Below are 144,179 nucleotides of genomic sequence, written 5' to 3' on the forward strand. Positions count from 1 at the left end.
ATCTCGGAAACTATGAGAGATAGGGACCTCAAACTTTACACCTGTTTAGAGCCTCCTTCAAGCTTGAGATGTGCGAAATTTCACTTGGAAATGAGGAAAATTGGGCGAGAAATGCATACAAGTGTCAGAAAATCTTTAAAGTCGATTATCTCGGAAACTATGAGAGATAAGGACCTCAAACTTTACATCTGTTTAGAGCCTCCTTCAAGCTTGAGATGTGCGAAATTTCACTTGGAAATGAGGAAAATTGGGCGAGAAATGCATACAAGTGTCAGAAAATCTTTAAAGTCGATTATCTCGGAAACTATGAGAGATAGGGACCTCATACTTTACATCTGTATAGAGCCTCCTTCAAGCTTGAGATGTGGAAAATTTCACTTGGAAATGGGGAGAATTGGGCGAGCGATGCATACAAGTGTCAGAAAATCTTTAAAGTCGATTATCTCGGAAACTATGAGAGATAGGGACCTCAAACTTTACATCTGTTTAGAGCCTCCTTCAAGCTTGAGATGTGCAAAATTTCACTTGGAAATGAGGAAAATTGGAAGAGAAATGCATAAAATAAATGCATCTGGGAAAGAAGATCTGGGATTTCCTGGAGGAAGCTCCAGGGATCCTCTGACCACAGAAGGTATCTGAAGAGTCTTGGGCATAATATGCAAGAAAATCCCAAAAGATCTGGGATTTCCTGGAGAAAGCTCCAGGAATCCTCTGACCACAGAAGGAATCTGAAGAGTCTTGGGCATAATATGCAAGAAAATCCCAAAAGATCTGGGATTTCCTGGAGAAAGCTCCAGGAATCCTCTGACCACAGAAGGTATCTGAAGAGTCTTGGGCATAATATGCAAGAAAATCCCAAAAGATCTGGGATTTCCTGGAGAAAGCTCCATTAATCCTCTGACCACAGAAGGTATCTGAAGAGTCTTGGGCATAATATGCAAGAAAATCCCAAAAGATCTAGGATTTCTTGGAGGAAGCTCCAGAAATTCTCTGACCACGGAAGGTATCTGAAGAGTCTTGGGCATAATATGCAAGAAAATCCCAAAAGATCTAGGATTTCTTGGAGGAAGCTCCAGAAATTCTCTGACCACGGAAGGTATCTGAAGAGTCTTGGGCATAATATGCAAGAAAATCCCAAAAGATCTGGGATTTCTTGGAGGAAGCTCCAGAAATCCTCTGACCACGGAAGGTATCAGAAGAGTCTTGGGCATAATATGCAAGAAAATCCCAAAAGATCTAGGATTTCTTGGAGGAAGCTCCAGAAATTCTCTGACCACGGAAGGTATCTGAAGAGTCTTGGGCATAATATGCAAGAAAATCCCAAAAGATCTGGGATTTCTTGGAGGAAGCTCCAGAAATCCTCTGACCACGGAAGGTATCTGAAGAGTCTTGGGCATAATATGCAAGAAAATCCCAAAAGATCTAGGATTTCTTGGAGGAAGCTCCAGAAATCCTCTGACCACGGAAGGTATCTGAAGAGTCTTGGGCATAATATGCAAGAAAATCCCAAAAGATCTGGGATTTCTTGGAGGAAGCTCCAGAAATCCTCTGACCACGGAAGGTATCAGAAGAGTCTTGGGCATAATATGCAAGAAAATCCCAAAAGATCTGGGATTTCTTGGAGGAAGCTCCAGAAATCCTCTGACCACGGAAGGTATCAGAAGAGTCTTGGGCATAATATGCAAGAAAATCCCAAAAGATCTGGGATTTCTTGGAGGAAGCTCCAGAAATCCTCTGACCACGGAAGGTATCAGAAGAGTCTTGGGCATAATATGCAAGAAAATCCCAAAAGATCTGGGATTTCTTGGAGGAAGCTCCAGAAATCCTCTGACCACGGAAGGTATCAGAAGAGTCTTGGGCATAATATGCAAGAAAATCCCAAAAGATCTAGGATTTCTTGGAGGAAGCTCCAGAAATTCTCTGACCACGGAAGGTATCTGAAGAGTCTTGGGCATAATATGCAAGAAAATCCCAAAAGATCTAGGATTTCTTGGAGGAAGCTCCAGAAATTCTCTGACCACGGAAGGTATCTGAAGAGTCTTGGGCATAATATGCAAGAAAATCCCAAAAGATCTAGGATTTCTTGGAGGAAGCTCCAGAAATTCTCTGACCACGGAAGGTATCTGAAGAGTCTTGGGCATAATATGCAAGAAAATCCCAAAAGATCTAGGATTTCTTGGAGGAAGCTCCAGAAATCCTCTGACCACGGAAGGTATCAGAAGAGTCTTGGGCATAATATGCAAGAAAATCCCAAAAGATCTGGGATTTCTTGGAGGAAGCTCCAGAAATCCTCTGACCACGGAAGGTATCAGAAGAGTCTTGGGCATAATATGCAAGAAAATCCCAAAAGATCTGGGATTTCTTGGAGGAAGCTCCAGAAATCCTCTGACCACGGAAGGTATCAGAAGAGTCTTGGGCATAATATGCAAGAAAATCCCAAAAGATCTAGGATTTCTTGGAGGAAGCTCCAGAAATTCTCTGACCACGGAAGGTATCTGAAGAGTCTTGGGCATAATATGCAAGAAAATCCCAAAAGATCTGGGATTTCTTGGAGGAAGCTCCAGAAATCCTCTGACCACGGAAGGTATCTGAAGAGTCTTGGGCATAATATGCAAGAAAATCCCAAAAGATCTAGGATTTCTTGGAGGAAGCTCCAGAAATCCTCTGACCACGGAAGGTATCTGAAGAGTCTTGGGCATAATATGCAAGAAAATCCCAAAAGATCTGGGATTTCTTGGAGGAAGCTCCAGAAATCCTCTGACCACAGAAGGTATCAGAAGAGTCTTGGGCATAATATGCAAGAAAATCCCAAAAGATCTGGGATTTCTTGGAGGAAGCTCCAGAAATCCTCTGACCACGGAAGGTATCTGAAGAGTCTTGGGCATAATATGCAAGAAAATCCCAAAAGATCTGGGATTTCTTGGAGGAAGCTCCAGAAATCCTCTGACCACGGAAGGTATCTGAAGAGTCTTGGGCATAATATGCAAGAAAATCCCAAAAGATCTAGGATTTCTTGGAGGAAGCTCCAGAAATCCTCTGACCACGGAAGGTATCTGAAGAGTCTTGGGCATAATATGCAAGAAAATCCCAAAAGATCTGGGATTTCTTGGAGGAAGCTCCAGAAATCCTCTGACCACGGAAGGTATCAGAAGAGTCTTGGGCATAATATGCAAGAAAATCCCAAAAGATCTGGGATTTCTTGGAGGAAGCTCCAGAAATCCTCTGACCACGGAAGGTATCAGAAGAGTCTTGGGCATAATATGCAAGAAAATCCCAAAAGATCTAGGATTTCTTGGAGGAAGCTCCAGAAATCCTCTGACCACGGAAGGTATCAGAAGAGTCTTGGGCATAATATGCAAGAAAATCCCAAAATATCTAGGATTTCTTGGAGGAAGCTCCAGAAATCCTCTGACCACGGAAGGTATCAGAAGAGTCTTGGGCATAATATGCAAGAAAATCCCAAAAGATCTGGGATTTCTTGGAGGAAGCTCCAGAAATCCTCTGACCACGGAAGGTATCTGAAGAGTCTTGGGCATAATATGCAAGAAAATCCCAAAAGATCTAGGATTTCTTGGAGGAAGCTCCAGAAATCCTCTGACCACGGAAGGTATCTGAAGAGTCTTGGGCATAATATGCAAGAAAATCCCAAAAGATCTGGGATTTCTTGGAGGAAGCTCCAGAAATCCTCTGACCACGGAAGGTATCAGAAGAGTCTTGGGCATAATATGCAAGAAAATCCCAAAAGATCTAGGATTTCTTGGAGGAAGCTCCAGAAATCCTCTGACCACGGAAGGTATCAGAAGAGTCTTGGGCATAATATGCAAGAAAATCCCAAAAGATCTAGGATTTCTTGGAGGAAGCTCCAGAAATCCTCTGACCACGGAAGGTATCAGAAGAGTCTTGGGCATAATATGCAAGAAAATCCCAAAAGATCTGGGATTTCTTGGAGGAAGCTCCAGAAATCCTCTGACCACGGAAGGTATCAGAAGAGTCTTGGGCATAATATGCAAGAAAATCCCAAAAGATCTGGGATTTCTTGGAGGAAGCTCCAGAAATCCTCTGACCACGGAAGGTATCAGAAGAGTCTTGGGCATAATATGCAAGAAAATCCCAAAAGATCTAGGATTTCTTGGAGGAAGCTCCAGAAATCCTCTGACCACGGAAGGTATCAGAAGAGTCTTAGGCATAATATGCAAGAAAATCCCAAAAGATCTAGGATTTCTTGGAGGAAGCTCCAGAAATCCTCTGACCACGGAAGGTATCTGAAGAGTCTTGGGCATAATATGCAAGAAAATCCCAAAAGATCTGGGATTTCTTGGAGGAAGCTCCAGAAATCCTCTGACCACGGAAGGTATCTGAAGAGTCTTGGGCATAATATGCAAGAAAATCCCAAAAGATCTAGGATTTCTTGGAGGAAGCTCCAGAAATCCTCTGACCACGGAAGGTATCTGAAGAGTCTTGGGCATAATATGCAAGAAAATCCCAAAAGATCTGGGATTTCTTGGAGGAAGCTCCAGAAATCCTCTGACCACGGAAGGTATCAGAAGAGTCTTGGGCATAATATGCAAGAAAATCCCAAAAGATCTGGGATTTCTTGGAGGAAGCTCCAGAAATCCTCTGACCACGGAAGGTATCTGAAGAGTCTTGGGCATAATATGCAAGAAAATCCCAAAAGATCTAGGATTTCTTGGAGGAAGCTCCAGAAATCCTCTGACCACGGAAGGTATCTGAAGAGTCTTGGGCATAATATGCAAGAAAATCCCAAAAGATCTGGGATTTCTTGGAGGAAGCTCCAGAAATCCTCTGACCACGGAAGGTATCAGAAGAGTCTTGGGCATAATATGCAAGAAAATCCCAAAAGATCTGGGATTTCTTGGAGGAAGCTCCAGAAATCCTCTGACCACGGAAGGTATCAGAAGAGTCTTGGGCATAATATGCAAGAAAATCCCAAAAGATCTGGGATTTCTTGGAGGAAGCTCCAGAAATCCTCTGACCACGGAAGGTATCAGAAGAGTCTTGGGCATAATATGCAAGAAAATCCCAAAAGATCTAGGATTTCTTGGAGGAAGCTCCAGAAATTCTCTGACCACGGAAGGTATCTGAAGAGTCTTGGGCATAATATGCAAGAAAATCCCAAAAGATCTAGGATTTCTTGGAGGAAGCTCCAGAAATCCTCTGACCACGGAAGGTATCTGAAGAGTCTTGGGCATAATATGCAAGAAAATCCCAAAAGATCTAGGATTTCTTGGAGGAAGCTCCAGAAATTCTCTGACCACGGAAGGTATCTGAAGAGTCTTGGGCATAATATGCAAGAAAATCCCAAAAGATCTGGGATTTCTTGGAGGAAGCTCCAGAAATCCTCTGACCACAGAAGGTATCAGAAGAGTCTTGGGCATAATATGCAAGAAAATCCCAAAAGATCTAGGATTTCTTGGAGGAAGCTCCAGAAATTCTCTGACCACGGAAGGTATCTGAAGAGTCTTGGGCATAATATGCAAGAAAATCCCAAAAGATCTAGGATTTCTTGGAGGAAGCTCCAGAAATCCTCTGACCACGGAAGGTATCTGAAGAGTCTTGGGCATAATATGCAAGAAAATCCCAAAAGATCTGGGATTTCTTGGAGGAAGCTCCAGAAATCCTCTGACCACGGAAGGTATCTGAAGAGTCTTGGGCATAATATGCAAGAAAATCCCAAAAGATCTGGGATTTCTTGGAGGAAGCTCCAGAAATCCTCTGACCACGGAAGGTATCAGAAGAGTCTTGGGCATAATATGCAAGAAAATCCCAAAAGATCTAGGATTTCTTGGAGGAAGCTCCAGAAATCCTCTGACCACGGAAGGTATCTGAAGAGTCTTGGGCATAATATGCAAGAAAATCCCAAAAGATCTAGGATTTCTTGGAGGAAGCTCCAGAAATCCTCTGACCACGGAAGGTATCTGAAGAGTCTTGGGCATAATATGCAAGAAAATCCCAAAAGATCTAGGATTTCTTGGAGGAAGCTCCAGAAATCCTCTGACCACGGAAGGTATCTGAAGAGTCTTGGGCATAATATGCAAGAAAATCCCAAAAGATCTAGGATTTCTTGGAGGAAGCTCCAGAAATCCTCTGACCACGGAAGGTATCTGAAGAGTCTTGGGCATAATATGCAAGAAAATCCCAGAGGAACTGGGATTTCCTAGAGAGGAGATAGGGAATCCACTGACATGATATTTTGAAAGTTGTATTCCAACTTCTACGATGTAATACAATTTCTACGTTGTATTCCAAGTTCAAAATTGTAATACAATTTCTACGTTGTATTCCAACTTCAAAATTGTAATACAATTTCTACGTTGTATTCCAACTTCCCCGCCACCCCAATAGTGATGAGCGGTAGGAAACGATGATGATGATTAATGATGATGATGATATTCCAACTTCAAAGATGTAATACAATTTCTACGTTGTATTCCAAGTTCAAAATTGTAATACAATTTCTACGTTGTATTCCAACTTCAAAATTGTATTACAATTTCTACGTTGGATTCCAACTTCCCCGCCCCCCCATTGTGATAAGTGGTTGAAATGATGATGATGATTGATGATGATGATGATATTCCAACTTCAAAGATGTAATACAATTTCTACGATGTATTCCAACTTCTACGATGTAATACAATTTCTACGTTGTATTCCAAGTTCAAAATTGTATTACATAGCTATAAATGGGTACTTATAGCTTTATGGGCGCCAAGAAAGCCTTTAAAACAATTGGACGCCTTAGAAAGTGAGAGAATTTAAAAAACTTTTTCTTCAACACGAAATTTTTATAGATAAGGACAAAATGCATTTTAGGAGCAAGAGGAGCGCCCTAGAAAGTCTCGTGAAGAAATTAAAAGTTTTTTATTTATTTCAACGCGAAATTTTGAAGAATTATAAGGGCAAATACATTTTAAAAACTAGAGAGGCGCCACAGAAAGTCTCTGAGAAAATTAAAAGTGTTAACGCAAACTTTAGTAGATTATAAGGACAAAAGGCATTGTAAGAACTAGAGGGGCACTCCAGAAAGACTCGGAATCTATTTTATTTAAATCTTTTTTACTTCAACATGGCAGGGTTCAGGGTTCAGTTGTCTAAAAAAAAAGGAATATCGGCGCCCCTAGAGACTCGCGTCCTGGGCGGACCGGCCCTCCCGCACCCCCTTAGGTACGGTACTGATCCGATTTGAGCAACTTTGGGTTCATTGGAAATGTCTTGGAATCCTTCAGAAGTCTCAAAATCAAGAATATTAACTTAAACCTTTCAATTTAAGTTTTATCAGCCTTTGATCAACTTTTTGTGTGAATTTACTTAAAACCCTTTAAGATAATTACTATATCATTACTTTGCATAATTTACGCACTCCATTCCACTATAGAAACATTGTGTAATACTCCATAATAATCTATATGGGTTGAAAAGCCAAAATTGCAGCTATTGATGCCAAAAGAACAACCATTCTGAAACTTTTTTTTTCATGATGACAAACAAATAGGAAAGTGTAACTGCCTCCAGACCATGTGTCGTCTTCAGCTCTTCATTAGATGGTGTATCATAAAAATCAAGCTGTTCTGCTAAATTGCCCCTGATAAATGGAAACATTGGCATTGGGAGATTTGTGAGTGGATGACGAGAGAGCAAGAAAAAAATGTGGAAAGAGAAAATTTCTTCTGAAAAAGCTACTCTTTGTTTTTCAGACCATTTAAAGTGAACAAAACAATCAACGAAGAAAGAAAAACAAACAGAATACTACCAAAGTTCGTTATCATCGATGATCCACATTATCAGCTGTATATTGCAATAATTTGCGTCGTTTTTGCTTATCTAGGAGGATTGTCATGGGCTGCGAACCGATGAACTTTGTGACGCAGAAAATTCAAAAGATATGCTAATGATGCTTTGTTGGGAAAGCTCAAGATAATTGAGGGGGAAAGTTTACTACAAAAAGAAAACTTTCACACATAATAATTTCTATTCCTGCTATGAAAATAAATAAGGAACTTTATCAAATATTGAAATCAATATTTTCTCACACGTTAGGAAAGCTCTCTCTCTCTCCAATCCACCCCCACATTAAAAGCTCTACTATGTTGGCGCTTGCGTTCATCAATTTTAATGTGAGCATCCAACTACCTTTTCTCCAGAAACCCTCTTGGAGCGACAGTTCGTGTCTGGAAAATCACACGAAAGGGTGTTTATCTGTGGAAAATTGTCACTGGTGAGAATTTTCATTTTCCTCTCAGAACGGTCCCCATTTAAGGGTGGTTTCTTTGACGTTCTCTGAAAAAATTTTTTTGTTCAAGAACCTTCCACTGGACTTTTGTATTTTATATTTGTAGTAAAGTGCAGAAGAATGGCTTGTCCTTTTGTTCATACTATCGGAAAGCAACATTCTGTGGCAGATTCAACGACGTGGAATTTAGAGGATGACCTTACGGACCTTCCGGACGATGCTTTAACTCTCACTCACTTGAATGCTGCTATCCAACTTCTCACAGCACCATCCAATGAGAATATCAACCAGGCCGTTAAGTCCGTCATCAAGAAGTACAGCGATCGATGGCCAGGCATAATCAATTTGTGAGTAAATTCATTTGTTTATCTTTTCTTCTTCTCAATCTCGCCGAGAAATCCCGATTCCCGTGAAGCTTTCTTTATGATTTTCTACATCAGTAAGTGCTCTTGTGCAGATTCCCCTTGGAGACGCTGCAATATCTAGTCGTAGTGGATTTTAATGTGCTCAGCAGTGTGCTTATGTTGTAACTCTGTGGGATAATAAATTGCTATAAATACCCTATTTGCGGCGGATGGTTTAAGATTCTTAATGCCTTCTGTTCTGGAAACTTAATTTTACGATGCACTCAATTGCAAACACACGCTGAGAAAATCTTGAATACTGATTTAAGATTTTATATGAAGAATATTTCTAATGGCAAATCTTCTTTGGAAAAACTTTACAATAAAATACTCTTCTGAAAAAGGAGACGTCTGTGTCATAAGATTTTTTTTTGCAATGACCAAGACGTCCAAGACATTGTCCTTTTATACGTTGCATTTTCTGAAAATTTTAAATTATAATAGTAATTTTTTTTTTAAGTTAACAGGTAGATATTAATATATTGGTTAATAAAAATTAAATTTTACTTGTAGTTTAATAAAAAAAAGAAAACATAAATTTTTAAAACTCAATATTAGAGATTCTTAATAAAGAAAAAATTGAAAATTAATTTTTAAAAGTAAAATTTTGGAATAGAAAAAAAATGAATTGCATTGAAATGATTTTTCTTGATCACAGAAACATAGAAAAACTTTAATTTTTCAAAGTGAAACACTTTTAATAACGAGAACTTATGATAATCGTTTTGAAAAAAAAAAACATTTTTTTATTATATATTATATTTAAACAATTAAGCAAATTATTAAGCAGTATTAAAGCTTTAGTAATATGGAAAACATCCTTTTGCGAAATTCTTCTTGTCAGGGAGAAGTGGGACCCCTTTGAATTGGGGCGGTCTTAAAATTGGGCATTTACTCATATTTCTAAATAGAACTTTATCTTATCGTGATCTAATCTAGCTCAACGTGAAGCTAAATTACATTATAAAATAAGTTTGGCCTCAATTCCTTTTAAAAATACGAGAAAAAGGTCCATTTTCAAAGGTATCCCAATTGAAAGCTTCCCCACTTTCCCTTAATTTGATAAAACTTTTTTTAGAGTTACTAATTTTTTAAAATTTGATAACTCTAGCTTAAACAACATATATAATTGATAAAATAATACGTTTTACACCTTATCGCGAAAGCGCCTTATCTTCGAACGACTCAAGCTTCGAACATTTTTTTCTTTTCAATATGTGTTTAATGAATTTTACCCATTATAATATTTTATTTTAATAGCTAGTCCGATGGTTCAAATGTTTTTGAAGAGAGCCATGGGTCAAATTCATAAGAGCATAGACTAAAGATTGGATTGTTCGAAGCTTGAGTCGTCTGAAGGCAGCGCGCTTTCACCTAAATAAATAATTCATTTTAAATAATATTTAATGAAATGCCAATTCTTTCTCTCATACTTATTCTTACAAATCATATTTAGCATATATCCTGGTTACAGTGACTGAAAAAAAATTTAAAAAAATGAGTAAAAACGACGAACACTGAACGTCTTTAAATACTCCACTTAAAATTTAAAATTCAATTATAAATCTTACAGTAATAGAAGAAAATTGAAAAGAATAAATAATTCCATATTTGAAATCGAAGAAACAAATCTATTAAAATGAAAAATAACTAGAGAAAATATGGGAGAAAGAACAAGAAAATAGGGGAGACCAGGGAGATTTCAGACACTCTTTCATGTTTTGTCTTTGAGACAGTACTCCAAAAAATCACGATAGTGTATTACAATTTTATGCGGTCTATAGGATACTTACGGGTATTGACTTTATAAAATATGCTCGATAGATCTTTGAAAGCAACTGAGTTTTCTTGGAGAAGATAAAACATTTAATTGGACGCTTTGTCTAAAAACTCCCCCATTTGGGGCAGTATGGGACGCAAAAGGGGATGTTTGGGACGCGTTTTTTCGCATAATTTGCTTTATTAAAGCATCATAATTGATTAATTTCAAATACTAGATTGAAAAATGATAATGTTTAATCACTTATTTCATACTTAGAAATTAATGTCAATCTTATTTGTACAGTAGAGTAATTTATTGTCAATCAGTAATTCAAAGTATTTTCTTCTTATTTTCCATCCTAGCTTTCTTTACTTTTTTATTCTAAATATTGGAATCATCATCATCAAATTCCTCAGGCGAATAGATTCTCCTGAAACCTTTGGTTTCATTTCCGGATTCCTGTTTGATTTTACGACAACTGCATGGTACCTATTTTTCCTTATTTCTTTGAATAAGTTCTCACCTTGCCTTTTATGGAAAACTTGTGAGAATTATAGAGGATTACTTGCGAAATTTTCTTGACAGAATAGTTTTTAACGGGATTGGACAGAGATCGAATATCCTCAGATGAAGAAATTATTGATTCCTAAGACATAGATAGTTTAATTGACAACTGTTTAACAGGTAAAATTTGCACAAAAGGAGATTTCCAGTAGAAAATGAGAATTATTCTCCATTTTGAGAGTAATGATTTATTCTCCACCTACAATCTTGTCGAAAAAAAAATCAACGTCACATTCACCCACTTTCAAGTGTCCCAAACATCCCCACGTATAGTTTTGGTACAGTGCCCGCTCTCTAATCCGGATCGCCGTAATCCGGACGAGTTATCGACAGTTACATTTAAAATCATTTTGAGGTCATGTATGCATGTGTGTTCAGCAATGAAAATGAATTATCCTGTGATGTTTTTGTTTAATAAATTAAGTATACAGTAGACTCTCGCTAATTCGGCTCTTTTAACATCGGGCAGCAGTTAAATTCGAAAAAAGTTTGGTGACATTTATGAAGTTCGATTGTGATTATCGAATGGAGCAAATATGCTCAAATTTGCCATGCTTTGTCTGAGTTATGATGTGATTTTGCATTACTAAGGAGCTTTCATAAAATTTACAATTAATATGAGCATGTAAATTTAATATGAGTACGCAGGTAAACAAAAAATCGTTGCATTTCAAAAAATTTCATGCCCGAATTTCTTTCTAATTCGGGTGACATTTCGGTCCCAAATACCCGAATTTGAGAGAGTCTACACTGAGAAAAAAAGAGGGTGCAATTAACTTTTTTTCCTCATAGCTTTAACACTTTTTTTGTGTAAAAATATATCAATATTTTTTAATGTTAGTTTTACACCTTTTTTAAGGGTAAAATTAACATGTAAAAGGGTAACTTTAACCCCCAATACACCTAAAAAGGGTACTATTTACATCGATTTTGGATCAATACTGCAGGGTAAAATACATTTCCGGAATGTTATTTTAACTTTTTCGGATTTCTCTCAGTGTACTGTAATAGCATAGAATTCTCTAATTATGTCTTTTTAAACTTCTTTAAAACTTTTATTAAATTACGATTACGAAGTCCGATTACGAAGCGGACATCTGTCATATTGTCTCCCAATCATCCGGATAACGAAGCGGGCACTGTATTTAAAAATCTTTAAGTAAAAAACGGGACTGTATAATCTCTGAAACTTTTATAATAATATGTTCCCAGGTTATACTGCTAGCCCTTCTAGGTAATGAGATAAAAAAGTTTCAAATATACATAGCTAATATAAAATACAAAGAGGAAAACTGAAACATCAAAAATATCTTTCTATCAAGTTAAAAAAAAGTGTTCAGTGAGGATATCCATTTTTCTAGCCAAGACACACCTTAATGTTGCCTACGATTGAGTAGTGCGTAAATCCTATCTATTTCAATAAATGAATGAAAAAATCGCCTCGTCCTACACTACCCCTGTCCCAACTTCCCCGGTCTCCCCTACAGCCATTTTATTAAATTTATGAAAGAGCTAGCTTTTCAATATGTATTTCAGTCGAAAGCATTTTAATTTTATATAAAATTTTTATGATCGCTTCATAAACTGGACCACTCGAAAATGCGCAAAATGCTTTTGTATGTCGGGTAATGAAAAGCGTAATAAAAAAGTAACAATAGATTTTCCTTCTTCATTTTTGCACTTTGGTAATTTTTGGTTATTTAAAATAAAATAATTTTTCATCTTGTTTTTTTTTTCCTCCCAAAATCATGTGAAACATCTTTAACAATTTCCTTAATTAAGCTACTAATAAAACAGGGGTAGGGAAAGTACTCTCCATTCGAACGGTCATGCCTTCGAATAATGTGAATTTTCTTTAAGTTTTCCTAAGAGACTTAAATATTTCTATTAAATATTAGTTAGCTTATTGTCAATTATTGATAATTATGTGATAATCATGTATAAATCTCTTAAGAAAAGTTGAAAAAAAAGACAAAAAACAAATGGTCAGTAAAAAGTCAAAAGTGGTCAGCAGGAAATTAAATTTGAACAGCAAATAATTCGAAATAATCAGTAAAAATTTTCAATTTTGTCAGTAAAAAGTTAAATCTGGTCAGTAAAAACTTCGAATTGATCAGTAGATATATTCGAGTTGATCAGTAAAAAATTAAAAATTAATCAGCAAAAAATTAAAAATGGTCATTGAAAAGAAAATATGGTCAGTAAAAAATTAAATGTGGTCAGTAAAAAATGAAATGTGGTCAACAAAAAATTAAAAGCGGTCAGTAAAAAATTAAAAGTGGTCAGTAAAAAATAAAAATTAAAAACGAGCAGTAAAAAACAAAAATTGGTCAGTAAAAAATTAAAAGCGACCACTTTTTGTTTTTCACTGACCATTTTTTTTTATTTTTTACTGCTCATTTTCAATTTTTTGCTGATCTCTTTTTAACTTTTTACTAATCATCTCGAATATTTCTACTGCTCGTTTTTGATTTTTTGCTGACCACTTTTTATTTTTTACTGCCCATTTTTAATATTTTGCTGCTTTTTTAAATTTTTTTACTGATCATTTTAAATTTTTTACTGACCACTTTTTATTTTTTACTGACCACTTTTTGTTTTTACTGATCATCTTTTACTTTTTACTGATCATGTTTTATTTTTTACTGATCACTTTTTGCTTTGTACTGATCATGTTTCATTTTTTTCTGGCCACTTTTCATTTTTTACTGACCGCTTTTAATAAAGTACTGCTCTTTTTCAATTTTTTACTGATCTTTTAAAACTTTTTGCTGCCCTTTTTTATTTTTTACTGACCATTTTCTTATTTTTTACTGATCATTTCAAATTTTTTGCTAACCAAATTTGACTTTTACTGCTCGTTTATTCAATGCCAAAAAAGCACATTATTCGAAGGCATGAACGTTCAAAGGGAGAGTACTTTCCCCTATAGCTGGTAGAAAGAAATTTTCCGTAAAGCATTTAATAAAAATTCAAAAGGGAGGTTGGGTGTGAACATCAGGACGTACAAGGGTGTAATTATCTCGTGCAATTAAAATGGAAAACGGATAATCATCCTCTCATTGCTGCTGCTGAAAACCAATAATTTTTCCTTAATAGTAGGTTTGCCATCTGCTTCTCTTTTAATTTTCACCTGAAAGAGCTATTAATGCAGTTGTCGAGTCGATTGAAAGGAAAATTGTTGTGAGAAAACATTTATGAACATGTGTATATAGCTACTGAAGTGAAAATTGATAACGAGCATATTGAAGTCCATGTGACAAGGATTTTTTTTTCTTTTGTAGGAAAATCGATAGTGACTCCTTTTCTATGTATCCCAACTATGACTACTTGGCAGACATTCAGGATTCCATTGTTGGAATGGATGAAGCTGCTGCCAGTGAGATTCTAATTCTCATTGGGGAAGAATTGATAGACACATGTTGTGTGGGAATCATTGAGAGGGCTTTTAGGTGTCTAGGAGGGGATTTGCAGGAGTTTCTAGGATCTCTGGATGGAGTCCACGATGTGTTGAAGCTTCAGGAGGCAAATATTTCAGATACGGGATTTGTATGTGCTGGCGAAGGGGAATTGATTTTCACTTCAGAGCGTCCCGTGATATCCTGGCTTCTTTTGGGTTCTCTGAGGCAACTGGCCAAGATTTTGTATGGAATTGAGGATGCTCAAATTACCATGGAACCCATTGATGGTGATGTCAAGCGCTACCGATATTTATTCGATGTTGGACCTTCCCTCGGGAAGCGTCAGTTGGAGGAACCAATTCAGCTTAAAGCGCGCAAGAGAGCATCTGTTTCGACAGCAGCGGAGGACCTTAAGATGAATGCCACGACTTTTTGCAAAGCATTTCCCTGGCATTTTGTCATGAATGAGAATCTCGAACTACTCCAACTTGGTCATGGTTTCAATAGGCTCTTCAGGCAATCGCTCAGCCTCTATGGACGCCATGCAACAACTTATTTCCGTTTCAAGCGTCCCCGTGGGCTATCTCTGAATTTTCAGGAGATCCGGAAACACACTCACACTCCTTTCCTCCTGGCCATTCGTTCTCAAGTCTGTCGTAGGGATTCTACAATGACGGGCCTAGAGATAAAGGGTCAGATGGTTTACTGTGCTGAGACAAATACTCTCCTGTTCATCGGTTCTCCTTTCTTGGATGGTCTTGAGGGATTAACTTGCAATGGGCTTTTCATTTCTGACATTCCTCTGCACGATGCCACACGCGAAGTTATTCTTGTGGGCGAACAAGCACGTGCCCAGGATGGATTGAGACGTCGCATGGATAAACTTAAGTCTTCAATCGAAGAGGGTAATGCTGCCGTCACCAAGGAGCGTAAGAAGAACGTGAGTCTCCTGCAGTTGATTTTCCCAGCAGAGATTGCAGAGTCTCTCTGGGGAGGTGATACCATTGAAGCCAAGACGCATCCAGACGTCACAATGCTCTTCAGCGATATTGTAGGATTCACGAGTATTTGCTCCAGAGCAACACCCATCATGGTCATCAATATGCTGGAGAGTCTCTACAGGGACTTTGATGAGTTCTGTGGTTTTTTCGATGTGTACAAAGTGGAGACCATTGGAGATGCATACTGTGTGGCCAGTGGACTCCATAGGGCCAGTCATTACGATGCACATAAGGTATGTTGTGGTCAAATTGAATTTATTAATTTGTTTTTATGCCAAATTTATTATTAGTGAAATATCAAAGTTAATTTAGTGAGTAATTTTGTGGGAAACCAAATGGTTTAATATTAATTTTTAATGAATACCATGATGCAATTTTCTGTTCATTTGAAGAATTAAATGTTGTAAAAATTATTTTGAAATTATTTACGGCTACATTAGTGATAAATTGTTGTCCTATTGGGGAAAATTTATATTAAATTAATTTCATTTAAATAATTTTGGAGCTAATGGCTGGCGCAATTGTAATATCTCCAATTTCAATTTAATTACATATTTTCATTGTCATTAAAATATATTTGTTTATCCTGACAATTAAGCGTAAATTTTCAGTAAAAGAAATTGCCTTTTATTGGTGTAAATATGTACATGGGGTATCGTGAGACACATTTTGTCAGACTACCTAAGGTATTTTATATTCAGTTAAATATATTATATACTTTTTGTCCTTTTTGTGGTGATTATTTCACTCTATTTTGTCTAAAAATGTACATTTATAATTTGTGGAAAAATAATTAATTACAACTTAAAAAAGTTTAATTGCTCAATTGCCAAAAAGCTTAATTGCTTTTCACAGATGTGAAAAGTCTTGAAATTCTCTACAAACTAAAGTTTGTCTTGTTCAATTTAGACAGACTTTCTAGAAATTTATTCTCAATTATTCTCAAAGAGCGTTCTCCAGCGTTCTTTGTTATATTATTATGATTTTATATAATGATCCATAGAAAAGTCTTTTATTCTTCTAAATAGAGAATTTATATATTCGTTTCTATCTCTACGTAAAAGAAAATGTCTAGAAAAATCCCGTTCTGACCAGTAGTGAGTGGTAGAAGTTACTTTAACCTTCCTTAACCTTCCTGTCCAGAAAAAAAAAACCAAAGACTCTGCGGCAGTAGAAAAAATACTCATAAGAATCTAAAAGATCAGAATTTTGCACTAAAATTGCAATCTACAGTTTCGTTTTAAAACTTATGTTATATAGCCATAAGCTCAGATAAGCCTATTGTAGCTAATATTCTTTACAGGCAACCTCGAAATGCATGCAACTCGGGGTGCTGGCAATTCAAAAAACGTGAAAATCCGATTTTGAGTTGAATTTTAGAGATAAAGAATCACTTCGAGCCAATTTTATCTGTTTCTGCCGCCGAAAACAGTTTGCACAACAATGTTCTTTACCCCTAAAATTCAACTCAAAATCGAATTTTCACATATTCCGAATTGCAAGATTTTTTCATTCAAAACCATGCCTAGCTATAACATTCTAAAATTTGAGATCGATCAAAGCTATAGTGGCTGAGTTAACGAGAAAACAAATTTTGTTGCTGTTTAAAAATTGCGGAAGGGGGAGGATGGATCTGACACCATCAACTTCTAGCCATTAATCGATATTTAGTCTTTGCCGAAAACCGCTTGTCGATATCTCACTCCGTTCTCTCTCCAGAAGTGCTTGACGGAACGGCCACGAAAATCGATTTTTAGCAGTCTCAAAACGTAAATTTTAAATTTGGGCCCGATCTGATGAGGTCTGATTTCACCTCTAACCCCTTTGACCACAAGAGCTGAGATTGTGAAGAATCTCAGCTAAAATTGCTCTCAAGAAGCCAGATTTTTGGGAAATTAACTTATGCCGGCTTCAGACTGAAGATATGAAGGTCTCAAAAATCTAAATAACATGCAATTTCATTGATTTTTCAAAATCTAATGAATAATTTGCCCTTATAATCTAATCCTAAATAACAATTTTCTAAAAAATCGTGCCTGATTAGGAATTATAGAAGAGTTAAGCCAGATGGCTAAGTCTTAGGTCTGAAGCCCGTATTAGGGTTGTATTGTAGGGGGACGTGGGATACTTTAAAACACGGGTTTTTCTCATATTTTTTAAATGGAATTGGACCTTATCGTGATATAATTTAGCTCTATAAACTAGTTATTAAGCTAAATTATATTATGATAAGGCTCAGTTTACTTTAAAAGTAAGAGAAAAAATGAAGAGTAAGAGAGGTGCCCCAATTCAAAAGAACCCAACTTCGTCTTATATTAAAGTTTTTTTGGTCAAACTGTCAAGGTTGCACGTATGCAAAGTCCTTGATGACGTGAGAAATCTGGTGGATGTTTTCCTTGGTGACTTTCTAAACTTTGATTTGTTTAGAGGTCTTGAAGTTCTCTTATTCCCAATTTTTTAAAAGTTCATAAGTATTGGAAAAGTGAAAAAATGCATGGAATAACATTTCTGGTCAATATTTTATTAAAATCGATCTTAAAAAATCACTTGGTCAATAGGTAATATTATAAAAAAAAATGGTTACTTAAAAATTTGGATGTCTAGTAAAATTAGAAATTCAATCAGTAAAAAGTAATTGTCGGCCTACGCCTACAAGCTAAATTTGATTTATTTATTAAAACCCTTATAACATTTTAAATCAGGAAAATTTCATGAAATCTAAATTCACATCCCTTTCTTTCTCAAATATTTTGCATTATATCTATCTCATTATTTCACACTTAAATTTCGACTGAACTGAATTGATTTTTTTGTGATGTTCAAAAGAAGAAGAAGAAGTGTGCAATTGATATATACAAAACGTTTAACAAAGAAAGGAATATGAATGTTAATTTCATGAAATTTTCCTGATCTAAAAGGTGTGTCGGAGTTATGAACAAATGAGAATTTTATATCAATGTGAATAAACTAAACAATTGATCAATTTGAACATTTAACTGACTCAACTGACTACATTTGGACCAGGAATTTTTCGTGAAATCAAAATTTAATTTCTTTCTTTATCTGATCTTCTTTTCTATCTCACTTTTTCCCACTCAAATCCCAATTGAATTTGTTGTGATATTCTCGCAAAGAAGAAGAATGCGAAAAAGTGAAATAGAAATTTCCAATAGGTTTGTAAAAGTTAATGGATAGATTATTTTGATTTCGTGACCAGACCGTTTTTCATTTATCAAACTTGATTTTTTACTATAGTTTTTTTTTGCAAAATATTGTCAGATAGGGTAAGTGTGCCAAATCTCGGCATAGTTGCATGCAAGCGTCAAAGTCTCAAGTTTGAAATGTAATATTTTAAATACAAATTGATTTTTTTATTCTTTCTTTTGTAAGAGTGTTGCTTGGAACCTTGTAAAGAGTTTACCGTCTTTATTTATTCCAAAATCATTCTTAACACATTTTAAATTGAATAAAAATATAGACATAGCTTTGGTGCCCGATTTCGGCCACCTTCATTCTCATAGTTCCTTGCCCTTCGGGAATTCTTCCAGTGCTTTTTCACGTCTTCTCGTTTGTCGAAGCTACATTTTTTGCTATTCTTTTGCATTGTATAATCTCTAGAGTATGTAAAAACTTAAAATTCATGGAAATTCGAGGAACAAAAAAGATGGCCGAAATTGCAAGCTGGCCGGAATTTGGCACACTTACCCTATGTAATAAACTAAATAAATTCCAAATAATTGCGTTTTCTAAAAGGCTAATGCCTTCTCTAATTTGAAAATTTGTTATTGTTTGAAGGCTTTAGCAATTATCTAAAATGCATTACTTTATTTTTGGCCTAATTTATGAATTTTTGTAGATTGATTATTTAGTTTTCTAAAACCTCTTTGTCATTTGGAATACAATTACTGTGCATAATTATAGCAAAAACGTCTGTGAAAAAATCTATAATAAAATGAATAGAAGACAAAAATACAAAAAAAAAGAAACGCATAAAATACAAAAAAAAAAAACTAAAAATGTGCAAAAAAAATAACCTTTTTGTCAGTGAATGATAAAATTTCTTTAACTCTTTCCGGACCGCAGCATATCTGCAAGCCAATTTCACCATTTTTTAATCAAAAATGTCTAAGCTCAGGAATTAATTGAGGTCTTACAAAAAATATCTTACATTTCGACATCAGTATAGTTTGTAATCATCCAAAAGAATTGAATTTTTCTCACTTCTGAATAATTAAAAACACTGTTTTTCACTGAATATTCATATGCTGCTTTGGGTACTCAGAGTCCCAAAGAGACGAAAGAGTTAACTCTTTCCAGACCGCAGCATATGCTGCAAGCCAATTTCACAATTTTTTAATCAAAAATATCTAAGCTCAGGAATTAATTGAGGTCCTACAAAAAATATCTCACATTTGGACATCCTTATAGTATGTAATCATCCACAAGAATCTGATTTTTATCAGTTCTGAATAATTAAAAAACATTGTTTTTCATAGAATATTCATATGCTCCTTTGGGTACTAGAGTTTCTAAAGAGACGAAAGAGTTAATGGTCTTTTGAGGATCTCAAAAAGTAAAATTTATTTATCGTGTGGACAACAAACATCTAAGCAAATATTTTCACTTCATTTCAAAAGTGGTTATTCAATTTAAGATTTAAATACAAGTTATTTGCATATTAAAAAAATCTATACCCGAAACGAAGAAATGAATTTTACAATTATTGATGATGAAATAAAAACATACTTAAATTCTATTGATATTATTGAACTCTAAAATTAGGAAAAAATAAAAAAAGGCATTGAATAAATGAGCAGTATAAAGTTAAAATTGATCAGTAACAAAAAATTTTGAAACAGTGATATTATCGTCCAAATTTTGGCAAAGGGAAAATAAAGGGTTTTTCACTCTATATGGAACTATTTTAAATGTTAAATATATAAAATAGACCCATTTTTGTAAAGATTTAAGTTTTTTACTGACCATAATCAGATATTTTACTGCTCATTTTTAATTTTTTACTGCCCATTTTGAATTTTTTACTGCTCGTTTGGTTTTTGCCAAAAAAAAACAGATATTTTCCTTTAATTTTAAAATGTACGTAACATCATAGTGATAGGAATTTTAGCTTTCTGAATTTTGGTTTTGAGGATTTTGGATTTCGTGATTCTCACTTTCGGAGTTTTGGCTTTTGAGATTTTGGCTTTTGGGATTTTGGCTTTTCGGAATTTTAGTTTTCGGGATTTTGGATTTCGGGATTTTGTCTTTTCTGGATATTGGCTTTCGGGATTTTGGCTTTCGGAATTTTGGATTTTGGGATTTTGATTTTTCGGGATTTTAGCTTTCGGGATTTTGGCTTTCGGGACTTGGCGTTCGGGATTTTGGTTGACATAAGACTAAAACACGCATTTTTGCAGCTCAGTATAATTTAAATCAGATAAATAAAACCGGAGATATAGATTTATAATCTAATCAGAGAAACATCATTTTTTTTAATTATTTAAAGAAAGAAATCTAGACGTGACCGCTTTGAACGGATTTCCTGAACAGATCAAAACACTATCATTTTAGAAAATAAAAATATAATAAAAAAGGAACAAATTACAATAACATCACTAGAACTTAAAGCTGCTTTAATACCCAATAAAAATAAATGCTTTTTCAGGTCGCGTGGATGGCACTCAGGATGTTGGAGGCTTGTTCCAATCACAACACTCACGATGGGGAGCATATTCAGGTGAAAATCAAGCTTCTATTTCCCCCATTTATTCATTTATTTCCCTCCATTAGGCATTTAAATCGTGGAATTGCTGTCCACAGCTGTAAAAACAATAATTAAGTGACCAATTCGAGAGGACGACAAAAAACACCCTTTCCAACTTAATAAAATATTAAGTTGTAAACACTTTCTTGTGTGTGAAATGGACATTATTTGTCGTGCTACCTTCCACCCCTTAATTTTTTCCCTAATTGTATCATAATATTTTCCAAATCATCTTTTATTCACGTACTCTTGTTTAGTTTCTTGTTCATGGGAAGAGGTTTCTATGTGGGCGTGGGATTTAATTGGACTGTCTTTTTTATGTTGGTTCTTTTTATTTTCAGATGAGGATTGGCCTTCACACGGGAACAGTATTGGCAGGAGTTGTGGGTAGAAAAATGCCTCGATACTGCCTGTTTGGCCATCATGTGACCATTGCCAATAAATTTGAGTCTGGCAGTGTTGCTCGCAAGACCAATGTCAGTCCCACGACCAAGGAGTAAGTTCGAGGAACCAATTTCTCGAGAGATATGAAGTAATGCCCTTGTTTCGCGTTATCTTTTTTTTAGTTGGTTGGTGAAATATCCAGGCTTTAAATTTGAATTATTGGAGAGGGATCCTTCTTGCTTGCCCAAGGAGTTTCCAAATGCTGGCAATTCAACATGCTACTTCCTCAATGGATATAAACATCCAGGAGTGGATGATGCTGAACCTCTCGAGACTCACATTAAAGCAGCTATGAAGCAAATCAATATTGAGTGTGGAAGATCAATGGCAGAAGTGGAATCATCTTAATCCCTTTTCATTCTTTTCTGAACTCAGCACTGTCATCATTGTAACCAGTATTCAGTCTATGGTATTAATGTTTATTCAATGTTAACGATATGTGCAGAAAACAATTAGTTGTACAATAAATCGTCGGTTGTCTCAGCAACTGTGCTAACTGCATTTTTGCGATTTTCAGCTTTTTATTCTGATCTTATTGAATTTTCTCTATTAAACTACGTTATATAAAAAGTTTGGAATTTTCTCTACATCTATAGATATTTTTCACTCTACACCTAGAAGTTACGACAAATTTCCGTACAAAATTTTCAATAATCAGCATTTGCCGTAACTTATCTTTTGCTCGTTTGCGTGGCTTGTAATTTGCAGCAAAAATGTAATAGGGTAAGTGTGCCAAATTCCGGCCAGCTTGCAATTTCGGCCACCTTTTTTGTTCCTCGAATTTCCATAAATTTTTAGTTTTTAGATGCTCTAGAGATTATGCAATGCAAAAGAATAACAAAAAATGTAGCTTCGACAAACGAGATGACGTGAAAAGGTATTGGAAGAATTCCTGAAGGGCAAGGAGCTATGAGAATAAAGGTGGCCAAAATAGGGCACCAAAGCTATGTCTATATTTTTATTCATTTTAAAATGTTTTAAGAATGATTTTAGGGTAAATAAAGACGGTAAACTCTTAACAAGGTTCCAAGCAACACTCCTTCAGAAGAAAGAACAAAAAAATCAATTTGTATTTAAAATATTACATTTCAAACTTGAGACTTCGACGCTTGCATGCAACTATGCCGAAATTTGGCACACTTACGCTATTTCTCATTAAAACGTTCACAAACTCTTCCAAATATCCAAAGACAGTGCGAATAATACAACATTAAATCATTTTAATTCAATATTTGTGAGAAAAGAGGCTTTGCGAGCTGCTTGTTGAACTCCCGAGAAGGAGCTTTGCCTTATATTCCTTTTCGCAAATTTTTCTGGTGCATATGAAATTATTTTCGAATTAAGTTTGTCTATAAATCACCTCAAAACCAGCTTGAAGTTAAAAATTGTTCAAGAAGAGGGATTCAAAAAGTCACTAACCTTAATTAATAAATTTACCAAATCGGGTGGAAATTATGCTTTTGAACTTGAATAATTCAAGATGGCGATTTTTTCGGTGATATGTGTCTGACGGCGTTATCACACTTGTACATTAAAATTTTCATGTGATTCACATTAATTGTCGCTTGTGAGCGTCCAAATATGTTATTTGTGTCTTTGAGTCACTTAATATTTGGGGTTTTTCTAGTTAATGATGAAGAAGTGGACTTGGCCTGCAAAAGTAAGTTTAAATTTACCTAAAGCATAAATATTTTTCACATTAAAAAATTAAAGATAAAATCGCATTAATTTTTCGCATTAATGCTATAAATCAATTTATATCAAATTTTGCGGGCCAAGTCTACCTTTTTATCAACAAATAGATCAAATTTTGAATATAAAATGATTCAAACACACAAGCGACAATTAATGTGAATCATATTAAAATTTTAATGTGCAAGTGTAATAACACAGTAAGGACGAAATGTTCAGCTGGACTACCTCCGAAACATATCCAAAAATAAAAGAAATCGTCAGGGCCAATTTTTTGCAGTTAGAAAAACCTCATTTTTTACCTATTTTTGGGGGATAGGGAACGTATGAAAGGGAAGGGGGGAAATAAAGAGGTTGGGTTCGAGATAATGTCATTTGAGGAGGGGTCGTCGAAGACCGGAAGTTGATATCTCTTACCGTTTAAATTTTATATGGGTCAAAATACTGAAAAAGTGCGAAAAACAATATTTTCAAAATAAATCTATATTAACGTTACTTTCTTGATCCATCACAGATTATGACCGATGCAGTCGGGTTTAGAATTAAAACATCTTTCAAAATGTCCAAATTTAACCAAATCCGCTGAAAATTAGGCCCTCCAGGGTGGTTGACCTTTGACCATGAATAATTCAAGATGGCGAATTTTCCGGTGATAGGTGTCTAAGGACGAAATGTTCAGCTAGACTTCCTCCGAAGCATATCCAAAAATGAACGAAATCTTCAGGGCCAATTTTTTACAAAATAAAAAAAAACCTCATTCTTGGCCTATTTTTGGGGGATAGGGAACGCATGAAAAAGGAGGGGGGAAAAATAAAGAGATTGGGTTCGAGATACCACACATGAAAGATAAATTTTGGGGTAGATTAAAATAATTTTTTTTCTGGTATCTTTATAGTTAATAAAGCAAAAAAATAAATAAATTCCTTTTCTTGTTATGTTTTGAATATAATAAACAAATTGTGCTATGTGCAAAAATTCCATATATGCAGATAGACTTTTTATCAACAATGTCAGTTAGTGCAATTGCATATTGTGCATTCTTTCCGAAAATGTTTAAATTTTAGTATAATGGATCCGGCACACCTTTTAGATCAGGAAAATTTCGTGAAGTCGAAATTGGAATTCCTTTCTTTCTCACATGCTTTGAATATGTCTATCTCATTCTCTTGTACTCTTCTTCTTCTTCTTTTAAACATCACTCCAAATTCAATTTAGCTCAATCGAATTTGGTATGCGAAGGAATGAGATAGACATATGCAAAACATGTGAGAAAGAAAGGGATTCGAATTTCGAGTTCATGAAATTTTCCTGATCTAAAAGGTGTGCTGGAGTCATAACAAATCTACTTTTCACGAATTTCTTTGCAGTAACTAACAGATTATTTATTATTCTTTCAATATTTGTTATATATAATAATAATTCATACGGGGTTTGTTTTTAATTGAAAGGTTATTAAAAAGAAAAAAATGTCTTCTGAAAAGTTGTCAAAATGCAGTTAGCACAGTTGCTGAGACAACCGACGAAATTAAGAAAATATAATTTTTCCTTGTTTTTCATTGCGTCTGTATACAGCATGGGCACTGTATTCTTGGATAAATTAAAAGCGCGGGAAGTTTTATCCCAATATTTTTTTTCAATGTTGGCAGCCATGATTATCCAATCCGCGCGGCATTTTGACAGCCGGCTTGTTTACATTTTCGTGCAAAGCGTGGTTTTTCTTCAAGTTTTCACTAAATTTCCCAAGAAAACAGAGTATTTTCCAGTTGAATTTGAGCTATGGACAAAAAGGCAGAAATCCAGCTGCAGAATCCACCAAGCGATGTCATTTCAGCGGTGAAATTTGCACCGAATTCCAATCAATTCCTTGCAGTTGGTTCTTGGGACTGCACAACCAGGCTTTACGATGTCACCAATTCTGCCATGAAACAGAAATTCAATCAGGAATCTCCGGTGCTTGATCTAGCTTTCCAGGTGAGTCAAAATAATCAGAATTTTGTTTAGGACAAAAGTCTCAATTTGAGGTGCTTTTTTAGGATCCCGTTCGCGTGGCCACAGGAAGCCTGGACAACCGTGTGATGCTCTTTGACCTCAATACCCAAGATGAGAAGGTAATCGGGACTCATGATAATGCAGTGAAGTGTGTAGAGTACGCAGGAAAGATCAATGCGATACTCACAGGAAGCTGGGACAAGACAATAAAACTTTGGGATACGCGGGATGATCAATGCGTCGGAACTTACGAACAGAGCAATGGGAAGGTGTATGCCATGGCATTGATTGATGAAAAGATTGCTGTGGCAACGTCAGACAGAAAAGTACTGATCTGGGATCTGCGGAATATGGGACAGTTCCTGATGCGCCGTGAATCTTCCCTGAAATACCAGACGCGTGCCATCAAGATATTCCCCAACAAAGAAGGCTATGTAATGAGCTCAATCGAGGGACGAGTAGCCGTTGAGTACTTCGATACAGATCCGGAAGTGCAAAAGAAGAAATTTGCCTTCAAGTGTCATCGTTCCAAGGAAAATAACTTGGTGGAGCTCATCTATCCTGTGAATGCTATTAGCTTCCACAACATCTACCACACATTTGCCACTGGTGGCTCCGATGGCTTCGTTAACATCTGGGATGGATTCAACAAGAAGCGACTCTGCCAGTTCCATCACTACGACACTTCCATCGCAGCATTGGCTTTCAGTCACGATGGCAGCACCCTAGCCATCGCCTGCTCCTACCTGGATGAACTGGAGAAGGTGCCTGATCCCCAGCCCGAGCCCACCATCTACGTAAGGTATGTAAATGAGCAGGAGACGAAACCCAAATAATGTGAAAGTTTCTTCAATTTTTGAAATTGTACATTTTCGCCTGCATTTTCCTCTCTTAATTTTATTTTACAAAAACAAAAAAACAACAAAATTGTAATAACATAGAAGGACTTTATTTAAAATTAATTAGTAGGATTTATTGTTAAATTTATCCATTGCATAAATACTTTTTCTCCAATTCTAAAAAAAAATCAAACGATTGTATTAGCATTAAATGAAGTCATCATAATTTTTATTTCCTACAGAATTTCGTCGTAAATAATTAAATTATCACAGGTAAGCTCTAATTATCAAAAAGGTTGGTCTGATTTTATTATTATTAAACTTTTGCCTCAATTCTAAGACCGAGATAAAGGCCAAAAATACAAGAGTTTCAAGAAAAAAAATTAGTATTTTTTTAAGAAATAGAGCATTTTAGAAAATCTCATTTTGAACCCTTTCCTTAAATAAATTATAGGGTAGGGTAAGTGTGCCAAATTCCGGCCAGCTTGCAATTCCGGCCACCTTTTTTGTTACCAAAATTTCCATGAATTTTTAGTTTTTGCATACTCTAGAGATTATTCAATGCAAAAGAATAACAAAAAAAGTTGCTTCGACAAACAAAATGACGTGAAAAAGACATTTAAAGAATTCCCAATGGGCAAAGAACTATGAGAATGAAGGTGGCCGAAATAAGGCACCAAAGCTATGTCAATATTTTTATTTATTTTAAAATGTATTAAGAATGATTTTAGAGTAAATAAAGACGATAAACTGTCTACAAGGTTCCAGGCAACACTCCTTGAGAAGAATAATTAAAATATTCAATTTGTATTAATAATATAGCATTTAAAACTTGAGACCTCGGCGCTTGTATGCAACTATGCCGAAATTTGGCAGACTTGTCATAAGTGTGCCAAATTTCGGCATAGTTGCATGCAAGCGCCAAAGTCTCAAGTTTGAAATGCATTATTTTTAATACAAATTGATTTTTTTTAAATATTTCTTCTTAAGGAGTGTTACTTGGAACCTTGTAGACAGTTTATCGTCTTTATTTTTTTGTAAAATCATTCTTAATACATTTTAAAATGAATAAAAATGTAGAAATTGCTTGGGTGGCTTATTTCGGCCACCTTCATTCTCATAGTTCCTTGCCCTTCCGGAATTCTTTCAACGTCTTTTTCACATCAACTCGTTTGTTGAAGCGACATTTTTTGTAATTTTTTTATTGTATAATTTCTAGAGTAGGGGAGACTGGGGCAAAAAGTTACAAAACAGATATTTTATTTTTTTACAAGCTACTCGAGCGCTTCAAAAATTTCCAATTAGCGAAGTTTTATAGGAAATTTACGGCTCTACAACTTTGTGAAAGTAATTTTCCTCTACTTTGTAAGGAAATACGTTTATCGAGCTAATTTCTAAAAGGTAATTTTGTGACTCAAAAATGCTGGGGCAAATAGTACCAGACATTGGGTATTAGCATGTTTTGATTCGCTTCATTACGGGCTTCCGTAAATTTGAAAAAATATCTAGAGGACATATTTTCATAGAAAATTTATTCATCTACAGCTTTGTAAAACACCGTTTTCTCTGCGAGAAAAGTGAGAAAACGAAAAAAGCGCTTTTCAAGCTATTTTAGAAAAAAAAAAACACAAAAGACTGCAAATCGTTTGACCGATACAAACAACAAGCTGCGAGACATGATAACAACGTTTCTTTTCGCCGTGAGACATCAGAAATTGCTTCGCTTTTTTGTTACTTTTTGCTCTATACATTTTGTTACTTTTTACCCCAAGTGGCCATTTTTAATAAAAGGATTTCTGGAGAAAAGAACTTTTGTGAAATTATAAAATAGATAGCGGATTCGTATTCAAAAAATCCAAATTATTTAGAAAATATTCACCAGTGCATCAATTTTGGAAAATAAGTAGGTAATAATTGTTATCTTCTGCAAGGAAAATATTTCAAAAATAGGGCTAAAATTTTCGATATTTTTTATTTTTTAAATTCCTTGTTCGAATTTTAAGAAACTTACGACATTGAAGAAGGTCTATGGAGGCTATCTATAGAAAAAAAATTTGAGCCGCTATATTTTTTACCTTGGAAGATATTGAATTTTGTTTTTTTTTCGATTTGTGACTTTTTGCCCCAGTCTCCCCTATGCAAAAACTAAAAATTAATGGAAATTTGAGGAAGAAAAAGTGGCCGGAATTGCAAGCTGACCGGAATTTGGTACACTTACCCTAATAAGTTTTATTTTCGAGGATCAAGAACAACTTTAGGGAAATTTTAAAATATTACTCATCTTGCTATTTACAATTTGATCAGTTGATATTGAAATATCGTAAGTAGAGGGAAGTGGGGCACCTTTGAAATTTTGATTTTTCACCTAATTTTAAATAAAATTGAGCCTAATCGTGATTTAATATAGCTGCACAAACATATTGAGAAGCTAAATTATATTACGATCTGGCTGAGTCCCCCTACGGGTGACATTGTCCTCTTCGGGTGACTTTTATACCCTCGTGTTCGTAAGTTTTTCTTTAATTCTAATGTGAACGTTCTCACCGATCAGACTTGGTAGATCAAATCGGTAATGACCATCCTTAAGTTCTAAAAGTAAAAAAAAAAATCTTACAAACAGGAGGGTGTGAATGTAAAAACATAAATAAAACGACGATAATGCGTTCCGGGTTTACCCTTAATTAGAAGAGTAATCGAGTAAAAGGGGTGGCAAAGCGTCCCAGGCTTTCATATTCACAAATTTCATTCATATTCACAAAATTAAAATTTGTGAATATGAATAGATTTTCGCTTTTTTTGGAGCAAAATTAATTAAATAATGAAACTGTGGTATAGAAAATATATAAATATAATAATTTGGTACTGTATTACTGTAACAATTACGTTTCCATTTGGCGTAGCGAAAAATTTCCATTTGGAGCAGGTTTTGAATTAGTTTATTTTACCCTACTGGTTCATAATTGGTGCCTAGAGCTGTGACGGCCGGACGGACAGACTGACGAAGGACCAAACAGCGTGACGACCATAAAATCGAAACTTCAGATTTTCAAAATTCTTCCAATATACTACAATTTTGGGGTAAAGGATCGTAATATATATAACTCAAAATCGAGAGTTTATAATATTGCTCTCCCTGTGGAGTATGAGCAGTAAATCAATCAATAATTTCATTGAACATTTCATGACGTTTTTAACATCTTGAAAAAAATTCTAATTAATTAATCAAAAATTTGTATGTATCTTCAAGGTTTTAAAATACCTTCAGTTTGTTCTTGGAACTAAGACTACAATTAACACACAATCTTTCTTGTTGTTCTTGATTTTACATGTAAAAAAAGATCTGAAAATATTTTTGGTCTCCGATCTTGGAATTGCGGCAATTGTTTGGAAAAGAATTGTGGAAATATCAAGATTTTTAGTAGGAACCAGGACAGAATTAACCAACGATAAAATTAAATAATAAGATCTTGAAGAGGAAACCGCTATTAATTTAATTAAGCACACTGTCCCTTCTTCACTGAAATTCTTATCACTCGAAAGGAAAAATTTAATTAGCTGGATAATTTGCCCTAGTCTCCCCTATATTGTGTATGACATTTTTTTAAATTGTGAAAGAAAAATGTTAAAGGGAGGATTTCCCTTTAAAAAAGCTAGGTTATCAATAGGTATCATTCGATTCATTCAATTTTATTTTGATACAGAAAAAATGCAACTGAAAAGTTCAGCTGAAGTAACTTTCTTCAGATTTTTATGACTTCAATTTCGACGAACCTTTTTATATGTAAGAATAAGAATTAAAGAAATATAAAACAAAACTGTAAATAAAATGAATTGGAAAACAGTACCTAATTTCTTTTTAACTTTTGATATGTAAGAAGTTTGCAGAATTATAAAGTTAATAAACAAAGCGCTCATTTTGCGAATCGTGAGTGGCTAATCGGCGGATTTATGTTCAGTAATTGTAATCGGCTGCTCGGCGCCGATATGTCAATGTGATCGGCTAATCGGCAGCGCAGGGTACCGTGAACGGTAGACATGTTTACTCTTTGTCGAAAACCTACCTTTTCTTACGAGCTACAGCTGGGCATAGGGCGATGGAATGCATTACAGCCTGTGCAGTGTTTAACATTCAATCCTCAATCTGGAAGATCGTTTTGAGACGGTCATCTTAAAAATAACGTTAACTGCTTTTACAAAGATTTTATTAATTTAAAATTGCTTTAATTTATTTACCATCGTCTTACTAACATTTCTTCTGAAGGTAAATGTGAATAAATGCAATAAATGTAAATCAAACAATTTAACAAAAATACAGTTTATCCTCCCAATTCTAATATAAAGAAGGTTTAAGTAAAATATTTAATGTAAAAATAAAAGATTTCTTACTGTGAGTTGCAGCCTAACATACTTCACATTATGAGATCAATAACAAATTTTCAATTTTTAAAGGTGTTCTCGCGAACAGCTGAGCAAAAGAAAACTTTAAAAGTTTGGTATTTCCATTGCAGGCAGAATCGATATTGCGAAATTCGATAAGTATTAGCTAAAGGAGTTTAAAAAGAATTGACACTTTAAAATTAAAGATTTGTATCAGATATTACCGAGAATACGAATTAACCGAAAAAAGACAGATTTAAAGAATTAATGCTTAAAGATTTATCTCAGAATTGGGGATATACAAAGGGGTACATTCTTATAAATTGCATTCGGATGATTCAGATTCAAAATCTCTGGATGAAATTCTCACTTATACTGGCAGGAAATTTCTGGTGACACAAAGGAAAATCTAACCCAGGATACTGAATATCATAAATCAAAGCTCTAGCATTTCAATTTCAATTTCAATTTGAAGTTTATTTCACGCCTAAAGGTACATAAAGTTCCTAATCAAGGCTATACATAACTTATAAAATTTTAATTTTGTTTAGTTTTGTGTGAAAATTGAGTTCTGAATCAATTGCCATGTGCTCAGTCAGTTGAATTTCACACAAAATCCTCATCTTTAGTCTTCAACTGCAATATTTAAAAATATTTTAAGTGATGTGTGAAAAATGCAATGTTTTAGCCTGTCCTAATCACTCTTAATTTTTAAAAATATTATTCAATCTATTATTAATGAATTTGACAATAAATTCAGATTTTTCTATAGAAAATGAACATAATCTGCCGAAATTTAAATTTATGTCTATATAAAATTTACAAATATTGAATTCAATTGCATTTATTGATATAAACAATTGTGCATAAAGAACTTTGAAAATTCGAATGGAATAACCTATATAAAAGATATAAATATGATTATCCTTCAGTGCAGAAATATTTAGGGGAAGGCTTTGAGGCTTCGTAAAAACACTTTGGCTTCGAATACTTCATAATTTTTTTCCATAGGGTAAGTGTGTCAAATTTCGGCATAGTTGCGTATAAGCACCGAAGTCCTAAGTTTGAAATGCAATATTTTTAATTCACACTGATATTTTTTGTTACTTCCTTTTCGGGAAGGTTGTGTGGAACCTTGAAAAGTAGTTTATGATCTTTGTTTTCTTTAAATCACTTCCTAAAATATTGAAAAAATAATAAAAATATGGACATTACTTTGGGTATTATTCCGGCCACTTTGAGTGAAATATCGGCCACCTTTTTTCTGATCACCTTGACGCAACGGATAGAAAATTTCAAAACGTCAAGCGGAACGAGTTTAATATTTAGTTTAATACGTTTATATGACCCACAAGCCCTGAGATCTTCCCTATAATTTGTCCTGAAGACCTGAAGATAGCATCTCAAATTTACGCACAGATTCCCGTAGCAATTTGCCCTTCCTGAACTCTTCCAAAGCCTTTTCCACATCATCTTTTTCATAGAAGCGATGGTTTTTTTCTCTGGACATTGTAGAACTCAGAAATTGAAAAAAAAACAGAAAATGAATAAGAAATTTAGGAAACCAAAAGATGTTGCCGGAATAGGCAACACTACCTCACCGGAGAGACGCTCACAAAGTGTACACTTTTTTACGCGAAATGCAGGATCCAGCTGGGAAATTTTACCCGAAATTTAAAGACTGATTCACTATTAACATAAACAGAAACAATCTTTAATGAAAACTAATAAATTTTCATGAAAAACACAGGAAGAAAACCTCCTTGCATTTCACCACAAATCGTAAGACTGCTAAAAACACAATGTCACATTTTTTGTAAGATTCTTTCCACACTGAGTTTTTACAACGCAGTTTAAATTCAAATTATACCTAAAATTTACAGGTATTTGTGTTAATAATCCTAAAATGAATAAATATTTAAAAGTAAAATGAATTCACTGAATATTAGAAGATAACATACATAATTTTAATTAATTTATTTCCATGGCCGAAATTACACTCAAAGTGGCCGAATTTAGAAGCTGGCCGAAATTTGGTACACTTCCCCTATCCTTTTAATAAATTTGACGTATAGCAATTAGGGGAAGTGCTTATAATTTTGGACAGTCTGCTTATAAGCATCGAAGTTTCAAGTTTGAAGTGCGATATTTTCTATACTAATTGACATTTCTTGTTACTCTCTTTTCAGAATGGTTGTTTAGAAACTTAGCAAGCTATTTATCGTCTTATTTTTATTAAAATTAGTTTTAATACGTTTAAAAATGAATTGATAAGTAGAGGTGAATTTGACTCTTATTTTAGACAACTTGGTTATTAATTTTTAGAACTTGTCTGTAAATTTGGACAGCTAATCCTCCTCAACAGGATGCCCATTGTTCTTCATTTCATGAACCAATCTTACCAAGTCCTCTTCCTGTTCATGTAAGGGAAACGTAGAATGTCACAGAAGCCCGGAAACTTTCCATATCATTCATTTAAGTGAGTTGACTTCGATACTCCAAGTACGTGCAGATTCGCTCATTCCCTGACCTTTCCGGGAGCCTTTCAAGGCATTTCTCGCTACATCTCTTTCGTAGAGATGATGCTCCTTTGTTTCTCCAGGCATTTGTCCAACCTAGTCATCACAAAAGCTAAAACTTCACGAAATTTCGTGAGAAAAACACCTGTCCAAAATAAGAATCATCACCTCACTGGTGAATTTCTTAAAAAATTTCCCATTTTTCACACGAAAAATATAATTCACAAGGCAAATCTCACTTCAGGTCAAATGTACAAATCATCAGTAACGTGAATCAACACAATATTCAATGAATATTCAATAATATCACTCAAAAACAGCGAACAAACTTTGTTAGTACTTCACCAAAACTAAATAAGACTGAAGTAAGCCACGAAGTTCTGTCATATTTCTCGTAAGCAATTGCTCACACTGAATTTTCAACAAAGCAATTTCAACTCAAATCATATTCAAAATTTAACGTATTTAGTGTCTAAATCTTCCAAAAAGAACAAATATTTAGATAGAATTCATTTTTCATCAAATATTGGAATAAAAATCCATCATTTTAATCAATTTATTTTTAGTGTCCAATTTTACCCTCAAAGTGTCCAAATTTAGAAACTGTCCAAAATTATGAGCACTTACCCTAATAGTTAGGGGGAAGCACTCTACCTTCCGTCAACTCAAGCTTCGAACAATTCATTTTTTGAAATGTATTTTTAACGACTTGGACTCGTTATAACATTGTATTTTAATAACTGATTTCTCAAATGCCTCAAATTTTTTGAAAAGAACTTATTAGCATCGAACAGACTGGGCCATTGCTTTTTTAATCGATTTTCAAAGAAGCAATGGAGAAGTGAATATGACACCTTCATTGTTTTCGATTAGAAAACTCACTGAGAATAGCGCCATCCAGTGTAAGTAAAATGTATAAGGCGGGAAATATTTTAAGTTGTTCAAAACACATTATTCACACTATTCATATGTATTTTAGGTATTTTATACTAAACTTGAATTTCACTAATGCCTAGATTCATTTTAAATACATTTCAAAAGTTTTCACAAGAGTTTTATGAATAAAATTTCCTTTGTTTTGATTTTTTCTGGCATCAGCTGATTTCGATGGTGGTCGATGAAATTTCGAACAGTGAGTTTAAACAGAGAATGTTAACGGACTATGTGATATGGAATTGTCAAGGAAAAGCAATTGACCAGGCAATTGCTTTATGCTTTTTGTTCAAGGTATTTAAATTTGGCTAATTTTACTAAAATATCATTTTCTTTTTACAGAATATTGTCTCAGAGAACGGAAAAAGATCAAATTGATGCAAAAATTGGTTTGATGCCTCAATTTTTTGGATATTTTTTCCACGTGTAAAAAAGCAATGAAGGAGTAAAAAAGCAATGACCATGTACAAAATCCCAGTCTGTTCGATGTGATTAAATCCATTGAGAACATTGAGAAAAAAATTGAGTTGTCCGAAGCTGCAGTCGTCTGAAGGTAGCGCTCTTTTCCCTAAGAAGTCAAACATTTTCTGAAAAACTTAGGTAAAATTCATTGCAGGAATAAGGGAAAAGTATAATGTGTTCGAAATCAGAGTGTGTGCGAAGCCTAAAAGACTTCCCCTATATTTAGTTATCGTGTGTAGTAGAAATTCAGTTGAAAATTTAACTGGGAAATTTCAACTCTTTCACTGTGTTGATAAAATGATAAATGCAATACATATCGGCAGTTCAATGAATAGCCTCTCAGGTGTTGTAATTAGTGTCTAAGAAGGGACATTTTTCCCCCTGAATATTCCACACAATGCATAATACACGAATTCCACGATGCTGAGGAGTGATGAACCCAAGAATAAGCCGGCAATACCTCCAAATGCAACTGAAATATTAATAGAAAATGTGCTGGGAAGAACCTCTCAACATCAACACTTAAGTGTCTTATTAATTGCTCCATTAAATATTAAGAGACAATGGAAAATTCTGTAACGAAATTAGGACGTACGGAGGATTTGCAGAGGTAGAAAATTGCTTTTTCAGGGGCTTTAAGTACAATCTATCTCCTAATCAGAAGGTACCTTCCTGACACCTTTATAAATCGTCTACATCGCTCTAATGCGATATAACGGTGGAATTGTAAAGTGATAGAAATTTTTCTTCTGTCGAAGAACAAAATGTGTTTACATTCCCTGAGAATTTTTGGTTTAGCCAAAAGCTTCCCTCCACCCCTTTTCTCCCATTCGCGGATACCAGGAATTTTTTCTTAATATTTTATAGGAAGCGAGTTGAGGGATGTGAATCTCAACCGTAGGGGGACATTAATTAATGAAATCTCACCCTCGTTCGCAGAAATTGACTCTATATAGAGAGACGATATAATAATAAACTCCGTTGTATCGCATATAAAATCATTAATCATTTCATACAACATTTGAGAGTGTTAAAGACTTGAGTTTGGTTTTCCTTTTTTTTTACAAACCTTCAGAAAAAAAAGTTTTTACCAATTAAATGAATTATACAAATGAAGTGAAAAAAAAATAATTTAACATGTTTTTTTTGTAATGCAACCTTGTGCGAGTCTCTGTGGAAGTACATTAAAGTGAAAACTTTTGCCACAAATGGGTAAACCACAACTGCAACCCGATTTAAGCAGAAATAATTAAAACCACGTAACAAAATTGTATCCTGATTATTTGCATGTATGAATAAATTATTAGTTTGTTGGACACCTTCATGGCTCATTTTAAATCTGTTTATGGTTATTTTACTCCCCATTTAACTCATAAAAAAATACACTGGATATTGCATAAAATGCAAAGGTATTTCCTTCATTATTGAAATTAATTTGCAATAGGCTACAAGAAAATTTGCCATAAAAATAAACATTAGTTTTCACTTTTATTACTCCCTCCGTTCCGAAAAAATCGTAGGGGGAGGTGGGGGTACTTTGAGCTATGGGGCTACATTGTTATGCGATTTTTTCGCATAGGGGAGACTGGGGCAAAATTTGTCAAAACGAAAATTTTAATATTCACTATTTTCTAAAATAAAAGAGACTGAGGCTTGAAATTTTTATTATAGGTAGCCTTCATAAACCTTCTTAAACTTACAAAGATTCAAGGGGTTAGAGGAAGTATTATGTAAAATAAAAAATAATGAAATTTTGAGCCCTATTTTTGGAATATTTGGCTTACAGAAAATATCAATACTGATTAGCTCAATTTCAGCACATTTCTCGTTAAAATAGAGAAAAATTATCTTCGACAAAGTTGTAAAAGGAATAAATTTCCTATAAAAATATGTCTATTTGATATTTTTAACGTTTCCGAGAGTAAAACGTCATAAATTATCTCAAGACTGACAAAATTTGTCCCAGCAATTTTGAGAATCTTCACAAAATCGACTTTTATGACTCGGGAACACCTTTTAGATCAAGAAAATTTCATAAAGTCGAATTTCATATCCATTTCTTTCTCACATGTTTTGCATATGTCTATCTCATTCTCTCGCACTCTTCTTCTTCTCTTAAACATCACTCCAAATTCAATTTAGCTCAATCGAATTTGGTATGCGAAAGAAAAAGATAGTCATATGCAAAACGATTATTATAAGACTTAAACGTTTTATAATGAGCATATTCTTATAGGAAATTTACTGCTCTACAACATTGTAGAAGACTATTTTCCTCTATCTCGAAAGAAATGTGATTTTTTAATCATTTTCTAATGGCTCCGGCACACCTTTAAGATCAGGAAAATTTCATGAAGTAGAATTTCGAAACCTTTTCTTTCTCACATGTTTTTGCATATGACTATCTTTTTTTTCGCATACCAAATTCGATTGAGCTAAATTGAATTTGGAGTGATTTTTAAGAGAAGAAGAAGAAGAATGCGAGAGAATGAGATAGACATATGCAAAACATGTGAGAAAGAAAAGGTTTCGAATTTCTACTTTATGAAATTTTCCTGATCTAAAAGGTGTGCCGGAGCCATTAGAAAATGATTCGAAAATCAAATTTTTTTCGATATAGAGGGAAATAGTCTTCTGCAATGTTGTAGAGCAGTAAATTTCCTATAAGAATATGCTCATTATAAAATGTTTAAGTTTTCTCAGAGCTCGTGAAAGAATTAAATATGCGTTTTGACAAATTTTGCCCCAGTCTTCCCTATTTCTAATGGAAACTGGGTTTAACCATTATGGCCCCTACATACCAAAAGAAGTTTTCATCATTATTTGGCATAATATGGAACGAAATTGTATACGCCTGGATAAAGAAAAATGTCATAATTTCTTCAATAATGCCAAATATGGACATAAATTTATCTAGTGTGTTATTTAACAAACTTAAAATTCACACAAAATTCAAAAGCTTTTAAATTTTGTGTGAAATTATTATAAAAATGGAGAATTTTGAAGAAAATCTTTCGTACATGTGCAAATAATGACGTCATATTGCGTCAAAATTCTCAATTTTTGACAAAAATTCCGTCTAATGTGGAGAAGCCATTCTAATTTGAAAAAATTTCGTTAAAATGCTCAATTTCGATGTAAAATAGATATAGAGTTTAAAGAAGCCTTTATGTTTGCAAATACGATTTGATAATGTATAAAATGCTATGATATAAAAACATCAAAAGAATATTTTTTGTAGAATATAATATTATATTACCGGTTATATAATATTACCTGGGAGATTTACGTATCTAGACCGTAAAAATTATAAGAAATTTATTTACAAAACTAAAAAATATTAAAAAAAATATTGTTCATAATATAATATGCTCTGATCTCACAATATAAAATAGGATGATTTCGCAATCTGATTATCCCCTTAATATAAGGAGCCTCTAAATCAATCCCTGACAATTATTTTGCATATTTCGACCCTTGAGATACTCTTTGGCCAAGAGGAAGAATAAAAAATGGATTTCTTCATTTAAATGTTTAGTCATTTTGACCGACCCTTCGTCGAAGCCTCTCTCGACAGCACTTTCCGTGTCATTGAACAGGGTCAAGTCCTTTTTTCCCATGATATTGCTCTATTTCCTCTACAATTGTGTTCAACACACTTTTTTGCCGCTTTTATGAAAATGATTTGCAAAATATTGTAAATATATAAATTCCAAGAATGACCCCATTTTTTTCTCTGGCAAACACAATGTTAATGACTTAAATCGTGTTTTACTTGGATTGATGCAATATTTGGGGAGAAAAAAAATTGAATGGGGCTGGGAATCACAGGAAAAATCTAGATTTTTGTCTATGACCATTTGTGTTTGCCTATGATCATTTAATGGGGTTTGAGTCAATTCCTTCCTTCCATAGTCATTTTGCTCATTTCAACATTAACATTCCACCAGATTTTCTATGGCAATAAAAAAGAACCCTAAATTACTCACATACCCATTTATAATACCCTAATCTTTATTATCTAATTTTGCGGAAGAAAAAGGAAGGAAAAAAAACTTACGAAGGGTTGCGTGGGATATTTCGTGTAAGGTTGGTTGTGCGGGGCTGAAGGTGGGAAACGTATGCTTTTTGCCTTACAAAGACTATTTCAGATGTGAAGCCTTTAAGATGATACAGTAAATGACATTAAATTACCTGATTCTTTAATAAATATTTTCTTTACGTAAATAATGTAATTTATTTACGTTTTTCCGGTACTAGCAAGGGTAGGGGAGACTGGGGCAAAACTTGTCAAAACGCATATCGTCGGTTCCAAAGAAGATTATTGTAAGTCTAAAATGTAAACTTTACAGGAGAGAGCTTTAAAATTTGACAGCTAAAATTTATTTTTATAAATTTCACTGTAATTAAAATACTTTTAGCTTTTGAAACTATTTTATCATACTTACGCATTGAATATCTTCTGGTTAACGCTACTTTTAAGCTATTTACAGTAAAATTGTGGGCTAAAAACTCGATAATCGGGCACGCTGATTTTCAGTTTTTTTCTTGTAACTTTTCCAGGAATATCTTAATTATTATAAAATTTTGTGGGGATGTAGATCTAAGGTTTCTGCATCCAATGATACTATCTTTTTATACTACTGTAAGTAGACTTACAATAGTCTTCTTCGGAGCCGACGATATTAGGTGAGATTCTTAACAATCTCACCTACTATAATCCTAACAAAATTTCATGTCGTCCGATCGACCTCAAATTTGGCCAAAATGTGTTTCGCCACTTCCTGATTCCGAATATATATGTGGCTAAGTTACGTTCCCGGCCGGCCGGCCGGCCGGCCGGCCGCTCGCTCTTTGGAGCTTAATAGCTCCTAAACTAAAAAAGATATCGACTTGCGGTTTTCGGCAAAGGTTATATATCGGGTGAAAATTGCAACTTGGTGCATAGACCCCCCACCCCCCACCCCTCCTTCCGCCATTTTGAAGACCCCCTTTTTTTGTTTTCTCAATAACTCCGCCCCTATGGCATTCAGCGGACTCAAATTTTAGTATGTTATAGCTGGGCCTTAGAGCTTTCCATCAATACCAAACTTAAGGTCCCTCGACCCCCCTGACCCGAGCTATAAGGGTCCAAAAAAATTTCTTAAAATGGCCATAACTCCGGTTCTAATTGTCAGAATTTAAAAAGTGAGGGCTTTTTGGAAAGCTCTCGTGAAATGCCACTTCCCCTTCTAACATCGCAAGTTCATAAAACCACCGCTAGGGGCGCTTTTTTTAAAAAGAAAATTTTTAAATCTTAAAAGTTAAATAACTCAAAAATTCCATTGTGCATCGGGCTGAAAATTTAGTATGTTGTAGCCGTTGATTATACCTATCAAACAAAAAAAACCTTAAGTCGATCTAAAACCCTTGTCCCGAGCTATAAGGGGTCAAAGTTCGAACATTGACCGGCCTCTATCTCCGGTTCTAACTAACATAGCGACCTAAATTTTACCTTTTTGGTTTCGTCTCGATGAGCACTTTCAGATGGAAGTTCAAAAAGTCACCACAGGTGGCGCTGTGATAGCGTCAAAATTCATCGAAATTCAAAATCACTTTTCTCAAAAACGGCATTGTGCAAGTTAATGAAATTTTAGTATGTTGTAGTCCAGTCTAGGACGTTTCCAAAATGGTGCGTATGCGCGCTGTGGTTAAAACAGAACCGGAGATATGAGGGGTCAAAGTTCACGAAATTCAAAAAATCATATCTCCGGTTCTATGTGACCGATTTTGATGACTGAGGGCTTAAACGAAAGATCTCACCAAATGCTACAACTTTCTAGAATATTTGAACTTCGTGGGACCAACACCAGGGGCGCCACAGTCGAAAAACCAATTTCAATATCACATAACCTCAATTATCTCGACTGTCGCTGAACCGATTTTGATGATTACTTCGACAAAATTGTAGAGCACATTTGTCTCTACATTTCGTCCATACATCATTTTCCGCTCAGGCTACGCTATCACTCCGATTTTGCCGTTTAAGTGTGAAAAAAATTATTTTTCCCATAATAACGCTTTGAAATCACTCAGATGCCAATTTGACTGCCTCTACTCCACCAAGACACTTAAAATAGGGTTTTAAATGGAAAGTCCCACAAAATACAACAATTCTTTGATATAGTTGAAGTTCAACAAATGACTACTTCGGACACTCTGGATGAAAAAACGAGTTAAGAAACAAAAAACCTCGCTTATCTTGGCTTCTGAGTAATCGATGAGATCATGTTCTATAGGAAAATTATAGAGTACATTCTGGTCTACATTTCACCCATATATCACTTTTGTGCCAGTTCATCCCAATCCTTGATATTTTGGTTTAAATACAAAATTTGTATAATTTCACGAATTTGATTCAAGATAACTGAATGGCAACTCACAATTTCAGCTCTAAATCGAATTTGCATGCACTCCGAGTTAGCTCACGTTAAGAATCTCACCTACATAAGCCGGTTAGGATTATCTGTCCCTTTAATTCTTTCACGACCTCTGAAAAAACTTAAACGTTTTATAATGAGCATATTCTTATAGGAAATTTACTGTTCTACAACATTGAAGAAGACTATTTTCCTCTATCTCGAAAGAAATGTGATTTTCGAATCATTTTCTAAAAGTCGATTTTGTGGAGATTCTCAAAATTGCTGGGACAAATTTTGTCAGTCTTCGTATAATTTATGACGTTTTACTCTCGCAAACGTTAAAAATATCAAATAGACATATTTTTATAGGAAATTTATTCCTTTTACAACTTTGTCGAAGATAATTTTTCTCTATCTTAACGAGAAATGTGCTTAGATTGAGCTAATCAGTATTGATATTTTCTGTAAGCCAAATATTCCAAGAATAGGGCTCAAAATTTTATTATTTTTTATTTTACATAATCCTTCCTCGAATCCTTTGAATCTTTGTAAGTTTAAGAAGGTTTATGAAGGCTATCTATAATAAAAATTTCAAGCCTCAGTCTCTTTTATTTTAGAAAATAGTAAATATTGAAATTTTCGTTTTGACAAATTTTGCCCCAGTCTCCCCTACTAGAAAAATCAGATCATAAGCCAATTAAACTCCTATTAAAAACAAAAACTTTTAACTATAAAAATTCATCTACAACAAACAAAATATTTCAGAATATTTTGGCAAATGCTACATGCATAGTTTTCAAAAACTACAAAAGATTTGGACATATTTCTGTTTAAATTACAGTTTTATGAAAATTTTAACATAGGGGAAACTGGGGCACCACCAAACACGGGGTAGCACCAAACACTGCGATTTTTTAATCGGATATTCGACTTCAGATGATAAGACCTATAGGAATTTATTTAAGCCCAAGTAGTTTAGAAGAGATAAAAATTAGTGTTTTGTGGTACCCCGTGTTTGGTGGTGCCCCAGTTTCCCCTAAATTTTAACGTCAATCAATTTCAATTGAAGATGTGGCTTTTTTTTGCGATATTTAAGTACAATTGTTCTCAAGTGTCCCGGTTAAAATCCCGAAAGCCAAAATCCCGAAAGTCAAAATCCTGAATCCTTAAAAGTGTCATAGCTACTCCCACAATTGCACTCGCGCTTACTGGAGGCAAAGGGAAACTTTCTGTGTCTTGGAAAATTATTCTACAAATTATCCTCCATTAATTTCATCCTTTTCAGGATTTTGAACATTTGGGGTTTGGGGTTTAGGATTTTGACTTTTCAGAATTTTGACATTTGGAATTTTGACTTTCGGGATTTTTACTGCCTCCGGTTCTCACTTCTTGATGGGGGCGTGACCTAAATAATTATTAACGAAAAATTGGATAATTTTATTAAATCAATTTATTATTGTAGATATGGTTTTTTTAGTTAAGCTAAAAGAAATGTAAAAAAATCTGTTTGTGATGTATTTTAACATCACCAAATATAATCCTAGCAATATTTGTGATGAATGAATTTGCGCAAATTCATCTGAATCATGCGCCAAATTTGAGAAAACACGAAATGAACCATTTTTTTCCTTCAGCATTATACTTTTCTCAATGGGTTTTTGTGTCACACACTTCCTTACATGACACTGGATAATTCAGCCAGATTATTCCCCAAATCATTATTACCCTACATTAATTATGATTGCCATTGTCATTGTTGCTGGTGAAGAATCCCTTTTTGTATTTTTGTTGGGAGAATTTTAGGGTATATTGTGTTTAAAAATATACACCAACATATCTAAGCGGAATATTTGTTACAGAAATAGCAGATTTAAACCTAAACAGCTCAAAGACTTTATAATAATTTTGTATAAATATAGAAAGAATTTAATTTCATAAGGATTTCTGATCATTCAAGTTTTCATAATGCGCAAATATTTCTTATTCTCCAAGAAATTCAATAAGAGCATATCCCGAAAAAGATTCTTCAACTCTTTGAGGTGTTCTCCTCAAAAGGCATCCACTTCTCAACCAAGTGATTTTCCCATTTAAAGCACGATTTAAACTTGTATGTTTTCACTTCTTTTGATAAATAGAAGCAAATCCCGCAGGAAATTTCTCTTATACATTGTCAAAAAATTTGTATATGGGCGTAAATTTCCCAGAAAATTCACGCGCTACTTTCTTGGAATTACACGGAATATCTTTCCCCACGGATTTAACTGAGAGTGGGAACTACGGTGGTTTGAAAAAAAAAAATGTCCTGCTGTCGTCTGTCTGGATAGAACATAAAATCCGAAAAAGCATATTAAGGAGAAATCTGTGTTGGAATGGTGCTGAGATGAACGGCTGAGAGCGTAGCATCGATTTTTTATTTACGTATTAATGAGAAAAGCACTCACCTATTAAATCCAGGAACTCGTATACAACATACGTCCTATATTTTACCATCGTAGCATATCGAAAGTGAACGTCCAATGTTATTAAAGCTCTATCCTCCTCACTTAGAATACAATGGGGAAAAAGCCCACGGAGGAGGCACCCACGTAACAATGGCGGGAAAAAAAGAAGCAAAATGAGACACTTAATTTAATGGTACATTATTGCGGATGATATCATTAATTAATTATTGCTTACGGGAGCTCATTTGATTCTGTGGCGATATTGTAAGTCACATGGCTACACTCAGGAAGGCACGATGCGCAGAGGGTGGCATTCTTGTCGGAATCACCACCAGTTTTATGTCGCCCCACAAAATTATGTCTCAATTGTTCTATAAATTAATTCAAGAAGGAAAGATTTAATTATCTGCCTTAACACTATGCAAAAGAAACTTTTCTCCAAATTAAAATTAGTTAAAAATGCAGAACTCTTTTTTTGTACACCAGGGAGCTTCAAGGTAACTTATACTACAACATCTTGAAAATCTTAAAAATCTTATAAAGTACCAAATAAAACTAACATATAAAATAATTGCGTCTTAGAGCTTTTATACATCAGAATATAATACAAGAGAGCTTATTTATCTGTAATCTTGGTATTGCGACTCAAAGAGGCCTAAGAAAGAAAACTACGTGCAATAAAATTTAAAAACAGTGTAAGTAAGTGTGCCAAATTCCGGCCAGCTTGCAATTCCGGCCACCTTTTGTGTTCCTCGAATTTCCATGAATTTTTAGTTTTTACATGCTCTAGAGATTATACAATCCAAAAGAATGACAAAAAATGTAGCTTCGACAAACGAGATGACGTGAAAAAGACATTGGAAGAATTCCCGAAGGGCAAGGAACTATGAGAATGAAGGTGGCCGAAATAGGCCACCAAAGCTATGTCTACATTTTTATTCATTTTAAAATGTATTAAGAATGATTTTAGAGTAATTAAAGACGATAAACGATTTACAAGGTTCCAAGCAACACTCCTTAAGAAGAAGGAATAAAAAAATCAATTTTTATTAAAAAGGGACAGATAATCCTAACCGGCTTATGTAGGTGAGATTCTTAACGTGAGCTAACTCGGAGTGCATGCAAATTCGATTTAGAGCTGAAGTTGGGAGACGCCATTCAGTTATCTTGAATCAAATTCGTGAAATTATACAAATTTTGTATTTAAACCAAAATATCAAGGATTTGGATGAACTGACAGAAAAGTGTTATATGGGTGAAATGTAGACCAGAATGTTCTCTATAATTTTTCCATAGAACATGATCTCATCGATTACTCAGAAGCCAAGATAATCGAGGTTTTTTGTTTCTTAACTCGTTTTTTCATCCATCAGAGTGCCCCAAGTGTTCATTTGTTGAACTTCAACTATATCAAAGAATTGTTGTATTCTGTGGGACTTTCCATTTAAAACCCTATTTTAAGTGTCTTGGTGGAGTAGAGGCAGTCAAATTGGCATCTGAGTGATTTCAAAGCGTTATTATGGGAAAAATCAATTTTTTCACACTTAAACGGCAAAATCGGAGTGATAGCGTAGTCTGACCGGAAAATGATGTATGGACGAAATGTAGAGACAAATGTCCTCTACAATTATGTCGAAGTAATCATCAAAATCGGTTCAGCGACAGTCGAGATAATTGAGGTTATGTGATATTGAAATTGGTTTTTTGACTGTGGCGCCCCTGGTGTTAGTCCCACGAAGTTCAAATGTTCTAGAAAGTTGTAGTATTTGGTGAGATCTTTCGTTTAAGCCCTCATTCATCAAAATCGGTCATATAGAACCGGAGATATGATTTTTAAAATTTTGTGAACTTTGACCCCTCATATCTCCGGTTCTGTTTTAACCACAGCGCACATACGCACCATTTTGGAAACGTCCTAGACTGGACTACAACATACTAAAATTTCATTAACTTGCACAATGCCGTTTTTGAGAAAAGTGACTTTGAATTTCGATGAATTTTGACGCTATCACAGCGCCACCTGTGGTGACTTTTTGAACTTCCATCTGAAAGTGCTCATCGAGACGAAACCAAAAAGGTAAAATTTATGTCGATATGTTAATTAGAACCGGAGATAGAGGCCGGTCAATGTTCGAACTTTGACCCCTTATAGCTCGGGTCAGGGGTTATGGATCGACTTAAGGTTTTTTTTGTTTGATAGGTATAATCAACGGCTACAACATACTAAAATTTCAGCCCGATTGCATAAGGAATTTTTGAGTTATTTAACTTATAAGATTTAAAAATTTTCTTTTTAATAATAGCGCCCCTAGCGGTGGTTTTATGAACTTGCGATGTTAGAAGAGGAAGTGGCATTTCACGAGAGCTTTCCAAAAAGCCCTCATTTTTTAAATTCTGACAATTAGAACCGGAGTTATGGCCATTTTAAGAAAATTTTTTTGGACCCTTATAGCTCGGGTCAGGGGGGTCGGGGGACCTTAAGTTTGGTATTGATGGAAAGCTCTAAGGCCCAGCTATAACATACTAAAATTTGAGCCCGCTCGATGCCATAGGGGCGGAGCTATTGAGAAAACAAAAAAAGGGGGGTCTTCAAAATGGCGGAAGGAGGGGTGGGGGGTGGGGAGTCAATGCACCAAGTTGCAATTTTCACCCGATATATAACCTTTGCCGAAAACCGCAAGTCGATATCTTTTTTAGTTTAGGAGCTATTAAGCTCCAAAGAGCGGCCGGCCGGCCGGACGGCCGGACGGCCGGCCGGGAACGTAACTTAGCCCCCCATATATTCGTGATCAGGAAGTGGCGAAACACATTTTGGCCAAGTTTGAGCGCGATCGGAGGACATGAAATTTTGTTAGGATTATAGTAGGTGAGATTGTTAAGAATCTCACCTAATATATCGAAATGATAAGGGGAGATATACAACTACAAAATTTTAGTGGGTCAGCTGTCAGCTCTTAAAAAAAAGATCTTAATATTAGGTGAGATTCTTAACAATCTCACCTACTATAATCCTAACAAAATTTCATGTCGTCCGATCGACCTCAAACTTGGCCAAAATGTGTTTCAGCACTTCCTGATCACGAATATATATGTGGCTATTTTACGTTCCCGGCCGGAACGTAAAATAGCCCCCCATATATTCGTGATCAGGAAGTGGCGAAACACATTTTGGCCAAGTTTGAGCGCGATCGGAGGACATGAAATTTTGTTAGGATTATAGTAGGTGAGATTGTTAAGAATCTCACCTAATATTACATTTCAAACTTGAGACTTTGGCGCTTGTATGCAACTATTCCGAAATTTGGCACACTTACCCTAAACCTTTATCAGTTTATTAGGTGCAAAATTTTAGATATTAAGTCATTAGTATTTTCAAAATTCAGTGTGAAAAATCAATTGAAACACATTGACACCAGAAAACTTGTGCTAGATTCACAAAAAGTATTACATTGGAGAAATAATACAAAATTATCAGACAAGAAAACGTATTTAAATTAGTTCCATACAAATCAAACTAAAAATAATTCAAGAACACTAAAATTTAGCTATAGTTTAAAATTTCATTGAATCTTATCAGCTTTCGAAAATGCCCTTACCATTTAATTTGGATTGAAATTGTTTTATGATCATTTTTGAAGAAAACATTGTGCAAAATCGAATATTAAAAACTTCAAATAAATTTTTGGGAGGACTTTGGTGATGAAGCCTTTCGATCAACATTTCTTAAAGAAATAAAAAGCCAGAATAATGTCTTAGAATAGCTTTTAGGGAATCTAAATCTATCGTTTTCTCAGGGTTTCCACATCCGCCCATAATTTTGAAAATCTGTTTATAATTGAATTTTTTAAAGAAATTTTGGAGAAAATTTATTTATTTAAATTTTCTGTACAGAGAAAAATAAAAAAAAAACATTTTTTTTTATCTTCTTATTCTGGAAAATTATTTTACGTTTTTCTAATAGACATATTTATAATTTTATGGCTCCGGCACGTCCGGCACCCCTTTCAGATCGGTAAAATTTCATGAAAACAAAATTCGCGTCCCTTTCTTTCTCAAAAGATTTGCATGCATAAGTCTTCTTCTTCTTTTGTTTTACGTTTTGGCTGTCGGACTCAATTAGGTCCATATAGCCATTTCGTTCGCTCACTTTAAATTTTAATTTTTTTTTTCATTTATCACTTTATTTTATTTTTTAACGTTCACTGTTTTTTTTTAATTATTATATTCTCACTTTTTATTTATTTAATGAATTAAAATACGTCTTCTTTGTTAAATGATTTGCAATTTGCACTGATTCCAAGCTCCACGTTAATCTATTTTCACCGTCATATTCCCTATTTTGTGATCTTCTTGAGTTCTTCTATTTAATGTTTGAAGGCTTCCTCTGGTCTTGGTCACCAAGATTTTCCTTCCGGTCTAAGTAACTTTGTGCTCCCAGTTTATTGCTTCCTCTAATATCTAGTTCTTTTCCAATATCATCTGGTTGTTCCCACATTGAAAAATTTGCAACACTTCTCGCCGGTGGAGGTTTTTCTGCTTGCTTTTGCATGAATTCATTGGAGACGCCATCGGATTTAACCTCAAATTTTATTTCTCTTACTGATTTCACTCTGAATCTAATTTCCTTATAAAATTTCTACTCAAATTTAATCATTGTGATTTTAACTTTAATTTGGGCACTCATTTTATATGATATAGCACTAATTTTTATCAAGATCATAATTTTCTTTATGCTCTGAATTCAATATGGACTTATCGTCGCGCTCTTTTTTCGGACTTTTGATGCATAAGTCTATTCTACTCTTTCGGTCTTGAAATTGAACTGAACTAAATGTAATTTGGTGTGATGTTCAAAAGAAGAAGAAGAAGAGTGCGAAAGTGTAGGGTAGGCATATGCAGTACTTTTAAGAAAGAAAGGGATGTGAATTTTGATTTTATGAAATTTTCCTGATCTAAAATGTGTGCCGGAGCCATTACGATATTTTCTGAAATTCAAATTAATTTTTTTCAAGTCAACAATTATCTTTGTTTGGACTTCAGTATAATGACCAGCGCACAATAATTTTTGTTTATAAACATGTTTTCAAAATTTCCCATGAGAATGAGCGAGATGACTAGATCTAGGTCTTACTCACTCTCATTGAAATGTCAAAAACATGTTTACTAAACAAAATTTATTGTGCGTTGGGCATAATGTAAATTGAAAATTCAGAAATATGAGGCAAAATTATTTTTTTTTGGGGTAATGGTTATTCTATTTTTTTTATCATTTATTATCATTTATCGTTAACTTTTCACGGTTTTCTCTGTAAAACAAGAAAAGTAAAATTGTAAAAATACCATCGTCCATATAAAATTTTACTAGGGGGCTATTATTAGGTATACTTTTCAGCAGACATTAATTACAAAGTCTGAACCTAAACTTACCATAAAACGTTAAAAGCAGGTATTGCTAATTATGAATAATAGGGGTAGCTGGAATGACTATCTATCGAAGGATAAACTTAATCCGAATAATGTTATTTCAGCATAAGATAATATATTGCAAGTATATAAAAATAGGTTTGTTGGTACTTTATTAGCTTTCAATAGGTTTTTATGTTTTTATTGAGAGATTATAATATTTAATTAAAAAATCCTTTTTCACAATATTCATATTTCAGCTCTTTCTACCATTTGTTCTAGTTTAAATTCTAATTTAATTAGAGATGCAATAAACATTGGAATGGAGCACTCTAATTTTCTTGAATTTGTAACTTGTTGTAACAGGTGAAAATAGCTTGCCCCATCCTGTATAATTTCTTTTCACTCTGTTCTATTATTTTCATATTTTAAATCCATCTGCAGCATTTAAATCAGCTCCTTTATCTAATTATTCGATTAAAGATCTTGAAGTTGCGCTTCAATTGCTCAAGAGATGTTGTACATAAAGTTTTTTTTAAAAAAAATCATATTTCTACAAATGACTCAATTACGTAGTGGAACAATTTGATTTTAAATGAAGATTACGAAGATAAGGAGCAATTACTCCTTAGCATGATTGTCGGTTTCAATCCCTAGCATTATGGCTCATTGAATTACCTTGGTTTTCGATCAGAATTTCAAATTCTGCGGATAATCGATGGCATAGAGAGCATGAGAAGTACCTTCAATGTGATGCTCAAATGTATAGAAATTTCTAATTTGCATTCAAATGGTGCAAACACATTTTTTTGCATGGCTCCAAAGCACAACACATTTTGTGGGAGACGAACGTGCGGGGGTGGGATGTAGTATGCAATTTTGCCCTCTGGGGTGCAAGTGTGAGTAAGGAAATTTAGTGCTTACTAAATGGGTGAGAAATTTATCACTTTATTGCATTTCAATTTTGATTTCACATGCGAATATAAGTGAGCTTCCTGTATTACCAGCAAACTCTCCAATGCATCGGATCCCTGTTGCATTGCAGATGGGATAGGAGCCGGTGGGATACATAAAATCAACAGTACAATTGCAATATTGCACCATATATCGCTGTCGGCACTCTGCAATGCAATTTTCCAGGTGATATTTCAGCCCAGGAAGACTCATCACGCCCTTGTCTCTGATTTCACGCTGAGGAATTTTTTTTTAGCCGTCACATATTATGGATTGATGTGTGTTGAAGGTGTTGGGATGATGGTAAGCAACATAAGAGATGGAGGAAGTCAACAGGAGTTTTTTTTTGAAATGTAACACACATTTTGATATAAATAAAAAGCCATTTATAGTGAAAAATGTGAGTGTGGATGTGACACAATTTGGTTTGCGGGGAAAAGCTGGTGTGTGGAAATTTTTCACCCGATCTCTTTCCCCATCATCGTTTTCCTCTTCCGTCAATTTATCGTGCTTTTCTCCGCAGCTACCATACGAATCACCATCATCGCGATTCGAGAGAGTTATAAAATAACGTCCGGATATTGAGCGGAAGTTTGATCACGAAATAGATTGTGATTAGTGAAATGTTTAGCGTGGCGGCAAAACCATAAAATTCCTTCAGCAATTCTATACTCTATTTTCGTGTCACAAGAACCTCAAATTATCCCTATGTGCGGATGGATTCTCTACTACTCCTTTCACCCACAAAACTCTACGCACAATTGACTTCTGAGAAATTCATGGTGTAGACAATTTCCTCAGCGGATGCATTTCGAAAGAGGAGTAAAAAGCCATTTACATCAAGGAGTATTTATCCGGAAAATTTACATACTTAGCAAATTGTGAAACCATAAAATTAACAAAATTTACGTTTTATTGGAGTGTTTGGGGTTGAAATGGTACTGTAGAATAATAAATTCTACTAAGATTGAAGAGGCAAAAGAACTACACCCTGCGAAATTCAAATATGCTCATTTGATGAATTAAGTCATCTGAATTTCGCATATTTGAATTTCGCAAAGTGTAGCGGAAACTGTGGTAGTAGGGGAATGTGCGCTACCTTCGGACGACTCAAGTTTCGAATAATTCATTTTTTCAACATGTAGGGTAAAGTGCTACAAGTTGGACAATAGTACAAGTTGGACAGGGCTTTTTTCTTCTTGATAAATTTAGTACCGTCGTTGCGGGTGACTTTGCACTCGGGGGGTGACTTTGCACTCTGCTGTTCGTGAGAGTTTGAACAATTCTAGCACTTATTGATAGTCTTCGCCGATCCGGTCTACCATGTCAAAGTATATAAAGATATGTTAAGTACCAAGTAAGGTACAATGATCCTCAAAAGGATTCTTGTAGTTTCAGTAATAGTCAATGAAATCCTAGTATAGGTATTTTGTCAAAAAACGACTCCGCGAAAAAGTTATCTGAAGATGCAATTCCAAAATCGATTTCAGAGAAGTAAATTGCCCAAATCTATTCTAAATTTATCTGGCTAGAATAATCCACTTCGATTTTGTTCATTATTTTTAGTAAATTCCTTTTTTTCACTATAGTCTTCCTAAGAACGCATGATTTATATTATAAAATTGCGTATAATGGACTTTCTTAAGCTTTATTATAGAAGTATTTGGCCAAAACTTATCCAATTTTTTTATAACTTAAGATAAAATGACCGAGATCTACAAGATGGTGTGGTCGCCATCTTGATTTGACAATTCTGTCCGCCATTTTGAATAACTGTCAAAACAAAATACTTATACGATTGAGCTGAAATTTTAGTATGTTCTGGCTGATGTCAAGACCTTTTCAGAACATATATAAAATCCTACCTAGGTCAAGCGATTGTCTGGATACTGGGGCTCTAAGTTCAAAATTTTGACATTTTCATTAATACAGAACTACGGAGAGCTTCTTTTATCGAAACCATCACAAAAAAGGCAGTAATATCGTTAGGCGATGAGATCTAAATAACAAACAAAAAGAAAAGTAATGTTTTTCTTTATAACAGCATATTATTTGAAGATATAAAAAACTTTTGCAAAGATGAAAAAATAAGAAAATAAATAAATGCACTTTTCATTTATTTTTTTTAATTATGTAAGAGTAAATAAATATATAAAATAAAAACCTCAACCATTTCTAATGGTTACTGAGGCATTTCGTTTAGGTTTTAAAATTCACGATTAGAAAATAAAGATCGCCAAAATATGAATATTTCAAATTTTTAAACTTTGAGCCTCTGTATCAAGATAAATACTTGACGTAGACCGGAACATAGATACGTTCTGAAAAGGTCTTGATATCAGCTACAACATACTAAAATTTCAACCCAATCGAACCTATTTTAGATTTTGACAGTTATTCAAAATGGCGGACAGAAACGTCAAATCAAGATGGCGATCATGTCATCTTGTAGATCTCGTGCATCTTATCCTTAGATGTGAAGATCTTCATTGTCGTTTATTATCAGAAATTGTTGATTTTTTAGTATTTATTAAAAAGTGCCAAGTCACCCGCACCTTATCCCCAGTGCAACCCTTTTTTCTTGATTTTTTTAAAAATAGTAAAATTTTATAAAATTAATGTTAGTGGCACAAAATCCATTCATTAACAAATGAATACAAATAATTTTACTCAAAAACCCCCCTCCCTTCACTTTAACTATCCACTTTTAGAGGGCATAGTTGAAAAACAGCGAAAAACGTGCAAAGTCACCCGCAACGACGGTACTTCATTTTTATTTGTATATTTTTAATGCTTTAGTTTTATAATTTGGTTCCTTGTGCTTAAAAAAATTTAGTACTGTATTTATCAAGAAAAAAAACCATGTCCAACTTGTACCGGCGAATTATCCAACTTGTATCACTTTACCCTATCTGATGAATTTGACCCACTCTAATATTAGTATTTCAACAGGCAGTTCAGTGTCTCAAACTTTCTGAAAAGAGTCCATGGATCAAATCCATTAAGTGTATCGAAAAACACTAAGTTGTCCGAACTTTGAAACGTCCAAAGTTAGCGTGCTGACATGAGGTAGAGGTAGTTAGCAGCATTAATTTTTATATCTAAATTAATTAGACTTACGTCACCCATTTCTTTCTATAGATCTTTTCTTAAGTCTATATGAATACATATAGATCTTTTCTTAAGTCTAATATACAATGGCGGCCAAAATAATAGAATCAACTCCACAAAGCCCACTATTTTACCTTTAGCATTTTTGTTTATTCCAAGTCGTTGAAATAATTTTAGATAGATAGATAGATAGATAGATATTTATTGTCATCAATGTTTTTGAAGATTTCGCAACATCCACCACATTTTTCTATAGAAATGTTCAAATAATTACCTTACGTCAGATAAATATTGTTTTGGCCGCTAGAGGTCTCTATTTTTCACAGAATTGATCAATTGTGAAATTTGGTTTGAACAACACTATAGGACCACTTTCATTTAAATTAAAGAATGTTTTCTATAAATCGAATAAGTTTAAATAAAGCCATATTTAGAAACTATAAATGACAGTTTTCCAATTTTTTTTTGGCCGAAATAAATTTTACCATTGACGTATTCTGTGTAAAATAGACCTCAAGCGGCAAAAACAAACTTTATTCTACGATTCTAATAATTTGAAGATTTCTACTTCAGAATTATATCAACAAATTGGGAAAAAATGCAAAAGTTAAAAAATATAAGCTTTGCAAAATGTATGATTCTATTATTTTGGCCGCCACTGTATATTTAATTTAAAAAATCGCTGTGTTTACAACTACCCCATGTTTAGTACTACCCCAGTTTTTTCAATATTATCGCAATATTTAATCCTAAAAGACCGATAAGGGGAAGTAAAGCATATGACCTATAGGATTTCCTCAATAAGTCCGATAGGTAAATATTTAGTTTCATTGTGTTCTATCATTGACTAAAGTTTGAACACTTATTAAATGCAATGCAATAATATTATAAGAAAATTAACATTTAATTAAGTGTGAATAGTGGCCGAAACTTTAAGTTTTCGTATCCTTTTTGCTAAAATGACTAAAATTAGCAGGCTTTACCAACCTTTAAGTGAAACTAAAGACCTCCATACATTAGGAGCAACTTTCGCCAAAAATGCATTTTGACAGAATTTTTACGTTTCTACTTACAGCAGCAATGCAGGCAATTTCCTCCAAAAAGCAATTTTTGAAGATAATAAAATTCAATAAAAGATATTGTCAAATAAAAGAAAAACTTAAGATTTTACTGAAGAAGACTTAAAGTTCTTTTTCATCCAACTATAATGTTGAAAATAATGCTTATTTACAGTATAATTTTAGTAAGCAAAATAAAGTGTCCCAATCAGTGATACAGTAGTAGAGTGTTCTAAATTAGAACGCTCGGCTCGGGAGGTATAAATTCGAACGATTTTTTCAAAACTAACGAAATGTATGTGAGATTACTTAGTATTTTGAATCTAATTCCCGTACTTTCTCACAAGTCTTAGTGGTAACATACTTCCTTTTCATTTTATACGATCATACTGTATGTAGACATTGAGGAAGAAGCACATAAATATTCATTCACCCAAGAATACGAATTTTTTAACATAACCCCACAATTGACATTTCGAATTCAATTGTCGTCGTTCGAATTTGAAAAATTTAAATTTGAGAGACTCTACTGTACTTTGAAATTGTCTTCTTTTTCGATCACTGAAAACAGATCAAGATTTAAGTGTACACTTCGGGAGAGAAAACTATAAAGATCTAAATTAAGACTCTGTCAAGGGATGCCAATCGGATTTCGTTCACTGAAGTCTTCTGTTTGCTTAAAAGAACTGGATTATAAAAGCGAAGAGATGAAATTCATTAGAAGTAATTTTTAAAAAAAGAGTTCCATTTGACCAATTTGAAAATATCACTCAATGTTGCATTTAGTGATTCAGTTCCAATGTACTTTAGAAGCGTCAACAGTAAATATTTTCACAAAGTATCAAATATTATGATCAATCAGCAAGAGATCGATTTTTATCCTTTATATATGATCCTACTAAACACTGAGAACAAAAGGATGGTGCGATTAACTTTTTTTCGTCATAACTTTAACACTTTTGGGTGTAAAAATATATCAACATTTTTTAATGTTAATTTTACACCTTTTTAAGGGTAAAATCAACATGAAAGAAGGGTAACTTTAACCCATAATACACCTAAAAATCATAATATTTACACCGATTTCGGATCAATACTGCAGGGTAAAATTAACATTTCTGAAATGTTATTTTAACTTTTTCGGATTTCTCTCAGTGTATGTCTATTGATTAAAGTCTGTTTTCTAAACCAGTTAGTACGATTGAGCAACATTTTTCTAATAACGACCATCCCCTTTTAACAAGTGGATCTTCCGAAATAACACAAATTGTTACTTCACATCTAATAAAAAGTCAAATCTACACATAAAAATTTATATCATAATCATAATAAATCAAATAACAAAATAAAAATTATAAAATCGCAATATTAATTTGGTTATTGTAAAAATATTCACCCCTTGATTTTAGTGTTCTTAATATACTTAATGCATTCAAGGAAATTTCTCATAATATTTCAGTGGAGGATGAGAAGTTTCCAAAACATCATTTGGATTGCAATGCCGGAAAATGGAAAATTGAGAAGATAATGCCTCAGAGAATATGCTACTTTCGTCTCAATTTCCTTCGCTCGCAGCCATAATTTCCCTAACAATTTAAGTAAATTCTGGGAAAATTATTCCAGTTCTGTAATTTAATCAAAGAAAAAGAAAAATGCCAAAAGTTTTCAATCTGACATCCAAAACAATAACATACTTTTTCCATTTCGCTACGACACGTGGTATTTCAATAAAAAATTCATATTAAACGTATTATATAGTCGTGTCAACAAATTTTTTGTACATTTTTATTGATTATTTAATTATATCCTATGACTTTCAGTTCATCTGGCTTTCACTAAATATTTGTTATATAATGTTTTTGCATGCAAATGGGGAAATATTTTCAGGGAATTATTTTTTTTACCATATATATATATATCCAAAGTTCTGTATACTTACTAAAGATATTTCTGCGAAAGTGTTTTTCCAGGATTGATTTTCAATTAAAGATTTAAGCCTGAAACTTTTCTTATTTATGACATCTGCCGAACGTTAATTTATTTTTGTGTTTGAAGAAATTGTAGAGAAGTCCTTGAAAAAGCTTTTCCGATTGAACATTTCCATCAGAAGTCGTAGAAAATGACTAAACTAAAATTAGGCTGAAAATTTATTGGATTGAATTTATAGAGATTCATTTGATATTGATTTAAAAGATTTATCAAAAAAAAAACTCTGGGAAAATTGTTTTGAAGAGCTTGCAATGAATTTTCTGGAGAATCAAAAGAGAAATTTAACTTGAAGACTTATTTAACCCCAAGTTTTATTACCCAAACCTATTCGATTGCCTTTGACTTAATGAGGGCTGAACTGTGCAAATCTATTGCATCCGTATTTCTTGCAGGAGTTCATGAATTTTTCAGGGTGCTGAATATGTACATTTTTCGAGGATAAGCATCAGGAATTCCCTCATGAATCTCTATTGCGGTAAGTGCTCCATGAACCTTTTGTGCCAAGTTGGAGTATTCTTTTTTGGCACTGAAAATGCTTTATCCCACTTTCTCCTTGATACTCATCCCAAAATTGGTGGCTCATTGACAAATCATTCTCCCAAAATCACGCAATTTTCCAGTGTCCGGTGAGATATATCCCATGTAAATAAATTAAATATATATGTCAACGAGAAGTACATAAAAAAAGAGAAAATGGGAATAGTGTGTTTTTAAGCTATTGACCCGACAATTTGCTGAAAGAGGGGAAAAAACAAATTGAATCCTCTCTATTTGGGAGTCGTTCTGGCCCCATATAGGGGAGTGTGAAACAGTTTCATGCATTTTATCCAAAATGATAGAAGTTCAAGTTTTAATTTTAAATTTTAAGATCTACAATTTAGTTATGTTGTATAAACACTTACGAAGGTTCTCAAACAAAATTAAAATATTGCAAGAAATAATGCAAAAACGTCTATGAAAGTGGAAATAATAGGATTGGAATTCAAATTTCAATTAGTGTTGACCGTTGACCGACATTTTAGAGAAGTAATCAACAACGTGCATAGCAAAATAGGGGAAACTAGCTAAAATATAATATTAAAATGGGTCAAATTCTTAAAAGCAGGTGTAGGGGAAAGTATTCCCCTTCGAACGTTCATGCCTTCGAATATTGTAAATTTTCATTAAGTTTTCCTAAGATCCTTAACTCTTTAAGGACGATTGGAACACCGGTGTCCCATAAAGAAAATAATTTTTCCTGACCACCTAAACTTTTTTTTTCTTATGTTTGTACATAATTGTAAAGTAGAAGGTTGAAGGAATTTAGGATATTTTTTTTAAGTCTCCAGCTATTTGCTGTATAGTAAATTTTTAAGCTAAACATAACGAATTTTTAAATTCTCGTAATGACAATTAATTTTAATTATTTTTTATACTTCCAGTTTTTTTTAAGTCAAATCGTTTTGGAAAAAGAAACTACAATACTCAAACACAATATTTTTCATTAGAATGACTATTACCTGTTATTGGTTTCGTCAGAAAAATTACTTAAAATTTTTAGTTATTTTTGTCCCTATCGTTCATAGAGTCAAAAATACACCAAATTAGACTCTGTTGGCTTTTCGAAGGTTAGATGTAAGACGTTTGACAAGTTTTGTTTATTGGTTTCATTTTTATTGGTGATTTTCGGTCAGCGAAAATTGTCTCATCGTTAAAGGGTTAAACATTTCTATTGAATATTAGTTAGCTTATTATCAATTATTGATAATTATGTGACAATCATGTGGAAATCTCTTAGGAAAAGTAAAAGAAATTCACATTATTCGAAGGCATGGACGTTCGAAGGGAGAGTATTTTCCCCTAATAGACGCGCTTTCATCTTTTGTGTATGTCGAACATCCTTTTGATATAGATTTGGGTCCCGATCAAAATCCCGGAAGCCAAAATCCCGAATTCTTAAAAATGTCATAGCTACTCCCACGATTGCACCCGCGTTTTCTGTGTCTTGGGAAATTATTCTAAATATTTTCCTCCATATAATTTCATCCCTTTCAGGATTTTGAACATTCGGAATTTTGGCTTTCGGGATCTTGGCTTTCAGAATTTTGGCTGCCTCCGATCGATTTGTATAACGTAAAGCATTTTAGTGAAATCGTAAAATGGTGAAACTCTTTTCATTCTTTTACAATTATTAGATCGTATAGGGTGAGTGTGCCAAATTTCGGCATAGTTGCATGCAAGCGCCCAAGCCTCACATTTGAAATGTAATATTTTTAATACAAATTGATTTATTTTTATTCCTTTTTCTTAAGGAGTGTTGCTTGGAAACTTGTTAACTGTTTATCGTCTTTATTTTCTCTAAAATCATTCTTAGTAGATTTTAAAATAAATAAAAATATAAACATGGCTTTGGTCCCATATTTCGGCCACCTTTATTCTCATAGTTCCTTGCTCTTCGGGATTTCCTCCAATGTCTGTTTCACGTCATCTCGTTTGTCGAAATTACATATTCTGTTTTTCTTTTGTATTGTATAATCTTTCGAGTATATAAAAATTAAAACTTCATGGAAATTCGAGGAATAAAAAAGGTGTCCGGAATTGCAAGCTGGCCGGAATTTGGCACACTTACCCTAATAGTATTATTAGTAAGATTTTAGTGGGTTTTGTTAATGCATAATAGGTCGAAATGGATGCCTAGGTGCAGCAATATCCTGACGTACCGCCCCTACAATCTAGCAAGAGTGTTTCAGTTCAATCATTGCAATGGGATAGGGAGGAGGCAATGTAAATATTTAAACTGTTAAACTGTCCTACAATCCCCTACAGGAAAAAAATGTTCAGCTGCGAAAATTGCTGACAAACTCGAAGAGAGAAGGACTACACAACATTTTTGCAGAGGCATCTTCCATCTATCGGAGAGTGCATTTTGGCCAACATCCAAAATCCCGTGCTGGGAAGTCGATAAAAGTTGACACAACATTTTACATTACCAGGAACGCAGAGAGGGATATGTCTCTATTCCCTGCCTAACGATGGGTGGCCAACAAAAAGTATGAGAGAGGGACAAGCGTGTGGGTGGCCAAGCAAAAAGTCCATCACCGACCATCCTCAACATTTTCCCAGCACCCTCGTGAATAAGCTTAATTCTCAAAATATCTCCTCATTTGCATAAATCAGCAATTTGCATTGATAAATTCCATATAGCACTAAAATATATCCCCACGTGCTCAATTTTATGGCCATCCCCCATGGGAGGGAGGGAATATTCACCGCATCCCCTGAACGATGAGAATGAGTTTAAAAGCATTGTTCCTCCACTCTAGTCATTATTATTGAATTTCGCACGTTTTCTCTTCCCGTTAGATAGTCGCAGGGTTTTCCACAGTATTAACCGAGCCAATGAAATTAAATTGAAAGAACAACGAATGATTTCACTCGGTTTAGCACTTTTTTTTCTTCTATCGTATTCAGGGGTATTTTAATTTTTTTCTGCTCTAAAAGTAGAAAAAATAATACATGAAAAAAAACTCTCTTGTTTTATATTATCTAGCTAGAACAATAACAATGCAATTTCATAAATCGTGCTTTATGTTTTCCTTTTGAATTTAAATAGAGCTTAATTCTTTAGCTTTTGCTTTGGTCACGGAAGCTTTTTTTGTAGCTACGTTTTTTTTCTCATATTTAGGAATACAGTGAAAATATTTGCAAAACTTATGGTGAACTTTTGTGTGTAAGTTTCAGATCAATATGGATTTTAGGAAATTTAAGACTAAACTGTTTTGATTTTTTCAACGCAATTGTAATAAAATTATACAAATTGCCAAGATAATTATATAGTTTTATTATACTCGTTGATTGACATTGTTTGAGTAAGGCAGAATGCCAAGTTAAACTTTCTTTAAAAATAGAAATTGTATTTGGCCAGCAAAAGTAATATAAATAATGTTTAAATACTTATTCTTTAAAATACATTCAACGAATGCAATAAAAACGCTGCATATTTTTTACTAAATAGGGGGAAGTGAGGCACTTTTGAAATTGTTTTTTTTTTACTCCTATTCTAATTGGAACTAGACCTTATCATGATGCAACTTAGTTTCACAAACCTATTGTGAAGCTAAATTGCAATATGGTAAGGCTCGGTTCCTCTTAAAAATAGGAGAAAAAGTCTAATTTTAAAGATTCTCCAATTCAAAGGTGCCTCACTTTCTCCAACAACACAAAATTTTTAAATTTACAAATCTTTTGTTATTTAAAATAATTAGTTAACCAACCTCAAGTTCAAGCCATATGATTCATAACACTGTGCAACGATGATTTTGTCGCCGGGTTCTCATGCTACTTTTTCTATTGCTAGGGTCAAATGATTTACGAAAATACTTATCATTTTGATTTCATTTGGATTTTGCGACTGGTATTTACGAAAAACGGTTTTTTCCGTTTTTTGATACTTGGGTGCCTATATCTCCGAATCTACTGAACCGATTTATTTCTCACTAAGGAATAATTTGTTCTCCTTTAGATGCCCGATAAATCCTCTGAACAGATGAAGTTCGTACAACCGACACCAGGGGCGCTGTAGTCCCATAAATGTCAGAAAACATGTAAAAATCGAAATTTGTAGCAACTTTGATCAAGAATATCTCGAAAACTAAAACTGTTCTTAACAATCTTATTTATGGGTTTGATAGAGAATTTTATTAGCTACATTTTTGTTCATATACAACTTTTTGCTCAGATTATTTTTTAGCCTCGAAATAGAGGTTCAAACGAAAAATGAGCACCCAGCCAACTAGAGAAAACCCTCATTATTTCACACATTTTGACTTTTTCTTTTCAAGTTGAGGTAAATCCAGGATATTTTCATACTTTTTCTAAATTGCATAAGTTTAATAAATATATACATATTTTTTCTTTTACATCGGAAAATTTCTTAGCCCAAGATACACAGTCTCAAAGATGGCGTGACGCGCTTCATATTTCACTTGTGATTTTTGACAAAAATTTTAAAGTGCTCTATTTCGGGAAGAGGCCAAGATATTTTTTGCTATTTTTTTTTAAATCTGACATGTAATTTTATTCTCTTTAAAGGCGTCTCCAAACTTTCCCCTATCATTGTAGGAAGCAACGTCAAAATAAAAAAAAGGCAATTTGTTTATGAAAATTGATTCTAGTGTATAGACACCATAAATCGACATACATTTGATTTTTTTTAAATTAAAAAGTATATTATTAACATTAAAAACTACATTGAAAAAGCTTAGATAAATTTTGAGAAAAACCGAAAAAATATAATTTTAGAGAGGATGGAGGGGAAAAGGGGAAAAAACATTTTTAGATAATGTTTATTTTTGGGGATCATCGAAGATCGAAAGTTGATATCTCTTACTATTTAAACTACAGAGTGATAATAAGTTGGAAAAAAGGAATATACATATAACTGGGGCAATCCACAGAGAGAGAGACAAGCAGATGGAAAATTCATAGTCTTAAATATTTGTGAAAATACATGAAAAAAATGTACACTTATTTTTTTTTCTTGGCTAAAAAAAAATCCTAACTCGAGATACACAGCCAAAATAATAAAAATTTTGGATTTGGTATTTAAAAAAAAGAGTCCAAAAAATTTTTTTTTGTCAAAAACAAAACTTTAACATATATTTGGCACATATACTCTATTTTGAAAATGTTTTAGACTTTTATTGCGAAATATATAAATAAAAAGTCCAGTACGACTCTGATAGTATTAATTCCTAAAAATTTCAAACACAGTGAAAAATATGTAAAAATATGTAAAATTTCAAATTTAATGTCAAACTTTTAAACTACTTTTGTCGAGTAACAATCTGAGTCAATTTTGAATGAGTGAAATAGTAACTTCAACAAGAAAAATAACTTAGAATATTGCAGACATGACATGTGTTGACTCTATTGGAGTCGTACTGTATTTTTTTCGAAAAGTAAAGTGATCAAAGTCTAAAACATTTTTAAAAAAAATAGCGTATATGTACTAAAAATGTGAAAAACTTTTGTTTTTACCAAAAAAAAAATTTGAACTTTTTTTTCTTTTAAATACCAAATCCGAAAGTTTCAATATTTTTCCTTTTGGTAAATACTATTGTGGTGCTATACTCCCTGAAAAGAAGTCTATCCATTTTTGAGTTTAACTACTCAATTGTTTTGGGGAATTTCCAAAAAAAAAAAATTAAGTAGTTCAACAAAAAAGTGGACCCTCTTTCTTTGAGGGAATGTAGTTTTTTATGTTAATAATATACTTTTTAATTTAAAAAAAATCAAAAGTATGTCGATTTATGGTGTCTATACACTAGAATCAATTTTCATAAACAAATTGCCTTTTTTTTATTTTGACGTTGCTTCCTACAATGATAGGGGAAAGTTTGGAGACGCCTTTAAAGAGAATAAAATTACATGTCAGATTTAAAAAAAAAATAGCAAAAAATATCTTGGCCTCTTCCCGAAATAGAGCACTTTAAAATTTTTGTCAAAAATCACAAGTGAAATATGAAGCGCGTCACGCCATCTTTGAGACTGTGTATCTTGGGCTAAGAAATTTTCCGATGTAAAAGAAAAAATATGTATATATTTATTAAACTTATGCAATTTAGAAAAAGTATGAAAATATCCTGGATTTACCTCAACTTGAAAAGAAAAAGTCAAAATGTGTGAAATAATGAGGGTTTTCTCTAGTTGGCTGGGTGCTCATTTTTCGTTTGAACCTCTATTTCGAGGCTAAAAAATAATCTGAGCAAAAAGTTGTATATGAACAAAAATGTAGCTAATAAAATTCTCTATCAAACCCATAAATAAGATTGTTAAGAACAGTTTTAGTTTTCGAGATATTCTTGATCAAAGTTGCTACAAATTTCGATTTTTACATGTTTTCTGACATTTATGGGACTACAGCGCCCCTGGTGTCGGTTGTACGAACTTCATCTGTTCAGAGGATTTATCGGGCATCTAAAGGAGAACAAATTATTCCTTAGTGAGAAATAAATCGGTTCAGTAGATTCGGAGATATAGGCACCCAAGTATCAAAAAACGGAAAAAACCGTTTTTCGTAAATACCAGTCGCAAAATCCAAATGAAATCAAAATGATAAGTATTTTCGTAAATCATTTGACCCTAGCAATAGAAAAAGTAGCATGAGAACCCGGCGACAAAAAAAAAGTTTGAAATTGTTGCACAGTGTAATTTACTGCCCCAATTTAGCCATTATAATATTACATTAACTAAATTTATTATTAATTGAATAATATAAAAGTGAAAAATAATTAAAAGTGTTTTTGAATAATTTGTAGGTTTGATTAGACATTAGAATTTGTAATCAATTTTTAACTTTGCACTATACTATATGTTTACTCAAAATTTGTAAAATTTTTCTCTATATGTTTAAGACATTTTGTTGCTTACATTAGCAAAAATCGTAACTGCATTTTGAGGATTTTTCGCAAATTCTAAAATCTACATAATATTTTATATTGTTATAATCGATAAAATGGACAACACATCTGATAAATTTGAACCCCATCTGATAAAACTTTATAATACAGTAGAGTTCCACAAATTTGAACTTCTCAAAATTGAACGACCGACTGTTGAATTTAATATGTAATATTCGAGGTTATGCGAAGAAAGTTTTGCGTGGAGTCTGAATTAGAATAATTTTTCTCTAGCGTTTCCTCAATATTATCGTATTATATTAACTTCCGTAACAAATTCCATTTACTTCCCAACAAATTACATTGATATATTATCTAAAGTTATTTTTTTTTAATTTGAGGAAAGTGCATTTCAATCAATTCCGCTACGTTTTTGAAAATATTGTTCAAATTTGACGAGTGGGAAATATCATCTATGCCCCCCAAATGTTGAAATTTGAGAAGCTCTACTGTATTTCCTTCCAAATTTAATTTTGTAATTTTAGGCGTCTTCTATACGGGGGGATTTCGAAATGCACTCCACTGTGCTATGCACCGGTGAGTCTCGGAAAATCTCCCCTAGTGGTTCATTCCTAAGATAAATTTTCTCCACCCTGTGTTATAAATTCTCCAAGTGTGCTCTAACTAAAATAGGGAGTCTGGAAGACTTTCTAATTTATTTCGAAACGTTTCAAACGTCAATCACACAGTGTTTTACAATTAAAGAATTTGTTAAAGAGTGGTAAAGTTAATATTTATGCCTGGTGACGAACACTTTATAAAGAAGAGGAGATGGGGGGATCTTCTATATCAAAATCGTCCTACCGCAAGATTTTATGCCAATATTGTTGCTAAATTAGGAAAATATCCTATTGAGGGTCTTGAATTAAGTTTTTATTTTTCTATAAATCAACTTTATTCTATTTAACTATTTCGACTATTTCTTTATTTCGATTTAAGGATGTCTATTTAACAATTCGACCATATTCCAATAAGGATTAAACGATACATTCAGAAGAGTGATCGATACCGTGTCCCTATTTCACCTGCTTTTCGACTTTTTTGAAAATAATTCACGAGAAAAACATGTCTTGAAAAACAAACAAAAAATTATTTAAAATCGCTTGAAATGTCAAAATATTCGAACATAAACAAATTGAGCTTTCGAATAGGGAGATTTTAAGCACCGAAAGATAGGCAAAAATGCACCGGTCTAAAGCTCAATGGGGGATTTTTGTGTCAAAATGGCGGTTTCGAAATAAAATTCCCCCGTTTAGGTGCTCCCTTAGTGGTCAATATATATCGAAAACATTTGCACTGAAGATTCATTTCGCTCCTTCAATACTACAAGGGGCCAACTCATTTTTTTGCGATTTTGAGATTTTAATGCACTTAGTAAGAGAATTTTATAATTTTCTTTTTACTCTTTTTGATTGCTTGAGCAATTTTGTTTGAAGTCAAGGGGCACAAAATATATTTATCGTTAAAATTTTTTGTGAAACAAAGGACTAATTCATGCAAGTTGGTCCCTTTGTCATTCTAATTTCAGGAAAATTTACACATTATTTAGAATGACAAGGCGGACAAGGAGCTACCTCATAAAAAACATATTTTGAAAGGTAAAAATATGTGTGTTGCGATGTTTATATGAAAGCTCATACAAAAAGAAAAGGAATAAATTATTTTTGGTCAGTAATTGCATTGAGATAATTATTTGATAAAGTTCAATCTTTCATGCTTCCGGTTCCCTTGAAAAATGGCTGAAAATGAATTGGCCCCTTGTAATTTCCAAGGAGCGATTTATTTAAATAAGCTAAAATATTGAAAATAAGCTACGAAATAGTATTGAGGAAACAGGATCAATACATATTTAGTATTTATACCAAAGTTTTAGGTTAATGACTTCATAAAATTAAAATAGTTATTTTTTTCTCAATAAATAAAGTATTGCCATTTGTTTTTCAATTAAACGTAAATAATTATTATACAATCAACGCTAAAAATGTAGATTAAAAATAGATTTAAATATATTCTAAAACGAATAAAATGGATGGTCTAAATACGCTGATTAGGGATTGATTGATTGATTGATTGATATATTAAATTTAGGTCAATTGTAAAGGGAAGAGAGAATCTTCACATTTTACGAGATATCATTTTAGGATATTCCCACAATCAGAGATGGTTAAGGATAAAATTAGAAATAATATAGCAGGAAACTACACTTTAGAAAACGGAGGAAATTATCTGTTACAAGGTGAAATTGAACCCTTGTCACTTCATGTAAAAGTTAAGCACCGTGACGAACGACGACCATTCATCATTGGCTCCAAAAAAGCTTTCAAATTGTTATAATGATATGTTATACAAGGCATATTTGACATTATTTTTACGATAAAAATTTGATCGAAAATGCTTAATTACAAATTCAGTCTGATAAATTTAATTGAATCCTTTTATCATCGTTAATCAACAAAAAAATACTCAGAACTTTCAAATAAATAGTAAGGATTATATCGACGGCTCCATTCCATACTATTCTAAGTCGTTTTAGACCTTTTTTACTCCGAGAGATTTGATATACAGTGCCGGACAAAATTGTACCAATGTTTCAAAATTCTCTATAAAGGATTTAATATCTCAAGATCTAATTTATATTTTGACTGAAACTTTTTTTCTTAGAGAGCTTTATTATAAAGCTACAAATTATGTCTTATTAAAATTTTGTAGGAGAATTACTAATATTTTTGTAGAGCCTTTTAAAAAAAAAGGATCCATTGGTACAATTTTGTCACTTGTACCTAATCGCTACTTTTTGTTCTAAAATTTTATTTTATGAAGTATTTACGTAAAAATTATTTTAATATAATGACTTCCGGCTGTTATTAATGCATTTTGCATGAACACTTCCGGATTTTTTTCACTTTATTATTCAGAAAAATTAATTAAATTATTAGTTTAAAGAATTTCGTGGAAATAACAAAAAATGATTGCAGAAAACCCTCTTAAATGAATATTCCTGGTAATACAGAAATAATTGTTTTCTTACATTTTAAGACTGTAAATCTATATAGGGGGAAGTGGGGTACCTTTGAAAATGGGGCACCTTTCAAATTAGCATTTTTCACCTATTTTTAAATAAAATTAAAACTAATCGGGATATATTTTAAATTCTTAATCTGTTTGTGCAGCTAAATTATATGACGATAAGGCTCAATTTTATTTCAAAATAGGTGAAAAATCCCAATTTCAAAAGTGCCCCACTTTCAAAGGTGCCCCACATTCCCCTATACTCCATTTTAATTTTATGAAAATAAACTTTTTCAGCAATTGGTTTTCCATAGCTCTTTTAATCTTTTTAAAGATTAAATGATGAACTTATTTCAACAAGCCTGCAAGACAAACTGTCTCTATAAAGGGCGCCTTTGCCTTAAGATAATTTGATAAATGAGAAATGTTTTAAAGTAAAGCAATTCGGAAAATCTTGCCAAGAAGATAACCTTGTGAATTGAAAGCATTTAGACTAGGGGAAAACCCATTTAACACATACTTAACAAATTGTATTTAAAAGCCTCATTGAAATGAAGAGGGTTTTACATTTAAAATCATGCAACAATTTATAATGATTAAATCATAAAAAAAACAATATGGATTAAAATTAGATAATAACAAGGGGAAAGGGAAGAACTTCCCATATTTGGAATGAACCTGCATTTCTGGAGAGCAATAAACAGATGAATATTTACTTATGCAAGCCTTGCATTTGCAATTGTATGCAATTCTCCAAAAATTCTTGAAATTTTCATAAGAGATCAAAATATATTTTCCAGGAATCCCGTCAGTCACTCATCTCTGAACCAGAAGAATGTGTGCTAGGTGAGTGATTGAGAAAAGTATGGAATCTAAATTTAGTTTACCTCGAGAAAACATCCTCTCTGAGCTGGTGGAAATCTCTTGACGCCGGAACTGCTGTAAGCAAACGTAGGAGTGATGCTGAAGATGGTGATGGATCCTGTGGGGATAAATTTGGCCGTTTGAGGCCATACCTCAGGATGGTGAATAACAACTAAGACCCCTTTTGTCTGACTGCCTTTCATCGTGACACGAAGTCCACTCCAGTGACCATAATTGCTAGTCCTCCATGGCCAATCGGACTCATTCCAGTGATTGGGTGCATCCTGGCTGGACAGAGAATTGAAAGATAGACAGTGTCCGTATGTGGAGACCTGAGTTGAGAAAATGGTGCAACAATTGAAGAATTTGTTGCGCCACCAGCAGGGTTCCTGGAAAATTCTGCTGCATCTGGGCGAAACTTCACGCAGAACCTGGCCAAAATTGACATGTTCTAGCTCTCTGTAAAATTTATTGTTGTTCTGTGGCAACTTTTCATCCAACTGAAATTCATCACTGAGCATATTCTCAACTTCCACTGCGAGAAACTTCTTCAAATTACCACCTCCGGTTGCGTACCTGGGAGTAACGGAAATTTTTCATCTTCACCCCGAAGTACAATTTACACATTTTGGCATATTATTTATGGTAGCCCATTAAGAAAGTAAACCAATTCCCACACTCACTGGTCCACCACGTGATCCACATGGGACCAATTAATGCGATTGCCGGTGCAAATGGTGACGGCCGGATATGGGATTTCCGACACTGGATATATTGTGCTCTCAATAACTGTGGCCAGGGGACTGCTAGAGAATCTCTGGGACAGCAGAAGGGACGAAAAGACTGTGCCAAAAACCGCCAGTGTGACAAGCATAAACCAGAGAATCCTGCCAGAAGTAAAATCAGAAATGAAATTGTGGTCATTCGCAATAGTATATTCAATAGTTTTCCCTACTTTGCCTAAGCTTCCTCCCTGCCCCGCCCCTCCCCCTCCTAACACCACATGTCTGCAAATTTTGAGGGTGTTGAGTGTACCATTAATGCGGGTGTTTGTTTTGCAAACTTTGCCAGGCACTTTTGGGAATAATAGGAGGTTGTAAGGAGGGTAGGAGGTTGATGGTGGTACTCCAATTAAAAATCAATAATCAAGAATATCCGCCCTTTGAGGCACTTTTAGCAACTTGACTCCCCATTAACGTGATTTTGATTGCTCACAGAGTTCCCGAAAGTTAATTATGATTTTTTAATGGACTTATTGAGAGCTATTGTGTGTCAATTTTGTGGGATATATTTATTTTGGAATTTTCTCTGATAGAAAGAAATAAATTATTCCTGCAAATTGTCTCTCAATTGCAATGTGAATCACAGAATTGACTTCACTAAATTATTTCATTGAATCAAATTATACATTTTAACTCTAGAGTAGCTTAATTATTTAATGGCTAAAAATGGTAGCAGTTAAGTGATGAGCTAAAATAATTATGGTGACGAATAATTTATTTGGTCTTTCAAAATATATTTTTAATTTAAAAAAATCACGTTTGAAAAGCTCAGCTTTTTGCAGAAGTAATTTAACATGTTTGAAATATTTTATGAGCATAACAATTCATTTAAACAATTACAATTTTTAATGAATTTACCAAGAGTAATTTAGTTATTCAGCTATTTTGAACATTTTGCTGGAGCATAATGAAGAAATCCATATTTAGTGCAACTTTTTGTAATTAAATCTTCTCGTTCAATTCCCGCAAAAGTTCAGGAAACTTCTCTATACTCATTGAAGCTCCGATTATCTCAATAGTTTAATTAAGATTAATAGTGCGCGCAAGCCAATTATAATGTTTTAACTAAAATTATTAACAATTTCAGCTTTTGCGGTTCGAAGTTAAGTTAAACACTTATAGATTTCGAAATATGATTATTAAGCAGAGAATGATATCAATGACTGGTCCATGTCCATCTGATTATGGATTACGCAAATGAGAAGTCTCGCTAAATCACTGAAATCCAACATCTTTGTAAAATATAACAACTAGGGTGAAAGGAACACCTATTGATACTTTAGAAACTCGTGTCAGGACCTATTGACATCCTACTCTGTACCATTTAGAATACGTAGTTTGAACACTTAATCCTTATCGAAAAACGTAGATTAATGAAAAACGCCATATTAGGGTAAGTGTGCCAAATTCCGGCCAGCTTGCAATTTCGGCCACCTTTTTTTTTCCTCGAATTTCCATGAATTTTTAGTTTTTACAGATTATGCAATGCAAAAGAATAACAAAAAATGTAGCTTCGACAAACGAGATGACGTGAAAAAGGCATTGGAAGAATTCCCGAAGGGCAAGAAAATATGAGAATGAAGGTGGCCGAAATAGGGCACCAAAGCTATGTCTACATTTTATTCATTTTAAAATGTATTAAGAATGATTTTAGAGTAAATAAAGACGAGAAATTGTCTACAAGGTTCTAAGCAACACTCCTTAAGTAAAAGGAATAAAAAAATCAATTTCTATTAAAGATAATACATTTTAAACTTGAGGCTTTGGCGCTTGCATGCAACTATGCCGAAATTTGGCACATGTACCCTACTTACGACTTATTTTTTTTAATGTCGGCACAACATTCCATGAAGGAACAAGGTCTTCCCATTAGGGTAGACATGCATTATTATTTTTTCTTATACGGGATGAGGTTGTCACTCCCATGCCTGTGGAATCAAGTGCAGTGAACCTCACTGGATGCACACCTTTAATGCCAGAAAAAAATCCTGCTGATCTAAAGGGGATTCGAACCTGGGGAACTTGCATCATCTATCCACTTGACCCATTGAGTGCCCACTTACTTTTATTAGATATATTAAATAAATTTCAACATTAAAAAAAAGTATTAATAGGGGTTCCCTGTCGAAAAGCTGTTCATTCAACTCTATATTTACGAGAAAGTCCTCTTCGTTAGCATATTTTTTGTACGCACATAGGGTTACTGAAGATTTAATCGTGTTTATAGACAATGAGAAAGCCATTAAGAAATTATTTAACCCATTCCTTACCATGGTATTATATATCATACGGAAACTGAGTGATTTTAGATGATTTATTCTTGGGTAATTGTTATTTGAATTGCTGTAGGGAATGAATTTTTAGCTACTTTAGTCCTTCAATTAATTGGGAATACATTTTGTTGTTCTTTTCTCGCTTTGTGGAAAGTCATGCAAAATTTTTGCACAAAATGGCGAATGAAAAATTTGGCATCCCGTCGAATTTGTTCAAATTGACCTTCAGTCTCTTTCCTAATTTGAATTCTGGTTGCCAATTTGTGTTCTTGGATAGTTACTCTATCTAAATCAATGGAGTTTGCAAAGAATTAATGTAAAGAATTTAAATTCAGTGACCGTTAAGACGTGTCTTTGACAGTGGCTCCCCGCGCCCCCATAGTAGATAAAAATTCTTTCTTTTTAAAAAAAAGTGCGAAAAACAATTTTATCATTAATTTTCAAAACAGAGCTATTACCGTTACTTTCCCAATCCATCACCGATTGTGACCGATGCAGTCGGATTCAGAACTTTAATACCTTTCCAAAAAATCCAAATTTAACCTATTCGGTTGAAAAATGAGACTTCCAAAGAAATTGACCTTTGACCTTCAATAATTCAAAATGGCGAATTTTCCGGTCATAGGTATGTTTGGGCGAAATGTTCACCTGGACTAGCTCTAAAACATATCCGAAAATCATTGAAAAAGCTTGGGCCAATTTTTTGCAAAATTGGAAAAACTTTGTTTTTCAGGAATGTTAATAATATGGGATGTAAAATTATTCAAAAATCGGTACTTAACCGATTCATTACCGATTATGACCGATGCAGTCGGGTTCAAAATTTCAATATCTTTCCAAAAAACCCAAATTTAACCAAATCGGTTGAAAACCGGATCCTCCAAAGTGATTGAACTTTGACCTTCAATAATTCAAAATGGCGAATTTTCCGGTCATAGATATGTTTGGACAAAATGTTCGCCAGGACTAGCTCTAAGACATATCCAAAAATCATTGAAAAAGCTTGGGCCAATTTTTTGCAAAATTGGAAAAACCTCATTTTTGACCTATTTTTGAGGGATAGGGAACGTATGAAAGGGGAGGGGGTAAAAATAAAGAGGTTGGGCACGAGATAATGTCATTTGACGAAAGGTCGCCGAAGACCGGAAGTCTCTCTTTGAGTTCGAGCAGTAAAATATATTCGATATTATTGAAACTTCAGTAACGTTATGCATATAATTCCGAAACCCTTTTTATGATTGTAGCGGACATACATCGAGTTCACGGTTTCCGGATGCAAATTCGCTCAACTTCTCCGTAAGCGGTACTTTATAGGCGGTCAGGAATAAAAACTACAAAAGTGTCGATGAGTTGAAGCCAGCCCTTCCGCCATGAATGAGCTCGTATTTCGGAAGCTCAAGGTCGGGCAGCGTGCGATGCGTTTATGTGCAGGCTATAATGCCCTAGACACACTTATGACTTATAAGTCGAGAGACGGCTTAACGTAATTGTGAACAAAATAATGATCAGATTACATTTCCATCTCTAATCCGACTAATCTGACTAATTCATCTCTCTGCTGAAGCCGATAAGCGGATTAGTTAGTGGGAAACTGATGGGAATTTAGTCAATTTGATTATAATTGCGTTAAACCGTCTCTCGGTTTATCTGGTAAGTATATCTAGGGCATAAAGGTCGTAGCCGATACCAAAAGTGGTTAAATCTATAATTTTAAATAAATCTCAAACAGTGAAAGATGTTTTCGTTTTGGTTTTTCCTCGTTCATACCAATAAAAATCATTTTGGAATAATAAAAAAAAATTCAGCGTTTTGCAAAATTACTCTTCAATTACTGTACCCTGTAGACCCTGTATATCGAATTCTTATTAACTGATTTTGATTAGATTTTTTCTTCTGTTAATGTTTTACATCTGCAAAAATATTTAAAATACACAAATCAGTGACCAGTGAAAAATTTTGATATAATATTCTTTTAATGGTTTCAAATGTTTTTTTTTATACATTTGAAACCATAATTATTAAAGTATAGAGTAATCGAAATGAGTTAGTAAGAAAAATCTTTTGCACATCGAAATGCTTAAATTTAAAAAGTAAGGATTTAAGTCAATCCAATTTTGTCCATTTCGTCCATCAAGAGCAGTTCTTTGTCCCCAAAATTGAATTCACAATCCAATTGCAAGATGTGAGCACTTTGAGAACTATATATGTCTTCCGTAATACTTTATTCGGAATGTAACCATTTTACTTCATATTGCAGCTCTTAATACAATTTTCACGCATTTTTAGTTACAAAAAACCAGAAGTTTCTTTGTATAAAGAATTCCAGGCACGATAAGTTTAACAGGGCTTCATGAGAGTGCTCAAATATCGATGGTAATTCTAATACAATTAGAGTAAATTTCAAAGCTGTAAAATTACAATTTCCTATTTGGGAAAACTTTAACAACAAATTATATGTCTGGCATGGAGAGTATATATGAGTGTTCCTCGACATTACATCTTCTTGTTCTATAAAAAAGTTAAGGACTTCTTTCAATCCCCAAGAACAAGAAAATTAAGATCACTATCTTAGAATATTCATTTCACGATACATGACTTTGATCTAAATTTCAATCTAAATTGTATTTCTTATTCTGCTCTGGATTCCCTCATCCTGTCTCTCTGATACATTGTTTTAAGGACGTTTTATTTATTTAAGAGTGTTTTTCTAGGAATTATTTGCTGAAAAGCCACAGCTAAAAATAAAACAATGTTATTAAATTTATTGATTGCAAAATCATGTAAATACAATTTAAAATATCCCCCATATGACACATTCAAAATTTCATCTTTCATATAACAGCCAGATATCGTGAGGTTTTGTCGTTTTTTATTGAAATTGAAACATTAATATTTTGTAGGAGTTCACATTTAATATTATGAAAAAGAAAGAAAAGAGACTGAATGCGGCTTAAGGATTATATTTTCAGGCATACAAAAATTTATATGGCTCCAGAAGGCATTCAATCATAATTTTATGTGAAAATGCCTTCGAGAGTGTTAAGCAAAAAGAGGCGATTCTAAAGGCGAAAAAGTTCAATTTAACCTTACCATAAAGCATGAGGAAAATTTATTTTATTTACCAAACCAGTATACCATCACTCTGCTCAAATGCTGCATAATTCCTAGCAATATTCCAATTGTGATTTAAATTTGCTGCTATTAGTATAGATAAATGACATAATTATGCTAATTCCTTGCAAATATCATTATGGGAAAAGTATAATAAAGAAAAGGAGAGCAAGAAATTAGTTTAAATTGTTGAGGTGACACTGTGGAAATTCTAGAAAAACAACACTCACCGCAGAAATATTAGATGAGATCATATATTCTGTCAGTAGAAGAGGTAAAAAGTTTGGAGTGGTATATCTCAGCTCCTGATGAACATAATTGGATGAGTGAACTATTGTTGGAAAGCTTGGTTCATTAGCTTTCAGAATCTGGTATATGTAATTGGCTATGGGTAAATCGTGGTCATCCAGAACCATTTATGTCGAAGAAGACACTTTTTGCAGCGTCATTTTTGACCATCTACTGCTGGGACCAGGAGTGACCCACAATTCTCGCACTTGGACTGTTCGTTAGAGGAACTCAAATGGTACAATTTGTGGAAGAAACTTTTTTTTTGGACGTCTTACTTTTTTTTATTCATCGACTTTTGCAAGAATTTTAACATTTTACACGCAAGGAAAAAATTACAAAAATCCTAAAAGAGTGGTTTCTGGAGGGGAAGGATAGACGTGGGGATGAAATTGATATGATATTTGGATTCCTTGGATCAACTTATGGGGGAGTACTTAGAACATTCCAAGTCGATATCTTCATTAGTTTGTCCAGAAAATGAGATAGAAGGATTTCTGCCATTTTTTTCTATGCGTGTAAAATGTTAAAATTCTTGCAAAAGTCGATGAATAAAAAAAAGTAAGACGTCCAAAAAAAAAGTTTCTTCCACAAATTATACCCTTTGAGTTCCTCTAACGAACAGTCCAAGTGCGAGAATTGTGGGTCACTCCTGGTCCCAGCAGTAGATGGTCAAAAATGACGCTGCAAAAAGTGTCTTCTTCGACATAAATGGTTCTGGATGACCACGATTTACCCATAGCCAATTACATATACCAGATTCTGAAAGCTAATGAACCAAGCTTTCCAAAAATAGTTCACTTATCCAATTATGTTCATCAGGAGCTGAGATATACCACTCCAAACTTTTTACCTCTTCTACTGACAGAATATATGATCTCATCTAATATATACCTTTAGCTAGCTCTACACGTAGAATAGGGGAGAATGATACAGATGAAAACGCAATAGGATGATGAGGAATTATTATGATACTTCTATGTATATATATATTTCAACCCTGTCATAAGTTGGAATATAGAGGATAATCCTAATATCTTTTGACATAATCCCCCTATACAACATTTTTATTATTCTGCTCGCGCCAGTTTTTTTTTTCTTCTTTTTTAAACATGTTGCCCGCCCCATCTTTCCCACCATTTAATTTTCCATTTAAGTACATCATCTGTCGCGTGCACACCCTATACACAACATATCACATCGTTAACATCGGATGGCAATTTAATGTACCTCTCAGCCGGATGCAAATCATCATCCACCAAATACTTTATTCCGTGAACGGTAGACATTCTCGAATATCTCTTCCACCATACACTATTCCTTAGACGTAATTTCATCCTGTTGCCCGTAATTTCACTCCAATCTTCCCTTTTATTTAACTCACACCCGACACTTCACTCAACTACAACTTTGGATATGAATCGCAGAGAAATGTGAAGACACTCACTTGAAGAGTTATGCTTAAAGTTTGTCTGTGTTCGAATAAAGAAGTTCATTTAGAGGCTGGCTAGAGCAAGAAAGCTCACCATACTCACCTGACGCCGGAGACCGCAGGACTAAGACGAAGGGAAATTTCCTCAGACGGAAACGTACACCCATTTTTGACTTGATGTAGTCTTTCTAATTTTTAAAAACTTTTTTTTAAGTGATCCTTTTTAGATCTTTAAGATAAAACTAAATTCCTCAATGAACTAAAAATCGTAAGTTTCGAAAAAAAACTGTAGGGGAAAGTCGTATGCCTTTAAATGTAGCAGCCTTTAAATGTTGCGATTTTTTCGTTGTTCTCAAAAGCATAAATTATATTCTATTAACTATTAGGTAGCTATCCATCATCCTCACAAATCATCAAAAAATGGAGAGCCTAGCTCCTATTTCCTAGATGCTAGATCAAATAAAATGAAAATGAGCTCTAAACTGTAATTTTGATGTTCCACAAATCATGTGATTTTTCATAGTAAAAATCATTTTACAAATAAATCTTCCATTGTGACACATAGAAGGTTAATCAGACTTAATATTTCTGTTAATACATTTTGATTCAGATGACACAATTTTTGTGGGTGGCAAAAAATTGCAAATATCACCCTGCAGCAGCCTTTAAATGCTAGTGTCGTGTGCCTTTAAAACCTATCTTTCCATACACCAAAACATGTGAAATCGAACTCCTACTTTTCTCTGACGAGCGTCATACAAATACTTATAACCTGCTATCTTGCTCCGGCCGGGATGTTTCAAGTTGACAATTTTCAACTTCAATGGCTTTTTCTTCCAAATTTTCAAGTGCAAAACAGTTCTTCAGAAAAATGTGAAGAAAAGTTATTGTTTAATGTCTTTAGACTGCAGTGATGATTTTAGTGAGTGCGTTAGGCTTCAACCTAATCATTTATAGCCCATTTAGTTTTATTGATTCAATATTCTCAGTGAAAAAAAAAACATTTAAAGGTAGCTGCCTCGCGTTTAAAGGCAGACTATGCCAGCTGCCTTCATACAAATCGACATCACTTTTTTAATTTCCTCAGAAGGAAAAACTGAGGACTTGCAAGTGCTAAATAAGGTAATCATATACGCCGAATGAACAAGAGAATTTTTTGGTGTAGTAGAAAATAAAATCCATTTTGTGGATTCTTCAGAAAAAAATCTTAAATTTGGAACTCCATTTTTCGTTTGAAGGCAGACGACTTTCCCCTAACGTTTTTTCTCATAGTTAGTTTATTATTTAGAGAGGCCAAATGTTTGTAGATAATCCATCGGCTTTTAGGTGACAAGACCGAAAAGGCACATTGATTTCATATGATTTCTATTCCTTTTCAATATTTGGTTTTTAGTTTACAGTAGAGTCTCGCTATAGGCTATCGTTCTATAGTCCACAATTTATCGACAGTTGATTTCAAATCACCGAGGTTATGTTTTTTAGTACGCGACATGCAATGTTGTCATAATTATTTTTAATATTTTTGGCAAACTTTATTGAGTAGTTGTGATAATTGTGATCCATAATGAAAAGAGTGAGGACCAGTACCACAATCGCAAAGAAAGTGGAAGCCGTCGAACAATTTCAATACTAAAAGTCGTTGATAATTTTAAAAAATGATATGGACTATAGTGCGACCCAAGTGTCAAATCTGGAACCAAATATGGACTATAGCGAGACTCTACTGTATCTGGCAAATGGGTTCAAAGTTCAAACATTTCTTTTGTTTATATTCGTAAATTCGTTCACGCATTGTCTGTTCATCTCAAGTTATAATCTTGGTAATAATCAGGTAATAATCATAGGTAGTAATCTTGCGGGAAAAAAACCTCAACGCACTCAAATGGAAGCCTGAGTGCAGCGATGCAGTAAGATACCGCTCCCACTATAGTCTAATCTAATCTTAATCGATATTTAAAGTCATCAGTCTCATTCCGAGTGGGGGAGAAAGAGCATCCGGTAACTGAAAGATGCTCCCAAAATTATTCTACACATTATCCTAAATATAATTTCATCCCTTTCAGGATTTTGAACATTCCGGATTTTGGCTATCGGAATTTTGACGTTCGGGATTTTGACTGCCTCCGGTATGAATCATATACCGCTAAATATTTCAATGAATAGGGAGGAAAGTGATTACTACTCTAATATGTAAATGTTTGCTTAATATTCCTTCTAAGATAAAATGTAATATTCCGTTGACTGACTAATTCTACTCCGGTTTCCCCTATTACTGAGGATTTTATAGGATCCCTCATAAATTTGTACAGGGTTTCTTAAGTTGCATAAAAATAGGTCTGTTATTAATCATGCTTCTAGATTACGATAAGCTCCTACAAACTGCTTTGTATGACCAGTAAGAAGTTTTTTTTATAGAACCCTTAATACTTTTTAAGTATTTTTAGAGATTTCTATGTCAGGTAATTCAATTGAATAATCATCTTAATCCGTTCTTCTTAACTATAATCGTGCGGTATAATATACCATTTATCTCCAAGAGGATTTAATCCTTACAGCTAACGAGATTTCTAAACATTAAGAGAAAAATACCCTGTCCTTATAAGATGCAATTGTAATACTTTAAATAAAGGCCAGATATTTTTATGTGATCCACTGATTCCTAACACGTTAAGGTCGAAAGGGTCCGAAAAAATTATTCTTTCTGACTATTTAGAGAAAAAAGTAACTTTGCAATTGTCTTAGAAAAAGTTACTTTTGAGCTTACCGGTAATAAAATCATCGGTAAAGGCTATTTCTCTACCGGTTTGACCAAAATAGATTTCGTTTGAAACGGAAGAAGCCAAAAACCCGAACGCCAAAATCCTGAAAGCCAAAATTCCGAAAGCCAGAATCCTTAAAGCCAAAATACCGAATGTTAATCCTGAAAGGGATGAAATTATACGGAGGATAATGTGTAGAATAATTTCCCAAGCCACAGAAAATTTCCCTTTGTCTCCAGCAAGCGCGGGTGCAATTGTAGTAGTAGCTAAGGCGGTCTTCAGACTAGAGGTTTAGCTCAGTTCCCAAAGGTCTCAAAATCTTTAATAGCAACCGATTTAACTGGCTTTTCAGAACTTAATGAATCATTTTCCCTTAATCCAATCCTAAGTCAACATAGTACCAAAAATTTTGACTATAATAAGAAATTAGAAGAGTTAAACCATAAGGCTAAGTTTTAGGTCTGAAGCCCGTATTACGGATGCTTTGTGAAATCCGTTAGAAGAAGATAAATGGATGTTTGCAAGAGGAATTATGGTATTAATTTAGACATAAGAATCCATTATCTCGTTGCCTTTTCATCAAAAGTAAGTTAAGAGGTTGCGATGGGTTTCTTCTAAAATATATTACATAAAATTAACTATCTGTTCATAAGAGTTATAAATTAAAACTAGATCATATTTGCTCAGATTTAGAAGACCTTTCCAATAAATCCAAGCTTGGCAAAATGGGTTCAGGGTGTTTCCTAAAGTAAACTTTGAAAATAGAGCTTTGAGATAATTGTTATAGTATAGTCAGTTTTTTAATATTCTATCGTATAAGTGAAATGTTTTCTGAAAATTGTTATTATTAATCGTGTTGGAATACTTTATTGCAATGTAATCATGTTATATTGGTGTTGCATACCATGATGGGAGTATCCGCTAAGACTGTCCAGGAGCACCTTCGCCGTAGTGTGGATGTGGATGCTTCTTCCATGCCCCCAGATTTTTTTTGCGCAGAGACAGTGCATTTATCACAGACGTTTTATCATATTGAAAATGTTTTTTGCCTGATATTTAGTTGTTTGCACCGGGAGGAACTAGTGTCGAGTGTGAGAGTCGAGTCAGAGATCTCACCGCCCAAGAGCCAATCTTGCCTATTACGCCACTGACTGAGATCCATATAGGATTTAATTAAAATTTAAAAAAAAATACGAAACCATAAAGTAAAAAATATTTTTGTATGTAAAAGTCCATTATAAAAATTCCATTCATATTCCCCCTAAGCCAAATTTCTCGTGACGATTAACACTGCATTTAAAATTTAAAATCATCTATTTTTTGTTGATTTCATTTTCATATTTCGTTTAAACTGACCATTTAGTCGTAATTCCCATTAAAAGCATTTAGCGGATTTTTGTGTATTTTTTGGAGCGAAAAAAATGTAGTCATATTGTTTGCATGCACAATATCAATTGCCAAGCTTTCTGTACACCATGCTTAATTGAGTAATGTGCCTTGGGTAGAGAGTAGATGAGAATGAAAATTTCATTATAATGTAGCACTCAACTAGCATTTTCACCACAAAACTCCACAAAGTTATCATCATTATAAAAGCTATATAACAATATCAAATTAACGCCATCGTATGACAATATTTCAATTGCTGCATGAAATCTTGTCAATTTAACCCTCCATTAATACTGATAACAATCTGTGCTCCAGCGTATGGCTAAAGTGGTACAATATTATTATCCTATTATAATGAAAGCAACAGCCCAGTCATTTCAATTAATTATCCAGAGATTAGCGTTAAATTCATGTGCACTACAATTAGGTCCTTTCTAACTTGATTGTTTCCCCTCCAGACCAAACCCCAAAGAGTGACTTTTGGGAGCTACACTTTCTCATCTCTCTTTTACTTCTGGCGGACAATTTTCTATTTAATTTCAATTTCCTGTCTCAAGTGGAGAGATGGCTAAATTGGAAAAAAGGAGTTGAGGTTGATACCAGTGGGAATTTTTGTTCGTTTTCTGACCTGCAATTTCCTTCCCACGAAACGGCAACTTGAGCGTCCGAATGATTTATTATCCAGCATTGGAAAGTGCGGTGAAGGAGAATGGAGAATAATACGGAAATCCATGTAATATGGAAAGGCCAATAATCTATTTTCAACTTCATTAATTAAGGATATTCAATGAAAATAATTTGGTGAGATAATGGAATAGAGAGTGAGAGAGACTCAAGTGAATTTATATTGTTTTAGGTGGAGTTGACAAAGTTTCTGACATCCACAGCATCACAAAAGACAAGAGGGGATAGGACTAAATGGGAAAGTGTGAGAGTCAAAATGCGCTAGGGTTGATTTTCAAAAGCCATAGAGAATAGGGTCAGTGATTCCCTAAAAGCCTAGACTGTCATTGTAAAATCAACTAACTTTTCGATTTTTAAAGTACACTATTTCATTTAGAAAAAAAACTGACAAAAAGCTCATACCATTCTTCTATGAAAGCTGGAAAATATTTTGCAGAGAGAACTAAATGAGTCTTGGAGCTTGCAGGAGTCACTGTTTGGATGATTGTTGTTGATGGTGAATGAGGAGAGCTTGAACTAGACAAGCCAAATTAATTAAAACTAAACCTCTTAAATTAAGATGAGACACTGACCGAACAATTGGGAGCATTGGGAGCATACCGACTGAATTTTATTAGAGCAAAATTTCCATTTCACTCTTCACAAAACACCCCCATTTTTCTCCGCGAGAGTGATTTTTTTTATCTCTATGGCCCGCCAACCAGACTGATAGTTCCTACCCGTCCAGATCCCTCCATTTCAGCTCCCCCCTTGATTTAGGTTCTGTTTGTATTTATCTTCATCATTCCAATTCGAAACGACCAATATGGATTAAATAGACATAGAAGATATACGCATGGATATAAATGGAAAAACGCTTTTTGCACAACTCTCCGCCAGAACATTCATCACCAGCAAATCAAGTCACGAAAATAATTTCCCGCCGAAAATGTTGGAGCGCCAGATAGTCCATGGGTGGGAGAGGTTATGTTGATGTGGAGTCTAATGTGAAATAGTAGTTCAATTTTCCTTCTCAGCTTATTTTTGCTTATTTAATTCACCTCTTGCGGTGTTATTATTTTCATTCCACACTATTTCCCATTATCCAAAGGCCACACCACATTTTCCATATCTTATCCCCATGCTATAGTTCACTTTAATTGGCGTGCGCGGCAGAATGATATTAAAAAAAAATTGGACATTAATCATTTCATTGAACTTCAAAAGCTCTCTCATACATAAGAAGCAAACTAACATCTTTCAATACAGCCACATAGAAATGATTCTGTGTGGAAGTTTTCCATATACCAGCTGCTATGTAATATGTAATTAATCTACGTACAAATTAGAGATGTGCTTTTACTTGGTCACAAAAACATTTTATCGGTTTGGTTTTTATCGAAATGACTGGGAAATTATATTAGATGAGATCATATATTCTGTCAGTAGAAGAGGTAAAAAGTTTGGAGTGGTATATCTCAGCTCCTGATGAACATAATTGGATGAGTGAACTATTGTTGGAAAGCTTGGTTCATTAGCTTTCAGAATCTGGTATATGTAATTGGCTCTGGGTAAATCATGGTCATCCAGAACCATTTATGTCGAAGAAGACACTTTTTGCAGCGTCATTTTTAACCATCTACTGCTGGGACCAGGAGTGACCCACAATTCTCGCACTTGGACTATTTGTTAGAGGAACTCAAAGGGTATAATTTGTGGAAGAAACCTTTTTTTTGGACATCTTACTTTTTTTTATTCATCGACTTTTGCAAGAATTTTAACATTTTACACGCAAGGAAAAAATTACAAAAATCCTAAAAGAGTGGTTTCTGGAAGTGAAGGATAGACGTGGGGATGAAATTGATATGATATTTGGATTCCTTGGATCAACTTATGGGGGAGTACTTAGAACATTCCAAGTCGATATCTTCATTAGTTTGTCCAGAAAATGAGATAGAAGGATTTCTGTCATTTTTTTCTATGCGTGTAAAATGTTAAAATTCTTGCAAAAGTCGATGAATAAAAAAAAGTAAGACGTCCAAAAAAAAAGTTTCTTCCACAAATTATACCCTTTGAGTTCCTCTAACGAACAGTCCAAGTGCGAGAATTGTGGGTCACTCCTGGTCCCAGCAGTAGATGGTCAAAAATGACGCTGCAAAAAGTGTCTTCTTCGACATAAATGGTTCTGGATGACCATGATTTACCCATAGCCAATTACATATACCAGATTCTGAAAGCTAATGAACCAAGCTTTCCAACAATAGTTCACTCATCCAATTATGTTCATCAGGAGCTGAGATATACCACTCCAAACTTTTTACCTCTTCTACTGACAGAATATATGATCTCATCTAATATTATGGCGTTTACACATTTGAATCAGGCATTGTGAATTTGGTATGAAATACCATTAAAGCTGATCATTTAATACAATGACTATTTCCATTTAGTATTTATATATAATGCTTAACAATTATTGGGTAACAATAGGGATCTTGAGTATGAATACTTAAGTGAACAATCAACAATTATAAACACTTAAGGAAAATGTCTTTACGCTTTCCAAACATTGTATAGAGTTATTAGTCTTATCGATAGCTTTAATGGAAACTAGTGACTTCTATCGAAGAACAGATATACAGTACGTTCTTTAAACCTATTGAACTGTTGGCCTCAAGAAACTATGACAAGAAATAATTCAAAGCGATTATTACGGCGTTATCACACTTGCACATTAAAATTTTAATATGATTCACATTAATTGTCGCTTGTGAGCGTCCAAATATGTTATTTGTGTCTTTAAGTCACTTAATATTTGAGGTTTTTCTATTTATTGATAAAGAAGTGGACTTGGCCTGCAAAAATAAGTTTAAATTTACCTAAAGCATAAGTATTTTTCATATTAAAAAATTAAAGAGAAAATCGCATTAATTTTTCGCATTAATGCTATAAATCAATTTATATCAAATTTTGCGGGCCAAGTCTACCTTTTTATCAACAAATAGATCAAATTTTGAATATAAAATGATTCAAACACACAAATTACACATTTGTGTGTTAGCGACATTTAATGTGAATCATATTAAAATTTTAATGTGTAAGTATGATAACACAGTTAGAGTATAAACAAAATATTCAACTGGAAATTTCTAAACATGTCTAATAAATAAATTTGTAAAATCCAACACTTTCAAAAATCCCAAACCACATGTTTTTTAGTGGTAAAAAAGAGGTATGTGAAAAAATTAATGTTATATTATTAATGATAAAGTCGACTTAAAAGGAGACGCCGAAGATATCAAATTGCTATTCCTAATCAATTGACCTCTAGAAATATCGAGCGAATTAATAGAGAAACAGGGAAAAAATTGAAATTTGTCATTTATGGAAATTTTTATAGTAATAGGAAATGGGTAGCAAAGCACCTAAAACTTTGCAAGCTGCTCGAACTCCCGAGATGGAGTTTTGTCTTATATTCTTTTTCACAATTTTTTGTGTGTAGGGGGAAGTGGAGCACCTTTGAAAATGGGACACCTTTGAAATTGGGATTTTTCACCTATTTTTTAATAAAAAAATGATTCGTTTGGTGATAGGATAACTGTGCCAAATTTCGGCATAGTTGCATGCAAGCGTCAAAGTCTCAAGTTTAAAATGTGATATTTTAAATACAAATTGATTTTTTTCATGCTTTCTTTTGCAAGAGTGTTGTTTGGAACCTTGTAAAGAGTTTACCATCTTTATTTACTCTAAAATCATTCTGAATACATTTTAAAATGAATAAAAATATAGACATAGCTTTGGTGCCCTATTTCGGCCACCTTTATTCTCATAGTTCCTTGTCCTTCGGGAATTCTTCCAATAACTTTTCCACGTCATCTCGTTTGTCGAAGCTATATTTTTTGTCATTCTTTTGCATTGTATAATCTCTAGAGTACGTAAAATCTAAAAGTTCATGGAAATTCGAGGAACAAAAAAGGTGGCCGAAATTGCAAGCTGGCCGGAATTTGGCACATTTACCCTATAATTTAGCTGCAAAAACAAATTGAAAAGCTAAATTTCATTATGATATGGCTTAATTCCACTTAAAAATTGGAGAAAAATCCCAATCTCGAAGGTGCCCCACGTCCCCCTATATAAGAATAATGTCGATTTAAATTTATTCATGAAACATTATAAAACCTTATGGAAGTTAAAAATTGTTTGAGAAGAGAGGATTTCGGGTTAAAATTATGTCCTTCGACCTTGAATAATTCAAAATGGAAATTTTTACGGTGAAAGATGTCAAAGGATGAAATGTTCAGCTGGACTACCTTCAAAACATTTCCAAAAATGAACGAAATCGGCAGGGCCAATTTTTTGCAAAATTGGAAAAACCTCATTTATGACTTATTTTTGGGGAATCTCTATAGTCGATATCTCTTACCGTTTCAATTTTATATGGGTCAAAAGACTGGAAAAATGCGAAAAGCAGTAATTTTAAGAGTCATTACCGTTACTTTCTCGATACATCAGCAATTGCGACTGATGCTATCGGGTCAGAATTAAAAGACCTTTCAAAAGAAAATCCAAATTTAACCAAATACCGTTGAAAATTAGGCCCTCTGGGGTGATTGAACTTTGACCTTCAATAATTCAAAATGGCGATTTTTTCAGTGATAGGTGCCTAAGGACGAAATGTTCAGCTGGACTACCTTCAAAACATATTCAAAAAATAATGAAATCACCATGGCCATTTTTGAGATAAGTTTAAAAAAACTTTTTTTTTTTAGAGTGGTAAGAAGGGGTGGAGGGTAATTTGGGTAAGTTAGTTCGCTAATGACCTCTACACACTAGAGAAATTTATGTCCATATTGAAACGAATTCCCTACGTTTGTGTAGGAGAAACTCTTCAAGATGGACATTAATTTCTCTAGTGTGTAGAGGCCACAAAGAACGTCACTGAGAAAAAAAGAGGATGCGATTAACTTTTTTTCCTTGTAACTTTAACACTTTTTAGGTGTAAAAATATATCAACATTTTTTAATGTTAATTTTACACCTTTTTAAGGGTAAAATTAACATGAAAAAGGATAATTTTGACCCCCAATACACCTAAAAAGTGTAATATTCACACCGATTTTGGATCAATACTGCAGGGTAAAATTAACATTTGCGGAATGTTATTTTAACTTTTTCGGATTTCTCTCACAGTGGTTGAATTGTGGGGGGTTCACCAAAGACCGGAAATCGATAGCTCGTACCGTGGCAGCCAGGATAGTGTAAAAATTGAAAAAAAAATAATTGTGGAAACTATAATCTAGTCAAGTTCGAGTAGTTAAAAATCATTATTATTAGTTACCTAAATACTATTTAATACAAGTAATAATAACTACTCTGAAAAAAATGTTTTGTTAAACAAACAAATGGATTTTGTTGAAATGTTGTCAAAAGGATGTTATTTGCCAATTTGACAAAATTTTCTTGCATTTTATGTGGAAAAACACCCTCTTGACAAACTTTTAACAAGATCCAGTTTTAACAATTTCAACAAGATAACGCCGATTTGACAAAACTTTTCCATATTCTATATGGAAGAACACCCTTTTTACAAACTTATATTATTAATTTGACAAAACATTTTTTTCAGAGTACGATTTATTAACAACTTTTATTATAAATGATCAGAGAATAGGATGTAAATACAATAAAATTTCATCATTTTTTTTTTAATATTTCACCGCATTTTATCTGTCTTCTGATACACATTTTCACATGTTCCATCGCAATCCATTCAAAGAAAAAAGAAACAAAACACGAGCAAAAACGCAGAACATTTGTGTGGAGTAGAAATGTTCCTTGGGGAGCGAAAATTGATGTAAAACAAGAAATTGCCCAACTCGATTGGCCTATTTATTTACAAAACCATGTACTTCAACAATGTAGAGTGAAGATTTTTTTTGTGTCTCACGTTTCCTACATATATTTTGCAAATTTAGCGATACAAGTATCTTGAAATATAGGAGAATGTGGGAATAATGTGCGATTGTAGATTGTATAAAATCTCACCCAAAGGACGCTTAATATTCATCTCACACAGAATATCCTCAACAACATTGCACACATTCAGGGCTAAAAGCACACACCTGTTTATTATATATTGGGGCTTCATTATGTAAAAGTTTCTTATATGTGTATTTTATTATTAGCACAAGAGCCTCGTGACGGTCTCTAAATTGAGAGACCTATTATCTACAGATGAACAAATTGTAAAAGGGTTCCCATCTCGATCAACTCTCCCCCGTATCTACATCACTGGCAACTATATAGTATATAGAGCAATTCTTACAAGATATTCCCAAGTTTATTTATAAAAGATTACACATAAAAGTGGATATTGTGGATTTCTTCATTCGACACCACCGTCGAAGTGGAACATCCCTTTAATCTGTTCTGGTTGTCGCCCGATTGTCTTTTACGATTTTACCCCCTTGTAGTAAAATCAATAATAATAAAAAATATCTCCTCTCCAATGGCTAGAAAATACTTGTATATGTGTCCTATCGGTGACAAACAAACGCACAAAGACTTTCTTGTTTTGGTACACACAATAAACCCCAATAATATTGGTCAATCTCGCAAAAATCATAATAATAATACTGGAAATATATCGTAAAGACATGGTGAAAGGAGAGATAAATTTTATTTATATGATACACAAATTTGCGCTCCCTCAGATTTTGGGAACAACCACCCACTTTTCAAGTTATACACCCCCACAAACTTTTCCACACTCCAAGCAGCACGTCTGGGAAATTTTCGACTCTATTTTGCGCCTTTGCATGCTAAACTTTTCTCAAATTTTCAATAAACTTGACAAAAGGACTGTTAAAATGATATGGGATAGAATAACTACCCAATAAAAATCCAAAACCAATAGATACGATTTCCCAGCACTTCACATTATCACCTTGTATGAGCCATTCCTTTTCCTTCCCAATTCCCTATTTCGACTAATGAATCCTCTCTCTCTCACTCCTCCAGGAAAATTTCATGTGGAAACAATGAGAGCAATTTCACCTACACGATTGTGTTGAAAAAGAATCTCAATTTTATGGAGAAAGTTTGTGGGGATCAATTTAGTAGTCAATAATGGTTTACCAGAAGTTAAGGAAGCAATCACAACTTTCATGTTCTTGAGGATTTGTGTTGTGAGGCACAAAAAAAAAGAAACTGAAAATCATGCAATTAAATCTATGGCCTTTTTTGCACCCATGTAAATAAAATTGACTTTACGTGAGTTTAGCTGAAAACGTGCGATTTTCATTTCACTCACAAGAGGATTTTTGTGTCTTTTTTTTTTCCTACTTTACCCCAGCAAGACTTTCACAAAAGTATCAGCTCTATGTCGTCAGGGATTTTCCCAGGGAGTTAGGAAGAAAGTTGACAAGAAGGAAAATTGGCAGACGGGAAGGTTGTTATTCCTTGAGAAAACAGAAGGATTTAAAAAAAATTAATCAGGAAAATGCATGTTAAGAAGATGAAAGGTGACAGTGTACAATACTAACACTTTTAAAGTATATGAAATTTTAATATTTCTTGCGTTATTTTTTTCACTTAAAAATTGTATAATTTTAAGCAAATTGAGATATAAAGCGTGGTTGTAATATCCACAAATTTCAGTTAGAATTTCTCACTTTTTGCCACTTAAAAAAAGTTAATAATGCGATATAACATCGCATAGTCTTTACTTATGGCCTCCTCGCAAAAAACTTCACTTTTTGTCACAAAATGATTTCGAAAAACCTCAAAATTAAAAAATATTTGGTATGTTATGATAGCTTATCACATTCTTTTCGGTTTGCTGGGTCATTTTTTTGACAGAAATTGCGACAAGGCCGTAAAAACAGGCCACACGTAATGCCGTCACCCTAAATGAACTGGACTTTTTCAGAAAAAAAGGTTTCTAGGCGTTCACTTTTTCATATAGGAATGATGTTATCAGTCTCATGCTTTGTGGAATTAATTGTAATAGTCTCAAGAGGATTTGAACCCGAGACGCTTACATTTTACAACTAATGACCTAGCACGCTTACTTAAGATGAGAGTCTGCTTAACGTAATTATAATCAAAATAAATATCAATTTCTGTCGTCCCTCGGCTTAATCAGTGGGAAACTGATGGAAATTTAGTCAAATCATTATTTTGATTATACGTTAAGTCGTCACTCGGCTTAAGTCGTAAGTGTTTCTAGAGCTTTACGCTCCATCAATTGGCCCATTGTGTGTCTAATGTTTGTACCGTCGTTGCGGGTGACTTTGCACGTTTTTTCGCTGTTTTTCAACTTTGCCCTCTAAAAGTGGATAGTTAAAGTGAAGGGAGGGGGGTTTTTGAGTAAAATTATTTGTATTCAGTTGTTAATGAATGGATTTTGTGCCACTAACATAAATTTTATAAAATTTTACTATGTTTAAAAAAATCAAGAAAAAAGGCTTGCACTTGGGATAAGGTGCGGGTGACTTTGCACTTTTTAATAAATACCAAAAAAATCAACAATTTCTGATAGTAAACGACAATGAAGATCTTCATATCTCAGGGTAAGATGCACGAGATCTACAAGATGACGTGGTCGCCATTTTGATTTGACGTTTCTGTCCGCCATTTTGAATAACTGTCAAAACCTAAAACTGGTCCAATTTTAGTATGTTGTGGCTAATGTTAAGGCCTTTTCAGAACATATCTATGTTCCAGTCTACGTTAAGCATTTACCTAGATATAGAGGCTCAAAGTTTAAAATTTTGAAATATTCATATTTGTGCGATCTTTGTTTCCTAATTCTGAATTGTAAAACCTAAATAAAATGCCTCAGTAACCATTGAAAATGGTTGAGGCTTTTATTTTATTTATTTATTTACTCTTACATAATTTAAAAAATAAATGAAAAGTGCAGTAATTTCTTTATTTTTGTATTTTTTTATCTTTGCAAAAACAGATTCAGATCCTCAAATAACAAGCTGTTATAAAGAAAAACATTACTTTTCTTTCTGTTTATTCGTTAGATCTCATCGCCTAACGATACCGCTGCCTTTTTTGTGATGGTTTCGATAAAAGAAGCTTCCGATAGTTCTATATTCAAGAAAATGTCTAAATTTTGAACTTGAAACTCCAGTATCTAGACAATCGCTTGACCTACATCTTATTTTATATATGTTCTGAAAAGGCCTTGACATCAGCTAGAACATATTAAAATTTCAGCTCAATCGGATGAGATTTTTGTTTTGACAGATATTCAAAATGGCGGTCAGAAACGTCAAATCAAAATGGCGACAATACCATCTTGTAGATCTCGGTCATTTTATCTTAGATTATCAAAAAATTGGATAATTTTTAGCCAAATACTTCTATAATAAAGCTTTAGAAAGATCATTATATACAATTTTATAATATAAATCATGCGCTCTTAGGAAAATAATTGTGAAAAAAAAAATATTTTAATAAAAATAATCAACAAAATTGAAGTGGACTGTTCTAGCCAGTTAAATTTAGAATAGATTTGGGCTATTTACTACTCTGAAATTGATTTTAGAATTGCACCTCCAGATAACTTTTTCAGGGAGTTGTTTTTTAACAAAATACCTATACTAGGATTTCATTGACTATTACTGAAACTACAAGAATCCTTTTGAGGATCATTATACCTTATTTGGTACATAACATATCCCTATATACTTTGACTTGGTAGACCAGATCGACGAAGACTATCAATAAATTCTAGAATTAATGAAAGTCTCGCGAACAACAGAGTGCAAAGTCACCCCCCGAGTACAAAGTCACCCGCAACGACGGTAATTCATTTGTGATATCCCTTTTTTTAAATATGATAAATCGGAAGTCAAGCCTGTATCATCAGTAGATTACTTCTTAATAATGATGAGAATAATAATATAATAAAATATAAAATTTGATAGAGCAAAAAGATCCAAATGAACGAAAAGTTCAATTACAAAAAATAAGTTCAAAGGCGGTTTAAAAAAAATGTTAAGAATCTGTACAATGCAAGAAAATAAATAATTTTTGACTATAAAATCGCTAAAATCGTAACACTTTTATAACGGTCAAGATAATTTAGATGTGATTTTCTATAACCACACTATTTAAGTTATAGAACATTATGTACAGGAAGGAAACTTGCGCCCCTGTCACACCTTACTACACGCTTGGTGACAAATGAGCTATAACAAAATTATTTTATTTACTTTCTTTATATATTTTACTTTAAATGGTGGCAAACTATAATAATTAAAAAATTAATAGATAAAAATGTAGATAAATGGGTCGCAGAAACTAATGATCGTGAGGGATTATCGACGTAGCAATTCAAACGATGGCCAAGCTAGTATTAGTCGTAAATTTGAAAAAAAACATTTGGAAATTGGATTAATATCATTTACTCAAAAAGCTTCATAGAGCTTTTTGCAATCGCCGTTCGACGCTCACTGGCTCCTAACGCTGTCCTAATTCAGAATTTAATAAGAAAATTTGTTATATAACATTAGCATAATCTTAAAGAATCCCCATACAGGATTAACAAAGTAGAGATGGCTTGATTACTGTGTGTATGATAGCTAAAATAGAAAGTCCGAAAAGGTTAACCGGCAGGGTTCGGAAAAGTGAACATTACTAATAGAGCTAATAGATAACTGCATTTAAGCATATCAGTAATGAGGAGTTTTCAAGGTAGCAAAAGAAAGCTTTCCTTCATACACTAGACTGATAAATGCAATTGCAATTAAATATTGTGTTATTTAATTTTCATATTACTCTCACTTACAATGTTCTCCTTAAATTTTAGTACTGTGAAAGCTCTTGACATTCGACTTTCTCGTATAAACTCTTCAAAGAGTTTTGATCTTAAGAAAGTTCAGCAACCTACAGAGAAATTAACAAATTTCTAAAGTTTTGCTCATAAAAAAAATTAAATAAAAATTATCATTTGAAATTTATCATTTTAACGAGTTGTATTGCGTGAACTTTGAAAAATTCCCCAGAGCAATTTTCTCATAATTGTGGGATATTAAGAAAACGCTTAGGAATTTAACATTACTCCCACTGTGACTTGAACTACATGAGCTTTACGAACAAAATGTATTTTTGTTCCCACTGGTGGCAAAAGTTTATGCAACCAAAAAGTTATTCTGATCGGATAGATGCTCAAAGAATCCCAAGTTCTGCATCCAAGTTGAGTTTATTTTGCCATCTTAATCCTCAATTTTACTCTCACAGAGCTTTTTTTTTATATTTTCTTCACATTGGCCCTGGTTTCCCAGCCTCTCTTTGAGGGAAAACTTGGTGATTTGCTCTCTGGTCATGGGAATGGAGTACATTTTCAGTAACCATCAGCAGTATAAGAAAATTCTCCCGTCTCACCCATATAAACAACTTGGTCTTTTCCGACATGGTGGGAAAAGAGAGTGAAAAGGATTTATTCTGATTAAACGATCCGACAAGAGGCTCTCGCTGTATGTTTATCTTGTAATCATTTCACTCTTTTGCTATGGGGATATGGAGTTAGAGCCATAAGAGCTTCAAGTCCGAAATAGAGAAGAGTGGTATGAGTGTCATCTCGAGTGAACCACCAAATCGCAAGTGGAGATCTCCTTTTTGAGCTGAACTCAGCTCAACTGAGTGGATATATTCCTAGGGACTCAATAAATCGTACCCATGAGGGGGGAAAGGACACCCAGTGAATCTGCATTAATTCATCGCAATTCTCTCACGCATTTATCTCACAACACCCAAGATTTATTTTCAACCCCGACCTCCGCCACCCATCAGAAATGCTTGCACTTCCAAAATGCTATAGTTGGGGGTGGTTTTTGAGGCATGCGGAGCATGAGGGATTTGCTGCTGAAATTGACCAAACATATTCCCAGACAACTTCCGAGGGGGGTCCTTTTGAGGGTGCAACACTTCCGGTCTCACGGAGTGAACCTCTCTTGGGCTTAGAGACAGGGCTGCACTCTGAAAAAAATTGTCCCTGGGTAAGTGGTTTGTGGTAAGTTTGGAGAGTTGGTTTAGGATTGTGGAGAATGCGACCTTCATTGAGTGAAAATATTGCCATTCGCACTTTCCTCTCACTGCCACTTCCCTTCCCCGACACCAATCTCTCACCCACCGCACACATTATGATATTCAGCACTTGAGATGACGAGAGAATGGTGGGACTATAGACGAAGCAAAAAATAAATAAAAAATAGAGTAGAAAAAAGCTCAGTCTCACCCCCAGAATCTTCCTATATAATCTACGGGGAGGTATAGCTTTTCTATATTACAGTATGGCATGTATTTGGTGTTTTTAAGGAGTAAGAGGAGAGATACCTATAAAAAAGTGATTTGTTTGATTGACACTTTTAATTGGATTAATTTCACTTTTTCCTATTGTTCATAACAAAAACAATTCCTCACCACGAAATAGCAATTAATCTTTCAACTTATAGAATTAAGTGACATAAACTTCTTGACTCAGGAAGATTAGAAATTTACATAAATAAGTAATTAAATTCTGACTATTAAATTTGTCCTAATTGCAAATCTATAAATAACATTTGTATAAAATTTAATTCAAATGAGAAAGAGCTCAAATGTATGTCTGTCCGTATTCTGCAGATTTTACAACTCAAATTAACATCTACTTTATCAAAATTTACTTAAAATTTTATCGCTACCAATTTTGAAATTTAATATAAATCAAAATAAGCTCAATATCGCAAATTTAACAACTAGTGCAAAGTTTCTGAGCTTTAATGTTTATTTAGGAATTAAGAGATACGACAACTTGTACATGCACTGTGTATCAACAGAAAAATTTATCATCTTTTACATCAACATCGCATTCTTGCAATTTTAATTTCGCTTATTAAAAGTTTAATAGAGCAGTTTTGCGCCAAATTGGTGTGAATCCCGTGAATTATGTTTAATCGATATGCGTGCAAATTTTCAACAGGAAGAACTTAGTGCATCTGTAATGATGTAAATGGTTTTTTTTTAATAGTAGGGTAAGTTGGGTCAATTTCAGGCAGCTAAGTTTTACTGCTCAAACCGTTCAAAATCAAAAAGAGAGTGCAGTGACTGCAGTAATATAATCGTCTTTTTTTTCGACTTGTCACCATCCTAGAGTTTAAACGGTAAAAGATATCAACTTTCGGTATTCGATGATCCCCAATAAAAAAAATAATATCTTCAGAGGTTTTTTCTTTTCCCCCTACCACCCCCCCCCCCAAAACCATATTTTTTGGGTTTGCTCAAAATTGACCCAAGCTTTTTCAATGATTTTCGGATATGTTTCAGCGGTAGTCAAAGCGAACATTTCGTCCAAACGTACCAATGACCGGAAAATTCGCCATTTTGAATTATTGAAGGTCAAAGGTCAACCACTTTGGAGGGCTCATCTTTCAACCAATTTGAAAGAGTGATTATGCAACTAATAACCCGATCCCTGTGGAAGAAATAGGTATGATGTGATTGTGAAAGAATCACACATAAAAATGATTATGTGCATGCCTAAAACTTGGCTTGCGGAAAGACCAAATTCCTCTATGGAATGTTATGTCTGAATTATATTATTTTATTATTATTTTCATTAATATTTATTATATAAGAATTAGACACAAGTGGCTTTGGCTCCTATTGTCCGTAAGCTTTTCTTCAATAGAACTTAAAGATGGTCATTACTCAAGACCATCCTTAAATGCTAAAATTAAACAAAAGCTTAAAAAGAGCAGGGGGCAAAATCACTCATACCTACGGTAATGCCCGTAAAAAGAAATTAACTACCTTTGTTAGCACTAGCTTTTCCCCACAACGGTTAAATCTCGCATTGGTATTAGAATTGGCAATATCTGTTGGAGCAACGCCGATTTCTCCTAAAGATATACACACTAAAAAAAGAATTTTAAAAAATCTTTTTAAAAGAAAATTTAATGTATTATTGTGGGCAGAAACGTCAAATTTATTTAAAAAGGCAATTTTTGACGAAAATTGCTCGTGGTGTGTAGATCTCATAAGACCGTTCCTAGTGTAGGAGTGGTATCGTAGAGATGATTAGTATTGCGAGTTAGTTCATGTTAATAGGAACGATCGTTAATAGAACGTTATAGATCGTTAAAAGGAACGCTGAGGGTTCTAGAAAAACGCTAACGGCCAAGGTGCTCATCTACGCGGTTGCTTTAGGGCCTTGACAGACCTGAGGGTTAGCCGAGAAACAGCTTAGTGTAATCATATTAGATATAATGGTCAAACTATATTTCTATCATTTTCCACTAAGTCGTAATTCCGGCTTAAGTCGTAAGTGTGTCTAGGGCATTAAGGGCTCCGATGTTACAGATTCCCTGACGGATTTAACGTTTTATACTTTCAAGGTGAAATTAAGGAGTGTACAATTAAATATTTGGATTGATAACTATTAATTACATTTTGGGTCTCTGATTTGAGGGTTTTAAATTGGGGGGGGGGGGGGGGGTAATGCGATACATAGCCTTTTCCCTTCAATTCATATGTTCATCTCCAAGCGGGTTAGTTGCCTGGTAGGCCCCGGTACACTTAGGTGAGTTAAAGAAGATTGGGTAAGTAAGTAAGTATTTTAGATTAAATTGTGTGATGTACTGGAATTCTTTCAGGCTTCGCACATACTTTGGCTTGGAACACTTCATATTTCCATATTCCTTTAATGAATTTGAGCTTCTTTAAAGTAATATTGTAAAAATATGAGATGTTCGTAGCCAAAGTGTGTGCGAAGCCTAAAGCCATTTCTCTACGAGGTATTTGGTACAAATGGTTATCAGAAAATCGTTAAAACCCATAATCTTTTAACTTCTCATTTTCAAATTAAAAACAATAAATGTACCACACCAATCTTCTTATATGTAACAATAAGAAAGTTGAAAGCTTAGTGTGGCCAAGTGAGAAAGCTTGCTCTGGCCACCCTGTAAAACTTCTATACATGAGCTTATGCATGTAAAGAGACTGTCAACTGTACTATGTGTGGTATATTAAATGTAGATATACGTTAGAACCTTACAAGAGAAGCGAGAGCGAGACCCACCATCGCCTCTGATGGGTGTCGGGATGCTAGGAAAATCCAAAGGCACTGGGGAATTGAACGGATACAACGATAATGGCACAGAAGGCGACAATAGACTAATTTCTGCACAAGCGCATGCGTTGACCCAGACGACTCGTTTTTGGCGGCAGTTACCACCGCGATGGGGTTGTGATAGCACGCTTTTAACCCTTGGCATCTCAATCACTATACTGCCGCATTCTTTGCACCCGAAAAAGTCGAGTAGTTTCGTATGGGTCACGCAGTCTCCAAGTCTGTTCTTGTGCTGTCTCAGTTGGAAATTTATGCCCAAGACAAATGGTGTAATGTGCGACGAAGCTTTTCCCGCTAAAATTGTGAAACAAGTTAAGAAAGTGTTTGAATGTATCCTCAGAGTACATCCAGATTAGTGGTAATGTGAAGACCAAAGAGACTTCCTCGAAGAGAGTTCAAGTAGCGAGAAAAGTGAAACGGATAACTTTGAGATTGAATTCTTGTGAAGAGGAAAGATTAACAAGGATAGAATTTTTTCAAGTGTAAAATAGTTATAAGTTTTCCATGGAAATATACCATAGCAAAACAGACAACAATCTCAATCAGTGATTTTTTTTTCTATCGACAATACAATTAATCATCATACAGTCGATAAAAATTCCAATCACTTGTACAACACGAGGACAAATTCATCCGATTCTAATTATCTTGTGTATTTAAATGTAACTTGTATATCTAAATTGTTCCTTTAGTGTATACAACCATCCCCAAAGGGATTGATATCATGAAGCGATAAAAGAAACATAGAAAAAAACTGAGGATAAATTGGATTATAACTCACTAATAAATTCTTCTTTCACGGGGGTGAAATTTTCCCGGACAAGATAGCACAAAAGAAAACGGATGGATCAACATACAAATTATTAGAAGAATAAGAAAAAAAACGAGAAAAAAATCCCATAAAAGGAAAATCTTCAGTGAAAAATGACAAATTTATGTTTAACATCAACTGTGCACTTAGTATATTTGTTAAAAGTGGAATAAGAAGTTTTGGAGCCACAAGAGGGCTAGGAAGAAGAGATTTAGCATTGCATTTTGGGGTGTCATTCACAGACATAAAGTGCCACCCACTGGATATAAGTTCTACCCTGCGAATAGATAAATGGAAATTTCTCTTCTTATGAATTGAGACATCTAGTATGTCCATTCACTTACATCCACCAACCACAGAAGCATAAAAATTTCGGGTGCGTAAAAATTTTTCTACTTACCCTCGGTGATCCCCTTTTTGATATGCGTATACAGAGGCCACAATTTCTTTTTAGTTTTCTCCCCATCTATTTTTGCCCCACAATTTTCACCCCTTTCAGCACTCTGCCTTCAGATAAGCATCCAATGTGATAAAATAGTCTACATGAGTTGAAGGTATTAGCCTCGGCGAAGTGCTCAAAATTCTTCAAATAAAACAATAAAAAAAGATTTTTTCGGTCTAACAGCAGAAAAAATAAAATAAAGAAATAGAACGAATAAACTGGAAACAAAAGATCAATAAACCTGTTCTAAGCTGTGAATTAAATTAATAAATTTTATACAAACTATTCAAAAATCTCATGCTTTGTGTAAATTGGAAAAAATCATCATCACTAAGGGCTTCTAAAAAAGCCAAATAAAGTCAAAAAATAATACACAACAAAATAGAAATATCTAACATTTTGAATAAGAGACACATTCTAAAGTTGTTGGAAACTACTCAATAAAACAGTAAAACCTTCGATTTATCCAAAAAGTTTAAAAGTTTGTGTTTCTCGAGAGCTTTGTATAGACGAATTTTGATTTTCTACTCAAATGATTACTACTGTAAATAAATATTATTCTCTAAGTTCTTCTTAGAGATTAGCAGTTTAAATCTTCTGAATAATAATATGGAAAACAAATTTATTACTTCTCCTTTATCGATGATTATATATAAAATCAAACGTGTAGTTTTAAGAGCTGACAAAATAAATCTGTTACTCATTTATAACTATTACACAAGTCTGGGCATTTCTCTCTTACATTTTCATATAAAAGTAATTAAGTAAATGAATATAGAAACACCAACAAGGTTACAATATGGAATATTTCCTAATATCCACTTGACGAAAATTTTATAGTTAAAATTAACGCGTAATACATAAAAAGAAAACGAAAACGTCATAATACTTCAGATTGCCCATTTTTTAGTTGATTAAAAATTGATTTAAATAATTAAGTATTTTGAAGATAACGTGAAATAATTTAAAATATAATACAATTACTTTCTCGTCCCTGAAACTAAAAAAAAAACTTTAAATTCTTTATTGAATTTTAAAAGGTTTGCCCTTAGAGCTTGACTGTATTTCCTTTTTTACAAGTTTTTATCAAGTTTGAGAAAACTGTTATTAAACATTAATTTGCTGTATTTCTTAGAAGCAAGATTGAGTAAAAAAAGTTGCTAAGGCTGTATGGTTTTCACGTCTTGAACTACCTCCCAAACTTTTCCCAAAAATTATATGGGTATTTTTTCTGAATTACCAATTTCTTTTAATTTCATCTGAACCCTCATTGAGCAATTAAAAGTGTGAAAAGAAATAATCACTAATTTATCAATCACTAATGGAAAAATAATCCTGAATGTGATAAAGGATTTCCCCCCGAATCTACTCAAGTCTTTCGAATTTCCAATTAAATAAACCTTGAATATATATTACACATTATTTGCTAAAAATAAAAAGTAATATAAATGTAATTTTCACATTTAAATGCAAGAGAATGAATTCTCTATGCCTAATTAATTTGTTCAGATTATAAATTACAAGAAAATAATTTTTTTCAGAGCTTATCTTGCCAGTTTTATATAGTCTTTTATAGTCGACCTTCGTAAATGGTCTTCACACGTACAGTATATCCATTTGGTTAAATTTCCCTAATTTCTAAACTCTCAGAATTTACCTCTATTGAAATTCTTCCAACAAGAGACTTTATTTATTAAAACAGGAATGTTTTTTGAAAATTTTAAAATAATAATAATAATGTGATCAAGAAAAGAGAATAAAAATAAACAAAAATTTAAGAAACGTAATAATACGAATTTACTTTGTGAAATGATTTTCTGAATAAACAGTTTTTGACAGAAAAATACCGCATTATTCAAAAAAAAAACATTAAATGGGTCAGTAAAGAATTTAATTTTAAGCACCATAAAAAATTTTAATTTAGTTGGTAAAAAACTATGAGTTTATAATAAACCTCTTTCAATTATATCGAAAATAGCAAGATTCGTAACGTTTTCTCTTCCTTTTGCCAAGAATATTTCTCTATTTCTGAATATGTAAGATTGCTATCTTTCAGAGGTATTGGAACAGAACCAGCCAAATATTCCTTGAAATATTTATCTGTCAAATTTAGATATTTTTTTTACAAACAATATGTAAAGAAAAATTTCATTTGCTAGTTATTTACGGTCCAGTCTCTCCTGCTTACTAAATTTCATTTTTATTGACAAATTTTACCAATATCTTATCCAATTTACGCAAGACCAAATATCAAATTGCCTTACACCTTTTAGTACTGAAAATTTTAATCAGCGTGTAAAACCTTAATCGTTTTTGACTTCAAAATATAATTCTTTCATTGGAAACAAATATTTTATTTAAATATTAATTTCTCTTTAATTCTAAGATAAATCTTTAGATTTTAAATCTCTTATACGATATAGAATTTGAAAGATACAAATTTCACAAAAATTGAGTTATGTTGAAAATAACAAAATTTTTTAAGGTTTTGCTTATATCCAAACCACGACATATCCAACAAGGCAATTTCATTCAACCCTTTTTTTTTAAAAAGTAATGTTCTTTTTTTTCAAAACGACTTTTTTCGACCCAAAAGAATTTTGTAAATCCATTCATAATTTTAAATTACTTTAGTTGCATTACATACAAAAAATATGCCTAAAAGTTTGAATTAGAAACTTTCCTAATTCTCTTCCTGAAGAATAATAGAAGGGAAATATATATATAGAGTCAAAGGAATACCTACATATTGGCACTTTAAGAAGTGCTTTAATCATCACCTCTTGGCACCATATTTTGTGCCATTTATGATATGAAATTTAAACACCTATCTCTAGAGGATAGTTCCCATAGAGGATAGGATGTATAAATTTGAGTATCTTGACGAAAATTCCAATAGGTGTTCCCTGCCGAACAGGGGTGTCTTTTAACGTATAGGGTGGAGGTTTAAAGAAAAATAAGGAATAAAAGAAATAGAAAATTTTGTAAGTTAGGACCAGGGGCATGACATTTCCTACGTTTCCCATATGTTTCTAGCGAGACGAAAAAACTTTTGAGTTTATTAGCTGTTTTCTGTCATTATAGAATGAATTAGCAAAAAATACTAATACAAAATAAAAGCCAATTTAATAACGAAGAGGCAACCGAAAACCCTAAATTGGTAACCTACTTAGTTTTGGAGATATCTCGTGAAATGTGTACGAAGACAGGGAAAAAGTTACACTAAAATCGGTCGCATTTTTCAGAGGTAGTGTCACACCCCTGGTTAGGACAGACTCTGTTCAGACTTCGGAAGAAACGTTTTAAAAAAGTATTGCAAGGTTTAGCATAGATTCTTGGAAGTATTAGGGGGATGTAGGCATGATTCGTACACAGTAAACCTACAAAAAAAGAAAATTTGGATCAAAACGACGTGAATTTTCTCTTTGCAAACAATTTGCAACGTTTAAAGATTCACTGTGTGCAAACTGTACCTACATTACCCTATCTTAGATTTGGATGTCCTTTTACTTCAAAATTATCCATAAGAACTAAAATTTAAATAACATTCCTTATCTCAAAAAATATTTCTTCTTAAGACACTCAGAACTCAGAATCCCAAGAGGCGAAATGGTAAACTTAAAAAAATAGGAACTTTAAACCCCTTGAATATTAAAACTTTTGTGATGAGCTTGTAATATATCGCACCACGGCAGTTGAAGTAATGCATTTAGGTTTTGGGTGTTTTGAGATAGAAGCACTGAAACATTAACTAAGAGTTTTACATATAATAAATAATCAATATTTCAAGTAGAACTTTTTACTAGTGACGTATTATGTTTGAGTAAGCTTAACACTTAAAAAAAATATATTACAATTTTCGCCTTCTTAAATATTTATTTATTTAAATAATAAATAAATAATTATTTATTTATCCTATTTTACTTTTAACGCATCGTTATATTACACTAAATTTTAGTCAAGTATTGCGATTTGAAGTATAACTTTCTGAACATGTTTTTTGCTTTGCCTCTAATTATTTTAAAATGATAATAGTTTTATTCTATTTTGATTTATAAAGCATAAGAAAAGGAATTTGTAAGGTATTTAAAAAAAAAACTTGAATATTTTGAGAGCATATTCTCTCAGAGAAACATGTCACTATTATTCTAATAAAACACGCACTTAAAATTTCTTCGATTTCGATTCAATCTTTCACAAAAGCAATAAATTGCATAGATATTCAAGATTTGTTTTTTTTTATAAATTATTAACAAAGGAAAATTATTTTTGTGCTCAATAATTAAAAATTTACATCATTTGTGCTGTGTGCAGCATATATTATGCAAAAATGTGACTGTTTTTCTAAGATTTCTAGGAAAAACTTGAAAATTTATACAGTAAACAAGGGTTTGGAAAATCTTAAATTGTGGAAAATCTTCAGTATAAACCTCTTGAGATGAAACTAGATTCGAAAGTGCGTAAAATGCTCTGTCTAATCGTGTAATAATTGAAAAATCGAAAAATCCTCAATCAGACACTGAAATTGCCCCTGTGTGATATGAATCTTAATTGGTTTTTCACTCAGGAATAAAAATTTATAATTTAGATATTAAAAAATATATAAACTACTTTTATCATAGCATTCACGCGAATATTTTAGGCCGAATACGCTTTAAAGATATTAAAACAGTCTTCAGTTATGGCCACTACCCACTAGAAAAAATTCTGTCCAATTCTGTCCATATTAAAACATTGCTCACGGTCGTGTTAGGAAAATTGTCAAATGTGTCTTGAAGCCATTGCCACAAAGAAAATATTTATTATCTTTACATAAATATCATAGTTATGCAAATCAAATGTTTACTATTTTCATGGGATATGTGTCTTTAATATGTGATCGATATTTTTTGGCATAATCCTAAAATCGATAAAGTTTGCAATCATTAAAGCAAAGTATTTGGAAATGGATTAAGATAAAATCCCAGATTTTACGAAGAGCATAACTTTGCATTAGCTATCAGATCAAGTTAATAGCAACATCTTGGAAAATGCGCAATTTCACTATTAGATATGACCCTGATATACTGTAATTCTAAGAGAGATCAATGGATTATAATATTGCTCCGCTCACAAGGTGCCAAGGCGAGTTTGGTCATAATAAAAAGAAGAACGATGAAGGATAGATAGAGAAAAAAAGCCATCAGCTCCCAATCTATATCCCACCCACCACAAAAAAGGGTGGAAGGAAAATTTATTTTGTGCGGCATTATAAATGTTATTGTGTACCAGTATCAGATATATAAAAACATCTTCATATCATCTCATACATCTATTTCTATAAACTTTCATAAAATACCATATATATTTCATGGCAATATGTAGCGTGGAGTACTTGTGAGGGATATATATTTACTTTTATTGCAAAGAATGAAAGAACGTAGCACCAATGCTGAGTACTATTTGCCTCGTAAAGTCAGTTGAACCCGAAAATTGTACAAATTCAGGAAGGGCAGAGGGGTGTGAGTGAAAGAGAAAAGTTTTATCAGATAATCTTATCGCTCCCCTCAAAATGACTTTTTTTCTGTGTGCGAAACAGGATTTAAAAGTCAAGATGTAAAGTTCTCATTCTCACTGGATAAAAGCTCCAAAGGGGACGTTAGTATTCGGTGCAAGAAGTTAACCCTGCCAAAAAAAAAAATCCAAAGAAAGAGTAGCTGGAGAAAGAAGGGAAATCATCCAGCCAAAAAAACAAATTGTGTCTCAACACCAAATTGATACTTTCTCTTGCAGCTCCAGCTCCTTTCTTCCCTTTTTATTCCCTGGTCCTCATCTTCCTTATATCTTGTATGTATCATCTCAAGGAAAAAAGATAGAGGAGAACATGCTTGGAATTTTATAAATTCAATTCTTATGCCATACAAAAGAGATACTTTTGCTATCCACAGAAAAAATCTGTAAACGACCAATTTTTATTCTATTTAATATTATAGTCTCTCTTTGGCTTTTCCCACTTTTCTCTTCTCATCCTTCACCTCTTTTTTTTCTGGCTTTTATTCCCTCCTGTCACCAAAGAAATTGTCTTCGAAATTGTACTCAATCCCACCTCCGGCAGAGCTTATTTGCCATTCCAGTTACTTACGTGGTTGTGGAGTGTTGGTGGAGAAACAATTTTCATTCTTTCAATAAAACCCTAACGAAGCTCAGAATTCAAAATTAAATATTACTCTGCGTAGGGAGAAGATAAAGAAGGTGCTTTTCACATACCACACAATTCACATAAATACAATTCCTGCTCATTCTCCTTGCCTACACAAAAGAAGCCTCAAGGAGCATTTAGTTACATAAATTATGATCACGCCGGATAATCCACATTTTACCAACTACACGCCTGACTTCCTGATCACTCTCGCGAGAACCTGACAAATTAAAGTGATACTGACGATACTTAATTTGGCCTGGTTAAACCCAAATGATTTATTCATTAGACAGACAACATTTCATGGATATATCTTCACCAGAAAATGTACATTATTATTGCCTTCAGAAATGGTTTGAATGGACACCAATCCTGGTTTTCTAAAATAATCGTAAAATCTGTTTCAAATGCGTTCAACTGTTTAATACCACAATCCTAACTATCATCCTCATCTTATAATTGCAATTTTACTTCTCAATTTGGGTGATTATACCCTTTAAATTGTCATGCTCATATAATTCCGTCTGCTACATGAAAGCATGTTCTTTAGACAAGAATATACGTTTGGAATTAAATGAAGATTCCAAAACTATAGTGAACAAATAAATGGTACTACTGTGGTTTTTCCTCGCTTTTTCTAATTAAGAATGTAAATTTTTATTCATGTTGAAATTTTAGTGTAATACACACTATTTACCAAGCAAATAAGTAAATTTAATCCATACACAATTAAATATTTAATCTCATAAAATATTTAAATACCGTCGAATTCTAGAGTTAACAATTGAGAGCATTGAAAATATATGTAGCGAGAGGGATTTACGCATGAAAATATTTAATTAATTGCACAAAATTCTCTCTCTATGAAAATTGATCGAGGAGGACATACCTGGTCAAATGTCGCGGTAATACTACTTTCTTCGGCTCCTTCTCGTCATCTTCCCCCTCCTACTATGGCGTCGTGCGCCCTCTTCCGCAAATTTTTCTAATCTTCCCACACGGCCACTCCTGACGATGCATTCGCCCCGAATGCTCCTGATGGCCACGGCTTCATAAGATCGGCTGCTGCTGTCGTCTTGTTAGATCCTTCGGATTCACCAACTTTCTTTAACTCATAACGATCACGTGGGAAAATTTTAGTCACTTCATAAGGTCCACTAAACTTTGGTTTCACTTTTCGTCCAACATCAAATTGTGTCTTTTGTAGAGCCACTAAATCTCCTACATTATACTCCTTCGCTTTACGACTTCGTAGATTATAACTTCGTCGATTCTCCTCTTGAATCTTCTCGATGCTCTGCTTCACTGCTTTTCTCAACTCAGCTCTCTTATCGATGAACTGCTTTCTAGATTCATTTTCCAGTACTTCTATAATCCTCACGTCTTCAGGATTTCTCATCTTTACACCAATCATTACTTCAAATGGAGTAGAGTCAATACTCCTTTGATGAGATGAGTTTATGCACTTCTGCACTTGGTTCACGTGCTTAAACCATTCATCCGGCTTTTCAATCGACAGTTTTGTCAACGTGGGAATGATAATTCCGTGGATCCTTTCGACTTGTCCATTGCCTCTAGGTACACCAGTTGCGACGTGATGTAGCTCTATCCCTCGTTCTTGGCAATACTGCTTGAATTGACTTGCAGTAAAGGCTGCTCCTCTATCGGCTATGATTCGTGCTGGATTCCCAAATACGTCTGTCACCAAAGATAACTTCTTAATCGTCTCATCCGAAGTTGTCGTCTTTATTGGGAATAACCACACAAACTTGCTGAACGCATCTACAATTGTTAAGATGTAGTTGTAACTCTTTCTTGTTGATGGCATTGGTCCCAAATGGTCGACATGAAAAGTATCTAAAGGTAAATCTCCTTTTCCAATGGGATGCAACTCGCCATCTTTCTTCCCCTTCTTACGATCTGCCAGGATGCATTGCACACAATTGCTCATACATCGCTTTATCTTGTCCTCAAGACTAGGAATCGAGAACTCTCTCTCGATGTCTTCTTTCGTCTTCTTGACACCAAAATGTCCTTTTTCGTGAGCCTTTGTGATAATTTCCAATTGCATCATTTCTGGAACGACCATCTGTCTTTTTCCATACTTCTCAACATACAAAACTCCATTTGCACATAGGTAATCATCACACGGTCCAGATTCTAAAGCTATCTTAATCGCCTTCACTCTATCATCGCTATTTTGCGCTGAAATCACCTTCGATGTCACATCATCGGATCGTTTCACCATCATGATATTAGCTCTAGATAACGCGTCTACATGAGCCATTTTCTCGCCAGGTCTATGCTCAATCTTAAAGTCGAACTCCGACAATTCTAAAGCCCATCTTGTAATCTTCGGATGCAATTCCTTTTTCGACATCGTCATTTTGAAAGCTGCACAATCCGTCACGAGTTTAAATTTCACGCCCAAAAGATAAACTCTAAATTTTCTCATAGCTTCCACTACTGCTAGGAATTCACTCTCGTACGAATGATAATTCTTTTCGGCTCCATTCGTTGTTCGGCTGTAGTAATAACACGGATGCATTTTTCCATCATCTTTACTCTTTTGCAGCAGGATAGCTGCTATTCCATCTTTGCACGCATCGGTGTGAACTTCCGTCTCGTCTTCCACGTCAAAGAGCTTTAACACTGGATACTTGGAAAGCTCATTCTTAATCAAATTGAAAGAATTCAATTGTTCGTCTCCAAACTCAAATGGGGTGTTCTTCTTCAACAAGGAACTCAGGGGACGGGATAGTATCGCAAAATCTTTGACAAACTTTCTAAAATACGAGGCCAATCCATAAAAACGTTGCACTTGTTTTGTCGTCATTGGTATCGGATACCTCAAAAGTTTATCCACTTTCTCCTCTGATGGTTTAATTTTTCCCCCACTGACTGAGTATCCCAAATACTCTACTCTGCGTTGTAAAAAGAAACACTTCTTCCAATTGAACACCAAGCCATTCTTCCTGGCTACTTCCAAAACTCGTCTTAGCTTTGAAATTCCGTCATTTTCATCTTCAGAGGGAATGATAAGATCGTCAACAAATGCAAGCAAAATTCCCTCATTCATCAATTCTTGGAAAACGGAATTGATAAATCGCCCAAAATTATTTCCACTAATACACAGACCGAAAGGGGTTTTTGTGAACTCATACTGCCCATTGTGAGTTACAAATGCTGTGTATTTCACGCTTTCTTCAGACACAGGAACGTGAAAATAGGAATTCTTCAAGTCCAAAGTCGTATACACCTTCGCCTTTGACAATCTATCCAGCTGATCCTCCACAATAGGCATGGGGTACCTATCTCTAACGACTTTCTTGTTCAGCTCTCTGTAGTCAATGCACACTCTATAGGTCTTATCCTTCTTCTTTGCAAGAGCTATGGGACTTGCAAAATCACTGGATGACTGCCGAATAGTCCCGTCATTTAACCATTCAGTAATCTGATCGTCCACTACTTTTTTCTCCAAAGGAGCTAATCGTCTTGGCCTTTGATACACTGGTTCATCGTCATTGAGAATAATCTTCGTCTTAACCTTTACGTCTTGAGGTTTTTCTGGGTGATACTCTTCAATCATTTGAGCAACTTCGTCTTTATATTGAACAGGGACATTAATTTCCTCATCAATCGTCTTTATTTTAAGAATCCAACTGTCATCTGCTTCATCGTCTTTAACGTCACTGATCGTCTTTTCAATCTCATCGTCAATAATCTCATTTTTGTCAATATTGGTGAGGGAAATGTCACCTCGTGAACATGGTTTGATACTCACAGTTCCCCTCGTGATGGTGTAGTCTACATCTTTTAGGAAATCCCTTCCAATGATCATCTTTGTCGGAATGGTGTTGTAATTGACAATGTAGCACAAAAATCTGTAGGATTCTCCATCTATGGAAGCATTCAACATCACGCTATCCGTTGCAGTTTCAATTGAACCTCCAAATCCACGCATTTTCTGCTTTGCAGGCTTAGACGTCTCGCATACTGCCTTGATGTCGTTCCACAAATCTCGCCTGATCAAGGAAACGTCACTGTACGTGTCAATTACACCACGAATCTCGAATTCACCGACTTTAACTATCACTGTATCCAATTCACTATCAACATCTTGGATAATGTTCACTTTTTTAACACTTTTGCCGTCTTTATTACCGTCTTTTTTGCAATCTTTTGCGATATGGTTGAAAGAATCGCATTTAAAACACTTTGGGCCTTTCTCACGGTCAGGACACTCACTGGATCGATGCCCATCAGCCCCACAATTGTAGCAAGTAAGCTTTTGGTTCTTCTTCTTAACCTCTTTTGCTTTCTGCAGTCTATCTTCTTCACTGGACTTCCTTATGGCACCCTTTGACTTGCTCAACATCTTCTCATAGGTCTCCAGTTTCACCTTGAGGTCAGAAACGGTTGTTGCGGTGTACAAAATCGCCTTGTTGTTCATACTATCACAAATTCCGTCACAAATGTACTCGCACAACGTTGGTTCATCAATTCTACCCATCTTTGCCAAACGCTGCATGTCATAGACGTAATCAAGCATCTTTTCATTGGCACTCTTCTTCTTTGACATCAATTTTCTGTGAATATCGGCTGAATTGCATTTGCTCGAAAACTCATCCGTCAAAGCTCTCTTCAATTTGCGCCAATTTGTCAAACCACTTTGAGCAAACACAAACTTTTTCGCAGTTCCTGACAAATATTTCTTGCAGGCCACATATTTCTGCAAATCGTCCCAATTGAGAGTCTCTGCGAATTCCTCGAAATCGTCGATCCACACTGTCACATCCTGAGAGTCATCAGCACAGAATTTTTCAATGGAATCATCAATATCTCGCAGGCTAAACATTTTAGCACTATGCTCCCTGGCTTCCAGCGATGATCTTCTGATACCAATTCCCGCATGGAATCCCTCCAAGTCACTCTCAGAATCAACAGATTTGTTGTCAACACCGTCTTTGTTTTGATCTTGAATATTTTCGTCATCTGCGCCGTCTTTGTCTTCTGCGCGATTCAAATCACTTGCATTATCAAATGCCACAATCCTTTCTGCCATTTCAAGCTTCGTACCATCAACAGAAAGTCCTCTTTTTTCACATTCTTTGCTCAATCCATTTTTTGTAAACAAATCCACCAATTCATTCACTGACACTGACACATTAGCCGCCATTTTTCTACGTTTTCGATGTTTTCACTACCTTGCCAACTTGCAAGCAATTTCTCAGTTCACCGAATGTTCACTGGCGCTGCTATCAGAGTTCGTCTTTCGTCTTCGTGAGCTTTCGCTCCAACTATATCCGTCTCACTTTTCTGTCTCTTTCCAACTCAAATAGCCGGACAAGAATGTTCGTCTTTTCTTTTTTCGCGATGCAAAATGGCTACCCTTGATCACACCACTCACCGTCTTTTTTGCAAATTGCCGGCTTGCAATTGCACGTCTTCGCGAACGATATGATCACTTTTAAACCACGTTAGCACACGCGCTGCGTCTTTACACGTCTTTTTTGAACACGAAATTGCGTTCCGTCTTTTTGCTAGCCGACACCAAGTATGGCGTCACGTCTTTTGGCTAAACTTCGTCTTTGGAAAAATTTTTATATCTCGCGTCTTTCGTCTTTTAGAAAACCGCTAGTATGATCCTCTCGATCCCGGTTGAGCCCCCATGTAGCGAGAGGGATTTACGCATGAAAATATTTAATTAATTGCACAAAATTCTCTCTCTATGAAAATTGATCGAGGAGGACATACCTGGTCAAATGTCGCGGTAATACTACTTTCTTCGGCTCCTTCTCGTCATCTTCCCCCTCCTACTATGGCGTCGTGCGCCCTCTTCCGCAAATTTTTCTAATCTTCCCACATATATGTCAAAATATTTTACGGGATTAAAGATTTCTCATAATGTATTCATGTGACGTCAAAAAACTAAATATTTCCTGTTAACTGATGAGTTAAAAACGTACTTGAACAGTGGAATCTTTTTTAAAATGTTACAACTTATTAAAATGTTTTTTTTTAATTCTCTCAAAAATCCAAATTTCATTTTAAAAGAAATGTACCGTTCAACTTTAACTCATCAGGTAACAAGAAATATCTGTTTTTTTTTTAAATTTCTGATGAATATACTCCGAGAAATCTTATTTACCGCAAAATAAAGTTCTTCAAAAAGGCATCTGCAAATCAGGCCTCAACGGCTGAATTTTTAAGATTTTTAAATGAAAATTTCAGAAAATATTGTTTAAACGTTCTAATTTCATATACTTAAAAACTTGAATTAAAAAAATATATGTAAAAGTTGTACTTACATGACGCTACAACCAATTCCTGTCCTGCTCCTGCTTGAAAAACTTTCATCAAAATGAAGTGTTTTTATCCTTGAATAATCCCCAATTCAGCACTTTGATAAAGTCCTAGAAAATAAGATGAATTATTATTTCAAATTATCTAATTATTTTTATTTATTTTTAATTTTTTTACATTTTCATTAAATGAAAATAAATTATTATTTTCAAAACGATTTTGATAAAGGCACTACTATTTCGACTATTTCTGTGCAATTATGAATTTATAATTCTGAATAAAGGGGAGTGTGAGACACTTTCTTTCACAAAGCTGAACATTTATTTAAGAATAATTTCCTAAACGAATATGAACTAATATTCAAGATATTTAATCCATTCAGTCAATGCACTTAAAATGTTACACTATTTGAAATAGAATGTTCATATTTCATGGAATTATTTCTTCATAGATTAATAGAAAAAAAGTTTTTTACCTATAACGGGGACGCAGGGAGCCGCTCTCAAATACGCGTCTTAACGGTCACTGAATTAAAATTCTTTACATTAATTCATTACAAACTCAATAATCTAGATAGAGTAAATCTTCAAGAAAACAAATTAACAACTAGAATTCAAATCAAAAAGGAGGAAAAAGGTCAATTTTAACAAATTCGACGGGATGTCATATTTTCCGTCCGCCATTTTGAGCAAAAATTTTGCATGACTTTCCGCGAAGCGAGAAAATAACAACAAAATGTATTCCCATCTCTGTCGGGCTATTTTTTCCAAGTAATTGAAGGACTGAAGTTACTAAAAATCTTTTCTAAAAGTCTAATCTAAAAAAAAAACACTGTAACGAAAAACACCTAAGTTTTGGCCTCCTAATTGACACTCCCCCTCTACAAGCCTGAAATTAATCTTATAGTTGGGTCATTCAAAATTTATATGGTTATATTCAGTAATTCAGCTACAGATAATACTAATCATATCGCACACTACACCATCGTTAATCCGAAACACTATTCCCTCCCTTATAACTTCTGCATATTTTGTGACACATTTTCGTCAAAAGGGAGTACAGTAGACTCTCTCTCAATCGGGAATATGGGGCGAAATGTCATCCGGTTTAGCGATAGAATTGAGCGTCAAAGCCTTTGTAAATTCCACAAAAAGCGCTCAATTATAAAGAATCACGATAAAATAGGAAGAACTACAGCGAATTTGAGCGAATTAGCTTCATAATTAAGCGTGAAAATTGTCACCAAAATTTGACGCCCGATTGAAAAAGAGCTGATTGAGTGAGAGTCTACAGTATTTTGAAGAATTTTGCCGCGTTCCAAAATTTAGTGTATGGCTTACTTTTAAACAGAAGGGCTAAAATTTTAAGAGCCTCGAAAAACATCCTTGGGATAGTAGAGCTAGATATATTGGTAACCAAGACTATGTAGGTTTGCTACTTTTTGAGTTAGTGCAATTTAAAGCAATAAAATTACAGATAAAACGAAGAAACAAATTCTCTAAAAAAAAAACCTGTAAAATTATCATATGTGTTAACACTATCTTTCGTTGAAAAAAAAAAACAAGAATCTGACTTTAGATTTAGATCCTTTTTACGAGACTAGTGGCAAAATAATTCTAACAATAAAACCATGTAAACGGATTTTCCACTTAACAATGCTAAGCTATATAAAATTTTATATGCACACGTTTACACTTTCGAACACTTTTTATGATTGGAAATTCAATGGATGGATTTAAATTTCAATTCGTTCTTAACAAGTTGATGCTATCCATGCAGTGTTAAATATTGTCTTTTATTAAAGTATTACGCTAAGGATTAACATTGTATGATACTTCATGAGTAAATATGAATTTCCAAATAAACTTTCAATAAGATGCACTTTAATGCGAATTTAATGTTATAACTTAGTTGATTGTAGTAGTAGAACATCAGATAAATTCTCATCCTAAGTTTTGAGCTTGTATTCTTCCTTTGTTCTTGAAAATGCTAATTTATGGTCATATAATAAAATGAATTGCGCAAAAGTGAAGTAAGAAATTCTGTAAAGTGTTTTTATTTTCATCCAATTTTATATAAATTGAACTTGAATCATTTAAAGTGCATTGAAAAATTTCATATTCCACTTTATGAAATGAAAAAGTAACTTTCGTAAGAGAGTCTACAAAATTTACCGTTTTTCTCTCAATTTTCACATCATAACTTATTTCCAGGTTCAATTTAAGTTTTACCCAAATATTTCCCAAAGTCCCCCATATTGGGAAGGAAACAGCTGGAGCGATGAGAAATGACTGCGATTTTCACTAAATTTGATGGCAATATCAGGCAGTAAAGAGCGGAAAGAGTGAATACTTTGTGAACAATAACAATGTGTAAATGATTATTTATTTAAGTGCTACGATAGCACTTGAATAAGGATGATATACAGTGCTTTTTATTAGACGGAAAATAATAATTTTTATTCCAACATCCTTGCCATTCTACCCAAAATATTACTCCATTTCATATTCTCGACAGTTATATTTTGTGTTGGTTGGTATGACTGAAATATTACTAACAAACCCATCTGAGATTCCTCCTTGGAGCGTGTCACAACGTAATTCCATATGGGAATGAGAGTGTGAAATTTGGTGTTAATACAAACACCTCGTCTAATAAGCTCTTTGGTAAATTTATATCTCCTTACGCAAATACTCCAAGCTTTGCATACGTTTAAATATCTCATGTGTGTATATCCCGTATTTTGCCACATGGCCTCGATTTCTAGCGCTAAAATTTAGTTATGGTAGACAGATTACTTGAAATATTTATCCCAAACAAATTTCTAGCCTGAAGATAATTCATCTTCAGGATACCCAGCCCAGGAGCATTCATAAGAATGTGTCTCATGAAGGCGGAAATAAATTTGCAATTATAACGTACACATAATAGCCAACAGTGCTTAACACAATTCACAATTTTCCCTCAAATGTTCATGGTAGTTATATGCCACATTCAACTATTTCCCTTCCTACTTGGCAAATACAAATGCGGAAAACCTTCAGGAGGGAAATGCGTGGGTGGGTGTGTGCGATATAAATTGTAATATGATAATTTCTCGTCAGCAAATCGTTTCTACCCTCTCCAACATTTTTCCACCTCCTCCAGGCACATCCCAACCTCCTGGAAAGTATGACTTTCCCATGTCGCACAAATCTTACGAGAGAGGGTGTAAGAAGTGTATCCACCCTCATGATCGAGTTAGTGAGCCTAAACACTGCCACCAACTTTATCCTTAATTTCTTTCCAACTACTTCTCCATCCCCATTTTTGCCCTTTAGCTTCCCATATCCGCCTCCTCGCACTTTCCTGACCTTATTTGCTGTTCCAATGCTTTCCAAACTGTTTAACCCCAAGTGAATTATTCAAAGTTTTCAACTGAAATGATCACATAAAAGATTCAAAACAAATATTTTCACAATCAACTTTCAATCGTTCCTTACATGCTAAACTATGCTAAGTCGATTTTACGCTTCACTACGCTTCTTCCCAATCTTATTTCAAAATATACGTATCCTTCCATATATATCCTATTTACAAAAACCTACTCATGCTTTTCATCACCAATGTGTTTAAAATATACTGTTAAAAGTTCTCTGTTTATACATTGAAAAAACCTCTCTAAAAAAAACTTTGCTTATAAATACATTTCAAAATGTCAAAATCACCAGAGACCGTATTAGGACTGATAAAAAGGTTTCTTAACATGAAATTGGCAATCACGAAATTTTTCTCTGTTCTGATGTAAAATCGAAACACATTATCATAGATCGCTGTTGACTTTCCTATGTTAATGTATACGTGAATTGTTTATATTATTTAGAAAAAAAATACGTTAATTTTCAAAAATTAAAAATACTTTTTTGAAAAAAAAATTATTTAGAAGAAACTAGAGTAGTATCACTCGGGGTAATTGTGAATAGTGACATGAGATTTTCAATTGGTGACCTTTATTGTAAAATATCGTTTTTTAATCCTTTAAGGACGAGTAGAAGATCACTCTCAAAAATAAAAAAAAAATTGACTGTAAAAAGTTCTATTGTGCTTTAGTCAGAAAAAAAATTGTTCATAGGACACCGTCGCCCCACTCGTCCTTAACAGGTTAAGCAAATGAGTTAAAACATTACAAGCTTACTTGCGAAATCAAAAACTAGTTCATACTAGATAGATAGATTGTATAGGGAGCATGATGCAATCTGTGCGCTGCAGACACCTAGGCTCTGTTTGTGCCTCTTAGGGCCTTGACAGACCTGAGGATTAGCCGAGAGACGGCTTAGCATAATTATACTCGACATAATGGTTATACATCATATCCATCATTTTCAACTAAGTCGTCTCTCGGCTTAAGTCGTAAGTGTGTCTAGGGCATTACGTCTACCCAACAAACCTTACTCCAATTCTTTTAAAAACTGGATGAACTGCAGAATGTCTTGAGCTGTCGCTCTTTTGACATCTTCCAGTATCAGCACTTTTCTCAAAGCTCTTAATTCTCTGGCTTGAAAATTTGAAACAATAACATAAAATGTGTTCTACTGTTTCCATATTCTCTTCATCCCTGGAACTCAAAATCGCAAGTTCTGAATTTAGCCAGTGTCCTGTGTAAATTCCTATAATTACCCTCAAATTCTCCCTGTTAAATCTTAAACAGTTGAGATATATTTAAATCTAATCCATCTATTTAGTTCGAACTAGCTTAAAAGTTATTGTTAAATTCGTTCATGGAATCTGTAAAGGCCTCTACAGATTTTTTTAAAATTTTGCCTAGAAATATATTATTTTTAAAAAATAGTTTTTAAAATTTATATTAAAATAAATTTATTTTTAAAAAGGTAATTTTTGAATAAAAGTGCTTCCGAAGATGAGCGCTTTGGCTGTCATAGATTTCTCCAGCACCCTCAGCTTTCTTTTTAATGATTTATTCCCGGGATCCAACATGAACTAGCTCTAATGACTAAACCTATATAAATGTCCGGCACTTCTTCGGCAGGGAACACTTCTTGACAGCTGCTTTAAAACATCTAAATCTATTTAATGTATCTTATAAAATTCAATTAAATATGAGTTTTTCCAATAATGTTGAAGTTCCATATTGCAAATGGTAAAGAGTGCTAATATGTAGGTACATGGGGTGCATGGCACGATTTTTTAAAGTACCAGTTAGTACTCCTTCCGAAGTACAATGACCCTTAGTAACTCACACTAAAAAAAAGTTTTATTAAGCAGACAAATGCATCTTGTTATAATTTGGTCAAAAGGACACTGGTAAAAATAAAAGTATCAAATTCATCTATTTCTAATAATCAGCGTCACTCCAAGACACATCTATGATGCCAAATCAAATACGGCTGCTTTAACCTTTGGGAAGAAACTAGCCGTATTTTCGAGTTTTCTTTAATTCTAAAAATAATTTCGTAATGCTGCCGGCATATATCTTTAAAATCAGGCCTATTTGAAAAAAATCAAAATTTCTCTCCCTTTATTCTCAACCGTATTGCATATGGATATCCTTCTCTTTCTCTTTAAAATCCAGACATTTGAGTTGATCATTGAGTTCTTGCGATGATGCTTACATAATGAAGAAGAGAGGAAAAGAATGGAATAGACTTCTTCAATTCTTTAAGAAAGAAAGGGATGATTTTTTTTTTATTTCAAACCTTTCATATGTATATAAAGGTTCGTCGGGGGACGTAATGACCTTTTAAAATTTTAAATGCTAAAAAATAGGTAACTTTAAAGTATCAATAAGTTTATAATGAAGCGTCATCAACCTTTAGCTCAAAAGTGGAAATCTTTAATATTGACAAGAACTAATTTAAGTCCTTAAGCATCCACAATTTAGGTATTTTATTACCATATGAAATTGAAAAAATATATGTTACCTATACAAAAGGAACGAGAAATAATTTTGGTTCCAGTAAACTTTCAATTAACTTTTGAACTAGCTTTAATTTTTTTCTGAATTTTCATTTTCTGATATTCAGAAAAGTTAGCAAAACGAGTAATCCCTTCCAAGTTATTTTTTTCTCAAAACACTGCAGTTGCGACATTTTGTAACATCAAAACTCTTACAAATTTAATCTTTTACTAATTTTTTTTCACCTGCAAATCTTACTACATTTTTCATACCATTCCCATGTAAGACTTCACTTAACTGACAACAATTAAATAGAGCTCTTCTGTAAGTACTCCCCTCATCACCTAAATGGGTAACTTTTATGCAGATGAAGAAAGTTCCTCTGGCAAGTTGGTGTAGTTTCAAGAAAATGACTTAAGTACTTTAATGTCTCATTTTTCTTCAGAGTAAGCTCACAGTGTTGTTTTTTTCTTCTTACCATTATCTCAACTTCATTCAACTGTCTTCAAAAAATCGTAAAACACTGAGAAAAAATATCATGAAAATGAGACTTTTCTTTCATAAATTTTGTTTCCTTACTTTGCTAAATACTATTGAGAAAATTTTGTCGTACAAATAGCTTTGGTTATAGAAAAAAATCACCCACATAGAAGTTAAGGAAAATAGCAGGAAAAATAAAGTGTACACAAAATAAGGTGAATTGAAAAGTTTTAATTCCTTGACTAAACTTCCGGAAAACACTAACAAGATCCATTTTTGTATTTAATACATGTTTGGTGTGCTTTTTTCTCTATAACGTGGGTATTGGAGGAAATTTACAAAGAAGTTATCTATAGAGAAGCTAGGGAAAAGTTTTTGGACAAAATAAAGTAATACAGAAATTGTGCTATTAGAGCACTTTTGACTTGAAGTAGCGTTCCCATTTTGCCAAATAAACAATTTTCCAGTGTTAAATTTCTCTTCAAATTATTCATTTACCAATAGAATTTGCAGCACTTTTGTTGAGTCAGACAGTTTGGTTGGACAATTTCTGTAACAATTCATTGAGAAACTCATCGCAAATTTACTCTCAATTTCCGGAAAGATCGATAGTAATAAAAGAGCACCGATTGAATTTAAGTGATGTAGCATTGTTGTCAAAATTAGGTTCCATTATTTGAATAGAAATTCAATGAAAATTGTATATTAATATTGAAAAATTTGTCTGCAGCGAGAGAAATATCCCGAAATGATATTAGATTAGTGCAAGATGATTGGGAAAACGTGAATTTAATAGTATTTCTTCAACATGATTAAGAAAACCCAGAAGAATACTTAAGCAAGTCATAAGCATTGAACATTGAACCATTGTTATTGGCTGACTGCATTGATTACAGACAGTGAATTTTTATGTGTTCCTCAAGCATTTAATTCTATTATGGAGGAGAAAAGTGCACAAAGGTTAATATCTTCATTTAATTCAAGCATATCTTTGATAACACGCTCAATAACATGTTCAGTATCAAACTCTGAAAGTATAGAAAGTTTCAAAGACCTTTTATCTGATATGGATAGGATGGGTAGAATATGTTCTATTTTGTAAATAAATCAATGGTGCTCAACAATAAGTATATTGATGTGTTCTAGCAGAGATCTATTTTATTGATTGAAAGTTGTATTTTCCATTCATAAACAACGTTTGTGCATTATGTCATATTTCATGGTATATTGTGTGGAAATAGAGTTTTTCAGGATGTGATTTCTAAAGAAAATTCTCGTTTTTCTTGATTTTTTTTTACACTTTATCGTATCTCCGTTATTGAACGTTGCACCAAATGGTTTTCCCGCAACTATTTGTTATTCACAGTTATCATGTTGATTTGTGGAATAGCTGCAACAAATGCTAAATTATTGTATAATTTTCACCAAAATGCAACTTATTTGCAAATTTATACCATACAAAATATGTAGATTATAATGCTTTTCAATGCAATATCTCATAACTATTATATTCTCTAAATACAGATTCAAAAGTTAATAAATTAAATTTCAGTGATGAAAGACATACTTACTTTCGCAATAAATTCCTGGCTTAAATAAGTGTAAAGTTTCAATATAATATTTAATTAAATTAATAAAACTTTTAATGCATTTAATTAATCAGCAACAGATTTTTTTCGCTTCAGTTTCAACAATAAAAACAATATTTTGTTTTATGCGGATTTTTAAAACTACCACAAAATAGCATAGTAAAGGGTGGGCTCATTTTATGTAGCTATTAATTGTTAAAAAAAAAATCACAGCACCAAATAATGTTTTAAATAGTGCATTGGTTATATGCCTACCAAGAGGAATGGCAAGTGCTCCACATTTGCAAATTGCTTAAATTTGTGACTTAGATACTATATTTTTAAATTATTTTGTATTATTCATTTATATTAATGATATACTCAATACTCAATAAGTTTCGCAATATTTCTTCCTCTACGTTGCTCGTTCTTAAGCTTACCGGGTTCAAAACCGATTTGAACGGATTCATAAATCACTCAAAGGATCACCTAAAATAGTTTAGAAATAATAAAATTGAATTTTATATTAATATTAGTTTATCAATTCATAAGAGCTTCATTTTCCGTTCGTATGCGATTAAAACCGATTCAGATTTGTCAAAGATTTCACGACCTTGCCAATGAGCTCAAGCATGACCCATTAGGCTGAGAAATAATCTCCCTGCTAGGTTATAGTTCTAGACTAGGTCATAGTTCCACCACACCTCCTAAATCGAGAAAATTTCATGAAATCAAAAATTATGTCCTTTTTTATTTCTCAAATGTTTTGTATATGTAATCTCATTCTTTCGTACTCCAAATTCGGTTGAGCCAAATTCAATTTGTTATGATGTTTAAAAGAAGAAGAAGAAGAAGACTACGAAAGAAAGAGATCGATATATGCAATAGGATTGAGAAAGAAAGAGATGCGAATTTCGACTTCATGAAATGTTCCTGATCTGAAAAATGATTGTGTCGGAGGCTTTATAAAACATTTTATATATCTCTATCACATTTTTTTGTATTCTCCTTCTTGTTTTAAACACCACCACAAATTTAATTTAATTTGATTTAGTTTATTTTAAGTTTTAATTTAATATTATGATTTTATATTATTTTCCTGATCTGAAAGACATAAAAATTGTGCCGACGAGCTAATTTCATCAATTTTGACCTCCGAAAACATTTTGTTCGACGAGATCCCCCCCCCTCCAAATTTAAAACTCACAATCGAATTTGCAAACATCCCGAGTTGGAGTTCTCCTGTAAAAAATCTTCGCTATCTTAAGCTTATGTGCGCTTATATACATGGGTGAGGTTTCCTTGACTAAAGTGAAATTGGTGCTTTGTATTCGCTTTTGTTAACTTTTTTAAGTTCCAGATATTTGTAACATTCGCAATATTTTCATATTATTCTCTTCTAATGTTCACTAATAAACTGATCCTAGAACATGAGAATTACAAATACTGTATCAATTGTATCCTTTAAATTAATATTTTGACCAATCAATTAAAAAAAAAAGGGAAAAAACACCCTAAACTGAACCTTCCAGTCATTAAATGCCTTGCCATTCTCTACAGTGGGATTAGTGAAATTCTACATCTACAACCCATTAATTCTTTAACCATAATCTTGAGAATTATCTGATTAAATCGCCAAGTTTAGTCATCAGCTTATTAATTAGTGCTGTTGAAAAAGTCTTTTTAGCGTGACAATTTCGCATCAATTTTCCAACAAAGTTCGTAAAATAAATCTCTTTGACAGTGATCAAGGATTTCTCAAAAGCAGCCGTTTTGGCTAAATCACCCAAATCATGATTCTTCCATACAAAAAATTTATGTTCCTGGCGATAACACAATTTTTACTGGATTTCCGTGCTATAACAGCAAAGTAAATAGCTCGGATGTTATATAGTGGGAATAATCTTCACCACAATCCATGCAATCATCCATTTACTCTCGGTGTGTTATAATTGGTAAAAAATGTCCTCCGGAAGAAAGTTGTTCGTTGCATGGTATGGTATGAAAAGTTTTAATCCCCTGTCCCATAGCAAAATCAATTAGTAACAATGCAATAAAATGATAGAAAGCACACGGTATTAGTTAGTACACCACAAAGTTTTCTCCTCCAAATTTTGCCTCGTCTTTCACTAATCGCATTTCCAATTAAACTTCTCATTCAAACAAATCAATTAACTGATTTAAACTGCCAAGAATATTTTCTCTATACACTATGCTTTCATATTTTGAATTGCAAAACTTTCACCATTCATAACATGATTTATGAAATTACACAGTGGTTTTCCAGATCTAGATCCTTGTTCTTTTACAAAAGGGGTGATCAAAAGATGTGATATTTTGGCTAGTGACCTTAATTAAAATCCAATGTTCAATAAATTTCTTAACGGGATTTCCCTAGAGTTATTTAAGAACTATGTGGCTAATATCTCAACCTTCTATCGCATCATAATGGATTTTTCAGGAAATTATAAAAGCTTATAGGAGCTCTCTAATTTCCTCATTGTTCGCCCCATGTTCTGCGGTGACTAACATACGTTTTGAGAAGCCCTGGGTGGGTTTACTTCATTTATCCTCAGCAACAATATCATCATTTTGGTTTGGGGAAAGTGCGGAGCTTGCTAATCGTGAGGAGAACCATTAAAAAGACTCAAACACTGCTCCACATAAACACTCTCAAGGGTTTTGGCTTCTTTTTTCCTCCATTCTTCTCGCCTCTTCCTCGAACAACCAACTCTGAGAAATATATAGGGCTCCGGTTGGGAAAATACAGAGAGCAATGAATTTCCCCCGGAAATAAATGGCATAAATTCATTTTAACATCTCGAGACAAAGTGGCATGTGCTTATTAAAATTAAAAGAAAAAGAAATGCTGAAAATTCCAATTATCTTGACGTGTTTTCACTCACCACGCAAGGGCTGAAAAAAAGTCATGAGCGGAGCGATGATATGTTAAAGAGTGAAAAGCCCCGCAGTGTCACTTTAGAGACTTACGACATTTTTCTGGCTGTATTCAAAAAAAAATCTTGTTGATGCTAAAAAAAAGGATGTGTTTATGGAAATAAATGTCACTGTAGAAGAAATCGGATTAATAAAAAAAAGATAAAACTTACAGATAGGGAGATAAAAGTAGATCAAAATTAATCATGAACGCTGTAAAACTTGTATTTTTCATGATTCGTCTGTTCACCGAGAATATGACCAGAAGCAATAAATACGAGAAGACATATAATTTTTAAATCTTATTAATCCCTTGGATGGATTGTTACATTTATTAAATGTAAACCATTAAGAACCATGATAAAATGATAACAATAATTTTGTACATAACTGAACAAGATATTTAGAAACACTTTCTCAAACAGTTGAAAACATTTCGCAGATAATATATAAATGAATAAAAATATTATTAATAATAATTAAGAAATCATCGATGGAAAAAAATGCTAAGCAAAAATATGAAAATTTTTCCCGACCCCCCTGACCCGAGCTAAAAGGGGGCAAGAATTCAATTTTCAAATGGCCATATCTCCGGTTCTAATTAACGGAATTTTGGAAAAAGTTCTCATGGAGTACTACAACCCTTATAACACCCCAATTCCATTCGATTTAATCGAAGGTCCGATTAATCGAAAAATCGATTTTCTTTGAATATTACGAAAACCAGACGATGCTGTTTCTTTATGTTGTAGCTAAGCTCGAGACCTTTCCAACGGTGGGTCGCACTCCTTCCTCGATGTTCCCTGACCTGAACTATAATCGAAAATATCTTGACCGGACTGCACTTTCGGTGTTTATGATGCGATTTCTATGAAATTTTAGTATATAATAATTATCTGAGATCGAGATCATTCTAAAGATACGCCCTATTGACCTCTACTCCAACCCACTGTACCCCGACCCTTACTATATCCAAATGAACCGAACTCTATTTCTAATGTTTATTAACCGATTTCAACGATCTTTTTAATTTTGTTCGCCTTCTGCACTCAGACTATTTAAAATAGAAAATGATCAGTGATAAGCCCAGATAAGCTTATTGTAGCTGAGATTATTTACAAGTGACCTCGAAATGCGTGCAACTCGGGGTTGCTTGCAACTCGGAATGCGGGAAAATTCGATTGTGAGTTGAATTTTGGGAGTAAAGAATCGCGCCGATCAAACTGTTTTCGGTGGCACAAACGGGTAAAATTGGCTCGACGCAATTCTTTACCCCCAAAATTCAACTCACGATCGAATTTTCACGCATTCCGAATTGCAAACACCCCGAGTCGCACGCATTTCGAAATCACCTGTAAAGAATCTCAGCTACCATAAGCTTATCTGGGTTTATCACTGGTCTTTTACTCCTAGCAGCACAAGAGTCCTTGTTCCAGAAAAATCGCATCTCCCTTTTGGCCCTAGACCAGCGGTATCCTATTGCCTAAAGATTACCAGAGGCCAATTGGCTCACTACGGCCATCAAACAGCGGTTTCTCTTCAAGAAGCCTTAAGACCTAGGGCAGGATTTGAAAATATTTCTGGAGAAATTTATCCCAAGAGTCATTAATTTGCCAGACTGCAAGATTGGAAATTAATTTCTAACTTTGGTTAAACTCTCTCGAGGCACCCCCGGTGGTAGCCTACACAAGTGGCATTACTATTTTAACCCATTCCTTACCATGGTATTACACATCATCCGCAAATTGAGTGATTTTAGATAATTTATTTCTGGGGCAATTGTTATCCGAATTGCTGTCGGGAATGAATTTTTAGTAACTTTAGTTCTTCAATTACTTGGAAAAAATAGCCCGACAGAGATGAAAAATACATTTTGTTGTTTTTTTTTTCCCGCTTCGCGGAAAGTCATGTAATTTTTTTTGCTCAAAATGGCGGACAGGAAATTCGAAATCCCGTCGAATTTGTTAAAATTGGCCTTGAGATATGAATTCGGATTACCAATTTGTGTTCTTGGATAGTTACTCTATCTAAATCAATGAAGTTTGTAATTAATTAATGTAAAGAATTTAAAGTCAGTGACCGTTAAGACGCGTATTTGACACCAGCTCCCCGCTCCCCCATAATAGATAAAAAAAAATCTTCTATTAATCTTCAAAAAAAAATCATCTATTAATCGGTAAGAAACTAATTCCAAAATATGAACATTCTATCTCAAGTATTCCTAGTACATTGCCTGAAGCCCGGTGGCTCGAAATAATCGTTGCTAGACGCCGTAAAAACAGCCGAGAGTCTGTCCAAGTCCAAACCGTCTAAACAGTGGAAGAATTCCCCAGGAAGTTCTCACCAAAGCAAGTGAATAATCTGACGGGATCCGGATTATTCTCTTTCTCTAGCTTCGGCTTTTCAGCTGTTTGGAGCCGAAACAGCGATAGAAATTTTTATTTTCCTATTATTCGTGGGCATTGAGTGAAACTGGGAAACTTTGCCATTGTTTTTAGTTAAATTTATATGACTTATCATTTGATGTTCACTGGATCTATTGGTCAAAAATAGTTTATTTCCGAATATTCAAACTGAATTAAAACGGAATCAAGAAAACATCAAGAGCTGAAAAAGTATTTTGATATTTAAATTCTCTAAATATCAGAATTATTTTGCTAAAGTTTGGCATTTTGTTGTTCTATAACAGTATTGTAAAAATATTATAAAATACTAAGCCGCAAATATGCACATCGTTAGTTGTCGTGTAAAGTAAAAAAAAAACAATGTTTTCTTTTACGTTGCACTTTGAAAATCGATCTTCGAATCTGTATTCAATTATTGTCAATTCACGTTATTTGTTAATTTAGTTCAGTTGACGAAATTTGCTTTGCTGAAATTTGATTCATTCGAAGCATTCTAAAAATCAACCAATCCCGAAAAGAAATCAACATCAACAGAATCGTTACGATTTTCACATTTTCATGATAAATTGTCCACTGAGAGAAATCCGAAAAAGTTAAAATAACATTCCGGAAATATTTATTTTACCATGCAGTATTGATCCGAAATTGGTGTAAATATTATGCTTTTTAGGTGTATTAGGGGTTAAAGTTACCCTTTTTCATGTTAATTTTACCCTTAAATAGGCGTAAAATTGACATTAAGAAATGTTGATATATTTTTACACCTAAAAAGGGTTAAAATTATGAGGAAAAAAAGTTAATCGCACCCCCGTTTTTTTCTCAGTGTCTATATATTTTTCTTAATAGGGGAAAGTCCTCTCCCTTCGAACGTCCATGCCTTCGAATAATGTGAATTTCTCTTGTTTTTCGTAAGAGATTTACATTAAATTATCACATATCACGGTATTATCAACAATTGATGATAAGCCAACTAATATTTGATAGAAATGTGTAAAGTCTCTTAGGAAAACTAAAAGAAAATTCACATTATTCGAAGGCATGAACGTTCGAAGGAAGAGTACTTTTCCCTACATTTTGCCAAGATTGACGGAGCTGTTTCGGTCGATTGTGTGCCGTTATACGCCTCCATAAGCAATGATGATAAAAAATTAAAGATATATTAGAATTGAGGGGATTTATATTGCTTGAGATCGGAGTTATGGAATTAATAAAGGCCATACTTAAATCCTTTTTAATTTTCATACGTTATTAATAGCTTGAATTGCTTCGAATAAGAGTTCTAAGAATCATCTTAACCACTTGGCGTTAAATTGGAGACGAACACTTATAACAATACCTGCGAAATTTCCCGAAAAGGAAACTCAAACATATATAATACATATATAAAAAATAATAAAACGGAAGAACCTACAGACAAGACCGTTCCAGAAAGTAACTCACGGCAAGGAGTTGACTTTGTTATCCGAAGCGAAGAGCAATTTCATACATATTTGAGACAGAAATTAAATCAGTGTTTGCGTTTTTGCCCGGTTTCTTCAGGCACACTACTTAAATCAACCCCAAAGTTTTATTCAATTTGCGTAAATGTCGTTACTCTGCTAACCCATTCCAACATTTCCTCATCAGTGGCACCACGATGCACAGGACAAATTGTGGGTTTACACCATCCCCGTTCAAACATTTCGTGTGCTCCAGGACTCTCCTCGCTGGAGGGATGTTCTACACTAATATTTTGTACTAGCAAGTAGTATAAGGAAGTTGTTCGGTGTTCCGCTAACACCACCAAAAAGGAAAACTCTGCACGACATCCAATTGCGACTTTGGCAAATTCTCGTCCTTGTTCGCATTTGCGGAAGCTATACCTAGTCCAAGTGGTGAATCACATGAGGAGAATCCAAGAATATTGGTCCTTGCGACTCTGCGCCATAAATTATCCCCCTTTTCATAAATAAAGCAAAACCCCATGGCCCATCACCTCTTCAACTAAGCACATCTCTCGCTTGTCCTCGAAGATAAAAATAAATATGTCCTCTTAAGGTATTCATGACGGCAGATTAACCTAATCAATTTGCTATTAAATTAAAATATTTATACATTTTCGCATGGAAATTAAATTACCACAGAGACTTTGCTATTTTCTCAATAATCCTCAGTCATCGTTAAGCTCTCTTGCTCCAAAATAATTTGTTGAAGGAGACATCGGCGACGTGAAATGTCGCACATCAAATTTGTATAGAGGGAAACTTAAAATATTCTCGGGAAAAATTTGCTCCAAAATAGAAAATCAATATCTGGGGGTATTTAAATAGCTGATGGCAGATTTGAGGTGTTGTATATGCGAATTTACAAAGACTGGCATTTTCGCAGGAGATTTATCATGGAATTTCAAATCAAAGACAATGAGTGGCTCTTAGAAAACGCAGCAATTTCTATTTAACGTACTTTGCATAACTAATTTATTGCTGGGAAATTGTTATATATAGGAATTTTGGGTATTTAACGGAAATGTAAGGTACTGTGAAATACTTAATGGCTTTATTTATCACTAGCTAAGAGGTTTTTGGTACTTGAAGATTTTCCACTAAGCGCTAAAATGCTGTGTTTGAAATTAATGGCAGTTTTAATGATCCTCACAGCTGGAAATTAAGTTCCTTGCCATTGAGATATCTTTGTAAAACAGTTTCTTCTCAATAAAAGCCAAATTTTTAATTAATCCAAATACTCATTAACATTTAAACAACCTCAAATTAGTTGAACTGGATGCTACCAGCAGAGTGCTGAATATATATTTATTAAGTGTCACCCCAAATTTCAATCAACTACCATAGAAATTTATTAATTTTAGGCCACTTCAATGCACTATTTTTCCCATTTTATGCATATTGAATATTGAAAAATTTCAAACATCTGTTGCCTCATTTACATTCAGAATCAGATTTATTTTTTTTAAACAATAAAATATGTCACATTGTGGTTTATTGTAAAAAGCTCCTCGGGTATAGGTCTACCAAAATAATAAAGCACTTTCCAATTGATTCTGAACAGCTAATTACAAATTTCCTGAGAAAAATCTTTTAGTCACGAATTCTCTGATTCTTTTGCCTTACTTTTTGGCTAATTGTTCTCTCTTTATTTTTTTTTCCACCCCATCCAATACTGTCTCTTTCAGACGCCGACAACACGCAGCAATCAACTAGCATTGAGAAAACTGATGTTTAGTTAACTCACCGGATACATTTCCTACTTTATATACATTAAGCTATAGCGAGAGAAATTATATGTTAGCGGAGACAAAAATAGATAAATATTATATAAAGAACAAGGAAGACTGAACCCTATGAAAAAGAAAAACAATTAACAAATAACAGAATTTTTTTTTTGAAATGTTTCCAAGTCAATAAGCTAAGAGAGCAAGCCTCTTTGTTATAAATAACAATAAGAATAGAGCAATATTAACTTACATATGTGTTTTGCGCATTATCTTTCATTGTATAAATTGCCATAGTTGAGGGCATTACAGTATTGGGGAGCGTGTTTTCAGGAAGGGGGGAAATATAGGATAAATATTCGAATGGGATGGAAATGGGGTGAGTGCACAAGAAAAAAAAAGCTAGAACAGATAGAAGATTTTTCCATGATTAAGCAACAAAAACAAGAAGAGCAACATTATATACCAAAGCAATGGTTGAAAGCTGAATAATTTTTCAAACTCAGCTACAACAAACACCCAAAGACGAGTGAGAGAAAAGAACGAACAAGGAAAATTTTTATATATATATCACACATTGCATTGAAGAAAATAAATAACAGAGTATTAGAAAGACGAGGGAGGTGGTGGGTGGTGACAGAGAACGCGAAAGGGCGCGAACCCGAAGGGGGTCTTTTTTTTTTTTGGGGGGGTTGGTGGCGCCAAGGGAGGGCCGCGGGGTTAGAGAAGAAGAACAAGACAAAAAAAAGAGGCGCGCAACATAAGCTGAATACCAAAAGGAACCAAAGAGTGAGATGGATAGCAATTCATATGGGTACAAGTACTGTTAAATGGTAAAAAAAGGCGCGGACGCGGGGGAGTAATAATGAATAACGTAAGTACGGATTATTTATGGGAGTTTTCAGTAATCACAATTGAAAATGGATCTGCGAATGCGAGCAGTGAAAATGACGAATACATTTTCCTCACGGCACTCACCACCGCCAACGACTGCTGCGTCACGCAGCCCAACTTTGTGGCATATATGGACGCCCTGTCCAACGACAGCCTGGGACTCCTCGTCTTCCTGCTCCTCTTCTCTGTCACCACAGTGTTCGGCAACACCCTCGTGATCCTGGCTGTAATCCGGGAGCGCTATCTCCATACGGCCACAAATTACTTCGTCACGAGTCTAGCTGTTGCAGACTGCCTCGTAGGTCTGGTGGTAATGCCCTTTTCGGCCCTCTATGAGGTCCTGGAGAACACATGGTTCTTCGGTACGGACTGGTGTGATATCTGGCGTTCGCTCGATGTACTATTTAGCACAGCATCCATTCTTAATCTCTGTGTGATCAGTTTGGACCGCTACTGGGCCATCACGGACCCCTTCACCTACCCCATGCGAATGAGTCGGAGACGAGCAGCCGCTCTCATTGCAGTGGTATGGGTATGTTCCTGTGCCATCAGTTTTCCCGCTATCGTATGGTGGCGAGCTGCTCGTGAGGGCGATATGCCACCCTTCAAGTGCACCTTTACCGAACACCTCGGCTACCTCGTCTTCTCTTCCACAATCTCCTTCTACCTGCCTCTGCTCGTCATGGTTTTCACCTATTGCCGCATCTATCGTGCCGCCGTGGTGCAGACGCGCTCCCTCAAGCTGGGCACAAAACAGGTCCTAATGGCCTCCGGAAAGCTTCAGCTCACCCTCCGTATCCATCGTGGCGGCACAACACGTGAGGGCCTCAACATGCATGCCGCATCCACGGCCACTTCCACACCCGAGGACCCCGAAGAAGAACCTCTCTCGGCTCTTCATAACAACGGCATTGCTCGCCATCGGCAGATGGGCAAAAACTTCTCCCTATCACGCAAACTAGCCAAGTTTGCCAAGGAGAAGAAAGCCGCCAAGACGTTGGGCATCGTGATGGGTGTCTTCATCGTATGCTGGCTCCCCTTCTTTGTCGTCAATCTCCTCTCGGGCTTCTGTATACAATGCATAGCCCACGAAGAGATTGTATCGGCTGTCGTTACATGGCTCGGCTGGATCAATTCCAGCATGAATCCCGTCATCTATGCATGCTGGAGTCGAGATTTCAGAAGGTAATCCATCAACCCAAATCCACCCACAATGCTATCTTTCCCTCCGGCAACTCCCTCATTGAGCGTGAGGGTGCAAACTTTTCGTGAAATTTAGACAAACATCCCATGTTTTTGGGAGAAATTTTCCCTCAACAAATTATATTATGTATATAACCGTCAATTTCACTGCTATCGTGTATCAATAGGTCATGATGAAATACAATGTTTAAATAGGATTAGTGTCCCATTTCTCAATTTTCAAACTTAAAGTACTCCTTTATGTAACGATATCCTTGTTTATTTTTGATTGTTTATATATAAAGAGTTGGTAACTTTACCATTATTTAAGCTTGTGCAATTAGGATTTATGTTCATCAATTTCATATACAACCAATTCCTTTTCTTAGCCAATCTGGGCACTAAGCCTATTCAGGGGCCCATCAAGCCTCCTCATAAAAAGTGAAGCTATTTTTCACTTTTCCTTGTGAAAATTTTGCACGCGACTTAAACAAATTTGCTCGTAGTTTTTGTATAATTTTGGCGAGCATAATGAAATATGTATTTTTAGATAGCTTTTAATGCACGATTTCGAAATATATCAGACTGATAAGCGAATTCTCTTTTGGAAAATACTTGCCAATAGTCTTCAGTGCCTCTATGCAAACACGTAAGGAAGAATGAAATGTCAAGAGGCCCCTGGCCTATTTATGTTTTTATTTAATGCTTCAGCTGCAAAGTAGTATGACTATAATAGATGAAAGCAATGAACAGTAATAAAAATACAATTCCGAGAAGGAAGTGCTACGCAAATGAAAATAAGTAGAGGAAAAATTTCAGTACAAACAAAATATTCAAAGAGATATAAACAAAAAATAAATAAAAATAAATTTTAATGAAGCTGTTTCTTACAATTTGTTACTGAACTTTTCATCTCATTTCACTCAACACTATTCAAAATGTTCCCAAAAAATAATACAAGTTTATATAGTTGTCCAAAAATTGAAAATGAAAAATTTCCTAAAAAACCAATTTTTCAAAGACACCCTAATAACGGTTACGGAAGACGCAAAAGTAACACTACAAAAATTGATAGCATCTCAGATTAATCTACTTCAAGAAAACCGTTTTGTGGTATCCTTTGCAAGTTATGTGAAGTCTTTGAATAAATAACATTGTCATTTGAATCTATATTGTCAGAGAAATTAAATAAAAGTGAGATTCTTCAAGATTAAGTAAATGGACAACGTCTAGGGAACATTCAATAAAAGAAAATAGTATTATGTTCTACAGAAACTCTTCACATTAAATTTAATTTATTAAGCAGTTCTTTGACCTTCATTATCGTAGAACTTAAAGATATGAGTATAATAATACCTTAATTATAAAATTTTCCCCATGAATCACTTTATAGTATTTTCCTTCCAAAAAGTTACGATATATCATAAAAGTGAATCTATGCCGGGGAGAACAATGTAGCACTTCCTGCACCCACGCAATTGAATCCTCTGGCAGGAGGAAATAATAAAATTCTATCCTCTTTTTCCTCCCCCAAAAAAAAAGCTTCAACAACTCATTGCAATGCTCTTTTTTTTATTATGTGCCCAATTTGCTATTCTGTCTTTCTACCCTTCCAGCGTCAATTCTGATGCTATGATTTACAGCACTGAAGAAATGTTTTAAATAAAAAATGAGATGTCGAATAATTAATATTCAGCATGAAATATACAAATTTAAAACTGACACTTTTCTGGAACGGGTAATCAATTTTGTATTCTGTGTAAACACAGGTAAATCGTGCAAATATTTTAATTACTCGCTGAGTGAAAATAAATATAATAAAGTCATTTATCAGGCATTATTTTTTAATGTATCAACAGTAACTTTATATACTTTCTTTTATATGTACCATATTTTGCAGGATGGTGATTAAGGGAGGGTAGTTAAGGATTATTTGAGTAAATTTTACCTAAAAATATTTTTAAGTCACGCCCCGTTTAGGCGTTGTTTAACATAAATAGAGGTTCATTGAAAAGTTTCCAAAGCAACTCTTACGATTGAATTTTTAAATTTTAGACAATTTTTAGTACCATTCTTTGTATGAGTCTGTACTAAGTCTCATTTTCATCTGATAATCCTTTCTTATCTTGCATTATACTTGAAGATGACGACAATATGGAATGAATAAATCTTTTAATAAATAGGGTGAATCTGATCTTTCTAAATCACTGGTTCGCAGTTAGTTACTTGAGTTTCAAAATAATTTGCAAGCATTGAAGATGATACGTTAGACACGCAAAAAGCACATCAAGGGGCTAACGTAAGCTCCAAAAAATCGACCATTTTCGCCGAGAACAGTTTTCTCGATGCGATTCTTTGCGAACACTCTCCTCAATTCGATCTCAAATTGTAATTTCCAATTCTAATCTCCAATTTCTAGTTCTAATTTCCAGTATCTAATTCTTATTTTCTGATTCTAATTCCAAATAGGGTAAGTGTGCCAAATTTCAGCATAGTTGCATGCAAGCAAAAAAGTCTCAAGTTTGAAATGTAATATTTTTAATACAAATTGATTTTTTTTTATTCTTTCTACTTAAGGAGCGTTCCTTGGAATATTCTAGACAGTTTATCGTTTTTATTTACTCTAAAATCATTCTTAATACATTTTAAAATGAATAAAAATGGAAACATAGCTTTGGTGCCCTATTTCGGCCACCTTCATTCTCATAGTTCCTTGCCCTTCGGGAATTCTTCCAATGTCTTTTTCACGTCTTCTCGTTTGTCAAAATTACATTTTTTGCTATTCTTTCGCATTGTATAATCTCTAGAGTATGTAAAAAGTAAAAATTTATGGAAAGTCAAGGAACAAAAAAGGTGACCGGAATTGCAAGCTGGCCGGAATTTGGCACACTTACGCTACTAGTTTTAATCTTTAATTTATAATTCTAATTTCAACTTCTAATTGTAATCTCTAATTTCTAATTGTAATTTATGGTTTCTAATTCTAACATCTAATTTCTAATTCTAACTCCTAATTTCCAATTCTAACGGCTAATTTCTAATTCTAACTTCTAATCTCAAGTTCTAATTTCTAATTCTAATTAAAACTTCTAATTCTAATCTCTAATGTGTAATTCTAATTTCTAGTTTCTAATTCTAACTTCTAATTTCTAATTCTAACTCTTAATTACTAATTCTAATTCCTAATTTCTAATTATAACTTCTATTCCCAATTTCTAATTTCAAAGTCTAATTCTAACTTCTAATTCCAACTCCTAATTCCTAATTCTAACTTCTAATCCTAAGCTCTAATTTCTAATTCTAATGCCAACTTCTAATTCTAACCTTCAATTTATAATTCTAATTTCCAGTTTCTAATTCTAATTTCTAGTTTAATACTAACTTCTAATTTCTAATTCTTTACATTTAATAACCAAGTTCTAATTTCTAATTCTAATTTCTCATTCCAAGTTTTTATATCCAATCATAATTCCTATTTATAATTCGATTGTAAATTGAATTTTGGGGGTGAATCGCATCGAGTCAGCTGTGAAGAAACTAATAAGCTTATCTGTGCTTTTCTTTCATCTTCTCTACTGTGGAAACTTTTCAATAAACCTGTATAATGGCGTCAACACACTAAAGAAATTTATATCCATAATGAAGCAAATTTCCCAAACTTGCGTAGGAAAAACTCTTGAATATGAATATAAAATGCTTAAGTGTATAGAGGGCATAAGATAAGATTGGCAAAAATATCCCGCCAGCAAAAAAAAACTTGACTAAGCCCCTATAAAACTTTTATTATAAGTACGATAATATTTTAATTCCCGTAGAGTAAATTCCGAAACGAAAATTCAAATAAGGTAGCGTGTAGCTTAGAATAAACGTGTCTAGGGAACCTCTTCTGCCCATCTGATCTAAGAAATAATTATTTCTTTTACATTGTATTTTCTTATAGTTATGTATATATGCTATTTAAGAAATTATTATATTTGGTGCATTATTTTCCTTTTTGGGGCAGAGCTTTTAATAACTCGCCTTCAATTAGATTTAGGGCAGAATCACATTGACAGTAAAATGCTCGCCGTATCCTCACCGTATTTCGTTAATTTACGCATTGGAATTTATTGGAATTTTCATTGGAATTCTTACGCAAATTCTCAATTACCGTATTACCTTATCTCATACTCGGTAGCATTAAATGAAAATAATATAAGAAAATTGAAGAAATAAAACGAAAATTCTATAAACGGCGAGCAAAAAAACTGGACGAGAAATTAATCGTACAGTTTTTTTGTTTTGCTCACCGTTTGTCATATTTTCGTTTTATTTCTTTTTCTTAAATTATTTTCACCTTGTGCCACCGAGTATGAGATAAGGTAACACGTTAATTGAGAATTTGCGTAAGAATTTCAATGGAAATGAGTAAATTAACGAAAAACAATGAGAAATTTTACAGTCAATTTGATTCTGCACTTATAGGAGTAATCTGTCACTAAGGTGCTACAGTATACCGTGGAGTATTTTTTTGGATTTGTATTTAAATATTGAAAATTAAAAAAAAATGACAACAGTTAATCGAGCGTATGGGCGGAACCTAAAATTATTTGATAGAAAATCCAAAACTACTTCAAATATTACCTCCCTATAAAATCGTTTCTTTTTTTTTTAGTTAAAAAAAAAGTTATGGTATTGCAAAAAAATCCAACTAATTCAATTCAGTCGCAAAATCCCCATATTTCTCTGCAGCTTTCTTTTTTCTTCGTGCCATGTGAAATAATGCGATTAGAAGTACATTAACAAATTTCCCCAATGTTTTACCCCAACGTCTGCATGCCTAACGTTCTCACGACAATTTGATAAAGTACATTCGAGATGGGATGGATTTAATACATAAAAAATTGAGTAAATTACTTTTTCTCTCATCCTCACACGCGCTCCTCAACTTGTCTCCGACGTCCCGTCAATCTCATGGATTGTTGGATATAGAGCATTCCTTCGGATACTATGTGTGTGCTGTCCTCGGAAACTTCGGCGGAAATACCAACCGAAAATGAAATCAAAATCTCTGGTATGTAAAATGTAACACTTTAAAGAGCATCCACATCCACTGTTCATTTCCACAAAATGATTATGTAATAAATGTTTGTATATACGGGGCATGAAATGTTCCATTCATGGGCTCAAACCACATTTAAGCCTCCATCGTCCTTCCCATTCCCCATTTGGCACAATTTGCCTCGATGTATTTTGTGTGAGTCCTTCTGTGGGGGTGGGTGCAATGTTTAGATTTCAAACAGATATATATTTTATATACATATATAAATATTTTACCACTTATTCGCCGCATTTCAAGTGGACACCATCATATTAAATGCAAAATAGATACTTTGCTGAAGGGACAAAAAAACAGAGATGTTTCATTCAAGAAAAAAAAGAAGCCTAATGTGCACCCAAAAAAGTGCAGCACATCCCAACAATGTGAGAAACTGCTGGTAGAAATGCACAGAAATTAGTTTTCATTGTGTTTTTTTTATTCACTTTGTACATCTTCTCTCATTGCTCATTTTGCCACTTTTTCGTCATTTGCACCACTGCACCATCATAGAAAACCCAGCGCAAATTTCGGACAGTAAAAAGGGGGTTGGAAAATGAGGAAAAGCACAATGCATATATCATACATAATTTACTGCACATAGCACACAAAACACATCATAAGTCATTGTTTGGTGAACAAAAATAACTCTTCCCATCAATTTTAATCAATTATTTTGTCAATAAAATTATTTATATTCGTTAAAACATACACACAACATGATAAATATCTAGCATAGTACACACATTATTCTTTTTTATTCACAATTCCATCACTGCACACGCCTTTCCGCCCACCTATCATCAATTTTGTGCATTTTTTTGTACTCAGGTGAATCACGAAATAAGGGGTGTCTCAATTCTATATTTCGTCATATTGATCATGGCCTGAAATTTTTTTTGGTTAAATTATTGTCTAATTGACTATTGAAATCATTAGTTAAAATTGACATTAGTCAAAATGACTGAAGAGCAATTAGCAATGTTAGCTAAAATTTCAAACGAAATAGACTAATATCTCTTTCAAAAGTTTATAAAACGAGTAAATTATTTTAAGCCGTATTTTTTTAAATTACTATATAACAAAATCTTCTTAAAAAAATATTTAATTTAACCTTCCAAGGCCAATCCGTAATTTACGATAAAGTCTTCAATTTTAGGATTAATCTCTAAGCTTTAAATATTGAAATTCACCTTTTAAAGCCACTTTCGGATTCCCTAATAATGTCTTAAATTTTAAAGCGTCACAAAATTCTTTAAGATTTTAAGCCAAAATGTAACGAATTTTACATTACTTAAAGTGAAAAGGAAAATTGAATCTGCTTCAGATTATTTTTAAATTTTAGAGTTAATCTCAAGCACCTTGTGAGATAACATAAAAAGCATAATTTACCTTTAACTCCACATTACCACATCCAAAAAACCCTTACTTTGTCTTGAATTTTAAGACAACCGAAAACTTTTAAAACCTATGGTGTCAATATACTGAGAGAAATCCGAAAAAGTTAAAATAACATTCCGGAAATGTTAATTTTACCCTGCAGTATTGATCCGAAATCGGTTTAAATATTAACCTTTTTAGGTGTATTAGGGGTTAAGGGTACCCTTTTTCATGTTATTTTTACCCTTAATAAGGTGCAAAATTAACATGAAAAAAATGTTGATATATTTTCACACCTAAAAAGTGTTAAATTTCTGAGGAAAAAATGTTAATCGCACCATCTTTTTTTCTCAGTGTACACACTAGAAGCAATTTTCGTAAAAAAATGCCTTTTTAAGAAATTCTGACGTTTCTGCCTACAAGGATAGGGGAAATTTTCTTTAAAAGGCATTTTTTAAAGAAATTGCTTCTAGTGTGTAGAGGCCTTTAGGAGCAATGAACAATTTGAAGTAAGCTTCTAAAATATCCAGTGTCACCATAATTTGTTTTAGAATTTATAGTAATCTTTAGTTTTTGCAATAATATTTCTTTTACTCTTTGAGGGCATGTAATAAAGAAAAGAATTATGAAAATAGCTTTTTACTTACAAATTATTAAATTTTTCCCCTTAGGAGTATTTATGAATAAAAAATGCCCCGCTCGTGTTCAAAAAGTTAAACTTTTTGCCTCAGAATTGAGTACAATAGGGGATGTACTCATAATTTAGGCCAGGGTGCATAAGCACCAAAGTTCTAAGATTGCAGTGCAATATTTTCAATACAAATTTAAGTTTTTTTGTTATTTCCTTTTCAGAAGTGTTATTTGGGATCTTGATAAGCAGTTTATCATCTTTGCTTTTTCTAAAATTAATCCTAGTGTCCAACACACAATAACGTCTGTTTAGTGAACATGTTTTTGACATTTCAATGAGAGCGAGTGAAATCTAGATAAAGTCTTCTCACTCACACTAATAGATAATTTTGAAACTTTAACATACAAAAGTTATTAAAGTTATTGTGCTTTAGGCATAATACTTTTAAAAATAAATAAATATGTAGAGATGAATTTGACTGTAATTTTGAACACCGTGATTGTAATTTTGGACACTTTGGTTGTAATTTTGAACAGCTAATCTGGCTAAATCCCATTGTTGTTCAGTTTAAGAACTAAGCTCACCAAATACTCTTTCTATTTATGATCAGTTACCGTAGACTGTTCTAAAGAGTTCGGAAACTTTCCATTAATTTATTAAAAAGAGTTGCGGCTGATTCACACATTCCCTTGCCTTTCCGGTACCCTTTTAACGCTTAGGTATGATAATCATTTGTTTCTTCAGGCATTTTTATAACCCAGTCATCACAAATACTAAAAATTTACAAAATTTCGAGATGCTGAATATTTCAATGAATATTTGATAAAATCACTTAAAAATATCGAAGAAAAATTAGTAATACTTCACCAAAGGTAAATAAGACTGAAGTAAACAAGAAAACTAGGTCATATTTCTCGCAAGAAATTACTCAAAACAAAAGTTTCAACAAAAGAGTTTTAATTCAAACTATATTCAAAATGAAACGAATTGGGTGTTAACATCTTCTAAGAAGAATAAATACTTAGATAAAATACAATAGGCATTCATTAAATATTGGAAAAAAATTCCATAAATTTAATCAATTTACTTGTATTGTCCAAAATTACCGTCAAAGTGTCCAAAATTACAAGCTGTCCCAAATCACAAACAAGTTCCCTACGACTCTAGTATTAATTCGTTTGACTCTTATATTGCTACAGTTTTCGATAGGTTATTAGTCTTTAAGTTTTTATACTTAGTTATTAGATCACTTATTAAAAATTATTTCAGATAACAAAAGTAGTTTAAAAGTTTGATTTTATTATCCTATAATTGTATAATTTTTTCAGTGTTTGAAATTGTTATAGGTTAGCATAATTTGGGCTCGTACTCTATAACTCTGATCCCTTTATTTTCTCATGGATGAAACCCCTCGATTCTAAGAATGATATTACAGCTTTAAATCCCTTAAATTCTACAACTTATACACTATAACAAAGGATGATTTATATTTTGGCTATAAAGTGACAATTTTTTAAAACTTTAAATTGAAATCTATCGAACGCGCGCCGCAAAGAAATTGTTCAACTTTAACTTTATAAAAAAAAAAAAATATTTGAAAATATTCACTATGAACTCTTCTACTTTTATATAACGAAAATTTTAACTATACTCAACGTTTTCGGAAAACTATTTAATATTTCAGCAACTTATAAAACAGTAAAGAATTTAAAATTCCACTGTGAATAATTAGACTGGTGAATTTTAAAATGTAACTTTAAGTTTCAGAAATAAACAAGCAAAATATTTTATCGTTTAAGAAAGAGCATAAATGGAAATTATAAATTTTCAATTTTGTGCACTTGCTAGAAGGCTGAGGCCAAACAGTCAGGATATCGACCTTCGTTCTTCGATGACTCCTCACATAAATCGATATTTTCTAAAGAAACATTTACATTTTGTACTCCTAACGCTCCTACAACATGATCTTCAAAAACATGATTTTGGTATATCTCCGAGTAAAATGACTTTTTTATATTCTGATTTTTTTCGGAGATAGTCTAATCATATCTTTTGTCCATTAATGTCCCCTATTCGATCATTCCCTTCTTTAAAAAAATTAAGATGAAAAAAATTAAAATTAAGGCGAAGGCCTTCTAATATATGCAATATATGCTTCTAAATAAATTTTGGCAGTTGAATAAATAGGAATCCTTTTTCAACGAGTAATAGTCTAATAGTTTTCAAATCATTTTCTAAAAGCTATTTTGGTAAGAAATATTTCTCTGAACTAAGTTTAGAACATATCAAAAACGTAGGAAGGTTTTCTAGTTCCCTGAACGGAGAAAAAGTCCGGCTCCACGTCTTATTTTTTTAAATTGTTTTTTACAAAATTTTCATTGTCGATGAAGAGTAAACAATAATAATAAATAATAAACAATTACTCATGCCCCAAGCAAAGCATTTTACAATTATTAAGGAACTAACAGTTATTAACTTTAAATTAAGATAGTTATTAATTTTTAATTAAGGATATTGTTAGGAATAATATTTCTGGACCAGTCGTTTATTCTGAGGCCTTTAGCTTAGGTAAAACGAAAAATTGTTACGACCGCATTTGTCGAAATATAAAAAAAGTACTTTCCAAAATTGATTAACCTTTAGCAATTTATGAGCTGTTCTGCAAGAAATTTCAGATTATTTTGTTAGATAAATTTATATTCCAATTTTTTTCACAGTTTTTAACTCTTTTACTCAGAGAATATTTATCGTATTCACCCCCCTGGCATGTGGGCTGCGGAGTTGAAGCCAAGTGCAACTTTTGCATACAAACACGTATGGGAATTTCTCTGCATTTGCAACCCTTACGCGAAATATTTTAAAAGTGGGGACTGTTCCCCTTTTAGAAGTTACTGATCCCTGTGGAGGGATAAATATACTACTAGATTTCTGTCTAAATAACTTTTCACTATCGGTTCTGTAAGTTGAGTAATGACCTGTGCACACTAAAGAAATTTATGTCCATATTGAAGAATTTTTCCTACACAAAAGCGTAGGGAATTTGCTTTCATATGGACATAAATTTCTCTAGTGTATAGAGCCCATAAAAAACAGAATTTGCCATTGGGGTGATTGTATTAATTTACCTGAAAATTACTTTTCAAGACTTTTTTATCCTACACCAATTTTTGATAAGATTTTAGAAAAAGTTGGACAGTATTTCACGTACAAACCAGGCGAATTAAAGACAAAGTATGGGCCGAGTAAATATTTCTTAGTGCAGATTTTTGACAATTTCTATCAGATTTTTCTGACCCTTTGACACATCTGACTGTTCATTCTCGATAAAATAATTTCTAGAGAAAAAAAACTCTTCGTAAAATCCTAAAACAGGCAATGGGCCTGTGTTCAATGGATTATTTTGGAAACATTAAAATGCAACATTTTTTAGTAAATTAGTCAAAATGTCAGCAGTTAGCAAAATAATTTTAAAAAGAGAGCTCAAAATTGTGTAATTTTTCATTTTCCATATTTTTGAAATATTTTTATACTTTGAGTGTTTAAGAAATTTCAAAAGGGTTATAATAAATAGAAAAAATATTTTGTTAAATAGGGTAAGTGCTCATAATTTTGGACAGTTTCTGAATTTGGACACTTTGAGGGTAAAATTGGACACTAAAAATAAATTGATTAAAATGATGGATTTTTATTCCAATATTTGATGAAAAATGAATTCTATCTAAATATTTGTTCTTTTTGGAAGATTTTGACATTAAATACGTTAAATTTTGAATATGATTTGAGTTGAAATTGCTTTGTTGAAAATTCAGTGTGAGCAATTGCTTACGAGAAATATGACAGAACTTCGTGGCTTACTTCAGTCTTATTTAGTTTTGGTGAAGTACTAACAAAGTTTGTTCGCTGTTTTTGAGTGATATTATTGAATATTCATTGAATATTGTGTTGATTCACGTTACTGATGATTTGTACATTTGACCTGAAGTGAGATTTGCCTTGTGAATTATATTTTTCGTGTGAAAAATGGGAAATGTTTTAAGACATTTACCAGTGAGGTGATGATTCTTATTTTGGACAGGTGTTTTTCTCACGAAATTTCGTGAAGTTTTAGCTTTTGTGATGACTAGGTTGGACAAATGCCTGGAGAAACAAAGGAGCATCATCTCTACGAAAGAGATGTAGCGAGTAATGCCTTGAAAGGCTCCCGGAAAGGTCAGGGAATGAGCGAATCTGCACGTACTTGGAGTATCGAAGTCAACTCACTTTAATGAATGATATGGAAAGTTTCCGGGCTTCTGTGACATTCTACGTTTCCCTTACATGAACAGGAAGAGGACTTGGTAAGATTGGTTCATCAAATGAAGAACAATGGGCATCCTATTGAGGCGGATTAGCTGTCCAAATTTACAGCCAAGTTGGCCAAATTAATAAACAAGTTGTCCAAAATAAGAGCCAAGGTCACCTCTACTTATCAATTCATTTTTAAACGTATTAAAACTAATTTTAATAAAAATAAGACGATAAACAGCTTTCTAAGTTTCTAAACAACCCTTCTGAAAAGAGAGTAACAAGAAATGTCAATTAGTATAGAAAATATCGCACTTCAAACTTGGAACTTCGATGCTTATAAGCAGACTGTCCAAAATTATAAGCACTTCCCCTAATTACCAAAAACTTTATAAAAGTTTGTACTTTTTTTACAAAATTTTTCGTGACATGATTACTTAACGACCGGTTTTTGTTCTTTTCCAAACACTTGTTCGTAAATGTTCGTAAACACGCAAAACCATGTTCGTAAAATTTTGTAATTTGTTCGTTAAGTTGTGTCAAACAAACAAAAATGTACGAACAAATGTTTCCAAGAGAACAGAAAATGTTCGTGAAGTGATTATGTTACTATAGTAAGGTTTGTGAAAAAGTATAAAGTTTTACAAATTTGTTTGTGGGTATTACATTTTACGAGCATTTTGTAACTCTCCCACAGGAATTCACATACATTCACGAACAATTTTACAAAACATTTTTTTCTGTGTAATAAAAATTGAAGGTTCAAGATGCATTTTATCTCGGAAAATATCGAATTTAAAAAATATTTTCAACTTATCACATTTTGCCCCAGGTTCCCTTATCAGTAATGTATATGGCATAAGAATCATTTGTATCAATTAACAATACATTCATGTAAAATTGCAGTGCATTTTTAACAAAAAAATATACATCACGCTAGGTTTATTTAAAATCATATTCTACTTGATTCCTTTGTCTCCTATTTGGGCTCATACATTTTATTCTCGCACAATATTTCTGTCAATCTATACAAAAGCTCTTATAAACAATTTTAAGTACAAAAATACATTTATTTACTTAAAAATCGATTTTAAAAATGATGCACCGAATTTCAATTAAAAATGCAACTTGCAAAGCATTAATTCAACATTATCGTTATTTCTTTATAAATTTCTTTGATTTCTACATTTAAGGACTTTTTAGATATGTAAAACGTTAAAAGATAATACATTTTTGCACCGTCTGCTCAGAAAATGTGACACATAGTTTAGTTTTAAATTGCAATTCAGGACATTTCTGTGAGAAGTCATAAAGTAAAACTACATATGTATGCCACAAGAGGATTTATTTCTGCAGCAGAATATATGCAACACACTTCATGCTGATGCTGTATTTTAAATACCTTTTTTTATCGCTTTTATTACGTGTTTTGTTCAAACAATTTAATAAGAATATCGCCTTGCTATTTTCTTTTAATACATCACTCTAAAAAGCTCCCTTACAACAATTAGTACAACAGCAATAATAAAAAGAAGCTTCTGCAATAATGTGACTCTTGGTAGAGTAATAAAATCCTTTTAGATTAACTTGAAAAGGGAAGTGATATTGGTAGAAAGAAAAATAAGGCAGAATTTTGTGTTCTTTGAAATTGAATTGTGAGAACAATCTATGGTATTTTCATTCAATTGACGAAAGAGAAAAATAGAAATTGCTGAAGCATGTAATGCCATTTGGTATAGTATTGCAGGAAATGCTGATCGGATATTTCGGTAGGATAAGAGTTTGTGAAAGGAAAACCCAGGAAAAGGTCATTTAAGATTCACGAGAAAACCTCACTATATAGGGGAGACCGGGGAGTTTGGATCAGGGGTAGTGTGGGACAAGGCGACTTTTTCAATATTTTTGAAATAAATGGGATTTAACCACTACTCAATCGTAAAAAATATTAAGATGTATCCTGACCATATCCGTACCGTGGCGGGGGCGAAAGGGGCGATCGCCCCGGGCGCCGTAAAAATTAGGGGCGCCGTAAGGCAACCAAAAACTTAGAGACACTAAAAATGAAAGTATTATAAACTGTAGGGGCGCTTTAAAAATGAGCACTTATAAAATTATAGTTCCTAGACGCTAAAAAATTAGAAAGAAAAAATAATGGCGTAAGAAATTGGGAATATTTAGAAAATAGGACATCTAAATTAGAACGCCAAAAATAGGGGCGCCGAAAATTGAGAAAGTTTAATCTTAAGCTGTCTACACATATGAGCATTTTTTAAAAAAATTCTTTAAAAAAAATTTTAAAAAATAAAAATGGGTCGGTTTTTTTTTTACAAAATTGCTTACATACTAGGCAAATTTCTGTAAAAATCCATTTTTTTACAAAAATTTTCACTAGTGTAGAGCCGATTCTTTTTAAAAACCTTTTTAGGGTTATTTTTTAAAGAATTTTTTTAAAAAATGCTCATAGTGTGTAGACAGCCTTAAAGCGTTAAAATATGAAGGCACTCCAATAGGAACATGTTAAAAGTATTGCGCCCACAAAATAGGGGCCGAAAAATTATAGAGTGGAAAAGCCAATAATGAACCTAGATCACCTTATAAAGGTGTAATTCTGTCATTAAAAATTCGATTTGTGAACAAACTTGAGGGGGTTCTTATTTCTAAACTAACAATAATTTGCTTTCATAATTTACTAGGCATACTATTTGCAGCAGGTCAATTAAGGGAAATGTACCAGCAATTGTCAGTGTACTTCGAATGAGATGTATGATCTCCAGAGACCTTAAATCTTTTTTCAAGGAGAGTATTCCTGCGCAAGAAACATGCCCTTTGATTTAAAAGATATTTAAAGATTAAAGAGGAAAGTCTTGGTAATCGCAGGAAAAATTAAGATAGGGGATAGTTTGTTCTGAGAATATTTTCCTTATGTCATTCTCTATAAATCTTCCTTAGATATCAACATGTTAAAAATTTACGAACTGCGATGAAACAAATTTAATTAAAATATTTCTATCCATTTCTTAAAGATTTTCATCTTAAATTGGTACGGTTGATTTCGAGAAAATCTTAAAAAACGTATTTTTATACATTTTCCAAAATATCTATAAAAAAAGAGAGAAAATTTCCGAAAATTTGGCTGTCAATTTTTAGCATATATCCTGTGAACATATCCTGTCAATAGACGAACATTCAATACGTAGGTAAATGATAAGTCGTAAAAATTTCAGTAGATAAGGTAAAGTGCCCTCGCTCGACCGGTTCCTCGTCTCGACCGGTAGATTTATTTATTCAATTTATTTATATTTGCTATAATATTTTGCATATGATCTAACATTAATAGGTCAATTATTCCATGAATAATACGAACCAGTGACAAATTCATAGAAATTGATGAAATTTACCATAAAACATTCAAAAACTGACCCACCGGTCGAATCGAGGAACCCGGTCGAGTGAGGGTACTTTACCTTATTTTAAAAAGAATGGTCAAGAGCCGCTGGACAGGATACTCGCCCTGGGCGCCAAAATCTCTTGGTACGCCACTGATCCTAACTAAAAGAATGGATATCCTCAGTTTTATTGTTTTAATTCTATGAACACTTTCTTAAAAATTGATAAAAATTGTATTTTTTGATTTCTCAGTTTTGCTCTTTGTATTTTATATCAGCGATATATAATCAAAACTTTTTTATCTCATTAGCTAGCAGTGTAATCTGGAAACATATTTTTATAAAAGTTTCAGAGATTATACGCTCTTGTTTTTTCCTTAAAGGTTTCAAATACCAAAAATACCCGCGGGGATGTTTTGGACACCTGAAAGGGGATGAATGGGACGTTGATTTTCGACAAGATTGTAGGTGGCGTGCAATTTTTTGTTGTTAAAATGGAGAGTAAATGCCCAGTTTCTACTAGAAATCTCCCTCTTGGGCAAACTTCACCAGTGGAGCAGATGTCTCTAACTAGAGACAATTGAACCATCAATGTCTTGGGAATTAATATAATTTACTCTCCAGAGGATATTCGACCTTTGCTCAATCCCGTTGAAAACTATTTCCTCGAAAATTTCTCGAGCAATATCCTCTACAATTCTCACAAATTCTCCAGAAAGGGCAAGACGAGAGCTTATTCAGAGAAATAAGGAAAAACTGTGTACTATGCAGTTGTCATAAAATCAAACAGGAATCCGTCAGTGAGTTCAAAACTAAAAGTTGCAAGAAAATCTACTCGCGTGAAAAATTAATGAAAATCATGTTGATAATTTCCCGATCGGTTTAAAGAAGAACCTCAACATTTATATATGTTTCACATAAGTTTTAAAAGATATTTTCTCAGAAATCCTTAGGAAATTTGCTCTAAAATAGGTACTTCATATTTTTGGAAAATGACAAAAACCAAAAAATGAGGCATTTAGAGTGATCGGAGCGGGATGTCTTAGATGAGCAAAATTGTAGTCCTAAGTGGTGCCTATCGCCTGGTGTCAATGAATTTTTATTTTTTTTGTTTAGTTTATTTTATACAAATTTTTAAAACCTCACTTTAAGACCATTTTTCTGGTAATTCTTAGAGAAACTTCAATTTTACACCCTGAAGGAGTGGTTTTACAAAGTCTTTTGTTATTATCAAAATTGAAGCACAGTTAATGAGCTTTCTAACGGACCCACACTTTTTAAGTTCTGTTCACTAGAACCTGAGATATATCGGATAGTGTAAGGCAAAGCAGAAAAAATATAAAAGTATTAATAAAAAAAAATGTTACGTGTTGGATCAAAAACAAGACCAGATTCTTAATCAGGGGACTTGAGTCTATCAAACGTACCATGTGAGATCTCTGTTAGCAAAAAAAGTTGTGAATTTGCTGCATAGTGTAATTGATTGACAATAAATGACTCTATCGTACAAATTAGATTGATAATAATTTCTAAATCTGAAAAAAAAGATTAAATATTTTTATTTCTATTAAAAATATTTTTTATCTAGTACTTAAAATTAATTAACATGCTCCAATAATGCAAATTATGCGAGAAAAAATGCATCCCATACTGCCCCAAATCGGGGAGGTTTGGGACAAAGCGTCAAGTTAAATGTTTTATCTTCTCCAAGAAAATTCAGTTGCTTTCGAAGTTTTATCGAGCACTTTTTATAAAATCAATACCAGTAAGCTCCGTAAGTATTCTATAGACAGCATAAAATTGTAATACACTATTGTGATTTTTTGGAATACTCTCTCAAAGTCAAAACATGAAAAAGTGTCCCAAATTTCCCCGGTTTCCCCTAACCGGTGAATTGTTACTTTTGAAGAGACTGTGAGACACCCCTTGGAGCGCTATATTGTCTGTTGGATTTTCAAATGAAATTTCCGTCTTTTCCAGAGAACCACAACACGTCGATGTTACTCATCTTGTTCCTTACATGGAATACAACATGTCCGTCAGAACTCTTGTGAACAAACATACATATAGTTAAGTCCCCCTTGATACACCCTTTTACCTCTCTTTAACAAAGACAAAACAATATTTTTCTCTGTTTTATATCAAATGGAATATATATATATATATATATATACATAATAGCTAAAATTGTACCGACTATCATTGTCATATTTGTAAAATGAA

At 33.6% G+C, this 144,179-nt stretch overlaps 5 protein-coding genes across 9 annotated transcripts in view; 3 read left to right on the forward strand and 2 right to left on the reverse strand.

The window, feature by feature from the left end:
* Positions 1-7,579: 7,579 nt before the first annotated feature.
* On the forward strand, positions 7,580-22,092 carry LOC129799827 (head-specific guanylate cyclase). Its single transcript, XM_055844059.1, has 6 exons — positions 7,580-8,236; positions 8,358-8,598; positions 14,266-15,616; positions 21,049-21,120; positions 21,489-21,643; positions 21,714-22,092. Exons 2-6 carry the CDS (start codon positions 8,372-8,374, stop codon positions 21,937-21,939), a joined length of 2,031 nt encoding a protein of 676 aa, XP_055700034.1. The 5' UTR covers positions 7,580-8,236; positions 8,358-8,371; the 3' UTR covers positions 21,940-22,092.
* A 2,849-nt stretch (positions 22,093-24,941) lies between these two features.
* Positions 24,942-29,955, forward strand: LOC129810224 (mitotic checkpoint protein BUB3). 4 transcript variants are annotated; one of them, XM_055860552.1, is made up of 3 exons: positions 24,942-25,254; positions 25,317-26,074; positions 26,354-26,384. In XM_055860552.1, exons 1-3 carry the CDS (start codon positions 25,060-25,062, stop codon positions 26,364-26,366), a joined length of 966 nt encoding a protein of 321 aa, XP_055716527.1. In that variant the 5' UTR covers positions 24,942-25,059; the 3' UTR covers positions 26,367-26,384. The 4 variants fall into 4 exon arrangements, with proteins under 4 accessions (XP_055716527.1, XP_055716524.1, XP_055716526.1 ...); XM_055860551.1 differs by lacking the exon at positions 26,354-26,384 and adding an exon at positions 29,813-29,955 and having other exon boundaries at positions 24,956-25,254; XM_055860550.1 differs by lacking the exon at positions 26,354-26,384 and adding an exon at positions 29,531-29,803 and having other exon boundaries at positions 24,956-25,254.
* Positions 29,956-34,470: 4,515 nt separating this feature from the next.
* LOC129800102 (pickpocket protein 19-like) lies at positions 34,471-67,748 on the reverse strand. 2 transcript variants are annotated; one of them, XM_055844481.1, is made up of 4 exons: positions 67,095-67,274; positions 43,480-43,615; positions 43,245-43,345; positions 34,471-34,874 (listed from the first exon to the last, which is right to left on the reverse strand). In XM_055844481.1, exons 1-4 carry the CDS (start codon positions 67,219-67,221, stop codon positions 34,762-34,764), a joined length of 477 nt encoding a protein of 158 aa, XP_055700456.1. In that variant the 5' UTR covers positions 67,222-67,274; the 3' UTR covers positions 34,471-34,761. The 2 variants fall into 2 exon arrangements, with proteins under 2 accessions (XP_055700456.1, XP_055700455.1); XM_055844480.1 differs by lacking the exons at positions 34,471-34,874; positions 43,245-43,345 and having other exon boundaries at positions 43,553-43,615; positions 67,095-67,748.
* A 27,116-nt stretch (positions 67,749-94,864) lies between these two features.
* The window catches only part of LOC129800103 (Fanconi anemia group M protein homolog), a 62,873-nt gene continuing 13,558 nt past the window's right edge, over positions 94,865-144,179 (reverse strand). Inside the window, 3 exon segments of the mRNA XM_055844482.1 lie at positions 94,865-95,982; positions 96,106-96,288; positions 108,637-108,741. Coding sequence (XP_055700457.1) covers positions 108,685-108,741 — 57 coding nt within the window. The 3' untranslated portion in view covers positions 94,865-95,982; positions 96,106-96,288; positions 108,637-108,684.
* The window catches only part of LOC129800100 (dopamine receptor 2), an 18,598-nt gene continuing 342 nt past the window's right edge, over positions 125,924-144,179 (forward strand). Inside the window, exons 1-3 of the mRNA XM_055844478.1 lie at positions 125,924-127,201; positions 132,170-132,251; positions 143,937-144,179. The exon at positions 143,937-144,179 is cut by the window's right edge and continues 342 nt beyond it. Of these exons, the coding sequence (XP_055700453.1) occupies positions 125,988-127,201; positions 132,170-132,251; positions 143,937-144,026 (1,386 nt within the window). The 5' untranslated portion in view covers positions 125,924-125,987 and the 3' untranslated portion in view covers positions 144,027-144,179. The remainder of the gene's footprint in view (positions 127,202-132,169; positions 132,252-143,936) is intronic.

Source organism: Phlebotomus papatasi, chromosome 1 (genome assembly GCF_024763615.1).
Source record: "Phlebotomus papatasi isolate M1 chromosome 1, Ppap_2.1, whole genome shotgun sequence".
Taxonomy (NCBI): domain Eukaryota; kingdom Metazoa; phylum Arthropoda; class Insecta; order Diptera; family Psychodidae; genus Phlebotomus; species Phlebotomus papatasi.

What these genes read in the sequence shown, in the direction of transcription:
- LOC129800102 (XM_055844480.1), bottom strand. Translation starts at nt 67,592, where the DNA reads ATGCTCAGTGATGAATTTCAGTTGGATGAAAAGTTGCCACAGAACAAC.
- LOC129799827 (XM_055844059.1), top strand. Translation starts at nt 8,372, where the DNA reads ATGGCTTGTCCTTTTGTTCATACTATCGGAAAGCAACATTCTGTGGCA. An exon ending in TGGCCAGGCATAATCAATTT is followed by an intron (nt 8,599 to 14,265) that starts GTGAGTAAATTC and finishes TTTCTTTTGTAG; the next exon opens with GAAAATCGATAGTGACTCCT. An exon ending in GTCAGTCCCACGACCAAGGA is followed by an intron (nt 21,644 to 21,713) that starts GTAAGTTCGAGG and finishes TCTTTTTTTTAG; the next exon opens with TTGGTTGGTGAAATATCCAG.
- LOC129810224 (XM_055860549.1), top strand. Translation starts at nt 25,060, where the DNA reads ATGGACAAAAAGGCAGAAATCCAGCTGCAGAATCCACCAAGCGATGTC. An exon ending in TGCTTGATCTAGCTTTCCAG is followed by an intron (nt 25,255 to 25,316) that starts GTGAGTCAAAAT and finishes GTGCTTTTTTAG; the next exon opens with GATCCCGTTCGCGTGGCCAC.